Source organism: Lycorma delicatula, chromosome 1 (genome assembly GCF_047948215.1).
Source record: "Lycorma delicatula isolate Av1 chromosome 1, ASM4794821v1, whole genome shotgun sequence".
Lineage (NCBI taxonomy): Eukaryota > Metazoa > Arthropoda > Insecta > Hemiptera > Fulgoridae > Lycorma > Lycorma delicatula.
Window position 1 is genome coordinate 306,915,866 of NC_134455.1, and position 132,562 is coordinate 307,048,427.

The 132,562-nt window shown below is 31.2% G+C and overlaps 2 protein-coding genes across 3 annotated transcripts; one reads left to right on the forward strand and one right to left on the reverse strand.

Moving 5' to 3' along the window:
- Nucleotides 1–3,949: 3,949 nt before the first annotated feature.
- On the reverse strand, nt 3,950–71,865 carry LOC142318340 (uncharacterized). 2 transcript variants are annotated; one of them, XM_075354925.1, is made up of 8 exons: nt 71,850–71,865; nt 46,967–47,442; nt 42,333–42,528; nt 41,330–41,438; nt 29,588–29,797; nt 19,226–19,297; nt 6,975–7,871; nt 3,950–4,393 (listed from the first exon to the last, which is right to left on the reverse strand). In XM_075354925.1, the coding sequence occupies exons 1-8, from the start codon at nt 71,863–71,865 to the stop codon at nt 4,177–4,179; spliced, it is 2,193 nt and encodes a 730-aa protein (XP_075211040.1). In that variant the 3' UTR covers nt 3,950–4,176. The 2 variants fall into 2 exon arrangements, with proteins under 2 accessions (XP_075211040.1, XP_075211041.1); XM_075354926.1 differs by lacking the exon at nt 19,226–19,297.
- Nucleotides 71,866–89,801: 17,936 nt separating this feature from the next.
- Nucleotides 89,802–123,789, forward strand: LOC142333547 (uncharacterized). The gene is made up of 6 exons (XM_075380827.1): nt 89,802–90,104; nt 101,503–101,635; nt 106,183–106,317; nt 110,194–110,337; nt 115,542–115,688; nt 121,788–123,789. The coding sequence occupies exons 2-6, from the start codon at nt 101,588–101,590 to the stop codon at nt 123,462–123,464; spliced, it is 2,151 nt and encodes a 716-aa protein (XP_075236942.1). The 5' UTR covers nt 89,802–90,104; nt 101,503–101,587; the 3' UTR covers nt 123,465–123,789.
- The last annotated feature ends 8,773 nt before the right edge of the window (nt 123,790–132,562 follow it).

Sequence of the window (132,562 nt, forward strand, 5' to 3'; positions counted from 1 at the left end):
ACCAACCTGCTGTGGATGAAAATAAAATATAATACGAGCATTAGTAAACTATTTAATCAAAAGGGTGCTAAATGTTTTAGATCTTATATGCTAAGATTTTAACTGTTCAAGAAAAATCAAATGATGGCCATTACATGCTATTTTTCATAAACCATTACGGCATTGTTGAGCTATTATGATTAATTTTGATTAACTCATATGTAATTTATATGCACATTGTTTTAGGTTGAAAGATTATAAACCATAAAATTGATAAGTTTTTAAATGAAGGAAATTTTCAGACGTCAAAAATTTGGATGACAAGATAAAATAAAAATCCATTTTAGAGAATAAAGATCCTCTCTAAGTTAACTTAAAGATAATGAAGCTATATTAGAAAAAAAATCAGAAAAATGTAAAATCTTGTACATAAGTAAGCAAATTTTGTACTTAGAAAAAAATTAATTATGACCAAATCTTACAATACATGTGAAAATGCCATTTATGGCACACACACTTTTTCCTGAACGTGAAAAAAACAAACAATGAATCTGTAACTGTAATTCAGAATTTTACACACAATGTATTATATCTTATATATGTAATGATTTTATATTTATGTAACTTTATGATTTATTTGTGTAGTTTTATTTAGGCGGTATTCATTTTTAAAATGAATTTGCATTTTTAAGCTTTATGCACAGAATGTAGAAACAGAAACAAAGATTATTACCTGTATTTCAGTAATGTATACAATATGTAAAACTGTATTGTATTATTATTATTTTTGAATTTAAGAGATTATATTATTTTACTTATACTTTATCTTATATATTTCTATAATGATTTTTTTTAACTTTCAATTTATTTTTTAGCAATTTAACCGTTATTTTACATTATTTCAATTATATATATAAATGAATTAAATTGAAGGTAATTTTATTAATATGTCACTTTAAATATTAATGGCAGTAGGCCTAGTTGTGTAAAAAGTAACACAATTTATTATGAAAAGATATAATACACTTTTCCAGCAGAAAAAAAAATCCCTTCATTTGAAAATAAATATATAAACAATCTTATTTCATCTCGTTGACAAGGCCCAATCCAAACGGAACTACCATATCAAGGTTAATATTAAATATTTTACTCAGGGAATTACAAGGTTGTTATGAGATCAGATAATAAAAATGTAGTGTAAATTGCAAAAAAAAAAAATAAAAACCTTACAACACAGTATCTATTATCATATAAAAAAATCTGTTTTGAATAAATCATTCTCATTTATCACCGCATTTAATTTTATAATAATCCATCATTGATGTACGAGGGGTGGTCCAGAAAATAACTTATGCTTGTGCCTAGCGTCGAGATGGGTGGGGATAGAGTCGCCATCTTGGTGTCAAAATATTTCTCCACTCAGTATGCATCAAGCTGTTGTAACGTGTCGACTTTGATTTTTCTTTGTTAGTTGTGAATTATTGAAATTTGCGCTTCAATAGAAAATCCCACGAGCTGTGGAGGTGCGTTCAGTGATGAGGTTTTTACTGGCAACAAACCTCAAACCAATTGAAATTCATCAGCAACTTTGTGAGGTGTACAGAGATAGAATAATGAGTGAAGGTGAGTGAGGCAGTCTGCATTCAGTTTAAAAATGGCTGCATCAATGTTCATGATGAGAATCGCAGTGGTCAGCCAAGCCTTGTGACTGATGAACTGACGATGAAAATCATAATAAAATTCGTGAACATCACCACATTACGATTACAGAACTCACACTTCATTTCCCCCAAATTTCATGAAGCTTACTGCATGAAATTGTATCGGGGAAGCTTGGTTATCACAAGTTTTGTACAAGATGGGTGCCAAATATCTAAGGCAGCAGATTTCTACAGAGAAGGAATTGAGAAGCTTGTGCATCGTTATAAGTGCTTCAATTTAAATGGCGACTATGTAGAAAAATAGTTTAATATTGCCCCTTTAAAATGTATATAATAAAATTTCTTTTTTTTATTTAGTTGGTTTTTTATTTCAAAATGTAAGTTACTTTCTGGACAGCCCTCACACAATACTACTAACAAAAATATAAAATAACTGACTATATAAAATTAATCTGTTATGAGTTGGTAGTGATGGCAGAAGCAAATGCCAGTCAACCAGGTCAAGTGATATGCAGTCTTTATTGGATTTTAGAAGATAATTTTTTAGAAAAAAATTCAATTCCAAAATATGAGTTCAACTAAAGTTTAGTGTGTTCCAGAAAAGGAAAAACCAAATGGAAAAGGCAAGAAAAACTGTCATTGTGCCAATGTAGCAAATGCAGTATCATATTGTACATGAAATTTCAAATTTTAAAGTATTTCATTAAAAAAAAGAAAAAAGTAATTGTTCATATAGTACATAGTGTTAAATATATATAAATGAAAATAGTAATTTTAAGAGTGAACTCTTTATATAAACTAATTTTGTTGATTATTCTTATTTTGGCATAGAAATAAAGTCAGCGTTAAAAAAAAACAAAAAAACAGTACAGTTTTGTTTTGCACTCTATGTTAGATATGCTCTATTAAAGAAGATTAGTTTTAATTTGAGATAAGTAGCTTTAACTATCACTTATGGCAACAATGATACATCATTTTAAAAGTAGCCTTTACTGATCAACATGTTATATATGGTTTTAATTAAATGGCCACTCCTTACAATGTTAGATATCAATAAGTAATATTAAAAAAAAAGAAAAAAAAAATAATTTAGGGATTTGAAGGTTAAAAGACAAAGATAACATGATTAAACATCAAAGAAATTTGGTTACTTCATAATAGTATTTCAAATTATAAAAGGAAACAAATTGATATTAATGCTCCACAGCATTAATATCAATTCAACAATAAAAAAATGTAATTGGATTTTATAGTATCATAATAATAATGATTAAAGAAAATTATTTTTCTTGCTTTCATGATTTTTATCATTCTGCAGCATCAATAAGAAAATTTTTCTTTAATTTGTGTATGTGGAGTGTAAAACAAGAGTACTTTGTTAATTCCTACAAAATAAAGATACGCTTCTGTATAATTATAAATTCAAAAATGGAATGCTCTTATAAAGAATGTGGAAGAAAAATGCTTCCACAGGACGTACTAAAAGAAAAGATGTAAATGTTTCAGAAAATATTTTTTAGATCAATGCTTTTAAAAATTGTCAACATACAAACAATTTTTAATAATTTTACTTACAGTTTTACCTGAAATTCTACACACAATGTGTCAATTTAAAGATTCAATTTTTTTATATAAGCTGCCAATAAAAAAATCTATTCAGCTGCAAAGAATGTCAGAGATGAAGTAAATAACTAATCTGAGAAGGATTTTTTTACATTTTATCCATAATTATTATAATTTTTAATTTAAATTTCTTACATTCCTGCACTGTACATTCAAACAAATGAAGTAGGAAAGGCATATTGTTCACGTCACAAAAAAAAAAAAACAATCAATATGCAAAATAAAAAGAAAGAAAAATAATAATTGTAAATGGGCATTAGCCAGTTGCTATGTAATAAATATTTAAACTAGTAGATTTTATATACAAAAGTAAACAAATGCCTCTCCTCCCAAAGTATTGAAACATTTAATGCAAAAAGAAGTTAAAAGGTAACAAAATATTTCAATTACCAAGTTATTTTACATTATATTAACAAAAGAAAGAGTAATGAAAAATAACTTCACTGTAATTACATAAAAAAAAAACTATTTTTCAATAATGTTCTCACCCATAAACAGAACATAAATATATATAACTAGATGAACAAACTTAAAAAATAATTCTCAAAAATATACTGTAATGTAAGTATACTTATATAATTATCCATTCAGTCAATGCTTTAAAGAAAGGAGAAATTAAAGTTTACAATTTTATTTAATCACATAACATACAACTATAAAAATGATAAATAACAGACATACTTGATTAAAATAAAAAATGGATAATCATAAAAAGAACTTCATATTAAAAAAAATATAAAAAATGTTTTATGGTACAAATCTTTCCAGTATAAAAATAAATGCTAAAATACTGTTTTCAAAAAATCATTCATCAGACCCAAATAACATGCTTCATGTATTAAGCATGCTTCATGCTTCATACAAATGAGGCATTCTAAATAGAAAAAAAAACCAGGGTCAACACTGACAGATACTAAATGACGAGTCTTCGTACACCGCAGTGACAGCAGAATTTAGCAGCTAGAACTGGATACTTTGAACCACACTCATGACAAAAACGAGCTGCATGTGAATTCTGGGAAGCAGCAGACGTAAATGAACCTTCTGTTCCACCAGAAGCAATCAACTGAGAAGTGTCCTCATTTTCTGACACTACTAAATCATTCATCTGAGGTGACTTCCTGTTCAAACTGAAAATATAATTAAAAAAATAAATAAGTATACAAAATTTATGATCACTGAAATTAGTATTAACCATAAACCAACAAAAAGCTTAATTCATCAAAACTTGAGTCATCCTTAGTGAATTACAGCCATCAAAAGATGTTTAAAAAAGGATGCAACCTTCAACTTAATTAAGGATTTGTAAGTTATACAAGGGTAAATTTTAAACTGGTTTACCTAATCAGATACAACACTATATTCAAGATTGCCTGTACTACCAACTGAAATCATTTTGTTAAGACATTTTGGCATCCATTCCATTGTATTGTGCAAACTATATCTATGTATTTAGAGCAAACTTATTTTATATATAATTCTTTTAAATATGAGTATTTTTTAAACACATGATACAAATTTTAACCTAATGAACATATGACTGTTAGAATTATTTTAAGTGGATTAAAAGTCTTATTTATTTGTCTGTGCTCAGTCCTCTCCTTTTGTCATATAAGACATTGCTTTTTATTAACTAATGTTTTACATAATTTACTTATCACTGGGCAAATGATCACAATCTGATATTCACATTAATGTGCTTCTTTGTAACTATTAAAACAAAAATATCTGTTAATAGGTCGTATATTCTATCAGTCATAAAAATTTATTAACTCAAATAACTGTTTTCTGCAGCACAAGAAATGATTGATAGCTAATATGTGTTATCAGTATTAATAGTACAAAGATTTGTGTTGATCAAACAGCTGCTTGTAAAAGTGAAAAAGCCATTGTTTAAATAATTGCAAAAGAGAATACTTGTTTATGATTTTCAATTCAATGATTTCATAAAAGAAAGATTATGGAACCAAAATCTGCAGCATTTTATAACAAACTTATAAAAAACTGATAACTCACAATAACTTATATAATTAAGGCTTGAAGCTGAGAATAATTTATTAACACTATGAAGATTTTATAACTCTGATTTTCTTAATATCTTTAAATTTTATTTATAACAACCTTAATAATTTTAAGAATCGAGATTGTATTTATTGATTTAAAATAGGTAAGTAAATAACATGAACAAATATTTTTTCATAAAAGAAGGATAAAAAAGGTAACTACATTTTTCTGGTAGTCTAACAGAAAAATATAATTTTATATTATCTTTTTATAAATAAATTTTAAAATATTTTACTTAAGCCCCACTAAAAACAGAATTGTTTATCTTTTATTTCATGAATTAAATTTATGTCTTTTTTCTCATACAATAATTAAATTTATTTACTTACAACATTGCTGTAATTCTATTGCATTCAATTTTATATTTATACTTCAGCTTTGAAAATTAAACATTTTCATTTTATTCATTCAGTTTGCCTTGTAAAAATAATATTTTCTTTTTATAAAAAAACTGAAGATTTAAAAAAAAAGCTTTCTTTCATTTGAAATATATATTTTTAGGTTTGTTAAACATGTATCTATGTTATAACAATCTTTTAATAATTTAAAAATGGGAAATGTAAAGTTTGTATTAATAGCAAAATAATAAAATTAAACTGAATGTTTTATTGGAATAGATTTCTCTAATAAATGATACTCTCTTTACATGTAATACATTAAAAAACCTGACTTTTATGAAAAAAAATAAATACTGCAAATAACTGCATTAAAAGTAATATTGGGGGATGTCAGTGTTAGGTCTTGACTTTCATTTGCAGAATCTTTTTTTTAATTAAATTTTTAAAATGAATTTTGATCAATAACTGCTAACATTTTTTACTTTTGTTGTGTGCTTTCACAGAGATCACTGCTGCTCATCAAACATTTTTTTAGTGATTAAAAACATAATTAAAACAATAGAAATAGAGGTTTACCATGTCGGTGATTGAAATAAAATCATCTATTCTGCTACTGTTACAGTCTAATGGAAAGTAAAAATCAATGTTTTGATTCTACATTTGAATACATTTTTAGATGTAAATTATAAATATCTTTATAATAAAAATTAGACTTCTATCCAGCTAATGTTACAGTCTATTGCAGATATAATCAACTGTTGCTTTGGTTCCATATTACATATTTTAATGTAAATTCAAAAAATCTTAAATCCTAGGTTTAAGGCATCTACATGAAAGCTCTCATTTATTTATAGTGAACAGTGCATCTTGAAGATTCCTAAAACTTCTTGGGTGCCTTCATGATGTACAAAACACAGTAATAAAAAGAACTGACAGCATCATTTTGACTGTTTTCTTTATTATCTTGCCTTTTTCAGTACAAATTTTACAGCTAACCTGCACATACTTACACAAGTCTTCCAAAAAAATTGTGTATGCTGAATTTTCACTAACAAGACATTATGAGCAAAATTTTAGAAAGTCAACCAGTGATATTTCATATTTAAATTTTGAATGTTTACTGTAACATCAAAACTGATGTTACTGTATGATCATTTACTGATCATACCAAAACATTGGTCACTTTTCACCGTTCAGTATATTGAAATAATTATACAATTTATTTATTTATTTATGCATTGCAATTTAATATTAGATAAAAAACAAGAATTTCTACATAATATGTATCTTTCTAGAGTGCAGTTCTTACCTGTTATAAGCAGAGTCTGAGCTAAATTTGTTTCCTGTTGATAGCTGTTGAGTCTCTGGCTTACTATTTTCACTGCTATTATTCATATCACCATGAGGGAGCGGGACAGGAGTAGGATTAGAGCTGGGAATCAAAGGAGGAACAGGTTTTAAAGGAGATTCAAATAATTTTTCAAACTCAGACATAGATTTCAAAAGCTCTTGTTCAGCTCTACTAGTTTCTTCTACCGAATCTGATCTTTTTAAACTTTCATTTGACAATGACAAACTCTCAAGAGATTTATTTTCATTAGGGTTAATATCATTAATAGGAGTTCCAAGAAACCTATCATAATTATCAGCAGGAAAGCCAAATAAGAGGTGTTCCATTTTCAAATTACTCTTCAGAAAATCTCTTCCTTTTCTGTGAGGCTCAACTGCTGATATAGAACGTTTAAGTGGTAATTCTACTTTTTTATCACAGCTTTGAACTTTAGCACTAGTACTTATTCCTTTTCTAAAATTATTCTTGTAACTGTCAACAGAATCAATACTAATAGTTGAGCACAAACTAAGACTGCTAAGACTGATAGGATTTTGATTTTTATCTTTGACACAATCACTTTCTATAATGCTATGTGATGATTGATTATGAATCGAATCAAATTTTTCAGGTGGTGGAATAAAATCATTCTCAAGGAAATCAGGAGATCTTGCAGGTTCTATGGGAGAAAATTTAGCAAATGCAGAGGTAGGAGAGGAAATGATATTTGTTTGAGATATACAACTAATTTGTTCTTTTTTTTCCTTATTGTCTTCTTCCTCATGATGAATTTCAGTTGTGACATCATCCTCCAATCCAAGAAGTTCTTTCATTTGCCTCTCTGCAGACTTGTATGGATCATAATTTTCCAGACTACTGCACAATCATTACAAGTGTAATTAGGAAAAAATTGTTAAAAATGAAAAACAATAGGGTATGCTTATACAATTATAGTAAATATACTGAGAAAATCCAACTCCTCTAGTTGTAATTAAAGCTAATTAAAAGAAATTCTGGAAAATTCAGCACTTAAAATATACAAAATCAAAAAATGATAAGATCAGTCATTAAGATAAAAATGTATTAATGTAGGATGGCATGATAGGAGACCAATAAGATATCAATTGCAATTATTAATATCCTATAATATTTATCTATTAAAATCAAATGAACTGATTAAAATCCAATTATGTAAAGAATACCTTAAATAATAATCTTATCTATATGCACTGATAATTGTTTGAAAGTGACAAAAAAATGTGCTAATTCTTAACTCCAGTTTAAATGTAAGCTTAAATGTGAGAGATTCTTAAATTTCTGATTTGATTTTGAAGCATTTTTATTATATTTGACATTTTCTGAGGTTACAATGTAGGAAATATATTAAAATTATTACTACAGGCTAAAAGAATCATTTTCTTAACTGAAGAATGGTTTCTTGACATTTCATCATTCAGGATGGAATTAAACAAATATTCATAAACAAAATTTTAAATTCCATAAAATCTACAACAGACTCTACTTTATTTTTGAAACTTTATGGATGGAATTATTATGTTTTTTTATCTATATTTTACGCTCAGGGTACAGTTTTTAAAAAAAAAAAAAAACAAAGATGTTTAAGATTTACAATGACTTTTGTTTTTGAATGTAAATTTTTTCATGCGAAATGATAATGAATGAATTGTTAAAATAAGAATTGACTGAGAACAGTTTTGTTTCTTTTACAATATGCAAAATTGATCTTTTATTTTGTAATTATCTCAATATTATGCTGTATTTTTTCACATAAAATACAATCATATTATCTGTATTGTAATAATTGATTAGAATATAAACTTTTCATATCTCTTTCAGTAAAATTTTGTTGATTTTTTCTTCAGACTGCATTTTACTAAATATATTGTAGAGAGGAAAAATCTAGAGATAAAAGTTGAATTTAAAAGTTAATAAGTGTAAAAGAAAAGATTAAGCAGGGGTTTCAACGTTTCTATTAATAAATGAAATTTTTTTTCAGATAAGTGTTGCTAACATCTTTTCTCCCTTTAACCCATTTGTCAATTTATAAAAATGGCCAGCTGTAGAACAGTTGGCCATATATAAGTTTATCCATTAAATTATAAGAAATCTTATGCTATATAAATGAATACAATCTATTACAGCAAAAATAATCACAACTCAAGAGAAGGTTAGTGTGAAAAATGGTATATGATACATGGGACACGAGAGTGTAGGAAATTATCTTTTTTTTTGAACTATCAGGCTTCCTAGATATTTTTATATGCAAGAGATGCATGCTACAGCAACACTATCGTAGTTAATATTCTTAATAAATAATAGCTGCATTATTACAGGACAGTGTTATGATAGGTGGAATGGGGAGATTCATACCTGTACCTAATCTTAAGCGCTATGAAGCGCTACAATCTTAAGCGCTATTTAGAAGTGCTACACCTGTAAACGTACAAATTAATGGCCAAAGTTGTAAGTATTAAATTTAATAGCTACACAAGAAATTTGATCAGAATAACTCTATCTTATTCAATCTCAGTAAAGAGGAATAATTATAAATGTATTCTATTAAATTAACATATCAAAACAAATCAAATTAACTTATCAAATAAAACATTCATTATTAACAATTTATTATCAGATTATATCACACAGCAGAGTAAAAAGAAAATGGATGCCTGAACACCACTGCAGCATCTCTGCTAATTTATAATAAAATTATATACTTTCATAATATATATTATAAATTTCTAATTAAGATTGAACTTGGGGATAAGACTGTAAGGCAGTTTGCAATGACAAATTAATCAATCTTAGAAGTTACCAAGTGAACTTTATATGGCACTCCATTTAATACTGATCATCAAGAAATGTAGGAAACTCAAAAGAAAATAAAAATAAATGTACAAATTAAAATAAATGTTTAGATTTTTATAGCAATGATAATTTTATAACCAGTTAAGGATATCTAAATAAGCTTTCACTTACTATTCAGGGTTGTTTTTGTAAATGAGTCAATTACAAGAATTCTACATTTTAACTTTATTCTTTATAAAATGGGAGAGTTCTGTTGCTACAGTTGTACACTGGAAGTGGAATAATTTACTGACATTTAGTGAATAAATAACAATGAGGTTACAAGCATTTTAAGGCAATAGAATATATAAATCTCCTCAAATTCTATAGTAATTAACATAAACCAAGATTTATTTATATTAGCCACATTTTATAAAGCAGAGTGTCCGAGACGAAACACCCTAATTTGAAACACTTATACTGAACATAATAAACATCCAAGACAATTTTGTTAGGTGGTAGATGGTATCTTAGCTAAAAAGAAGACAATCCAGTGAGTTTGATGGATATGAAAATATTATGGAAATGTTTTTGGACAGTATTCGCACTGGAGTATAAATTTATGAAGTTCAGAATTACAAAATGATTCCAAAAAGAAAAAATTCTTGAACATAACGGTTTAAATGCCAATGAGGTAAATATTTAACACAAAATTAATTTTAGATAAAATAATATCTTAGGTTAAGAAGTTATGTCAGTTTTCTTTCTTAAATAATCAGGATAATGTAAGCAATACAGCTTATTAATAAAATAATATAAGCAGCAAAAAGTGTTTTGTTTACTTTATAATATAATATTTATAATATTATTCAATGTAGTAATTTGTTTGGCAGTAAATGGTGTTTATTGGAGATGTAACCAAATAACATTGAATAATTTAATGTAGGACAGGACACAAAATTTTACAACAGGTAAAATAGGAAAATCTTTATCATTTAATGAAGGTTACAAGTGCCACACTATGCTAAAAATAAGACTGTTTGCAGAGTATAACACAGTATGAATGAACAGTGCAAAAGATATACAAAGAATGTAGCACACAGTGATGCAGATTCAAGTTCATATTAGCAATATGTGCGATACTGAAATTCAAATACCTTAATAAACTGCCATCAGCAAAAAATCCTTTATGAACAATGTGTATATAGGAATTAAGATAATTTGTAAGAATAAAAAAATAATTGCGGTGGGTACAATAATCTACCACACCAATTTAAGTTTAATGTTTTAAAGTATTATTTTACATACTGTACATCAGTTTTCATATATTTAATGAATTTATTAATTTCCATAATGAAATATGAGATATGATTTAGTGTGCTAAGAATTTTTTGATAGAATTATGCTAATTTTGTAAATAGTTTGAATAGATAAATGTAATTAATATTACATGAATGTTTAGGTATTTTCAGTAATTTTATTTTAAAATAGCTGGGTCTAGTCTTAGAAATAATTAATCCAAACAATTGAGAAAAAATTGTGGATTTTTTTTTGTGAATATTCATTTATGAAGAAAGTTTTAAAACTACAACCATAATTTTACATTCTTTAAAAATAATGCAAAATTTAAAAATTTTCATGTATAATTGTAGTTTGAAAAAAGTTTCTACATGAAGTATGTTGATGTAGAAATTTTGGTAGTGAAATAATCTGATTTTTAAATTTACTTTATAACTTCATTACAAATATCCAGCATTTTAATTTAGGGAAAAAACATTCCTTAACTTTCTGAATTAACAACTGAAATCTAACAGTAAATAATAAGATGGTATGACCTTTGAGTGATCAGTCCTGGTGGGACAGTACAATTGTGACTAGGATTAGGAACTCTATTGCACACAAAACTGTAATTCAATCTCTTTTCTATAACTAATTGTTTTGGGTGAAAAGGCTTATTTATTGGGTTATTATTCTTTTTAAACAGAATTACTGCTTTTCAAGTCTTTTATGTATGCTCATGCAGGTTTCTGTAGTGTTAGCTCAATCAGATGAGTATAATTAAATAAAAACAAAAAAAAACATTAAAATATCAAAAAACTTTAAAAAGTAGGAGGGTAAGTCAATTATTATCCGCAATTTAGTTATATTTTTGTTTATGTGGGTAGTACTGTCGTATTGCATAGATGATGCATGCATGGTTTAATTGTTGTTATGTCTGTGCAGGTTTGATGCTGCTAGGTTAGTTACATTATCGCTGCCCTGATGTTAACCATGGCTGCTCCACTTTCTGTTTCACCAAAGAAGAGCAACATTCAGTGATCGGTTTTTTATGGTTGGCAGGTGTATCAGGGGCTGAAATTCATCGAAGACTTTCGGTACAGTACAGGAACAGTATGTTGCCACAATGGAGTGTCTACGAATAGATTGAAAAATTCAAAAATGGTCGCACAAGTGTTACGCAGGACGAAGGAGCCAGACAACCGTTTACCACCATAAATGAGGAAAACATTGAACGTGCCCGTGACATGGTTTTCTTAGACAGATGAGTAACTATTACTGAAGTGGCACATCATCTGCAAATTAGTTACGGTTCTATCTACGAAATCATCCACAACAGACTTAGGTTTCATAAAGTCTGAGCAAGATGGGTCCCAAAACAACTCACACAGTTGCATAAACAAACACGCTTGGACATCTGCCAAAAACATCTGGATCGCTATGGTAACGAACGGGACATCTTCTTAGACAGAATCATCACTGGTGACAAAACATGGATCCATCATTATGAGCCGGAGAGTAAATGGCAGAGTATGGAATGGAAACATCCAAATTCGCCCTGCAAAAAATGTTCAAGACCCAACCATCCGCAAGAAAATGATGCTTACGATTTTTTGGGACTTGCAAGGCCCAGTACTGCAACATTATGAGGAAAGGGGCACGACAATAAACAGTATGCGTTACAGTGAGATGCTTACTGTCAAGCTGAAGCCTGCAATTCGAAGCAAACGCCAAGGACTGCTGTCGAAAGCTGTTGTGTTGTTGAATGACAATGCCCGTCCACACTGCTGAAACGCTCCAGAAACTCAACTCATTCTCCGTGTAGTCCTTCTGACTACTACTTGTTTGGTCCATTCAAAGAGACATTAAGGGGCCGTTGATTTACCTTGGACGAAACAACGAAAGAAGCAGTGCATTCCTGGCTCGCAGCTCAATGAAAAACCTTATTTTATGAGGGCATCAGGAAGCTTGTGCAACAATGAACCAAGTCGTTGAAATGCAAGGAGACTATGTTGAAAAATGATGTACATGTAAGTTTCCTATTTGTATTGCAATAAAATTTATAACTACATTGCAGATAATAATTGACTTATCCTCAGAGTAATGAAACAAACATCTTTTTCCTTTAAGTCATTTAATAAAATTGGCGCTAATCAATTTATTGCCAATGTTGCATCTGTATATGAAATTGTTTATTTAAATGCTTTGTTAAAAATATTTTCATTGGATTTATGTTAATAAATTTAATTTGTTATTACCTGTTTAAAATTGTCAAATAACATTAGTAATTTTTTATTTTGATTTATTAATTATCAATGGACTGATGGAGAAAATCCATCATAACAAAAGAAAATATACAAAATACCTTATTAGATTTTCACAAAATTTATTTTAAAAAAAAACCACAACAGATGTATCAGTACACGGTGCCTTTCTCAGATGTTATGAAGAGAATACAAATCTAAAAGTACATACAACAAAAAAGTACAGAAACCAAAAGAAATAAAATACTTAAAGTAAAAATAATATCATAAAGCTCCTTTTTGTATCTATATGTATTTTACTTCTTTTGGTTTTTATATTTTTTGTCGCATGTACTTTTAGCTGTTGTATTTTGTTCATAACACCTGAGGAAGTTACTGTGTACTAAAACAGGTGTTGTGATTTTTGTTAAATGAATTTTGTGAAAATCTAGTAACATATTTTGTTTATTTTGTTTTGTTTTAATTTATAAGTATGTAGTTTCTATTAGTAGTATAAATTTTTTTTTATTATATCACTTGAACTTAATATTTTACGTATTAATTTTCATAAATCAGTTATGAAATACATATACTTGGATAATGTGCTCTTTAGAGAAAAAAATCACACCTCTCTTATCACACCTTCTTACAAACAGCACTAATTATCAAATGTACAATTATTTTTATCTAAATGAAGGTTTACATTATTACTTCAATTATGATGTGTTTTATATTATGTTTAGGTGTTTCAAAAAAATGTATACACATTTTGAACTGTTATAGAAAATTTATTTTTGTACCTACAAGGTTCAATTTGCGGGAAAAATAGGCTACCAGTCCAATTTGAAAAATAAATGTATTTTTGATCAAACTGAATGTTCCAAATGGTGGTTAAAGTAAATGTTCAAAATAGTAGCCTTCAGCAATGATACATTTTCGATCAAATCATGACTCATTTTTTTGACACACACCATTTTTTTTTTTGAACAGAAAATTTATTTTCGTACCTACAAGGTTAAATTTCTGGGAAAAAGTAATGTTGTTTCCCCAATAGGTGGCAGTGTGGCACTCTCATGTAAGAGTAGTGTAAGTGTTAGTAATGAGCAACGCATTCTGAAGAAAGGCAAGTTGTGGATGTACATTGCAGGGCTGGTGCAACAGCTAAGTGACAATGAACCAGATCGCAGGATACAGTTTTGTGAATAGGTTCAGGGAATGGTAACATGTGAACTGGGTTTTATGGGTAGCATTGTTTGGTCAAATAAAGCACAAGTCAAATTTAATGGAACTGTAAATAGACATAATATTTGTGTACTGGACTATCCCCACATTACTCTTGAAAAGGCTGTGAATTTGCCTGTGGGAGGAATGTGAGAATGTGGGTGCGGTTTGTCTCATAGGGGACTCATTGGATCTTTCCGTTTTGAAAATACTGTAACTGGAGAAAAGTACCTAACAATGCTTGCTGATTTCATTTTCTCTTCTATTCATGCAATGTACAGAAATGACAGGCTTTATTACCGAAAGATGACACCTTGCCGCCCTATTATACGGATTTGTGAGCATACGTGAATCAAAATGTACCAGGCCAGTAAATAGAATGCAGGAAACCAACTGAGTTTCCTGCACGCCCTCATATCTTACACTGCTCAATTTTTTCTTATGAGGCACAGTAAAAGATGAAATGTATAAGCCATGTAACCTGGAGAAACTTTGGGATGAGATTCAAGCAGTGTGTCCAGAAATCCCACTGGACACTTTGGTGTGAGCTACGGAATCAGTCGTGACTCGTATTCAGAAATCCATCACTGCTGATGCCCACCATTTTGAACATTTACTTTAACCACAGTTTGGAACATTCAGTTTGAACAGGAAGTATTATTTTTCAAATTGGACTGTAGCCTTACTTTTCCAAGAAATTTAACCTTGTAGGTAGGAAAATAAATTTTCTATGACAGTTCAAAGTGTGTATACATTTTTTTTAATCACCTGTATATTTATATCTAACATTGCAAAGGAAATTTAGAAGGAAGTTTCCCCTTTCTAAATCATGTACCAGGCTAATGCTTTTATTAATTACTTATCCTGACTATTATATAAATTACAATGTGAAGTTTCTATAAATGAATGTCTGCTTAATATCAAAATGCCTACTTTGTAAAATAAGGAGAAAAACCAAACAAGTTTAAATCTAAAGGACTTTGCATGGGATATGGATACATTGTAATATAAAATGTCTGTTTTTTTAAACACAAACATTAACTAGTCAAATTCAAAAATTGAAACAAGACTCATTTTAAAACTTTCTTTTTTCTTAATTTAATTATGCAAAATTTACATTCTAAAAACTACTGAATCCTTTGGAGCGGTTAAAAATATTATCTAACTATTATTCTTTTGTTACATATGTAATCTTCTGAGACCATGTACCACATGCAATTTATAAAATAAAAACCTACCCTTCATGTTAGCTATTCTTGAATATTTGTTGAAAGTAAAATAAGTTCCCTCTTTCTAGTGCAATGGACAACTGTTATTTACTGATATAAATACCAAAATATTTCAAATGCTGATATCCCTATTACATTAACAAAGGAGACTTAGTGTTAAATAAGTTCTGAAATTAAATCCTGATGAAGTTTTCATTTTTCACATGCAAAAATAGATAAATAATTGATCAGTCTGCAGATACTATGTGAATAAATAACTGGCATGTTGGTTTGAAAAGATTCGCTGAGTATGTCTCAAGTTCAGATGGCTTATACCAGATGCTAATGTAGAGTACTATATATTGCACTATTACCATTTGTCAAGGGAGAGAAGGAAAATCACGAGAACAGAACTCAGACCCTATTTAACTAAGATTCATTAAACTGTAATAACTTTTAGACATATTGAAATGTTGTGGAATAAACTGGAGTCTTTTTTGTTAATTAAAATTTTATGATTTAAATATCATAAAATGAAATTCAAATAAACCTATATTTTACTTTTACTTTTTATTTAAGTTTAATTTATTTTATATTTGAACTACTTATGGCTATGGGAGACAGTTTTCCAGATTAAAGAAACTTATAATGAATAAATATATAAATAAATGAGTAAATTAATGATAATTAATAATCATTAATTATTAATGATAATCTTGTAAGTACTTAAGTTAATTTTGATGAATTCTTCATTCTTACTGTTTCTGTCATTAACATAATTGTTTGTTTTTTATTTTTGCATTACTATCTGTATCAGTTAAAGTTGTAACACACAAAAATCATCTTAAAGTGCATTAGTTAAGACTCTTTTTTGGGTGTTTTTTATAAGGAGTGTATAGTAACACTCTGGGTTGAACAGAAAGGTAATACATTAGGATTTATATCTGGCATGCTGATGCACGTTAATTTGATTAGTGAAGAAAGCAACTAGAAATCACATCTCTTCTTACTTTTTTAAGTATGGTATGGATGCTTACTATTCTTGGGAATGGCTATGGCATTTTCCTACGTAAATTGTACATCATGCCCAGTTGCTTACAGTCATTAGATTAAAGCCCATACCAATATCCATACTGTGCTACTGAAGTATGAACAAAATAAAATGTCATAAATATTTATAAAATGAAGGTATAATTCAAGAATTTTTGCCAAGGAAAAGAAAAAGCCAGTGATTAATTAAATAAAAGTAAACTAGATAACAAAAATAATACTATTTCATACATTTAGTGATTTAATTTTAATAAAATATTTTGTACTTTGTCTCCAGTGTCAAATTCACTTTTCTAAAAACATATTACAACAATTTTTTAAAATTTTCCATACAAGATATTTACATGCACTAAAATTTTCCCCTTATTTTCTTTACACCTATTAATATAAGTAAGGCAGGGTTTGAGCTATTTCATTACTAAAACTACAGACGTATAAGAGAATAGCTCATTTGAGAACAATTATTAATATGTTTAATGAGTGTACTACTTTGTCTCAAAAAGAAACCTACTTGGAAAAAGTAAGCTGAAAATCAAGCACATTTTTCTTATTATCAGCTGCAAAATCCCCAAACATTTTGTCTCATATGTGAAATGAAATTTTTGAGAAGCATCTTAAGAAACAATGGTACAATATATGAATATATAGAGAAAGGAACTGGGAAACAGCAAGAAAGGGAAAAACAATATAGATACATGCTTGGTTTGGGCATTTAAATAGAATGGGGAAAAAAGAGTAAATATAATCTGATTAATGAAAGAAGACAGAGAACAGATATAAATTCATAATCAACAGTTAGCAAAAACAAAATGCACACCAAGCTATTATGTTGTTTTGACATCATTTTATTAGAACTCATTTCATCAGAAAGAAATGCATAATTTACATTTTCAGAATAACTCAGGAGATCATGGTTTTTTACATCCTCTCTTTTAATACATGCAATTTCCTAGTCCATAACAAAAATATTCTAAAAAATGTGTAATTAAGGATATGTTAAGGATAAGTAAGGAATTTTTGCTTTGGGCTTTCAATCAAATTTCTGGTTCTTTTGATTTAAAATGTTTGTTTAGATTTCAAGGATTTTTTCACATGTATGAATAAATCGAATACACTTGTGACTGATAAGCTGCAGCCTACTAATCTAAACATCAGCAGTTGTCCAATATTCAACTATCATTTGAAACAATAATATTTTACTTTTAGAAACATAATACAGCTTAATATTTTACTACTTCAACAACACCATTGTTAAAAAGAATGAAAACCCTTTCTGAGTGATAACAAAATATAAACTAAGCCACCTGCCTGAGCTAGAAAAACAGCAATGTAAAATAGACATTTGATGCATCAATGTCAGTCCCTTGGCAGAGTTCAGTAAGATTTTTTTTTTCGTTTTTGTGGGCGAATAATGCCTTGGCGTTATCATCGCCCGGAATTTTAATTATAAAAGGGTAAAGTAACTCCAAAATAATAAAGCCTATAAGGCGTAAAAGTAATATTAATCATATAATAAAAATTTATTAAAACAAGTCAAGAAGGAAAAATAAAACTAAAAATTATTACCACAGACGAAGTCGCTAAAATATAAAAGTTAAAATAATCAAATAAAGAAACTATATAAAACTTACCCAATTCTGATGGGTTGTGCAAAATGTTCCAGTAAGATGAGTCAATGAGTTAACTCGTGATTATAGTACTCAATTAGTTAATGAAATAGTGCTCAATGTGTTAATGAAATAATTTACAATAGAGTATGCTTAATTTAATGTATAATACATATTTTACTAACTGCTGGTTACAAAATTATAACAGCTCAAACTCAGATTTCTTCTTTCATTAACCAGAATGCAAAAAGTATTTTCAGCTTAGAAATAAAAAAAGCAACTAAGAGCAGATAGATAAGATACTGGATGATTATATGACGAGGAAATATGATTAAAGTAATATCTTTTCAGAAAAAAAAGTGTACTGAAACAGAAGTTGAGAGGTTGTTTTAACTATATCCTGACAAAGACCTGAAGATGTGTGAAATTAAAGATCACATATGTATGACACTGAATTACAAAATTAAGAAGCTTTAAAATGAGTTGTGAATCAAAATTCTATGAATTTGCACTAAGGCATGTAAAATTAAGTTTCTTCTTTTTTGCAATGGTATACATTCAGGTACACTTAACCAAACGTAGTAACAAAATTTACTTAAGAAAAAAATTTTTTAAACTGCAAATGACTTCAATGTCATTAGTATTTGGCATTACTTGAAATAATCAGTTTTATGAAAGAAGCAAGCAAGATAATCTAGTTAAAGTATATAAGAACTTTAAATAAAATATCAACAACTGACAAGCAATATTTAATAGAATATGTGCATTACAATACAAATAGAAGTGCACTGACAAGCAATGTTAAAATTACTCACACAACTGGAAAACGCTTTGGCAGTATAGCAGTAACAACATGTTTGACTACACGAGGTAAGACAACCCTAGACCTATGGAAACATAATCGAATAATAAAATAATATAATTAATGTTTAAATACTTGAATATCTAGTAGCTTTAAAATTTTTTTTTAAATAACAGGAAATAACTTTAAATATGTATTAGCAAGAAAGGAATATCATAAACTGTTATACATTAATCAGTTAATAAATCTAGTGATATTAAAAAAAAACCAACTGACCAATCACTACCAATAGCTTTTTGATAAAAAACATTTTCTCCATTCATTATCAATTGCGGCAATTTAGAAGGACTGACTGACTTGTTTATTTGGTTACACTTTTTTCTCATTACAGTTAATTGAGGTAATTTTAATGGCTTAGATGTATTATCCAACTTATCATTTTTCTTTAAATAAAAATTATTAACAGGAGGAAATGTTTGGTCTTTTTCTGCTTCCAGCTGCCAAGTGGTTAGTTTTGGAATTTTGGGATTCTTTGTAGAAGAGTTTGATTTCAAATGAGAATTCTTCATTTTAATATTTTTAAATGCTTCCTTTAATGATGATTTCAGAGGCGGTTTCTTTGGTAATTTTATTTTTAATGGTGGCAAAAATGAATGCTCAATATATGACTCTGAACGTTCTCTTAAAAAAGCTTGATTATTACTATTTTCATTATCTACATAATTTTCTCGCCATAACTGATTTTCTACACGACTAATCTCAGTTCTAAAAGACACATAGCATTTTTCAGAAGCAGAATATTCAAAACACTCCACCTTATTATGTAATGAATCTGATAAGAATTCTCTATCATCATCTGAATTTTCAACATCAGAATAATCAAAAGAATGTTTCACTTTTAACTCAGGTTCACAATTTAATTCACAACTTAAAGCTTCAACCATATTACAAACACACTCTTCCTGAATTTCAGTGGCTATACTAACATTTTTATCATTACAAAACATTTCACGTTTGTAAGGCAAGTCTGAATAAGAATCATGGTTTTCAACAACTTTTTTACAATTCTTATAATCAGCATATTTATTTGTATAAATAAACTCAGGAGTATCCACATCAACAATGCTGATGGTAATATTACTGCCAGTAGGTGGAATTTTAGACTGTAAAAAGTTTTCTGAATTAACACTATTTTCAAAATTAGGTAAATTTTCATGGTTTTTATTATCAGGTGAGTTTTCAGTCTCTACCTTTCTGCATAAAATTGTTTCTTCAGAACTGGAAAATTCATCAGTGGAAATTGAATAACCAGCACCTTCAAAACTAGTACCATTATCTTTCAATTCTAACTCCTCAATTTCAAATGGGTAAATTTCATTCTCATCAGATAATTTATTTTTCTTGATTGCTTCACAGTTTTCCTCATTATCACTAACCCTTTTGCACATCATATCAATTTCGGAACACTTTGGTGACGGACACATAGTTTTAATGTCGAATATTTGTTCTTCAGGGTAGATTTTATCTGTGTCACATAATATTACTTGACTGTTATCATCAAAATAATCATTATTAAGTTCACCATAATTTAATTTATCACCTGTCATACTGCTACTACATAAATTTAATCCATTGTTGCATTTTTTCTGGCTGGAGTTAATCATCATGTCATTTGTGTTACCATTAGAATTAGGTAAAGCAGCTGTAATGAAGCTATCATTTTTATTTCTAATATTTACAGCAGTATCACTGTACCTATGATACATAAAATTCTGATTTATATCCTGAGAATTTTTAATGTCTTTATCATCAACCACAAATGTTGATGATCTAACTTTAGTCCATTCATCTGGGACACTAGTAACTTCACTTTCTGTAAATTCCGTATTGTTTATTTGTAAATTATTCAATTCAGAAGAATTCTTTTTCTCAGTATTTGATGCTTCATTTTCACTAAAAGACTCATGTTCTTCACTATCATCAGAGTACAATCTCTCAATTTCAGATTTATGATTTGGCATTAAAAAGATTTGCTGCAATTTGCACATTCTAGCTTTTCTTTCATAACAGCATTTCAATACATTATTATTAAAATTATATAAATCAGAATCAGATTTACTTCGCTGGCAATCCATGCACAGTTCCATATCCATGTTCATAAAGTCATTACTACTACTAGGAAGGCATTTATTATTATTTATTACATAATTTTTGGGACTATTTGCAGAGTCTTTTTCACAAATATAGCTACTAATATCATTTTCTTTACTTGTGTTATAGTCACTACAAACTGAACTTTTATTGAAGTCTGCACTATCAGATATAAATAAAACGTCAACCAACTGAGAAAGATCACTAGGTGAATCACATCTTCTTCGTTTAACAGGACTAGAAAAATCATCATCAAATACAGTTTTAGGAATCTTGTCACAAGAATTATCTAAACTATCACAAGAATATATCAGTGACTCTACATTATTATATTTTTTCTTCCTAGGAATGTCTTCTAGATCGAATATTTCTGTCACTTGAGGTGTTGGTGTACTAGATCTATTTATATAATCATCAAATTGTTTGGAATTATTAAAACCATTTTCATCAGCTATAAAATCTTTATTATCAGAGAATGATTCTGAAACATGAGCATTCTGAGTCACATTCACTGATGCTAAATCAACACATGAATTAATCAGTAAATTATTTTCAGTCAAACAATCTTGAAGGGATACGTTCCATGAGGAATTTTTTAATCCATTTTTACTTCCTTCTTCAAAATTAGTACAACCATAATCATAAGTGCCTGCCACTCCATCTGAAGTAATACCTTTACTTAAAGTCACATGAGTATTTTTATTAAAATCAGAACAGTTTAATGGACATACCACATCTGGCTGATCGATAATTGAACAGGATTCTTTAGCTACAGATGAAGTGTAACTTAATATGCTTATATCACTTTTGTTATCAGATTTCCTTTCATCTACAAATGGACTGTAATTAACATCCATACTTTCAACTGATTCAACTGTCACATTTTTGATATTGCATTCTTCTTCATGGTCACTTCCTGTAATTACTCTATTAATACAAGTAGAACCAAGCAAAACCTTGTTTTTAGTTTCATCCACATTTTCTTCCATGTAGTTTTCCTTATTATAATTATTTAAGTTTTGGCTGGTGTAATTAGTTATCACAGAAGCAGGACGACATGCATACACTGTCATTCCAGCAATATCATCATTTACATGAATGCCATTTAAAATTGGTTTCTCCTTCCGTATATATCTTCTTTTTAAGTGTTGGAATTCACATGCCTCAGCAGGAATTGGGACGGCACTGGGAACAAGGAATAGGAACAATGCAGGATTGCCAAAAGCAAAAGTATTACAATATATTATAGAAAAGCAGAATATATATTATTTTAAATATTATAAATAATCCAGCATTAAATAAATTAATTATCATAATTCTTAAGATTTAAAAATATAGAAACTGAATAAAAACCCATTTCTTCCATAATATCAATAATTGTATTACAACGGGGTACAAGAATCTTTATCTCAATTAACAACACAAATCAACAAACTGAAATTCCCTTTCATCCCTTCAACTAGCAAGCAGTAAACCTAAACTTTGATTTTCTGAATTGAATTTTGTAATTTTATATTTGGTAAAAAACAAATTAAATAAATATAGCTCAATTAACTGGAGTTTATTACAATTGAGGGGTGTTGTCAGATAAGTTATGTAAATTCTGTGTACTCATGCATTTACGAGATTCATTCAAATATAAACCTGAATTTGTTTAGATAGCTTTATTGATATTATATAAAATTACAAATAAATTACCTTTTTTTTTGATACAGTTTCCTTCAACAGAAATACATTTTTTGCACCAAATAGGTAGCTTGATACCCGTCATAAAAAAACAAGATGACTGCCCCAATAACCATTTGCACAAATAATGCTCGACTGCGACATGGTTTTCGAGTCTTTCCTTTTACAAAGCTTCTTTCAACAAACCAAACACGTAGAATTCACAGGTGACAAGTCTGAACTATACAGTTGCCGACATCTTTTGTTGTTATAAGCAGCACTGACGTCATCCAACAACTGGCATAGTATACCACATTTACCATTCCTCATTCATGCAGGAAATCAACAGCAATACAGTTTTTGAGTTCCAAAACATAGTTGCCAGAACTTTTCCAGCTGAAAAACATTTCTTAGTCTTGATTGGTGCCCCATCCCCACTTTCATTCCATGCCATACTTGTACGGCTTTTCGGCGTGTCATGGTGGACCCATGTTTCGTTGCAGGTACAATGCAAGCCAAAAATATCTCTCCTCCTTTCTCAAAGCAATTCAGAAATAGCCGACAGATGTCTTTCTGGACATTAGAACCCACCTCGCAGAGACTTTGCTATATTCAAGAGTGTCTGGTAACAATGTATGCATAGTCCCAACACTTATGTACACCTATGGTGCAATTTCAGCAGTCACCTTCCACAAGGTCATGAACAACCTGAAGCTGGTCCACAGACGACGTTTGTGCCTTTTGTTTTCCACTGCATCATGACCAATCAAAATCTTTTGGCCCAATTAAGCACTTGAGTTTTAGACAGAGTAGCATCTCCAAACTGTATCTGGAGTCATGTCAAAATTCCAGGGAATTTGACGCCTTTGTTGAAATTATAATTTGTTGCAAAATGGATGATGGTACCTTCTGCTCAGACATTCTATTACTGATGTGGGAACTTGATCTACAGGCGTGTCTTGCTTGTTTCTCCCTCCACACATATCCAACTAACTACTCACAGTGCCTCACTCCATTCATTGCTCTTCCTCAGTCTGCATGGCAAAATTCCAGTTTATATTTGAATAACATATTTGGGAACAACATTGCAGTGGTTAAAGTAAAAGTTTCCTTCACATGTAATAAAGGAATATATCTAATTCCCTCAATCTGATCCACACATTCAAAATGTTAAACCGCCAACAAAAACCTCCGAAAATAAGTCATGTTAGCAATAACATTTATAAAATATGATACCCATCAATTGAAAATAATGATGAAGACACAGAACCCTAACCCGCATTTCTAATTCATTTAGTTTTGAAAATAAAAATTGTTTTGCAAATTGAATAACAATAAATGATTAAAGGTACAGATCTGAATTAAAGAAGGTAATAAGTTCATAGACAGGCATATTTGTGTCAAAATATTGCATTTCTTAATAATGTGGAAAAAAAATCTTTTAAAATTAGTGTAATTTGATATCTTATGGAACTGATGTAGTATGGTTAACTGTGACTGTCACTTGGTAACATTAACTATGCAATGGATGGAATTGAGAAAAATGTAATTTCAAACATAATTAAACTAACCTCTGATTTTCTACTTAATACACTTCAGACAAGAAGATGAATTTACACGAATAACTTAATTTTATAATTTTTATTTTTACTTTTACATTGCATCAGTTTCAATTCAAAAACATGTAACATTCAACAGAATTTTTCTGTGATCTGCAATCATTAAAATCAAAATTGTAGATTGAACTGAATTAAAAAATCATGAACTATACAACCAACAAAAATGTTTTTGTGTATATTTCCTTGATGCAAAAAGATCACCAGTGTTAAGTAGGTTCACATTTAGCTAGACTACAAATAAGAGGCATTATACTGTACTTAAAGTACCATTTCACAAATTGACACTTATTTAATTAAGTGACTAACCTTAACCTTAAATAATAATAAAAATTAAACAGAAACAACAGAGATATTCTGATTGTCACAATTGCAGCATATGTCTTTACCTAACCAAATAGCATTGTTTAAGAGTGACTGTTACAGGTTTAAACATTATTGTTGCTACAGAATACTGAATGTTAAATGATTTGTTTCCAGGAAGAAGAGTATTTTGTTTCTCTATCCTTTTAGTCCTCATTTTTCTTCCCTGAAATGAAAAATTCAATATGGTCGTCAAGAAAGGTTGAAAAAACTAACTTTTGACTTAAAAAACCATGTTTGAAAATGACATAATAAACAAGAAATGATATGAAAGTGTAAAATTTTAATATCGTTCTTATGGATGTTTACACTGTTTATTGGCAAGATAGGTAAAATGTTGTAAGCAGGAAATTATCACATAGCAATGCTAAAAGCTAGTTTTACTGTATTTATCTAAAACAATTTTTATTTAGAATGATTCACAAAGAATGTAACAAACTTTAAGACAATTCATATAAACACAGATTCAGAAATGCTTTGCTAGCGAGTGTTAGCTAATGATTTCTGTGCCTTTGGTAAAATTAAGTCAAGACTGTAATTCTTGGAACCCAAATTAAGGTGTAAATTTAGTAGTCTAATAGGTTAATTTAATAGTTTAGAAGGGGTCAAAAAACTACAAACATTACAAACTACAAACTAACATTTTAAACTGGATATAAAATAACTTTGTTACATGGATAATAAACACATAAAAATTTAAAAAAAACTTGTATACATTTGATTCTGAGTAAAATGGTACGAATAAAGTTTACAGAAACTAAATACAAATGTAAGAATTTTTAAGTCTATTAAAATCAAAAAATATCAGTGGTGGCAGATTTTAACTAGATATGAAACAAAAAAAATATTTCCAAATTACTAATTAAATTTAACTAATAGATTCAAATTCAATTGTTGTATAACTACCAGAGAGGAAACTGATTTTTTATTAAGAAGCCCATTTGCAGATTCAGCATTCTACCAAAAAACCAGCAGCCCAATTGGCAACCAGGTAATGTAACATGTAGAGCCAATTTGGCGGCTGGTACAAAATTACCACATTGTCTTCAAAGGAAATTGGGATCAAGAGTATGGAAAGGGGCTACATGAAGGGAAGAATAGTTAAACTATAACTAACTACACAGATGGACCACAATGTTTACAATTTTTCTCAGGATCGAAATGGAAATGGAAATATAAATATACAATAAACATTTTTTTTTACTGCTTACAAAGTTTTCATCAGTTACTCAGGAACTACAAAGTGAAGTTGCTGAACAAGATAAGGTACTACTTCAATTTAATTAATTCTGAACTACAGGATTATTAGGCTAGTTTCCTTCTATGTTTAAGGTAACACTTTACTTTAAGTGTTACTTTAGTTTCTTATCACAAATTTTAGGCGTTAGTTATTCTGAAAGGATTTGGAACAAAATGGAGAATGAACTGAACTGTGGTTTGTACTTGATTAGTTCAGTATAATTCTCATTGTTTGATACTTGTTGAGACCATGGCTTCTACATATATATATATATATTATATATATATATATATATTTTTTTTTCATTAATAGAGTGTCTAATTTCTAAATAATTTATTAGAATTTTTTTTTAATTTGTACACTTTTTTAAGTTTTATTTTCTTATGTGTAGTTCTATTCTACACTATTCTACATTCTACATTAATCACTGACAAGCATACATTCTGTCTATAACATACCCTTTTGACTTTCATAATGCTACTCCCCGAGATATAGGTGTTGCAATCCAGTTTCTGTCTCATCCAGAAACATATTTTATTATCACAATTCCTTAATCATTACCACAACTGTTCCAGCCCACCCATTGAAATATTAATGACTCTGTGTAATTAGCAGTGCGTAACTATGTACATTTATCCTGAGTTAAGGGTAACTCTATAAGTGGTTACTATTTTATATATTATATATATATATATATATATATATATATATATATATATATATATATATTGAAAATTCAAATATTCATTAACATACTAACCACTGTGTTAATAAAATTTAATATTAAATGAAATTTAAACCACCAAAACACAGTAAACAGATAAGTTAAACTCATAATATTAATTCCAAAAATCAATTTTCATGGGATCCCACATCTTAATTTTATAATTACATTAAAATAAAATTGTTTTTATAATTTGTGAATTTGTCAAAAATGTTACTACTTTATAAATGTTGAAATTATTATGGATGAATATTCAAATTCTGCTGCCCAGTACTGGAATGGTGGAACATTAAAGAAAAAAAAGACATTTTCAACAAATTTGAAATTCACAAATTATAAAAAGAATTTTATTTTAATGTAATTGTAGAATTAAATACCAACTGAAGATGAGGGGATTCTACAAAAATTGATTCTTGCAATTAATATGGTAAGTTTAACCTTATCTATTTATTGTGTTTTGGTGGTTTAGATTATTTTATTAAATATACAAATTTATATACAAAACTCTTTTTATTACAGTTTTTTTCACTGGATAAAAAAATAATATTTTTTTAATGTTATTAATTTTATTTTCTATCTCTTTCTAGTATACTATTTGTAATAGTGGATTGGTGGTAGCCACTATCAATGAATTCTATTGAGTTGAATGATTTTGTCAGAGTCAGGCATGTGCAGGCATGCATACCAGGCATCTGGAAAGCATGTACACTTCAAACCACTTTTTGAACACACTACAAATAAACTGCACATTACATATTAAGATACAAAACACTAGAAAGAGTTCCAGAACAATTATGGAGAAAGTATTTCCTTTACTAAAACAAGAATATTAATTACAGTATAAGAAATAAGATTATTCTTTGCACACTAAAAAAAAAAAAAATGGATGATAGGATAAAATATTAACTTTTTTTATAACACCCTATATCTAATTCAAGGTAGCAATTACTTATGATACTACTACACTTACATGGTCAAATAAAAGATAACCGAGATCATTTTCTCACCTACAGTACCTATCAGAAATGTATATCACAAATGCTTACCTACCTATTGCATGTGCAACATATGTTAATCATTATTAGTCCTGTTTGTTTGTCACTTGCGTAAGTTAAATTAAAAAATTAATAATTCTGAATTTTATAAAAATAATATTATATGAAAATTATCTAGTAAATTAATTTTAAAACTTGCTATGTCAACTGGCTAAATTTTTAACTTTTTTCAAGATATTTAACATTCAAAAATACTAAAAAATTAAAGAAGTTCATAATTTTTGAAAGCATCAAAAATAAAAATGTATTCCCTGTTTTAAGACATTCAAGACTGCTTACTGTTCAAAACTAATACTACTAATAACTTAAAACTACTGACTCATCATTGCTAATAGATAAAATTTTCAGAATTATTTTCATACTTTTAAGATAAATTCAAGTTAGATTAAAAAAGATTATAGAATTTCAAATAAACACATTTTTAATAGATTTTATTTGTACCTGAACCCATCAAACACAGATTAATACATTACAATTGTATTTTTTATACTATTAAATTACATTCTCTTGATTACAGCTTGTGTTTTTTTGGGTCCTGTAAATGGAGTAAAAATGTATACAAGTTTAAATTTGCTATATCTATTCTGTCTGCATTAGGCTATAGCAGTTGAAATATAAATAGAAATCAGTACCAACAAGTGTGAAATACTAATAGGCGTGTTCATATCATCTACAATAAATTTGTATTTTATGAATGAGTACAGAATATTCATATTTGATGTAATATTATCATTTTTGTAAAAAATAAATTATGCAATCATATTTTTAAAGTTTAAGACGCAAAAAGAAATAAAAAGCTACCATGCAGTGTTTTTAATGAAATTCTCATTTATTGCTTATCTATTGTTGACATAATTAAGGAAATCAAAATTAACAAAATCCCACAACTTTCAATACAGTTAACATAAAAAAAAAAAAAAAAACAGAATGAAATGGATAGTAAACTATTAGTCTTTACTTAGCCTTATTACAGATCAAAGATGATTTCTTCTGTTTAGAAAATGGTGAAGAAAACAAATCACAATATCACATGCATAAGAAACACAATAATTTTATGTGATGACCATATTTTAGAAGGATGCACCACTGGAGACTGTTTTGTGAATGATAAGTGGAAGTAGACATTGTGCAGAAATCTTATCAGAATTAATTAATTAATATGACATTCACTAACTGGACTCTCATTTAAAAGTGAATATATATTTGTATTTCTGATAATATTGGCAACACTGCTGAAAAAAAACTTTCATGAAAACACTTCAATAACATTTAATTATACTAATAACATACAATTACAGTTTTAAAAACAAAAACAAAATTTAAAAATTTGAACTCTCAAACAAGGCTAAAGATTAGAGCAATTAATACCATTAAAAAAGGACGAAGCCATTTTAATGATAACCTTAGGAAAAATACATAGTTATTATTAAGCATGACAATAAAACTAAGTTGAGTGAGAACCTCTTGGTACAAAAAACAACTTTTGTAAATGTTTTTTGTAAAAGAATTCTTAAGTTAAAATTTTAATACTTAATTATTATTTCAGAATTTAAACCAATACCTGTTATGACTAGCACTAGTAGAAGTATTAGATGCAACTTTCAATTTAGGTTTAGGACTCTCTACAGGTCGAATTGAAGAGATATTACATGAAGAACTGAAGATGTCTTCTTTATCTTGACATGAATTTAAATTATTTATGTTTCTATTAGTTAAATGTGAGACTTCTTTTTGAATTGAGATATTTTTTGTAGATTCACTATTTCTTGACCTGCACATAAAACTCATAAATATCACTATCATATATTCACAAATTATTTTTTTTAAAAAAGAAAAATGAAGAATGTTTTTCATCAAGAGAACATGTCATTTTACCATAAATTTTAAAACAAAATTTTAAAATTATAGAAACAAATAAACCCTGGGTAAAATGAATCCTCTCATAAAGCTAACAAACCCTTCTGCAATGTACAATATTCATTTAAATGTTATGAAACCGTCAATACAACTTTTGCAAACTTTTCAAGCAAAAACAATTTATAAATATATGTATATAAATCTTTAGAAATAATATTTTATATGATAAAAATTTAAAGATATTAAATTTATATAAATTCCTAGATATAAATCCTTAAATGTGTTAGTATCAATTATAAACATTTCTATACTTCTCTGTCCAACCAATACATTTCTCCTAATGTGATCTATCATAATTTCTGCTAACTTCCTTGTGTACATGAACAAACACATACAATCATAAACTCTTTTGTAGAATGCTACAATTATTTCACTAATAAAATGGGCATGTTATAACTAAATTTACTGAAATCAACTATCATGATATGGAGTCTAAAGATGAATCCTAAAGAAGATATATATTAATATGTATTTGTATCATATCCGCATCACATCATTAATTTTTCTGTTATAAGCAACTGTTCATTCTATCAACCAGTACCACAGTGAAATTAATTTAGCCATAAATTATATAACCTAATCATTATCAATCTATCACATCACAAGTGCTATCAATCTATCACAAGTACTGATGTGCCTTAATCAAAAATTAACTTAAGACTACCTACAATTTCAATCACTGTGTTTCAGTTTAATATATAAAACTTTTTTTTATTTTCCTAATGTGTACGTTGCAATCTGCTCACTAGTGAACAATAAGCAACCCCCCACAGCTCAATGAGATGAGGATGATATGTATGTCATTTAAATAAAATATAGTCTTATACAGACACAGCCCTGAAACATGTGGTTAATTGAATCCCATCTACCAAAGTACACCAGTATCCAATGTTTAATATTTAAATCCTTAAAAAAGCAACTAAGTTTTACTAGGATTTGAACCTCAGAACCTCTGACTTCAAAAATCAGCTGTTAAACAAATGATTTGTGATGATGAGTTAACCACTAGATCAGCCAGGTAGACACTATTATAACTTATTGAAATTACATCCATTGAAAAGACAAATATTGTACAGCCTAATGTTTTTTTCATAAACAACTTCATTACATTAGGAATAGTTAGTTGCCTTTAAGGAAGTTATTTCAGCTAAAAAGTACATTATTGTTGGGAAATTTTTTTTTTAGCCTCTGGACTACACTATTAGATATTGATTTAGAGGATGAGATAAAATTGAATGATACACAACACTAACAGAATGATTTAAACACTAATATAGTATTGTGCATTGTTGATTAATACAATATTATGTATTTTGATCAGCTTGTCTTAAAATAATTTATTGTACATCTGTTCATTAATAAAAACATTATTTTCTAAGTCATTTTTATTTTACAATTGTGTGATTTCCAGGTTTTTTAACATTTTTTTTTACAGTAAATTTTGTTTTTACAGATTTTTACATCACCAAAAAAGAGTTTGGTTTTTGTTACATTAAATAACTACTTTTCTGACAAATGTAATTAATGTATTCAATAAAATAAAATTTAAATTTTTCTAGATTTTCTTTGTTTTATTAAATTATCTTACACTGTTTTGTTCAGAATTAAATTCTCTACAAGTTTTGTTTAAAAGTTTTATATGTTTACCCATTTAACAAAGTTATTGTTGTCAAACATAATAACAGGGATTTACCCCAGTTTATTGGTTTTCACCACAGATTTTTCAAAAACTACTGAGGATACAGTTTTGGGACCTTTTTTATTCCATTTCTCAGGTCAAAACATAAAAAATTTCTAATTATTCCCCTTTAATAATGTTCTAAAAAATTTCAGTATGACCTCATTTAACCGGGGTAGCTGAAATCCGAGTGAAATTTTTCACTAGCCATAACTCGCAAATGAAGCATTTTAGGACATGTTTATATGAACCTTTTCCATTATTTTCATGAGTAGAATAAGTTAAGATAGTCCCAGGAGAACTTCATGATTCATTCTTTTGTGTATATATATATATATATATTTTTTTTATTTATTTTTCTCTATAAACTATAAACCTGAAGCCCAATTACAGTTTCTTAATGATTCGAATAATTTTATTTTTAACAGTGAATTAAGTTTCATTGCTAAGCATTACTTTAATCTTGAAAATCTTTGGAGTAGTGTAATGAAATATCAAAAAAATCTTTCAAATAAATCTCACAGACCATAGAAGGGCATCAGCAATTGGCTTTCCAAAGGTAGGGGTGCCTATTGTCAGTAGTGGAGTCTCTCTGGGTTTTGTCGAGGCAGATTTGGGGGGGGGAGTAGTGGTATTCTAGTGCTACCACTCTCCCAACACAATGGTCCAGGAGTTTCAGGACTTCCTACACTTACTACAGGAAGAGGTTGCATGCCATCCAGAAAGACTGTCATTCTTGCAAGTGACTCCAATTCAAAGTTGACCAATTTTGCTGATACAAGGGGAGACGTGAGAGGTCTCTACTTGGCTGAGGTGATACACTCATTGGGGCTTACTTGTGTCAATAACTAGGATTCAACTTTTGAGAGAGGCAGGATCGTTACTTGTATCGATCTCACCTTTATCACAGACTCCTCGGCGGACAGTGTTGTGAGATGGGAGGTTCTTGACTGTGAGGCCTCTCAGACCACAGGTTCATTTTGTTCGAGATGATGACCAGTGTGGGAGTTTCCCCACCAACATGCACCATCATATCTAAAGCTAGGATTCAATACTTCTCTTGAAGAGTTGGGAGCATCATGTGTGGTATTCAGACTCCTACGCAACTGATAGACATCATCTTAAAAGAATGTAATCAGGCAGATGTCTTCAAGAAAATTGAAGTGATGATTTGTCACACATATTGGTGGGGACCAGAGATGCAGGTACTCTGAGATAATGATTGGGTTGCAAGGAGAGCCAGTCAGCAAGCTAACAGGAGTGGTGATGAGGACAGAATTAGTCAAGCTCGTGAAATCTATTTTTGAATAAAAAAACTTCTGAACTGCAATCTTGAGAGCCAAACGTAAATCCTGGTAGCAGTTATGTAAGATATAGACACTCTGTCTATATCTGCAAGGAAGGATCTCTTCCTTGGGGGCGAGGATATCAAATTGTGACTGGAAGATTGGGTCAGACTTTCGGCCCTCACTCCTAGCCAGGTTGATAAAGCAGCAAATCGGCTGTTTCCACATGTGGAGGAAATAACAAGGTGAGAATTGGTGGCAGAGGAGATACCACGAAGAGTTGTTTGCAGTGACCGGGAGGCTTAAAAATAAGAGCCCAGGTCCAGACAATATTCCAATTGCAGTAGCCAAAACTGTAGTACACCAACTGAGATTTTAGGTGTCTTCAACTGGATGTTGAAGAATGAGTATATACCAAGCGACTGGAAAAAGGCCCGCCTGGTGTTGCTGAGCAAGGCAGACAATTTGGACGCGATGGCCCTTAGACCAATTTATTTGGTCAATACCTTTATTAAGATCTTTGAATTGCTGCTCGTGTCCAGGTTGCTGGCGGAGGTTGAAGAAGTGGGAGGATTCTACCCATGGATTACAAATACCAACCCAGGCGGTCGACAGTGCATGCTGTAAGCCTTGATGGAAAGAGTGGATATCAGTGCCCGGGGGGCATGGAGGACCAAACAGATTTCATTTGTGGTCCTCTTAGATATCTCGAATGCTTTCAATTCCTTGAAATGGGAATTCATACTTAAATCATTGGATGACTGGGACAACATTAGTCCATATTTTAGACAGATGATACAGACAATTAGTGAAGACTTAAGTAACAACAGATGGTTAATATACCAACAAGCTGCAGACAGCTGATGTTTCAGGATGACCTGTGGAGTTCCCCAGAGATCTATATTAGGTCTTCTATTATGGAGCACTGTGCATTTGATGGGCTCCTGAGAATGGCTCTCCCAGATGGAGTCAATATGTTCACCTTTGCTGACGACCTGGCATTGGTTGTATCAACAAAATTGGAGACGGAGGTGGTTAGTAGAGCCAAAGAAGTTATCACTCAGATTGAGATCTGGTAGGGCGAGGCCGGGTTACAAATTTCATCACTGAAAACTCAGGCTGTTCTAATGACCAGAAGAAGAAGGATACAGCCAGTGAGCATTAAGGTTGGGGATGCAGAGGTACAAACACAAAACCAGGCCTTATATCTCGGGGTCTGGTTGAATAGGAGACAAGCTGTCACGTTAAGGAGATTTCCCATAAAATTGAAATACTGGTGAACAAACCGACTTGACTCCTTTGTAATGTCAGGGGTCCTTGCTCTAAGAAGAGAAAGTTATATGGTCATGTGACAAACTCCTGTTTATTGTATGTTGTACCGGCGTGGGGAAGAGCATTGCAGTCAGCCAGAAGTAGATGACTGCTTGAATATGTACAGCGCAAGATGGCACTGAGGACAGCAACATGCTATAAATCAGTCTTGACCAAGTCATCGCTAAGATGCCTCCTGCATCACTGCTCACAGAGATGAGATTTATGAAGGCTGCTATAGGGATATCGTATACAATAGAATGCTGGTCGAATGGCAATGTAAATGGGATACCTCTGACAAGGGAAGGTGGACTTATGAGTTAATAAGGGACATCAAACCGTGGCTCAAGAGAAAGACTGGGGAACTAAACTTTTGGGTCTTGCAGTTCTTACAAGCCTTGGCTGTTTCAGGAGATAACTGCATTGGAGGAGACGTGTAGAAGATGACAGGTGTCCCTGTTGCCTACTGGTAGATTCACCAACACATGTTATATTCCACTGCTCCCGATGGGAAGCCCAAAAACAGGACTTGTACAGAGTTACTGTGCCCTTAGATGCCCTTCAACAACAGCATTATTATCAAAATAATGCTTAAGTCAGACAAGGCATTCAATACCATTAAAATTTTGTCCACAAAATATTGCGATGTAAGGACCGATTAGCATGCATCACATTATTTGGTTTTTAGCACAGCACTGGTCACCAAGAGGAAAGATGCTAGCTACCAAGAAGATGCCTTGGAAGACCTCATGAAGAACTGGGTATCAAGGAACAGAATACGGCGCTGATTGACCTGTGGGAGAGGTCAGCCTGGCAGTGAAACCTTCAACTGTCTGCACAAGCATGGATGGATGGCGGTAATGACACTCCTGGGACACCAGATCCGCCATGTGCGACACCCCTCCATGGAACTATCACCTTTTGGGGGCATTGAAGCGAACGAGACTGGAGGATCACACTGTCCGATGCATCCCCACTAAGGGTTCTTGTCAGAGCTGCGCATGCCTTTTGGTGAATCCGGTTCCTATACTGGAGATAAGGTGCAGTTTTTGGTTTAGTGGGTTTAACTCCCACATACCCAGGGGGGCATCATGCTTTGGCCCTTCTGGGCTTGCATGGTTCCGAGGAGCGATACCAACATCTTTGCTCCTTCCATTCAGTATGGCGGCCGGAGATTGAGGTAGTTCCATCATTGCGCATGCTAAATGAAAAAAAATTTTTTTTAGTTAAGATATCATTTAAGGGGTCTTTATAGACATATTTCATCTGAAATGGATCATAAAACCCGAGAAACATAAATAATAATATTACCTATGATCAAATTCCCTCCATTATCCCAACAAAAGTTTTTGCTGGGCGAAAAACGCTCCGGCATTATCATTGCCCGAACATGAAATATAAAAACAAAATTAAAACAAACAAAAATATTAAAAGCAAAGACAAAACAAAAAAGGAAATCTAATTGTTAATTTTTTTTTGCAAAAAATATTTTCATGTTACCATCGCCCAGAAAAAAAAATGAATATTAAAATAAAATATAAAATCTTATAAGACAACAAAATTAAAAGAAAATAAAAACGTAAAGTAGAAATCTAAAAATAAAATTAAAGCTCAAACTAAAACACACTAAAAACAAATAAAAATAAAAAACTAAAATGTTAAAAACATAAAACTAACATATAAAAAAAATTTAAGAACACTATTAAGGTGTGCAAAATACTAATAGCTCAAAGAAATAAAAATACCTGGTCCTAAACTTTATTTTTGCCCTGGATTTGATGAAAATTCCTGAGTAATTTAAATTTTATGATGCAAGGCCACATAAAAAATGCAATCCACAGATCTGGTTTGATATAATATTTAGAAGAATATGCTTTCATCTTACTAATAACCTATCCTGGTTGGAATAATTTTTCTTTTATGGACACATTGTCTTTCCTTTGAGTTGAAAAGGAACCAGTTTTTTCTTTTAATTGTTTTGAAATAGCATTCACTATCCCTAGTTCAACAATGCACTCAGATTCTACTTGTCATTATGTCATAGTATGTTCAGAAAGAGAAACAATTTTTGAATTTGAAGTTATGTCCTTTATTATATATTCAAGACAATGAACAAAAAATATGAAAATGTGATTTTGTAATTAAACATGAAATAAACTTTCACAAAGCACTATTTATGATGAAAATTGCTAAATATCCAAAACACAATAACTTCACATTAGACAACTTAACAACGGATGTGGTCAAGCACACAAAAATAAACAAAAGATTCTTTGTTTGAATTATTTTGCATGTTACTTTAAATTGTGAACAATATCCAATTGTACCTATACTGTGACACTAGATTTTTAGTACATAAGCATAAATGATTTTCAAATAAATATTATTTATTTCATATTAACAATTAACTATCATAATTTAGAAATATGTTTTTATACTAAAAATACATACTCTTTTTCAATTAAGTTAAAAATTTATCAGTTTTTCTAATTTAAAATGAACAGTTTTGCCTTAATTTTAGTGGATAGTTCAATTTCTAGCTGTAAAAGTATTTTAAGTATTGTAAATAAACATTACAATAAGTAAATAAACATTAACATTATAAAAATGTCATCGCAGAGGATGACAGAATCGAATCAATCATCTTTTAGAAAGATTGCGCTCTACCACTGTTAACATCAACAATCTGCGGGTTAATATTGTTGGCATTTTATACTTATTTTACATAATTTTAAATCTCTAAAATAATTATAATATTTTTATTATAATATTTTAATTAATTATAATAATTAATTATAATATTTTTTGATAAGCTGGAAACACTAAAGAACCTTCAAGTAAAAAACAATCAGACTGCAAAATAGAGAATTTAAAATAACATTATTATAATTTTCCAATACTTCAAAAATGTTGAGACTGGATTAAATGCATTCTCACTGGTTTTTGCTTATTTTCCTTAAAATCTAGTGATGATTAACGAAACTAGATTTTAAGGAAAACCACTATATTTACAATAATATTTACACTAATGCTCACTATATTTACAATAATTTTTGGTAGGGTACCTAGTTAATAAATGGAATTTTAGGTTGTAGCAATCCAAACCTATTAGCCACACAGCTCTTAGAGCGCACTTACCAGCTGTCCATCTATAGTTTTGGTAAGATAATACTATTTTGAGGCCAAGTAAAACACAGACTCAAGTGAGACAAAGACAGACGATACCATTCTGCATCACATATGCCTAATGCAGTATTCCTCCCACTAGACAATTAAATTACACATATTATTATTGTTGCACTCATTGCATCAGTTGAGTTTTTTATTTATTTGTGCAAAGTTTAATGTGTACCATGCCTCTTGAAAAAAAAGTGTCTCTTTGTGGATAGCTGACTATCCTGGAACATTTACATACAACAGAAATGTTTTTTTTTTATTGTCAAGTTTGTAAGAAAAATATTTTGTGCACAAAAAAGTTTCAAATAGACCAGCATGTCAAGATAAGTTTTCATATCGTAGGATTGCAAAAGTAAAACCCATGACAACTACTTATAACAGCGGCTAATAGCAGTGATTTCACTTCCAAAGGTAAACAAAAAAAAAAAAACACCTTAGCATGGATTTCTGTGAAGCAATGCTTACAAGTAATTTTTCTCCTCAAAGACTTACAAATCCTACCTTCAAAGATTTTCTGCAACAATATTGCTTGAATCAAAATATACCACATGAATCAACACTGCATAAAATACATACCAACAATTTATCTACAAGTTCTGGAAGAAATATGCAATGAACTCAAGGATAGAATTATTTGGATTTCAGCTGATGAAACTACCATCACTTGTGGCTGTTACATTATGAATTTAATTGTCAGTACATTAAAACTAGAGCCTTCTTCTTCCTATTTGGTGGCCTGCAAAAACCAATCATTCTACGACAGTCAGATTTGTGAATGACGGTATTAAAAAGTTTTTCCTGAAACTTCTGCAGATGAAAGAATGTTTATATCTCCCTAAGATGCTGCTCCCTATATGATCAAGGCAGCCAAAGCCCTCCAAGCACTTTATCCCAATTTGATTCATATGACGTGCTTTGCTCATGGAGTACATTGACTCGCAGAATAAGTATACGATTCACATTTGGGAATGTAAATAAACTAATTTCATCAACAAATAAACTGTTTCTTAAGGCAGCTGCTTGCAATAAGGCTTCTAAAGAAACACTGCCAAATATGCCTTTTCCTCCCAAACCAATGGTAACTCGATGGAGAACATGGATTAAGGCTGTACTGTTTTACAATGAACATTTTGAGGCCATTAAAGGTGTAATAAACGACTTCAATAGTGCAGAGGCTATGGCAGTTTGTCAGTCCAAGGAAGCATTTAACAAATCTAGTATAAAAAAAACACGCAGCTGTGACTAACACTCATTTTTCCCGCATACCTGTGAGCATTAAAAAGCTTGGAACTCAAGGTTTGGCATTGACTAAATCTATTCAGTTAATGAGTAAAATGCGCCAAATGAGCTCCATATTGCCAAAGGTATTCCTGTGTAAACTTAAAGAAAAATTTGAAAACAATAACCCAGACTTTGAACCTTTGTATAAAATTTATAATTTTAATAATGGGTCGGGTGAACTTTTGTCAGAAACAATAAGTGCTAACATAGCACCCAAACTCAAATACTTCCCATTTACCTCAGTGGACGTAGAACGATTCTTTTCTACTTATAAAAATATTTTGAGTCACTGAAGACACAATCTTACTACCGAACATTTGGTGCAGTACCTGATTGTTTACGTTTACAAAAGCAACAAACTGTTAAATAATTGTTTATTATCAATTTTATCGACATATTATTCGACTACTTACTACTTATTGTATGCTGATTTTTAAATAAAAAAACTAAAAATTACTTTTTTTTTATTATTTAAAGTTTCATATTTTGACAATTTCTTGCATATTTTAAACATTTTTCATGCATATTTGAAGCTTTTTTGTTGCATATAATCCTGTTATCTCTAGTTATCAATAATAAATATTCTATAATCCTGTTATCTCTAGTTATCAATAATAAATATTCTATCATTTTTATTAATGCATTAATTTTTATTTTCATATTTTAATTACCTTTTTTTTTAATCTGTTAAAATATTTTTTATTTTAAAAGAAATCATATTATTTGAGTCTTTTAATAAGCTATAAATATTTTTAAGTAGAAGGCTTACAAAATAAGTGTTTTAAGTCACATTCAGTTGATGTGTCTAGCCAAGAATAGCACAGGATATGGACTAATTTTAACTCTAACAAAAAAGATTTATTTTTACTCTTTATTGGAAGTTATTCATTTTAAAGCCTTTCACATTGTGATTTCTTATTGAAAAAATAACTATATGAACAAATTAAAACAATTTTTCATGTTTAATACCTTCAGCAATCAAAATTATTTAATAAATAGTAAATCATATATTTTTGGTTATAATTAACAAACTATTATGATTAAAATTTTAAGGACTATGCAATTTCAACTTCAATTTATACATATTTTAATAAACAATATTTTAAAGTGGTAATCTCTGGGACTGTAGCTGTGCCATATAATACACTACAAATAAAAACAAACCAATTTTATTATGAAATAATATAACTACCATTATCATTATTTTCTAATTATATAACTATACTTTTTCTAATAACACCAAAAATTAAATTATTAAATAAACAATTTTTGGATTCTTTTATTTTCTAATCCCTCCATTAACATAACTAACTCAGACCTTCATATTTATAATTGCAATAAATATTATTTCTTCAAAATAAGTGACTATTTTATTTTATTTGGAAAATAACCTGACAAATAATTTGAAAGCAGGTTTAAATGATATTAGTTTATTTTCTAAACATACAATTTAAGAAATGTAATTCATCACCTCTCATAAAATGCTGAATAATACACATAGTAATGGTTATATACAGATGGCATGATGAATATCATGCAAAACCATCAATGTGTTAATTACCTCATCTCCCTTTGAAAAATGGATATTGTGCCTACCTCTAGAAAAAAAATCACTCCATAGGTCCAAATTATAAAAAATTCAAAGTCAAAAAGACTAAATCACTGGTTTTCTTCTGTTTGCTTTTAAAATAATCTAAATTACACCATACACAAAATTTTAGAACAAAAAAGTGATTAGTAGCAACTGAATGTAGAAAAAAGAAATTATTTTTTCTCATAATCACTCATAATAAGTTCCTTAAACATAAACATTTATATTCATAGTTAAATAAAATATTTCATTTCACACAGTTAATCAGAAAAAAACCAAGCAAAAGTGACAACATAATTTATCCAACAACAGGAAACCATCAATAAATAAATAATCTTACTTTTACTGGTAGATAATAACACATACAAAACACATCATCATTATCTGATAAACTCTAAATATAAAAAGAATTATAAAATAAAAAATTGATGAGGTTAAAGTCCATGTTAATTAATTTGAATACAAACACATGAAATAATATATAGGTAAATATATTAAACATAAAAGATTACCACAAAAACTCACAATTGAGCAGGCCTTTGAAAATAATTTGAGTACATATTTATGTACACATTGAGTGGGATGCGGATATATCTTTTTTTTCATTATTTAAAAATTCATTCACAGAGAATATTATTTCTGTACAAGAAAATGTTTTAATTGTATTTTAAATAGATTTGAGGGAATTTCATTAAAATAAAATTCCCTCAAAAATCAGTAATTTATTAAAAATGTCAATCGAAACATAATAAGGCCTTTTCAAATAAGCCAAATAATGTAAAGTTATACAAAAACAACTGTTGCCTAGTTTGACAAAGGTAGATATTTTACTTTTTAAGAATAAGTTACCATCTTTTTAACAGAAATTGCATTCATAAATAAATTCCATTTCAAAAACAGAATTTTTATTAAATAGGGATTTGAAAATAAGACTTCCAGATTAAATTTTAAAATATAACAAGTTAGATTCCAACTTATTTTCTAAAAATTACTACTTCATTTTTACATATAAACAATACTTTGGATATATACAAAACATAAGCTAAATGGAAATACACTTACCTAACCGTGACAGATGTTTTTTTCATAGGTGAAGGATGTCTTCTACTACTTCTATGCAATTGAAGTCTACTTGCTGAATCAATGACATTTAATTCTCCTTTAGGAAGGCCTTTATAATGAAAGAAAAAAGACTTGTAGTTTATACATAAAATTAAATAATATAATGTAATCAAACAAGGAATTTTTGACTGATTCATAACTGAATATATGATTTAAGAAATTTAATATTACAAACTAAATCATACTGAATTTTCAACGTAAAGTTACATACCAGACACAGCTGAAGATAAAATATACACAATTGACATGCACAAGCACATGGATGGAAGGAGAGTGGTAGGAGGGAGGTAAATATTAAATAAGTATACACTACTGACAATTCACTTTCTAAATACCTGCACGCATTTCAGATTTTTTGAAGAATTTAATTCAATCACCTCATGGTGGTGGTATACAGCTGGGACTGTTATTAATGGTATTAATCTCAAAGTGTTTAGGAAACCACTTAGTACGCAGGCAAACACTATTTCATTCATATTTATTTATTAAACATGTTTCTATTTAACTTAATATGTTTGAAAATTTTTTACCAGCTAGTGTAAAGCAATGAATAAATGTATCTCTTTCTAGGTTGAAATATAGCACTATGTACTGTCTCAGAAATTAATTATTGTATAAATTTCAACTACTTTTATATTCCAGATAGAAATTTTATTATTAATATTACCTATGTATGTCTGGCTGAGCTTAATGAAAACTGATGCTTTACTTAAGTACATTAATATCAATAATACATTAACTACATTCCTTCCAAGTATATGGAACTTAGTTCCATGTGATGTTACAAACAGTTGAGATTGTAAATTCTTTAAAACAATTATTAAATATAACTTAATTATAATTGTTGGTATTAATAATCATTTTGCATAAGAGCATTCTGCATGTGTGTGTGTGTGTCTGTGTGTGTGTGCACCCACAGGAGTAAAAGGAAAATGAGATATACCTGCAGGTTGTTTCAGAGAGACTTGTGAACTAGGAATGTTTTTATTTCTTTCCATTGGAGAAGGATCCCTCAATCTATTACAAACATTCTTTGGTGGTGTTTCCTTTGGTGAGGGATCTCGGATTCGATTTCTTTGAAGCTGGTATTTTTCTTTAGTAACTGTACGTCTTGATTTTGCTAATACTGGAGCACGATACTATAATTTCATCAGAAAAAAAAACCAGTTTGAATATATGAACTGAAGAATATTTAAATAATACTAACTTAACAGAAAATTAACATAATTTCTAGTTTTTATTTTAATACTCCTCTTTTTTTTAATATGATTAATTTTCAAACTTTTTCAAAAATTAAAACAGAAAAGGTTAATTCTTTTGAAATATTTCATGAAAATTAGTAATGAACCTTAGAATGTAATAATGTGGATAGATTATGACTAGAGTAACAATCTACATATTTTAGAATACAATATTAAGTTTTTGTAGTTTTTTTTTTTGGAAACACACAAACCTCATCACATGAACATCTGAAATAAATCTTAACAATACAAAATTGCCTGGATAATATTACATTGTAATACATTTAAAAAAAAAAATTACATCTAATTAGATTTCAAAAAAGTAATTTTGGGACTAATTGTGATTTCCTTTATTATATTTAACTATAACTTAACTTGAATAACTGCATATCATACAAATAGAACAACAGACAAAGAAAATTAATTTTTTACATATTTCAATTAAATAATGCTTTCATAATTAAAACTAGGCAAAAGAAAGAGAAAAGGATTATTGCAGTATAGATTCATATGTTAATCTATAGCATAGATAGTACAAGTATAGATTCATACAGATATATTTCATTTAAACTAATTCTAAAAAATAAATAAGATATTTATTTTAGCAGAGAATTTACGTTAAACAGAAGGTCTGAAAAACAAAAATCTAAAGCTTAGAATATTGGTGGTAGTCTGAATGCAACAAAAACTGCAGTTTCTGTAGAATTACAATTTCTGAGGAAGCTTTTTTGTCCTTTTTTTCTTAGTATCCTTACAAAAAAATAAAGATCAAGAAAATAATTTCTATTTTAGTTTTATCATGTCGCCTTCTTGTGTATAATATACTAAAACTATAATAATTCATGCAGTAAAATTTTCAGGAGGGAATTGGTCCAGAGAAGGCCATAAGTACATTATCAATTTAAACAAAATTGGTACATTAATTAGTCTAAAAAGAAAAAAAAGAAAGAATGTCTATGCACTTTAAACACAATGTTTATTTTTAAAAGCACTAACAATATAAACATAATAGTGTCCAGCAGCGATCAACATTTAGCTTCTCTTTCAATTCCCAGAAAATTTTTTATCCTTCATCCTTACCAAGATGAAAGAAATAAAATTATCTCTTAGCATAAGTCTGTAGAGTGAATAAATGAATACTATTACAATGTTATGAGGGTTAATTATAACAGGGCCAATTTGATATAAAAACTAAGGGAGTGACATAAAAAAAAGCTTTATTCATTAGAAAATTTATATATGTATTATTTTTCTACATATCCACAATTTGCTTACAAAACGTTTTCACATATTACTACACTATAAACTTTACTACTCAGTCTTCAAACACTTTTCCAGTCGATTTAAACCAACAAAATTACATTTTCTTTCAGTTCCTCACTATTTTCAAACGTCTAAGATGCAAACCAATGCTTTGATTTGGGAAAAAGTTAATCACTAGCTGTAAGGTTGGAAATGTATAGTGAATGTTCAGATTTCCTATCCAAGATGCTTTAATTTTTTATTAAGGATGAAGACAACTGCTTACATTCTTCATTGTGAACATTTTCCTACCTTCTTGAAATGAATAATACCGTTCTTGAACTTTACCTCAAACATAACGATGGTGCATAAAAATCAGAAATTTCTTTGTATATTTCAGCATCAACTTTAATTTTCACTGTTGGGAAATAATTACTGCTCGAATTTCACATTTCACAGTATTTCACATTTAATTTTAGTATTTATTTCAGATAAATTATGGATAGTAACTTACATGAATATGTCTGGATTATTATTACCAACAGATGATTGCCAGTTCAAAAAATTATGCTATACAAAATACTATTTGTTTCCAAAGTATAAGTTGATAACAAAAATTAAACATCTTCTAATTTAAAAAGTAACACTTGCATTTCAAAATTTATAATGAGATTGAAGTGGATTTAACAATTCTATAATGATGATTGAGAGAATATATTTATTGAAACATAAGACATTGTCAAGCTTTCTATAATTGGAACTTAAGGGATAAAAGCAAATTAAATGGATAACTGTTATATATTCATTATTATTTTATAGTTATCAAACTAGATTACATATTACACACAATTTAAAATAATTTAAACAATACTCACTTTAATTTTGTGTGTTTTCAACATTATGTAAAGACATGCCCTTAGGCCAAGGATTAAAAGAAATGAAGTAGAAAAAGGAATGTGGGACATTCAGAATTTTTTTATTCATTATCTAATTCTTTCTAATTGTATATAAAAACAATTCTGCATACAACTGATGTTTTCTTTTCTCTCTTTCTTTCATTCTACTGTTGAGTATTGTAATTTACATTTACTTATCCTGTGAGAGGTTATCCTAAAATAAAGACCGTTTCATTATAAAAAAATTTATTCTGAAAACTTCATAGATATTTTTTTTTTCTCTTAACTACATACCTTATACTACTTTTCTATATAATCATCACATGAATTAAGACATTTATTATAGCGATACACTCTTGTCATATTCTTCTGCCACCAGTCCATTTAGCCACCGATTAACACCATTTTTAAGTTCATCATCACTCGTGAATTGCTTACCACTTAAAAATTCTTTCAATTTCCCAAACAAATGGTAATCAGAAGGAGCTAAGTCCGGATTATATGGTAGGTAATCATAAATTTCCCATCCAAATGTTCTCAGTAAATCACATGTCGGACCCGCAACATGTGGACGTGCATTATCTGCAGCAGGACGACGCCGTCGGTCAGCTGCCCACGTCACCGATTTTAAATGGCGCACCGTAACTTACGTAGAGGTTCGCCGTTGACTTCTGCATTTATAGTTGTTTCACGTGGCATGAAACCAATCAGCAGAATGCCAAACCGATCTCAAAAGACTAACCATCGGTATGCGTCCAAATGGCTGTGGCTTAACTTTTGTTGGTGATTGAAGACGACGCCACTCACCTGACTGCCGTTCTCTCTCTAGCGTGTAATCTTTATCCGTATTTCATCGCCGTTAATAATTGAATTAAGGAACTCATCACCTTTTTCTGTGTAGCGCATCAAAATCCGAATGGGATCTTGCTTTGGATCCCATTCGGATTTTTTGTGACGTTCCGTTAAAACGTGCGGCACCCAATGTGCACAGACCTTTCTAAAGCCTAAATGGTCACGAACAATGCGACCAATAACAGCTCTTGAAACATCAGAAATACAAGGGTCAGGTCGGAAATCGTTGGGCGACGATCTTTTCTGATTTCATCAACGCGTTTCAACAAGTCCTCTGTGATTATCAAGGGCCTCCCCACACGTTCATCATGCACATCAATTCTGTTACTGCTAAACCTTTCACACCATTTTCGGGCGTTTCTTTCATTCATTACATTATCACCATACACAGTAACCAGCTGCCTATTAATTTCAGCCGGTTTAATGTTTTGATGGTTTAAAAAAGTATGACTCCATGTTGCCGCCGACTCTGAAATACATATTGACTTTCCTATTCATTTTATAACGTAATAACTCACACATACTACAACGCGACATCTTACAGACGATGCAGTGTGTACATTACTAGCGTGGCCATGAACGACCAGTTTCACCAACCTGAAGGGGAGAAACTTCTCAGCGATCTTTACTTTAGAGATATCCCTCGTGCATTAGTAATCTATTTTATTTTTTGAAATAAGAGAAAATAAAGAATTTTTAAATATTATTAATGCAATAATAATAAAAATGTTTGCAGCAAAATCGAAAAGAGTAATTTTTGGATCTGCATTTAATCATATTTTTATGATCTCAGAATGCAAATTATAAAATAAGTATAACAGATACATAATAGTTTAAAATTATTCTTATATTTTAACCATATTATTTTGGTTTCTTAACACAAAAAATGGCACCTTCTGTGACTAATTTGGTTTTTCAAGATTATTGTATGTACATGATTGCGATGAATCGTTTGATATTTATTTAATGAAAATTAGTTGAAGTTGATTTTAAAATTGCAAAACACAGCACTGAAACTTGAATGTTACTCTTCCTCAAAGCATAAATTAATAAAAGAAGATCCACCAAAAAATAAACATAAAGAATTAGCTTCAGTAAATATAAAATTTTTCTGTTCGTCATAAACCATAAATAAGAAAACGTCATTAAAAAAATGCGCGCGCGCACACACACACACTCATTCACACACACACACACCAGAGAGTGAGAGAGAGAGAGAGAGGGGGAGAGAGAGGGTGAGAGAGAGAGAGTGAGGGGGAGAGAGAGGGGGAGAGGGGGGGGGGAGAGAGAGAGAGAGAGAGAGAGTGAAAGAATGGCTTTTTATCTATTCCTTTGAGTTTACTTACCTTTGTTCTAGCTTCAAGCCTTTCTTTTGCTTGAATACTAGCAGGCGATTTAGGTTGTATTCGGGTACTATGTTCTTTACACCATTCTAAATGACGATCATAAGCTTTAGGTCCAAAATATCTGTCACAATGTGGGCACTGTTCATGATCTGACGGTTTAACTGGTGCTGGAGGAAGCTCTTCTGAAGATGAACCAACACGTGCAGCACGGATAGCTCGTACAAGCTCCATATGCTTTTCTTTCCATTTAGATTGTGTTTTCCTAATTGGAGATTTTTCAACTTTTTTTTTATGAGTTAAAACCGGTAGAAATTCTGCTAAATCAGTGCCTTGGATTCTTTGTTTAGCAGAGTCAAATACTTTTCGCTTTTTTATTAATGTTTTTTCACAGTACTTAGTGTGTTTAGCCAAAGCTTCTGGTCTAAAAGTACGGCTGCAAGAGGTGCAAGGCAATAATATGGACGGAACAGTTTCATCTGAAAATTGTAACAAAACTACATAAAATAAATTTACATAAAATTTGTACCATATTTTTATACAGGATACCTAAATATATATCCTTATAATCACATACTGCAACTTAACTGATTTAATTTCATTTAATATTCATATGAAAACAATTTAATGGCATTTTGTAAACATTTACGCGATCAGTTTATGAAAACTATTCTTCAATACGTAAATGTTTCGTGTACAGTAGAAAAAAATGACTTCGTTCATTCACTGTTGCAGAAAAGTTATCTATTATTGCTTAGCAAAGAAACATGAATATCTTGCAACTGGCAGAAAATTTCATATAGCAGAGTCCTGCTCTCGTGAACGGTGAAGTAAAGAAAACAAATTTCTCGCAGCCGAAAAAAAACAAAGGGTCCTTCGGCGAAAAACGCGAAATGTCCGGAAACAGTTGAAAAACTTGCAATGCATGTATAGCATGTACATCAGTTTGGATACGCGATTTCTACAGAATGCGTCAAGGACTAAAAATCGCCAATGAATTAAAAGTTAGTCATTAAACGGGTAGGCCGATTCTTTGTCGACACAGATTTTCCTATTCCAAGTACTACAATATTACAGCGGCTACCAAAAGCATATGAAGATAAAGTGAAAAAGTGTTAAAGATATGTCATAAAATTTAAGAAAAATGAATAATCTTTCTCTAAATCAAATTAGGAATGCGAACCAGACAGCGGTGACTTTCGAAATGCCAACAAAAATAATTGAGTGTAGGTGCAAAGAATGTTTAGATACGAACTACCAGTTACGAAAAATATCGATGCTCGGTAAGCTGACGAGAAGATAATACTCTTCTAAGTAATTTTTAAAAGAAAACATCTACCGAAAGAAGAAAAATTTTCACTCCATATTGTCATATGAGCACAAGAATAGGGGTATGCATGAATAATGAATTAGTACTGGACTGGATTAAATGCGTCTGGTAGCAACGAGCAAGCGCTTTATTAAGAAAACCTTCCTTAACTTATATTATGATGATGTATAACTAAAACCGACTGCTGGAAAGTGTGATCAGATTATTATTCCTGGTGAATAACATCTCTTCTTCAAGCTCTAGGTATTGCGTTTAAAGCCAAACTCCGTAAACACTACACAAATTGGATGGCCAGCACGATACTAAGTCATCTGGTAAAATTAAAAAAATGTCTTTGATGTAAATTTGTGAATGGATTGCGGCTTGATCAGAAATACGGGATGATCAGATTTTTAAAAAAATGGTCCAAGAAATGTATTTCGGATGCTCTCCATCGAAGTGAGAACGATTACTTTTATTTAAATGATTAAGAAGGTAATTCAATTTTACGATGACAAAAACTAAAGCACTGATAACAGTATTAAAGGTTTACCTACCATATTTCTACGCTTTTAATTACCTACAGCATAGACTTATTTATTGACATACGCAAGAAAAAAATACCGTTATACTTTCAATCTTCTATGGTGAGTTTGTTAATAATATGCAAAAATAATAACAATATATAAATATAAGAGTATATCTCTTTTTTTCAATTCTCCAAACCTAGATGCACGTGGTACATGGTTATATATGGTAATTATTTAAATATAAAGACATGGAATAATTTGATGGTTACTACATTATACTCGTATATAAAAAAAAAATTAATTCGCAATTCAGAAGCCGCTGTTTTGAATTCCAGTTCAATGGATCGGCAATATATTACAAATGGTAACGAAGACATAATAAGACCCTTGGTCGAAAGTCGATGTATTGTATTGTTATACAAGAACAGTTCCGTTGATAGGTTTGGTTTCATTCTTTTTTGCAAACATTGAACATTCATAAATACAAACACAAGGATAAACTAATTTTTAATTTTAATTTCCTAAACAGATTTAGAAAAGAGATGGTTTCTTTCATGTCATACTTTCGGTGATGAGTGTACGTTCCATATTACTGTAAAGATAATAGATAAGAATGAATATGATGACCGGAAAATGGAAATTTCTTTTGTAATCAAACGGTACTAAAATTTAAGATCTAACACGATTAATATTAGATTATGTGCAAAAATGGTTTTTCACAATTATATGAAAAATAAAAATATTGTTTTCAAATAATTCTTCTTTCAAGTATAAATGCAATTTTAAAATAACAACTGAAAAACAATATGTATTTTTTTTCAACAACTAGGTAAAATATATGCAAAAAAATTAACATCATTGTTCACTCATAACAAAAAATTTATTTTATTTATTTATAAAAAAATAAATGAAATTAAAGTGGACCTTCAAGAGGTATAACCTTTTTTTTCCTTTTCATTTTCCTGTTTAGCCTCCGGTAATTACCGTTCATATAATACTTCAGAGGATGAATGAGGATGATATGTATCAGTGTAGTATTGTACAATCTCAGTTCTACCATTCCTGAGATTTGTGGTTAATTGAAACCCAACCACTAAAGAACACCGGTATCCACGATCTAGTATTCAAATCCGTGTAAAAATAACCGACTCTCGACTTCCAAATCAGCTGATTTGGGAGGACGCGTTCACCACTACACCAACCCGGTGAGTTTCAAGAGATATAACCGCTAAACAGCAAAAATAACTATGAATTAAGGTTAACTATTAAATGTCAGTGCAGTATAAACAATACAAAGAAAACTTTCAGAACTTATGTTAAAAAAAATATTCTACATATCAGCAAACTTTTATCATTTTCAAGTGTTATAAATAACGATTATGAAATTAACACCGTAACTAATTTTTACCGTTGGATAAATGTACTGGATTACATTTTTCCGAAACTGTAACTAAATTAATCTAACAACTAATTTAAACTACATCTGAAAGTAACTTTTTTGTAAAAAAAAAATATATATATACATAAAATTTATATTCAAACCCCAGTAATAAACGTTCACCTAATAATCCCAAATAATAAGCAATAATGTTCACATATGCCTTCAGAACAATTATTGTTTTCTAATTGTATAATGTTAACTTTATGATAAAGCCTCGAGAAGAAGAATGTTAAAAATTATTACTTTAATAAAAGAAATAATCGTCTTAATGATTTCAAATTCTTTTATCAATGCACATGAACATTTTGCAATAACTACTTCTTAATCTAAAAGTATCCGTAAATTTAAAAAAAATATTAATATTAAAGTGTAGAAAGAAAACATATATTTTTTCAATGATTTAATAAAACTAATTATTTACTGTACTGCCAGTATGGCACTAGTGGTTTACTTAAAACTAATGGTAATCTATTTTAGCTTCCATTACCATTATATTAAAATTGACCATTAAATCATTAGTTCTACTTACAAAAATGGTTCCAATACTGACGGTAACTAATTTTTATTGATTAGCTGGAAGGAGACAGATATTTCCTTCCTACATTTAAGATTTTTGTTTGTTTTTTTTTTAACGAATATATTTGCATCTCTGATAAAGCAGTGAATGTTACAAAAGTGTTTATTAGTGTATATAAAAAAGTTGAAAAGCAGTAAGGCGGGTCTTTATTAATATATATATCTTTACGATTATTTTTGTGGTAGGGTTGGGAAGGCGAAAAACATTTTTCTGTTATCATCGCCCGCAAAACAAAGATGTGAAATACAAAAATAAAATCTAACAAGACAACATAATAAAAACGTACAGTAAAGATTTAAAAACAAAATTAAAACTGAAACTAAAATACTAAAAACAAAGACAAAATAAAAAAATTAAACTAAAATGTTAAATACAAAAATATCAACTACCGTATAAAAAAATTCAAGAACACTATTAAAAAGTATGTAAAACACTAACACTTCAGAGAAATAAAAATACCCGGTCCAAAACTTCTTTATTATTGCCCAGGATGTGACGAAAATTCCTGGGGAATTTAAATTTATGACGCACGGCCGCATAAGGTATGCAATCCACAAGGATGTGGCGCACAGTCAAGCGACACTTGCATCGAGCGCATACGTGTGCATTTTCTGCTGGCATCAGGTACCCGTGAGTAGCTCTCGTACGTCCTATCCGTAATCAGCAGAGGACCACTTCCTCTCCTCGAATTTGTTTGTGTGAAGAATCCCATGGCAGCACAGTATCTTTGATACAGCGAAGTTTGTTGTCGACTGTGGCAATTCATTTATCTAGCCACCTCGTGCGAAGTGTGGATGTAGTAACACGGGTAGTGAAGGATGGTTGATTACATGCGTCTTTAGCAGCGGAATGTGAACGTTCATTACCCCCCACGTGACTACGGATCCAGCAGAAACTCACTTGTGTGTTGCGATGGGTCAACTCGGCGACTGCATTGTAGATGTCGATAGGATGTCGGGAATAAAAATTTTCTAAGGCTTGGAGAGCACTACACGAGTCGCTACAAATAAGGATATGACGGTACTTAGGGTTAACGATATTCAAAGCCTTATGTATAGCGTATACTCCAGCAGTAAAGACACTCGTAAGTTCGGGTAGACCAAACATGTAGGTTCGGTCATAAACAATAAACGCCCATCCAACGGTATTGTACTGTTTCGATTCATCTGTATATACTACCGCGTCTGGGTTTGTCTTGGAGAGAATATGGGGAAACATTTGTTGAAAGAAAGTAGATGGTGCTGATTGTTTATTATATATCGCGAGGTTAAACATAAAATTAATAAGGTTAACTCTTCACGGAGGATATGAACCCGGATAAATCGGAAAAGTGTAAGTTGCGTCAGCATTTATAAGGTGTAGTAAATACCGGGCACGAATACCTACAGGTGCAGTATAACGTGGTCCTCACATCTTTGAAGATAAGGATTTCCAAGGACTACGTCAAAAGCCAAGTGATTTGGCTGTTCTTCAAGACGGGTAAAATAAAATGCGACAGCCTGGTCCTGTCTATTCCAGTGATGGATCACCGCAGTCAATAAGGATGCTTACGAAATGGTTGGATCTAAAAGCACCTGTAGCAAGCCGAAAGAAAGCATGATGTACAGCACCTAGTATTTTAAGCACGGTATTGCGCGCTGAAGAGTGGATGACATAACCATGATCTAAACGGGAACGAACTAAGGAATAGTAAAAACGCAACATACACAACCGATCGGCACCCCAATTGGTATTGTTAAGGACTCTCGTAGTATATCTAAAAGTTTGGAACATTTTGTTTTCAATTCTTTGGTGTGTTTGACCCACGTAAGGCGGCTATGAAAAAATAACCCTAAAAATCTGACAATAGGAGATACAGCAATTAGCTCTCCACTGAGAAAGACTTGCGGAAAAAGGGGTCCCGCAGACGAGAAAAGACATTTTGTTTTCTCAAGTGAAAATGTGAAGCCGGTAACCTTGGACTAAGCTTCAAGACGAGATGTAGTGTTCTGTATGTACTAGTCTCTCTGCTGTGGCTGTCGAATGGGACGCATATATATATATATATATATATATATATATATATATATAGCAAAATCATCAACAAGTGAAAAACATGAGACACATGGCTGCACACACTTAGTAACACTGTTGATGGCTATAAAAAATATGGTGGTACTTACACACTTCCTTGAAGTACTTCATTCTCCAAGATGACGCTACCCGAAAGAGAATCTCGAAACACGAAATGTTTGGTCATTTAAGAAATCTCTAATAAACGTAAGCACATTCTCCTTGACTCCCCATTCTTAGAGGGTGCGTAGAATATCACGTCCCCACGTCGTGTCGAACGCCTTGCTGATTTCAAAGAAGATAGCGACGAGGCACTGGCGTAGCAGGAAAGCGTTTTGAATAGCTGTATCCAATGACACTAAATGGTCAATGGAGTATCGTCCTTCTCGAAAACAACAGTTCTGAAGATAAAAGGCAATGTTTCTCTAAGTACAAAGTAAACATGCGGTTCACCATTCTCTCCATTACTTTGCATAACATGCTTGTCAAGGAAACAGAGCGATAGCTTAAGGGGCTTGCTTTGTCTTTCCCAGGTTTAATTACTGGTACAACAACGGCTTCTGACCAGACGGGTGGGAAGACTTGTGCGTAGAATAAATCATTATAAACGTTCAATAGATGTTGTAACGCCGAATGAGGAAGGTGCGACAGTATACCGAGACGAATGTTGTCAGGTCCAACGGAAGGGTCACGGGAGTTTCTAAGTTAATTTCATGGATCTTTTTCCACACAGTAGACGTGGGAGTAGTGCGTGAGATGGTGTCCACGTATTTCCTCCATGACTTCCTAGCGTCCACGAATACCCGATGACATACCGCTCTAGCCTTACGGTACAAACCTAGATGTTCATTTGTAGGCCTGCGGTTAAATTTACGCAGCACCTGCCGTCGTCTGCTAATAGCGTTTTGGCACATTTTCAAGTATCATGGACATAAAAGAGGAAAGTTGATCAAGAACGCCCGCGTCACACTGGGATAGTAAGGCTTTATGGTAACCGTTCCAATCCGCCTTTTCAACAATCCATCTCCATGGCATTTTGTTCACCTCGCGGTCGACACCAAAAGCAATAATAATCGGCCTATGATCACTGCCATGAAATTCATCACAAACAAACTAATTAAGATGATTGAGTAAACTCGGTGAGCATAGAGGGAAAAAATATACACGACAATATTAAATATTTTGCAGTAACCCAGTACTACGCAAAAATAGAAACATCCGGTTTAAAATTTTATTATCATTGTACAAGACACCAAGGATGTTTCTGGGTAGATTAAATTTACGACGCAACGCCGCACAACATATACAATCTATGAGTATGTGGCAGTTCTGGAGGAGACAGATGTCAGTGCCATCCTGACATCAGGTACTCGTGTGTGACTCTCGTGTGTGACTCTCGTATGTCCTATCCGCAATCGACAGAGGACTACTTCCTCACGTCGAGTTTTTCTGCATGAGGAGTCCCATGGCAACACAGAATCTTTAATCCACCGGAGTTTATTATCAACGGTAGCCGTCCAGTCACCTTGCCACCTTGCTCTCAGAGATTGTTTTACACAATTAATAAAATCAGAAGTAGTAACTCGGGTGGTGAAAGGAAGTTGAATACACGCTTCTTTAGCAGCATAATCTGCATGTTCATTACCTGGAATCCCTACGTGGCTACGGACCCAGCAAAAACTTACTTCTGCGTTGCGATTATTCAACTCAGCGATTGCGTTTTAAATTTCAATGACGATAGGATGTTTGGAATAAAAGTTTTTTAAGGCTTGGAGAGCATTACAGGAGTCAATGCAAATGAAAATGTTTCTATATTTAGAGCCTTATTTATAACGTATAACTTATTTATAACGTATAGAGCCTTATTTATAACGTATTACAGCGGTAAACACTCGTAATACCGGGTAGACATAACATATAAGTTATGTCTACCCATTGACATTTTTTTCACATTGTTATTTTTAATTGACAATAAAAGCACAACCATCGGTATCGTTTTGTTTCGATCCATCAGTGTATATCACCGCGTCTGGGTTCATCTTGAAGAGAACACACTGAAACATTTGCCGGAAGACAGTAGGTAGTGTTAATTGTTTATTGCATGTCGTAAGGTCAAAAGTAAAATTTACAAGGTTTATTCTCCACGGAGGATATAAGCACGGATAAGATGGAAAGAATGATGGAGTGTCATCATTTATATGCTGCAGCAGACGTCGGGTACGGACACCTACAGGTGCAGTACGGCGTGGACGGTCCTCATACTTTCCTAAATTAGGATTTCTAAGAACTGAGTCAAAAGCCGGGTGATTTGGCTGTCCTTTGAGGCGAGCAATGTAAGATAACAAAAGCTGGTCTCGTCTATCCCAGTGATGGTTCACCACAGTCTACTAGTAGGCTTGCGACAGGGTTTGATCTAAACGCACCTGTGGCAAGCCGAAGAAAAGCGTGATGTACACCATCCAGCATTTCAAGCACGGTTTGACGAGCTGAAGAGTAGGCGACACAACCATAATCTAAACGGGAACGAACAAGGGAATAGTAAAAACGTAACATACATGACCGATCGGCTCCCTAATTGGTGTAACTAAAGACCCGCATCATATCTAAAAGTTTGGAACATTTTGTCCTTAATTCCTTTTTATGTCTGACCCAAGTAAAATGGCTATCAAAAGTCAAACCTAGAAACTTAACGTAAGCATAGCAATAACCTCTCTGTTCAGAAAAATTTGCGGAAAAGGATTTCGTAGCCAAGAAAAGACTACACATTTCGTTTTGTCAGACGAAAATGTGAAACCAGTAGTCCTGGACCAAGCCTCACGGCGAAATATAGTGTTCTGTAGTAGTCGCTCTTCTGTGAGTGTTGAACGCAATGTAAATAACAAAATCGTCAACAAATAGAGAACATTTGACAGGAGCCTGTACACAATTGGTAATACTATTTATGGCCACAGAAAATAAGGTGGAACTTAATACACTACCTTGAGGCACTCCATTCTCCAAGATGACACTACCTGAGAGCGAATCGTCCACACGAACACGAAACGTTCGATGATTTAAGAATCCCTGGATAAAAGCAAGCATACTGCTCTTGATTCCCCATTCCTGGAGGGTGTTAAGAATACCACGTCGCCAGGCCGTGTCGTACGCCTTTTTTATATCATAGAAGATAGCGATGAGGTCCTGGCGGTTTAGGAAAGCGTTTTGTGTGGCTGTTTCCATTGCCACTAAATGGTCAATGGAAGGTCGTCCTTGTCGGAAACCACACTGTTCTGAAGATAGAAAGCCCTGTTTCACCAAGTACCATGTAAGCCTGCGGTTTACCATTCTCTTCATTATTTTATAAAAAAACGCTTGTTAAAGAAATAGGGCGGTAGCTTGAGGGGTTGGTTTTGTCTTTACCAGGTTTTAGTACTGGTATAATAAATGCTTCTGACCAGCCGGGTGGAAAGACTTGTTCGGAGAATAAACCATTGTAAATATTCAAAAGATGTTGTAGTGCCGAATTAGGAAGGTGTGATAGCATACCCAGGCGAATGTTGTCCGGTCCAGGGGAAGTCTCACGTGAGTTTTTAAGTGCGTGTAACAATTCCTTAAATAAGAATAGTGTTTAATTCACCAACCGAATCACCGATGTTTAACGATAATACTTCGATCTGTATCTTGTACCTTTGAAAATCGTTATTATATGATGAAGTGAGAGACACCGAGCGGAAAGATTTTGCTAAAGTATTTGCCACAGCCGAAGATGATGAAAGGAGTTCTCCTTCATTAAGGGAGCTTGTTTTGATGTAGCAGTGGCAAAAGACACATCTGATTTAACCAAGTTCCGTGAGGTACTAGTTTTTCGCAGCCGGAAAAGATGGCTTCTGCTAGGTAGAGATTCTGAGAATTGCCTTTTCTTCTTTAAAATTTGGGTAATCTCGGGAGCGAGCTGTATGTGAACTACTGCAGTTCATACATTTTTTATCTTCACGGCAGTTAGTGTCATTGTGGCCTTCCTTAACACACAGAGCACAGATCTCCATCTTTGAGCAAGATGTTGTAGTGTGACTATAACCTTTGCATTTGAAACATCGACGCGGGTAGGGTATGAATGGTGGAACCCGAACCATTCCATACTACCATATATAGGTAAGGGTGTAAGTATGGGTTACAATATATAGGTAACCAGTATTAATCCTCTCTGGTAGTACCAGGACATTAAACGTTAGTATAACAGGCGTTGGTTCTTCGGTTCCACTCTGCAGTTTCATTATACGTCTCACAAACTTCTTGGGTTCAAACTTATCAGCTATTTCCATTACGTTCAGCTCCAGAAGGTCTTAGCAAAAAATTACTCCCGGCTGGTATTCAACGTTTTCTGGTACATCGTACTTATTTTTATACCGCCCATATTAGTAACACGTAAGAGATCTACTTTGTTCAGCGTTATGAGTTTAAATTAATATCAATCAATCTTAATTTTTTTATGTTTTTCAGAGAGCCAATGATCCTGTTATTATCTTGTTAATCAGGAAGGACGAGACGTTGTGAAGGGAACCACCTTCCTTAGTATTTCGTATAACTACGAATCTAACTTTTTAAGCTGTGAATGGGCAGCTTTACAATTTGCATTGGTTTCTTCATTACTGACATCCTCGTCAGACAAAGCTGATCGAGGCCTTTTCACAAGATTATTTTTGATAGTTTTTCAGATGGGCCACCAACCATCATAGGAATTTCGTTTAGACTTGTAATTTTGGTCCCACGAGTATCGGCGATGGAACGGACCACTCCAGCAGAACGCACGCGTACTGAAGCTAGAACCAAATACAAATGGGTTCACTCAAGTGCCCAGAGAACATCTTCGAGACACACTACGTAGAGCCATTCACCCATCGGCACGATAGTTCCCACCTTGGGTTACGGTTGCGCTTCGTAAGATGTCGCAACATCACCGAGTGTACGTGCAAGAAGAAATGGTGCAGGAATGTTGTAATGTAGTTGTGTAAGGGTGTACAATGTAAATTACGTAGTGTTCTTGGTGTAAGTGTTCTGCAGCTCAGGGTGTAGTGAGATGAAAAGCTGCAGCGTCTAGGCCCGTGGAGCTAGCTTTACCTGTAGAAACATACTTTTTGTACAGGCAATGGATAGGAAAATGATATAATGATAATATTGTTCCCTCTTACCCAATCACACAGTACAACGGAAACAAATCCACATGTCTTCATGACCAATTGCCTAGATTCTGTGGGTGTCTGACCAAAATACATAATATATCAAGGATATGAGAAAGAATTGGAAAGTGACAAAGAAATAATCTAACATCAGAGGAATCATAAAACAAGCTGACAAACTCACCCAAAGGAGAGCTTCGAAGCCTCCTCCACAAGTCACTGTATATTCCATCAATTCCTTGGTAAATAAAATACCCAGAATGAGAACAGCAAATTACTGATTAACAATTTTGTATTCAGGATCAGCTGAACTGTATTATATAATTATTTGTTTTTCCACAAGGACTCTCGAAAACAGTTTAGGCTTCCTTAATGAAAACCTGAGCCCACCCTCTCATTACTGTGTGGTTGTGGAAGCAGCCAACTAAGCTATAAATCATTTAGTTATTACAATCCAATTATTAGAATTACTATTAATTCTACAGTCAGTCTAATTAAAACAATAAGCATCACATAAGTCCATCCAAGAGTCCTTTTGAAACTTGTAAGAAAGTAAATCTCCAGTACAGATAATCAATTTTTGCAGATAGCCAGCCAGTATAAGAATACAAAGCTGTAACATAACTAACCTGATTCTGGAGACAGATTTTTTTGTACTATGGTTCAATAGGTTAAGAAAACCTATAAAGGGTATAATATTTTGTATAAAATGTTAAGATATTTTCAAAATAGACATGCTTAATTTTAGATAAGTTTTGAGTTTAAATATGTTTGGCTTGTTAAACTTTCTCTTTTGATATAATAGGATTTTACCTCTGCTCCTGGCTCTCCTGCAGTGGTACGGTTCATCGTATAGTCTATAGCTGAAGGCCAACTGAACAACTATGGAAATAAAGTATTGTAAGAACTCCTGCCCGAGATTGGGCACTTTGAATCTTTTGCAGGCAAAAATTTTAAGAAACTAAACAAAGAAATTACAATTTTTAAATTATTTTTATTTTCCCGATTACTGTTATACTGTATTAAGGGAAAATTCAGGTATTTGCATGTCAGGGTTTTTCCAATGTTAATTTTTTGACTCCCTCTAACCTAAAATCAGAAATTTAGCATTGAAAAATTCTGAAAGGTTGTTTTTACTATGTATGAGGATTATCCCAAGAATTATGCACAGTTCATCAGGAATCAGAGAAAATTTATTTGTACACCAAATCAAGTTTACACCCTTTCAATATAAAACCACCCTCTCAAGTGGGTCAAGTGTAACGTATGCTTGCTTGGAGTGGTTCTTTCAACTTTGAAAAGAGATCACGATCCGCAGACTCAAATCAACATTGTATGGTGGATGGCAAAGCATTTTTCATGCATAATCAACAAAAATATTAATGAACGAACTTAAAATATGTAAACGAACATTTGTCATGCAAAATTGATACAACTATTAATTTTTTCTGGATGCAGCTCTCAAACTTTCGGTTACAAAACCTTCTGAATGAAATTTCTATAATAAATAGCAGTCGCATAACACCTTGACACTTTTTTCTATAGTAATAACACCCTCATTATTGTAAGCAAAAATCAACAATTATTTCACTTTTACCTACATCCGATGACGTTTCCTTGGTCTCAGGGTGTTGAAACCCTTCCACTTCCAAACACTGCTGTGACTTCAGTTCAGGTTCAAAATCATATATTCATGTTTCATCAATAACAATAATTTCAAACAAGAACTGCTCGCCTTCCCTTTCATAATGGTAAACAGTTCTTGAGCAATTTTAAGACTTGCGCTGTTTACTACTCATTCAGTTGGTATGGTATTCATCGTGCTGTAACTGACCTTTTTTTTGTCAAATTTTCTGTTAAAATGCAGTTACTGTAGCTTTTGGTGTTCTGGTTTCATTTTCGAATTCCCTCGCTGTCATCGATGGTCTTTGTGGATCGCCATGGCAACAATAGCGATGTTTGTGTAGTCTGTAGCAGCAGACAGTTGGCCTGAGTACAGCTCACCTGTTGTACTCCTTTTCCCCTCCCTAAACCTTTTATGCCAATGTTCTATGGTGCTGTGATCAACATTATCACCACACACTTTCCATAATGATTGATAAATTATTGGTACAGTATTGCATATTATAGTTTCAATTTTGATGTATGGGTGTTGCTTGGATTTTATTATGTAATCGGGGTTCATTAATGCCTCATCTTCGGACTACAATGACATTGTTTCGCATTTAATAAACCCCAAACAGCTTATATGATATTTCAGGCTACACACTGCCAACTGCATGTCTCTTTCGTGTTGTTATGTGTGCTCATTTTAGCGTTATGTCAGGGCGCATTACTTTTGGAACAATTCTTGTTGTACGATCCTGGTTTTTTCTTGATATCTCAAGACTGGATGGATCAATTTGGATGAAGTCTGCTATGATGATTTCTACATACAGGACATTAATGTCATTTAATTCTGGTCATAATTGGTCAAGGGAGATATGGATCTCTTGAGATCATATCTTAAAATTTTAATCAGAGGGTAGTTAAAATTTTTTTCACGTAATTTGATGCCGTTTTGGTCGCTAAAGTACCTTCTGATGATGTTTGGTTTTATTCAAACCCAAATAAATGGGGTAGAAGAAAAACCTTTTTTTTCTGTTTTGTAGTTTCTGGACTCATGGCATATTCTTTAACTAATTAGATGTTTCCATTACATAAGCATGTCACTTTGGCTATTTATTTGGGCAATTTCATTCAGGGATGGAGGATAGTAGGCCAATTTTTTTTTTTTGCTTTTTTCATCAGTTATCAATTTGCTTGATATATTCAATCTGGAAGATTGAAATAACTTGCGTCAAAACCTTTGACATGATGGATGATGGTTAAAAATTTGTGAAATCTCTGTATATTTCCTGGCAGATTTGAATAAGCTACCTCAAGAGCTAACTTTTACTTTACATTAAGCTTTATCATAGACTGTTACCAGAAGCATCAATTTTTTTAAATATAATAATACATCATGGATATAAAAGATCAGAAAATTTCAGTAACATATAAAATTCCATTCCGAAAACATGAATATAACTAACATTTTGGTTAAGTTTAAGATTGTTATTTATTTTAATATTAGACCATAATATGCAGGTTTTCTTTTACTATGCAATCTCAGATTTGCTTTTCCAATTATTTTAATGAGAAAGATGAGTTGATGAGAGAGATAATGTCTGGTAAAATCCCACATCCTTGTCAGGGACTGAACCTAAGAGAAAGTGATCTAGAAGCCAGCACACTAACCATTACATTATTTAGCCAGCAGTTAGTATGAAAAATATTAGGTTGAAGCAATCATAATGCTATAAAATTTTCAAAATCTAACCGCAACAGATACATCATACTACCAAATAGCATTAATCTGAAGTGTAGAATAAGCTTTATCAAGTAGGTTCTATCAATTAAAAAAAAAGTGATTATCAGAACATTCCAATCATAAAAGTAATATTGGGTGATATTGGTTCAACTTTGTTAATTATTAATTTTTAAATTAACATATATCAAGTCCATGAAGTTTTGGGTTTATTTTTTTTATATTCCTTCTCATTATAACTGAATCATTTTATTTATTTATGTACATAGATTGTCTGACAGATTTAAGTGATTAAACAATGACAAGAATGATAAATAATTGAATATTCACCTTCAATAAAAATAGAAACAGAATAACAATTAAATTAAAAATAGGAAAGAAATAATTGTTATCAACCTGTCTATGTCTTGGTATATGCCTTGTTAGTAAGTAGCACTGTGTTATCTCTGGGAACGAGTTGTTAACAGGTATATCAAATCAACCAATTTAATTTGTAAAGGTTGCTGTTAAAATTTATATATTTTTAATTTGTTTAACCTAAGTTTGTACTGATCCTGTAGGGGAAGACACTCTCTGCCTCCCCCTCCATTCTGAGCCCTTATGGGCTTTACCAGAGGGTCATCTTTGAAACCTCGGCTTTTGACATATTCCGGTTTGCCTTGGCCAGGATGCCACGACTGATATTCCCATTGGTGTACAACTACTTAATGAACTCAAAACAAAACACAACTCACCAAGTCTTAAGCAAGACTGAAAGGAACTGAACACTTACCCATAGAAGGTAAAAGTGAGTTCAACACACAACACGAAAAATAAAAATATTACACAGAACAATAACAACACAGTAACATTGAAACAAAACAAAACAAAGGAAAAGAACAACAACACAACAAAAATATAATTTATAAAACAAAACATCAACAAAAACAGAATACAAGAGAAATCCAAGGAGAGCTCTAAATCCCCTTCCTTTCATTAACCCACTCACCATTATAGCCCATTCAGCTTGGCTCCTCCAGTTTACACGGAGATCCAACGCCAACCCATATGATCAACCTGACAAATGGTCTACTTAAGCATTAACTCATACTTTGAGCACTCATAAAGAAATGGTAGGTGTCATCCAATTGTCCACGCTGCGGACACATCCCAGAATCTGCCAGGCTGAATTTCTGCAGTCTGTCCCTAGAAGCACCATGGCCGAAAATAAATTGTGTCACATATCTATTAGGGTGCACCCAAGAGGCGTCCCACAAACCAACAACATTTGGAGAGAAACCATGCGTATAACCCTTACCATCTGACCTTCCACAAGGCACTGCCATGTTGTTCAATTTCTCAAACTTTATCCGAAGTCAACTCACCCGACATTTTAGCAACATACCACTGCTGCTGCTGCTTCTCGGACGCAATCAAGTCTATCAATTTCACACCTGCAATCACCAAGACTACTTCCCATGAAATAGTGCGGTAACTACCCGTTACCATTAACAATATTAGGCGGTGAGTCCTTAATAATATGTCCCAATAACTTTTTGTATTTTATTAGTCTATCCACCCAAACAGGCGCCGAATATAGAACAAGAGCCTCACATATGCCCAGGATTGACCACACGTCAAATAACAAAGAAGGCATTGTAGGCCCTCTCCGCGACATATTGAAAATGCTTCTTAAATTGTAGTTTCTCATCAAGAAACATCCTGAGGTACTTTTGAACCTGAACATACTTTATATACTGGCCTGCCATTGAAACACAGACATGCCGACTCATTGCTAAACAGCCTTTGAGGAGCATCATGGTGGTCTGTCACAGCTAAACGTCAACTTTTGATGAACCCACAGCTCCAGCATCCTGCAAGCCCAAATGTCTTGGAGTTCAACCTCCTTCCGCGAGCTTCTTTCAACCAGCAGGAGCCCATCGTCAGCTTAAGCCACAATACAACACCCGCTGGGCAACCTTAGCTGCAGGAGAGAATCAAACTCCACCACCCATAATAATGGACCCAACACGCTGCCCTGGGAACACCCCTCAGACAGCATCTTGCCAACCTCATTGCTGCCCTCACGGAGCAGCAAATCCCAATGACTGAAGTAACTTTGCATAACTTGAAATTCACTTACAGTACATTCCCTGTTTTCGAGTTGGTAAATAGAAGAAAGCCAACCATAGATTATTAAATGCTCCAGGAAAATCCCCATGACATATTCTGTCTCACTAGTTGTTAACACACTCTTCACATGGAGTATGACGTCCTCCATACCCTTTCTGGAATGAAACCCGTACTAATTCTCCATCAACAATCTTTTCGAGGTTAACTCTTCATTTATACACAGATACAGAACCTTTTTAAAGACTTTCCCAATAACCATAAGTAATGTGAGAGGCCTATACGATGAACTAACAGCAGGATCCTTGTCGCCATCTTTATACAAAAATTTCATAATCCAGCACATACGGAAGAATCCTCCAAACAACAATTTATTAAATAAATGTCTGACAACTCTCACACTTACCCAAACCAAGTGAACAGGGAGCTCTGCCGTTATTCCACCAAAACCTGGGGCCTTACCCCTACCTAAACTACAGATAGCGTGATTCACCTCAGCCTCAGTGATCTCCCAAGAAATTGCACCCCCATGGAATTCAGCAACCTCTCGCCACACTTGCAGATGGTATGTGGTCTCTCCAGCTTCACTATCATCAGGCAGTAAATAGTCTAGTAATTTGTGTAATATCTCACAAGTATCTGAAATTACACCAAACCTGGTCAACAGAGCAGACAGAAATGTCCTTTCGTCGTTTGTGTTCGAAGACCCTATATACTACACCCCAAGAATCCCTGTTCCCCTGCTCATGAACAAAGAAAAGCCAGATGACCCTTTTCACAATTCGGACTGTATGAAAGTAATGACATCTCAGCGTCCTGTATTCAGCAACAAGGACAGCCCATCGTTCTGGATCACCCTAACATTGAGAAGCTCTCTGCAAACAACAAACCAACCACTTCATGCCAGACAGCTCCCTGTTCCAACATGATGTAATCCTCTGTCGACCAGAACTTCGAGGAATTGAACACTCAGCGGCATCAAGAAAAGCCGCCGACAAATCAACTGCCATATCTTCCAAATCCAAGACATCCAGTCTCCGATACAAAATTCAGAGTCTATTCAAAAGTAACTCAACAAATTTCTTCCAGTCCACACGCATTTGCATGAAACGACCCTGCTGAACCAGAACATTACATCAGTAGTGCTCAATCAAGCCACCAGTAATCTCATAGACAATCAATCGATGATCACTCGAGCAATCATCAACTACCTTCTAATTACAAACATTGGCAGGGATAAATCTACCAAAGGTAACATCAATGTTCGTTCCACCAAACAATCGATGCCCATCTACCATACCTATGTAGGTGGGCAATTCACCATGTATGTTATACCTGTACATCATGCTGAGCCAAAAAGCCCTCTATTAATTCACTGCTAACATTGGTGACACCACTATGCCACAAGAGTGACTTAGCACTTACATCCGCACCTATAAGGAATGGACCAGTGCCACAGAATCTGGAATAAAATAAGATTTTATTCCAAACCTCAAGATGATGATCAACAGGATCTCTATACTGAAAATATGAACTAGCAACATACAGATGCACGTTCTGAACATCCACACGGACAATGACATGATGATTATCCGAGAGCTATAGAATAGACACAATCAAGTTCCCTTCTGCACAAAACAATGGATATGCTTTCAGAACCACAATAGAACCTCTTCCAAAAAGAAAAACCTGGCAGATCACTGGACACAATATATGGATGCTCCAACAAAACAACATCCAAACCTCTACGTAATGCAATCTCTCCAAACTCAACCTGAGCAATGTTAAGCACTCTGAGCATTCAACAGACCAAATCCAATCATTTAATGAAATAAAATTATAGTACATGTTGAGAATTCTCTGATAACACCCACAATCTTTACTGTTCACAAAGTGCTTATGATCCTTCTGCAGACGTTTGCTATTAACACAAGTCAGCCCCTCCGACTTCTTTACACTCCTCACACATGTGTTCTTCATCACCACAATGAGCACAAACTGCACAATGTTCACAGAACTTAGCCCTGTGAGTAAACCTGCAGCACTTAAAACAGCGCTGGACATCTAAATACTCCATCACCTTACATGAAGGGAAGTCTACAAACAACCTGCCCTCCGCAGTGAAGCTGCCGAAAAGTTTAGGACTAACTTCAAAAATCCCATGGTAGTGCTCCGCCTTATGCCTACCCGACTTAATAACAATCGATATTCAGACTTGAATATAGCCTCATCCGAGTATTTTGCTTTCTAAGAAGAGCCATTAATTCTTCCTCAGACAACCATTGATCTATGTCATAAACAATCACTTGAGGATGCCTCAGGCCTTTAGGGTCGACTTTCATGTCAAACTTTCTGACTTTAATGGAATCAGAAATGACCCTCACAGTTTCTTTGTCCTAAACCCTTCTTTGACCCTCTAATATTACAAATTCTCAGGTTCTGCCTCTTTATGTCAAAGGACAGCCTGAAACTCATCCATCTCCTTAGTTGTTTTAGAAGTTGGCCCTTCCTTTAGGTTGAAGAACACAACCTCTGGCTGCTTATGGGACAGACTAGCTTCCCACCTACCTCCCTTTCAGGACCTCTGTGTACCATTTACCCTTAGGCAACCCCTGCTGTGGAACCATAGGAGGGGCGGAAACTATTTCCCGCACAACTTTTCCCTTACCTCAGGCTTAGTAGCCAATCTTTCATAACCTTGAGCCAAAGCCTCAACAATGGGTTTGAGTTCCCTGATTTTAGAGAGGATTTTACCTAGCACATTAGCTTTAGCACCTCTTGGGTTTTCCAAACATTGAATCAAGAAGTCGTACTTCTCTTCCAACACCTGCACTAATGGGACATACCTCCATATTACCTTCAGAAAACTTCTCATCATTAATTGATCTGTACCCTTCCCAGCCTGCGAAGAACCGGAAGCACTTGCTCGTGACTCCTCATCCCCAAAAGCAGATAAGAGTCGTCAAGCCTAACCTCAATCGTCTCCATAATCTCTTCGTGAGGTTTAGCCCACTTGGACTTACCCTTTTTTACTTCAGTTTCAGACATTTCCGAAATCATAAACACAACTAAAAACAGTATCGTAACAGTCGTAATTAATTAACACTAAACCCAAAATAAACAAAAACAATGTTTGCTTACAAACTATAAACATGGACACATAAAAACAATTGGCCAATAACAAGCACATACACCAATGACATTGACCAATAACAAGCTACATACAAATAAAGATGATTGGTACCAACAACTGCTGTTAAAAAGAAAATAACAACTAACTTAATAATAAATAAATTTCAGAAACTGGAGTAACACTAAACATACAACAAAGCACAGTAGAAATGATGGTTTCACCCCCAGGTTTGTAGTTCAAAGGGAATTTAAATTACACACCAAACTAGCCTAGATAGCATGACAAGCTATCTACACAAATTAATATCAAACAAGACTAATAAAACACTCCAGAAGCCCTAAAACAAGTACAAAACCACAAACCAAATCATAGTGAACACAATCAACTAACAAACTATAATACAGCAATAAAGTTACATCAAATAAATATCAAAATAGTGAAGCCTACATACAAACTCAACCTTTCCTACTAGTGTCACGCATTGAACTCACCTAAGTTTGTACTTTACTCTGAAATAAAAGCGGGTATTCATTAATTTTTTTAGATGTTCAGTTTTTTTTTGAGTGGCCATTTTGTATTTGTGCATCAGCCTACTTTTCATTTTACAAAGGTTAGTTTTTACTTGGTTTTTAAAGATATTCAGTTCAAACAAAAAACCATGTTAAAGGGCATAAAACGTACAATATTTTCTGTTCAGCATATATTTAGGCCTACTTAACTATAAGTAAACAAAAAATTGGTAAATGTTAATGTTTACAAACTAAAAACCTTCTCTTTTAAAATGAAAAATGTTAAATATAAAACTAAGACTAGCCTTCAATTTTTTTTCTGGATATAGTCTTTATAGTGTACTACTTCCCTAAACAGTTTCAGGCTTTAGAGATCCTTTTTTTTAATGGGTCTTCAAACATTGCGATTTTTCTAAAATCGGGTATTTTCAATCTGAAACATCTCAGAAGGGACAAACTTAAAAAAATTCAAAATTTTCAGGAAACATTCTTTCATTGGGTTGTAATAAGTGTTTAAAATTTAATCACTGAAACTTTATTAGTTTTTTAGTTATAAATTTTTAAATTTAGCTAAAATTTCAGGAAGCGCTATTAAGAGCAAATATTCCACTGCTTGTAGTAGAAATCTAAATAACACATAAGTAATATTAAGCAATTTTTTGTTAACTTATACTTCAAAATCTGGAGTACAATCTGGAGGTGCGTGCGATGGAGGTGAGTACAATGCATTCAGGTGCATCCACGCGCGCACCTGAATGCATTAGCAGTGGTTGGGAGTCTACAAGTTCAGCCCTGAACGCATTGATTGGTAGCTGTACAGTATCAAATAGCTGCATTCAGGTCTGAACTTGTAAGACTCCCACTACTACCAATGCATTCAGGTCTGGACAAGTAAACTTCCCATCACACAATTAGGGTAGAGACCACGGTTCTGGCCACCTTAAGGATTCATAGTTGCTTTTTTCTTTATTGTGCAGTCAACTGTTGCGAAGTTAACTTGTGAAATATTAATGTTTTGTTTTTCAGGTTATGTAACATTTTTTATTATTATAGAGTGCTCTGTATAATTATTAACTGGTGAATTGTGTCATATGCCTGATTACCAGCCTTTTTCTAAGAAAATATATAAATTAAGTGATTTGAGGATGAGTAAACAACTATTATTGGAACTTCGATTATCAAGTGAACTAGAAACTACCTGTAACTTGTCATAAAATTAAGTACCTTAATTATTACCATCATATATTTGACAGAATCTGTGTGATTCTCTACGTATTCACAGAAAGCCTATAAAAAGAAGTTTAAGAGAAATATTTCTTGAACATTAATCCCTGGTAAATCACTTAAAACTTTTTGGTGTAGTTATAGAAGAAAAGACAAGTGACATCGACATATATTACCATCCAGAAACAGACATTGAAAAATCCTTCGTTGGCGAAGGTAGTAGTTTAAATGTAATAGATACAGTATGCAAATCACTGAATCTATCCCCTGCATCCAAAATAATAAAACTGGGTAATTGTGAGCCTGAACGTCCTCAACCTTAATCTTTTTCAAAGTGAAGTACGTTGAAAAATATGTTATTTAATTAATAAAAACACAAATTTCAAAAGTCATAAGACTGCAATTACCTCATTATTCTTCATCAGAATCTGTAATGGCAGTAGCATTAACCTCTACTGAAATCAAATTGTTTGCATGAATAAAAATAAAATCCCTACACATATAACTTATCGTATATAATTTTTATTTTTATGTTAATCAGACTAGGTTAGCAAGTGTAGGTCATGTTTATTAGATTATGTTGATTCCGTGTAATGACATATCGCGCACTATATCAATAACCTAACCAAACATAACCTATGCTCGTTAACCTCATCTAATTAACATAAATATACAAATATATAAATGCTATCAGCTTCATTGTATCCTGACTATATGATGGAGTTGTCCAAAACAGCTGATAACAACACTACTTCCACTACTGTTTCTGAGGAAGAATACTAAGGTAATTTCAATCTTCTGACTTTTGAAACTTGTATTTTTATTAATTATGACATGTTTTTCAACATGCTTCAATTTGAAAATGATTAAGGCTGAGGACGTTCAGGCTCACAATTACCTAAAACTGAGTAAAAGAAAACATCAGACAGCAGTGAAAACTAAAACAGAAAAAATAAGTTCAGCTGTCAAAAGAAAGTTGACTTCTTCTTTCAATGAGAATTTGACTGATAGAGGAAACAGATAAAGAAGGTGAAGAAGATTTGTCAAATGAATACAAGAAACCGATTGAACAGTTAAAAGAATAGAGTAAATTAGCTAAAAAAAGAAGAAAAAATAAGATCATCAGTCTTTTACCAAGCTCTTGGTCTTAACAAAGGATATGTGAAGAATCTAATGTAAAGATGATGACAATAGTCGATTGTAACCCGGAAAAAAGAAATGTGTATCGTTGGGTCATAAAGTTTACAAACAAAAATGACTAACACTGTATTCTTTGAATGAGTTATTTGTTAAATTTTAAACAAAAATACCCTGATAATAAAATTGGTATATCAGCTTTTAGCTCCTTTCAGCCTAGGTGGTGTGTGTTATCTGGATCAGCTGGTACACACAATGTACGTATAACATTGTGCAACAATGTACATTAACGAAACATCACTTAATTTCAAAAGCACAGTCAAAATACTTGAAAGAACTCAAGAAAAATTTATCAAAAGATGTTCGTATTATGCTATGTGATTTCGCAGAGAACTTTACATTTGTCCTACAAGACAAAATTCAAAGTTTTCATAGGTCCAATCAAGAAGCAACCTTACATCCCTAATGTTTTATTACAGAAAAAAATTATTATGACAAGATTCGTATTAACGCGTATTAACTCTGATGTAACTCTTAGAGTTTGTGGTGTTTCCTGATACAAGAGCAGTGATTATTTGAAAGAATACTTGAAACTGTGTCCAATTGACCTCCAGAAGAAAGGTTAGTAATTGATATTTTAATTCCTTTGTTAAAACCATAAAAATCTGATGTAGACAGGTACCTGAAAAGATTTTTTTAATTTTCCTTTGAATGTCCATGTAAATTCTACTTTCTCATATATTAATTAGGTACTTATGGAGTTTGTTCCACCCCAAACAAAACTTTACTTGTTATGACAATGCACAAAATGTGAAAACAATGAAAAATGCTTAATGTGCATCAAACTGAAACAGAAAGACCTGATTAACCAAATTTTAATTGGAAAATACAAACATCAAACAAAACTTTAATTGCAAGAATATTCCTCAGAAATACGTTTTTCAAAAATAAAAAAACATCAAAATACTATTTACACCACATACATTCGCTCAAATATGACTGTAAAAATTCTTTGTGGGTACCGTAACATTGCTTATGCTTTTCTGGCCTTTTGCCATGATGATTCGATGTGATTGGTATATGCACCAGTTTGAGGGTCAACAAAATTTTTAGAATGATTGACTATATAATGGGTGTATCCAAGATCCTTAAAATTACTGTAACACTTAACTTAACTTTAATTGGAAATGCTCATTAAAAACGTTGGGGTGGAACAAACTGCATAAGTGCCACTAATTCTATTACTTCTAACCCACTTATGTAATACTTTGTGCACTAATTAATTTGTTAAAAACAATTAGTCAATGTAATGCTATTTTTGTGGGTGGTGATGAAAGTAAGAAAAATATAAACAACAGAACTCTAAAATAGAAGTAATGAGGTTTTTATTTCTTAAAAAAATGGAAATTGTTTAATTTACTATTTCTCATATACAAATAAGATTACAAAATTGTATTAAGACACTAACAAGGATATAATCATATATAAAATTAAATAGAATTTTATCACCATAGAGTTAATAAAATATTTTGCAAATGTGTTTAAACTTAATTATATAAAGAAAGAGAGAGACTACAATTAATAGCATGTACCCATTAGATGAATAATACATTTTTAATAAATTTTATTCAGAGAAATAACATATGTATTAAAAACTACATTTTTTCACCTGTACAAAGTAAAGTTTGCTATAGATATGACAATTGAAAAGTTAATTACAAGAAATGTTACGTCAAATAGAAAAAACACGGAAAAATGGGTATTTGAAATTATCTAAGATTTGCAACTTTACAAAATGTCGTACGATAGCAATGTAACATCACACACACGATCATTCAAGTTTGTTAGGTTAGGCATGTTCTACCTTGTCATTACAACAGAAAAGTAGCACGTAAACAAGAATTAATATTAGCTAACATCACCGAGTAATGAAGCAACAGTGCTTATCATTTCCATAACCTACAACTTCAAGACAAGTTTCCTTATATAGTGTATGTGTAATTTAGTGACAGTTGTGTAGGTTTCCAGCCTGCATATTTGATGAGCAACAAAATACGTTTAATTAAATAAATGAACTAACAGTACACATCTGAATCTTAAAAATTAATAATGAACATTCATAATGAGGCGCAAGGCTGATTATTTCAAATCTCGCACTTACTATTCAGTGAAGTTTTACCAAATAAACAAGTGACATTCAAGGTTAGAGATAAAATTTTAATGACTGTTCAGCAACCTGAAAAATAAATCGCTTCATAAAAAAAAATTCCGATTTGTTATTTTCTAACATAAATTTTAATTATAGAAGCAATTTATCAAGTAATCTATAATAAATAGTAAATACACATGTTTACACCTACCTTCGTATTCAGCCATCTTTGTTGCTGTGGGCAACTGAATCAGATTTGATTGGTCGAAAACATGTCACTGGTGTCTTAATGCTGTCATGTAACTTATTCGTAAAATTTAAAATCAAGTTACTGGATTTTCATTTTCAGTTGTTTTTCTAAATTACCTGCAGGTTACAAAGAATTATTCGAAACAATGTACTAGAAATTAAGGGTTTTAATCAAAATAATTTTAAACCTCTAAATTTTCTGACAAAACGCTTCACTTTTAAGAAAAACATTTCAACAAAAAAATTATATAGCACTTTAAACCTTTTAAAATACTTTTCTCTTAATTGTCTTTGACGTAGAATTTAAAAATACAATAACTTCAACAATGTTTAGCCAACACAATGAAGTAAAAAAGTTATATTAATACATCTTCGGAATTTAATTCAATTTTAGTAATATCGAATTAAAGTACACGTTAATTAGGTTAATGTCATCCTATTATTTAAAGAATTGAAATTAGTATTCAACTTTCACAATTTTCTTGGGGAAAGGAACCCTAGTTACAGTTCACTAAATAAACATGTTATGGTAGTACTGAAGTTAAACACCCGCACCGCTCTCCATTCGAAATATATTATCTTTTACCTGACAGAACCAGAAGGAGGTTAAAATGTTTGAATGACGAATTTCTTTGTGTGCGTGTAATACCAGAGTGGCCTCACTAACTTATAAAATACATATCTAACTTTTTTAATTACCAAAGTAACTTACGTATATGATTGAGAATATAAAATAGTGATTGGTAGATATTTTCCTACCATCCACCATTTGCATTTACATTTCAAAATTGTTTGAAACCCATTAAATGAGGTATCAAACGTACTTTGTTCAAAAACTGATTAAAACAAGGCATCTATATTATATCTTCTGTTATGGAGAATGAACTATTTTAATATAATACTTTATTATCGAATAATAGTATTTCATTTTATACAATTAATCTATTATAAACATTTGAGGCAGGGAAAATAAACCTACCTCCAGAAACTAGAGAACACTATATATATCTTACTTTAACTTAAAAAATTAATATTGGAGGCATTATAACCGCTCAATGCTTTGAAAAAATTAATTCAGGGTTGAACAGGAACACCTGATAACTTTTGGTGCTAATTAGTAATATTACTCTTCAAGGTAGCACATCTGTGACAGCATCTGTAATGGAGCTTAGTTCACTGTGAAGTAACAACTTATACAATGATTGCCCTGTAGCTATTGGACTTTTTTCTCTAACAAAGTCAATAAATAAGGACTTTGCATTTCATGAATAATTGGGTATCAAGAAACAAGGCCCAACTAAGTGAGAACAAATTTTACTAAACTGTTAACTTTGATCATGCAAAGGTTATTGCAGAAATTCCTGTAGACTTTTAATTGTCAATAACACAGCAATTTTGTTTTTAAATGCATTGTCAAGATGAAAATGTGCTTCATCAGAGCAGAAACTAGCCTACATTTATGAGTTTTTGCAAAAGATTTAACTGAGATGACTGTATTTTCAATTTCAACATTTATATTTATTTTTCATTGACTTTCATACATGAATTTTATCACAATGAAAATTTAACTGTTTGAAAGTATTTTGGGACTACTTTAAGCTTGCTAGGTTCAAAGCCGTAAACCCACCGGGTTGGTCTAGTGGTGAATGCGTTTTCCCAAAATCAGCTGATCTGGCACAGCATACAACATAATTGCGTCACACACACCCTTGTACAGGATGCTTAGAGCATAAAAATTGAGAGCCCAACACGGATTGACCACATATCAGATACCAAAAAAAGCTACTACAAGCCTTTTCTGCAATGTATTAAAGGTGCCTCTTGAACTGAAATTTCTCATTAACCTACACCCCGAAGTACTTCTGAACCTGAGTGTACTTTATTCTATGGCCTGACATCAATACTTGAACTCGTTAACTCTCCACCAAAAGGCCTTTAAGGAGCATCATCATGGTCTTCTCCAGGCTGAAAGTCATGTGTGTTGAGCTCACAGCTCAAGCACCCTGTATTCAGTCTCATGTCCTCCTTATTAATGGTAAATAAACTATCTAACTCTTTACTTCTTACTTATGTAAAGCATATAAATTTGTTACTCTAGTTGAGTTCAACAGCTGTTTTACATTATTTTTTTTTTCTAATAGTATTTTTAGTCTAAATCAAGCAGTAAAGGATGTAACTTAAAATGTTAAACTAAATATAAATATATTAATTATAATACTCTTTAAACATTAAATATATGTACACAATTTTAAATTTATTAATGTGAGATAATTTACTAATTATATAATACTTAAATAAGTAAAAATGTAACTATTATAAATGTTGACTCTCTACCAAACAGTTTTTGAGGAGCGTCATCATGGCCTTCTCTGTGCTGAAAGTCATCGTGTGTTGATGAGCCCACAGCTCAAGCATCCTGCATGCATGAGTGGCCCTGAACTCGACCTCCCTCCACGAGCATCCTTCAACCAACAGGAGTCCATCGTCTGCATAGGCCACAAAACACACACTGGGCAACCTTAGCTGCAGAAGAGAGAGTCAAACTCCACCATCCACAAGAAAGTACCCAACTCACTGCCGGGGCAACCCTTACACAGCGTCTTCCATACTTCATGGCTGCCCTTGCAGAACAACACATCCCGATGACTGAAATAACTTTTCAGCAGCTGCAGTTCATTTTCAGTGCATCCTCGCCTCTATAATTGGAAAATGGCAGAAGGCCACCAGAGATTGTTAAATTCTCTGGAAATGTCTAGGAAGATCCCCAAGACATATTCCGCCTCACTGGCCACACACATCATATGAAGTATGGCATCCTCGATGCCTTTTTCAGGGCGAAACCCATAATGGTTTTCCATCAGCGATGGAATTCTGCAAACTTTAATATATGGGCCAACCATGAATTTAAGTATGAACTCTTACCATGTTATGTTAACTTAAGAATTTATAAGATGTAAATGTATATCATCCATATCATATTAAATAAATTTTCTCTAATACTTAACAAATAAATAGAGATTTTGGTTGATTATTATAAACTAGCTCTCTTTGATTCAGATTTCACTCATGTGATTAATAGTATACTCTAAAATTAATATCTGACTTAATTCGAACACTAAATACAAAATTTGTATAGTTTTTAACTGAATTATTGACATTTAAGACAGATTTTAAGCAAGGTGATAGCAGTACTCATTTTGATTTTTTATAACTGGCCATTAAACCAAGCAACAATAGCAGAGTAAACAACAAAGGTAGACCACTGTTACATTTTGTAGTTTACTTTCACACAAAAAAATAATTTTAATTTTTCTTCACCGAGTTAGACATGTTGGTCAGTACCATCTCATCCAAACACTTTCATTGATAACTTAAAGATATCACTTTATTTTATAACTTAATTTATATTTTCATGAACCAAAGGTACATTTTTCTTAAAACAAAAGTAATTAATCTCAATAAATCATTGTAGTCAATAATGAAGATCATATTATTGTCTATTTTTGTATATTTAAAGAATTGTTTCCTACTATCATCATCATCTCATCTAATCTACTGTTGTCCAATGGTTCTATTCACTTGTTAAAAGAATCCTGTAGGTTGTACACTAATCAGGCTATTGTATCAATAGTTCGATTGCTTGTGATGAATGAAAAAATAAAGTTTTTTTTAAGAAATTAAAAACAAGTTAAGACTCTTAAAATGTTGACTTTTTGAAGTTTGCCCGAATTACGGGTTAAGTTATTTTTATTTTGTACTGCTGCCACAGAATTAAGTCAAAATTCTAAGAAAAACTGAAAAAAATATTAATTTGGAATTTTCAGTAAAGATTTTTGTCAGGTTATTATTTTAAAACAATTTATATCATTCTAAATGTTTTAGTTTTATTTTTTGTTTAATTTATAGATAGGTTTCATGAAAAAAGCACTAAAAATTAAAATGGCAAGAAATTTCCATTTTCATAAAAATAAGAATAGACAAGCAGAGAAATGATATAAAGACACTGCTACTATGTGTGATTTAAGATTGAAATAGCTTCTTGGAATAAGGGAATTATATTATTTTTTATCATGAATTTTCTGATTAACTTTATTCAAAAATTCTTGAAATATTAGGTGACTTAATGCAATATTATAAACAAATATATATATATATATATATATATATATATATATATATTTATTTATAATATAGTGACAAGAACAAATAAAAATAAAAAATCAGATCATCTGTGTAGACAATGTGATTATCATTCTTATAAAAAAAAACTTCCTTTCCAGATTACCTGGAAGAAACTAACAATGAGACAATCAGAAAAATTTCCCTATAAGATAAAAAAATAATCTGAAACAATTCTTTTACTGAGAAGTAATCTTTGAACATGCATAAAATGTTTGAGTCAAATAGAGGAACTTCTTTTTACAGGAGTTTTTTAACAAGATAATTTATACACATCAGTAACAGATAAGTTACAATCACAGGTAACAGCAACATCCATTTGATTACTTCTGTTTACAAATGGAGAAGTAACATTTTTACTTCAAATAAGTTAAGTGGCATTAATTTAGTATTCAAATCTGTTTACTTTTCAATTTGAAACTGCCTGCATGAATGATTTATAAAATAATTTAACAATTCTAATGTCCTATATTTGTTTCAATGCAGACTATACTTGTTGTGCATCTACCACTAAAAAAGCTACATATCAATAGAAGATTTTAAAATTTGTCTATAAAGAGATCTTATTGACAATTTAAAATGTTAATGCTCCATTTTTGTTTATATTGATATTTATGAAAATTACTTGCATAAGTTTTGAATCCATTTTATCTTTCTCATAAAATTTTAACCCTAATACCTTTCCTCCTGCTAATACAATTCATTCTTATATCACTAGTGTCACTTCCAATGAGATTGTAATGTTTGGCATAAGTTTGTTATTGACAGTATATTTTAGAAGGTCTTCTGAAGCAAGTTAATTTAAATTGTGGCCTGAGGTGATAGTTTAAATTAACTAAGGGAACTTTTCTATGAATATTAGACCAAATAATATTTTATGGTATTTTGAATGCTCGTACTAAAAATATATTTTCATGTTTTCAAGCTCAAATGCAGAAAAATTTCATTTATTATAGAAATCAATTCTTATTTCTTTGTACTTTATAAAACTGCTATTCTTACAATTTTATCTTCTGCTTTTCAATACACATTTATTTTCAGTCTGTTGATTTCTACATGATGTCTGTTGCCGTTCTCATTCAGTGTTTTTTCTCATAATGCAGAAGCTTTTATAATATGGATCTTTTATCTTTCTCTTTAGCCTCCAGTAATTACCGTTCAGATAATACTACAACATGGATCTATCTTACAAGAAAGGATTTGTTTATATAAAGAGTAAATGAAGATATGATTTTATACTAGAGGGGATGATATACAGTAATTTTTCAAACTATTTTTAAGCATTTTCTTGTTTTACAGTTTATTGTGTTAAGTATAAATAAATAATTCCCTTGTAAAATTCAAAACTCTTTTCATTAATTTGAATTCATATTAATCTCTTTCAAACTTAAGTACAAATATCATCAAATTATTACAAGACTACATTGAACAGAATATTGAATAAAAATATTCAAATAGTATAGAATTTTGCCAACAGGAATGCAGTCCTTTCGAAGTTTGAAAAATCAATCCCATGTCAAACATGCTCCAAATTTAATGACTATTTCACCTATATTTTATGTGGACAACAGTTATCAATAAATCTTAACATTTTTATGTAATGGGGACAGACTATAACCTTGCTTTACTTTTCTCTGATTCAGAGCTCGTCTGTTTTCATTTTCTACTTTTATCATTACCTCCTGATTCTAATTCATATTTTAAGTTCCTCTTCAGATTGCTAGTTGCATATTCTGAATGATAAACTATCATCAGTAGAGAGAAGGGAACACAAAGGACTATAAAAAATTAGGGTAATTTAAAATGTCTCTAATCTGTGATTGGATTGGGGAAGCAATATATTTTATTCTGATAACAATATAATCTAATAATAATTAATTTAGATTATTCCACTTCTACTTTTAGATATCAAAATTAGAATTAAAAAAATTAATAGTTTCATTATTAACTTCAGATTGTAACAGCAGCACAGTAAATCATTTTATATCAGTGACTGAGATAAAAATATCTCTAAACTTTTATTAATTAAATTTTTAGATTTAATTCAATATAAAATATTCTGCTGAAGAAGAAATCTTGTAGATCTGTATTTGTACTAGCAGACCTCTTTTTTGCAAGAATGCTCTCTCAGAATGTGTGTCTGTTTTTGATATCTGGATTGCTATTTCATTCACTGTTGTGATTGTTATTTCATTCACTGTAAAATAAAGAATTTTATTGTTATCCTAACAATAAAATTCTTTAATTTCTCTTTCCTTCCTCTTGTATTACATTATTTTTGTTTTAGTGCAATTTATTTTCAAATCAATAAAAAAATTTATTTTCTTTGAACTAAATCGTCATTCAGTTCTTATGACTCATATTTATTTTCTGCCAATAACAGTTATCATGAAATCTTTATATTTTTATGTAATGGGGCAGATTATAACCATGTTTTACTTTTCTCTGATTCAGAGCTAGTCTATCTTCATTTTCTACTTTTATCATTGCTATCTGATTCTAATACAGATTATAAGTCCCTCTTCATTCCTCATATTGAAGTCCTAATTTCTAAAAATATTCTTTCCCATTTTATGCTCTCAAATGTTTTTTCCACATACATAAATGGCATATAGGAAACTTTATTCTTTTTAATTCTCTCTTCTAAAATTAATCTGTGGGTTAGAGTAACTTCTCTTGTCCCTATAATCTTCTAAAACTGAACTACTCTTCATCTGATGCATTTTCTACCACATGTTCTTATCTGCAACATATTTTCCAGATATGAGTTGCTAAACTGATGATACAATCGATCTGACATTTATCTATTCTTATTTTTGGTATGGTAACAATTTTACAATCTTTAAAGACAGATATTTCTCCAGTCTCAAAAATTATGCTAACTAGTATAAAAAAAGCTTATTATGTCCTATTCTCTCAGTCAGTAGAATAATTCAGATGGTATGTCATCAGTTCCTACTATTTTACTACTCTTGTTTAAATAAAGGTCATAGAGATTCTAGATTCTTCTGAAATCATCAATTTTTTTCTACTTCTGTAATGCTTTATCAATTAATATATTTCGCCTCTGTGTAGTTTTATAAATTCTTGCCACCTCATACATAAATTTTTCCTTGATGATGATCAAGGAATGCCTGAGGCAGAAAGGCTCCTGGAATAGACGGAATACCTGTAGAATTACTGCGCAGTGCAGGTGAGGAAGCGATTGATAGATTATACAAACTGACATGTAATATTTATGAAAAAGGGGAAGTTCCATCAGACTTCAAAAAAAATGTTATAGTCATGATACCAAAGAAAGAGAGGCAGATAAATGTGAAGAATATAGAACAATAAGTTTAACTAGTCGTGCATCAAAATTCTTAACTAGAATTCTATACAGAGGAATTGAGAAGAGAGTGGAAGAAGTATTAGGAGAAGACCAATTTGGTTTCAGGAAAAGTATAGGGACAACGTAAGCAATTTTAGGCCTCAGATTAATAGTAGAAGGAAGCTTAAAGAAAAACAAACCAACATACTTGACATTTATAGATCTAGAAAAGGCATTTGATAATGTAGACTGGAATAAAATGTTCAGCATTTAAAAAAAATTAGGGTTCAAATACAGAGCTAGAAGAACAATTGCTAACATTTACAGGAACCAAACAGCAACAGTAATAATTGAAGAACATAAGAAAGAAGCCGTAATAAGAAAGGGAGTCCGACAAGGATGTTTCCTATCCCCGTTACTTTTTAATCTTTACATGGAACTAGCAGTTAATGATGTTAAAGAACAATTTAGATTCGGAGTAACAGTAAAAGATGAAAAGATAAAGATGCTACGATTTGCTGATGATATAGTAATTCTAGCTGAGAGTAAAAAGATTTAGAAGAAACAATGAATGGCATGGATGAAGTCCTACGCAAGAACTATCGCATGAAAATAAACAAGAACAAAACAAAAGAAATGAAATGTAGTAGAAATAACAAAGACGGACTACTAAATGTGAAAATAGGAGGAGAAAAGATTATGGAGGTAGAAGAATTTTGTTATTTGGGAAGTAGAATTACTAAAGATGGACGAAGCAGGAGCGATATAAAATGCCGAATAGCACAGGCGAAACGAGCCTTCAGTCAGAAATATAATTTGTTTACATCAAAAATTAATTTAAACATCAGGGAAATTTTTTTGAAAGTATATGTTTGGAGAATTGCTTTACATGGAAGTGAAACTTGGACAATCGCAGTATCTGAGAAGAAAAGATTAGAAGCTTTTGAAATGTGGTGCTATAGGAGTATGTAAAAATCGGATGGGTGGATAAAGTGACAAATGAAGATGTGTTGCGGCAAATAGATGAAGAAAGAAGCATTTGGAAAAATATAGCTAAACGAAGAGACAGACTTATAGGCCACATATTAAGGCATTCTGGAATAGTCGCTTTAGTATTGGAAGGGCAGGTAGAAGGAAAAAATTGTGTAGGCAGGCCACGTTTGGAATATGTAAAACAAATTGTTAGGGATGTAGGACGTATAGGGTATACCGAAATGAAACGACTAGCACTAGATAGGGAATCTTGGAGAGTTGCATCAAACCAGTCAAATAACTAAAGACAAAAAAAAAAAAACAGATTGATGATTAAATTTCAGTCAATAAAAATTTAATTATTTTCACATTTAAAATATTGAAGTAGGTGACCTCACAAAGTACTATTTTTAGTGATTTGACTTGTACTTAAGCACACACAGTAAAACTTCTGCTACAGTTACTAATTATATAAAAATAATATAATTTGGTTATAAATTATGTGTATTACATTAAGGAATACTGGATACATCAAATTAACATTTTAAATTAAATTATTTTTTTTTAATTTAATAATTTATTTTCTTTAAAAGTCATTAAATCATTAGCATTGCTGTTAATACTAATGAACTTGCATAAAAAGTTTCATTTCATCTCTATTTAATTCAATATAAAAAAAACTATGACCACAGCATTTATACCAGGTTGATAAACTGTTTGATAACGTAAAATGAGAAATACAGATCATGTAGAGGCAAAATTAATGGGTAATGTGTGCTCCAGTGACCAATTTCTATGACAAAACCTTGTTAAAGCTGATAACACTGTTCTCTAGAAAGTCTAACATTGTAACTCAAAAAATGAAATCAGCTATAGGACCAAATTACCTTTCCTTAGATCTTAGAATATGGACCATCCTCTTTTCCTAGTATTTTACAAAAAACTGTCACAAATTTCTCTTTTCTCCAACATGCGTTAAAAAGACACTTAAAATCCACACATGGTGGTGGATAGCGGTGTTTGTTGATTGGGTTTTCAGTTAATCTCACATCTCAGAAATGGTCGACCTGAGACTTTACAAGGCTACACTTCATTTAAATTCATACATATCATTCTCTGAAGTAATACCTTATGGCGATTCCAAAGGCTAAACAGAAAAAAATAAAATAAAATAAAAAAGATGTTTTATACATTTCATTATTTTTTGTTTAAGTATTGAAGTAGATGCCCTCACAAAGTTCTTGTATCATACTAATATTCAATATTGTCCTTATGGTATATTTCAAAAGCTTCTATTCATTGATTTTTGTTTTTTTGTTTCCTTATTAGCCATTTTTACTGCGGTAAACCATTACACTCTATATAAATATTATAATTTTTCATCTAATACTTAAGAATATGTTTCATATGGAAAGATAACTTTCTGGATAAAAGCTCTCCTGGCTGTGTCAATCTACTTGTGATATGTTCTTTACATCATCCATCCTTTGTAATTTTAGTATTTATTAATACCATTTCGTGACTTATTGTGTATTTTATTCTTTTATATCTATACTTAAGTTTTCATTTTATTCCTTTTTTTACATTTCATTACAATTACTTTAATCTTGCTTACTTTTAAAATGAATTTCTTCCCTAGAAATGAATCCTTCCATTCACTACTAATTCTAACTCATTCTTAGTTTCAGCCAAAACAACAATATCATCAGTGATTCTGAACATTATTTTTTGTGTTTGATTTATTCTCCTACCACAATTTGTTCTTTCTTTTAGTTCCTTTAATTTTTCTATTTATTAACTAAAAATCAATGGGAATATACTTTCTTTTTTCCCCTTTTCTGTACTGCAGTTTGATTTTCCTCATTTTCTATAGCTACCGATAGAAAATAATAAATAATTCATGTTTCTCTATCTATATTGCACATGTCAATCACGAGGTAATTAACCTCATTTTTAAAAATTTAACAAACACTTCTGTTGTGAGTAAAATGGGTATAACTAAATAATATCTTCAAAAAGTTAACAAAATGAAAGAATAGACAACTTCTTTCTTTTTGATGAGAGATCTATACATAAATCTAAATATGAGAGAGGTTATATTAGAAATCTAATGAAGACATAAAGGTATTATCAGGATTAGTACTACATAAAAATGTTGCTTCATCAAGGGATGAAATAGAGAATTATTTTCTTTTTTATTTCTTTCACTTTTACAAAATTAATAATTAATGGAGTAATCCTAATAACAATTGTACTCTAAGGTTATCTATTCATAGTCTAGAACCAATATTAACATTGTTATAATAAAAATTTAATATTCATTACTTAACTTAACTTAATCATACTTAATTTAACATTGTTTTATAATACAATTTAATATTTATTACTTAACTTAACTTAATTATACTTAATTTATATGATTTATAATTGGAAGTTAGTTTTGTAAAAGATGAAAGATTAGGTATCCACAAGGGTCTTGCCCGTTTTGTGGCACCATCCCTTTTATATTAATCTGTTTAGTTAGAGTAAGGGGACAAAAAGGAAATAGTTTCATCTTATATAGGAGAATTAGTATTGGTTCAATTCATGATTTACTCTGGTGGAATTATCTTTTCTGCAGTTAAGTATAGAGAAGATCAATCGACGTCAAATATTTATGTATACTAATAAAACTTACATCCAGTGCTACCCATTAAGTTATATATGTAAAAAATCTATTACTATGTTAAGACCAATAGTATAAAGCATTATTATTAATTATATATATAATCATAAATCATGTAATTATAGGAACATACTTTCAGCATCATCAATATTAATTAGCCATCGTCTTAATAGCTTTAAGAAAGTGTTTAGGTTCCGACTTGTCTTTATATCATTAGGAAGTATCTTATACGATCTAAGAGCAGTACTTGAAAAGAACTTCATATAACTCGTCTTATTTGCACTGGGGACATATACATTCCTTTTACTTCTAAGTTCGTATTCGGTTATCATACTATCTCTATGACCACTTTTGATAAAGAAAATTTTCATTACTTTATAAACATATAAATAACGTAGCGGTAATATAGACAATTCCCTAAATATTGACAAAGAATGATCCATAGTTCTTTTTTTACTTAGTCTTAGCCATAGTCTAGTTAACTTTGCACAATAGCAAAATAAGGTTATATGTAGCAAATATATAAATATAGTAGTGGGCAAATTAATCTGAACACAGGACATTTTTGTTTCTTTCTACGTTGTGGCTACACTGCTTGACCACACCCATTATTTAATTGTCTGGTGATAATGTGTGAGAAATTTTCATGTTATAACTAGTGTTTTGTCAATGTTTATTTTATTTTTATTATAAAACCATATTTCCATATTTTTTTGTTTTGAGTGTATTGAATATATTATAATGGACATAACACCAAGAAAATATTCAAAGATTGTTTCTTTTTCTGAACATACCAGTATGACCCAATGATAAATAGCTTCTGAATGTGATGTTGGACTAAGGACAGTGAATACTATTGTAAAATAATATAAAGAAAATGGTTTCTTTTCACCTCAAAGGAAAGGTAAATGTTGCCATTAAAGAAAAAGTACACAAACTACAGTTGTAATTGGTCATTTGTGAGAAAATGTAAACTTCATCCAAAATTATCTGCTATGGACTTAAATCAAGAATTAGCAGCCAGTGGAACAGATTTACACATGACAAATGTCAGATGCTGACCATTTGTAGCTAGATGAAAAGCTCATCAGCCAGCTAAAATGCAGCTTTTAACACCAGCAGTGTGCAAATAAAAGGCTATTATGGGCCAAAACACACGCTAACTGAACTAGAAGACTGGAAAAATGTTATGTTTTTAGACCAGTCACATTTTTATGTTCAGGGACAAACGGTTCCATGTGTTAGAAAAGCAGAAAATCAGATGAAAATACATCATCAGCTCATTTCTAACAATCATTTAAACATCCCCAGGGAAAAATGTCTTGGGATTGTTTCATATTTGAAGAAAGCTCTTATTCATTACTTTCAGTAGATGGTATGTTGAAAAGTGATGGATAATTCAAGATTCTGAAGGAAAGAGTTGTGACACAACTCCAAAACAAATTCCCATAAGGTAACAGAGTGTACCATGTTCCAGGAACATTTGGTGCATGTCATACTTGGAAACTGGAAAAACAATATACTTGGAAAGTGGGAAAATCTTTCAAAGAACAAAACATTGAAGTGCTCCTGTGGCTAGGGAACTCCCCAGACTTAAACCCAACTGAAAATCTTTGGGCAATAGTCAGAAAACAACTGTCAAAAATGAATTGTACCTCAAAAATTGATCTCAATATTGTTTCACGATAAAGAAATTAAAAAGGTATGTAGTACACTTGTTGAATTCATGCCAGATTGTTCTGTGAAGTGATTAAGAATAAAGGAAGACATTAATTACTAAATATTCACAAATTGTAGAGGTTTGATTTTTTTTCTTGGTAAAGTTACTTTTTATTAAATAACATCTTTGTTCAGAGTAACCTGCATGCCAGTATGCATATATTATATATATAATATAAATATATATATATAAAAGCAAACAGCAGCACAGAAAAAAGTGAAAAAAAATATAGCCTGTTCCCACTGAATTTTAAATTGCAAATAGAAGTACTAAAGGAACTAAAAAAAAGAACAAACTGTAAATGGAACAACTGGTAAAAAAAGTTATTATACATTTCTTGGAAAAACTTTCTGTACATCTGATAGAAGTTTGTCATGCTGACCTTTCACCACACCTCCTGTATCTGGAATTTTTTATTAAGAATAAATGGCAAAACAGAACATTATTGTTAGAAACAAAATTTCCCTTTCATTAAATACATGTTCCTAGTGTGAAAAGTTCAATCCAAAAATTCACATAAATTGAATTATCAAAATTAAATGTAAATAAAAACAATAATTAATACCTTATTAATTTACATTTTTAGTGCAGATATAATTCATGTAGTTAATTAGTTACTTAAAAGTATTAAAATCACTAGCAGAGGCCAATATTTCAAATAATATCTGAAAGTTTATATTTTTATCAGTAATCTACCACAAGAGGAATAAACAATTATGGTTTTTGCTTCCTACATCAAAAATTATGACAGTCTATAAAAAAATTTATGATAATCCTGAAATTTTAAGCATGCTTTATTGTTCATTCTAAAAACAGTTTTTTTATTCCTCCTTGACATTCAAGAATATCTCCTAAAACAGTGTTTGTTAAACAAAAATATTATAACAGGAGCTTGGCATCACAGAAAAAAATTAAATATTAATATTACATTAGCATTAGTATGGCTTACATAAGCCATATTTTGACACAACATAAAAAAAAATTATGCACAATTGCTTGCAAAGGGAACATTCCTCCTTTCACAATATTTAGCATATAATGGACAAGTAATAAAATTAAAAATTTGTAAAACATGCGACGAAAGTAAGTTGGATAATTAAATACTAAATTTAAATTCAAAACACTTAGAGACTTTCAAATGCCGTTTTAAAGAAACATATATTCTGGACCATCCCTGGTGGCCTATAACCATGTATAAGAACCTGCTCTAAGTGATACCTATAATGCAAATTCGCATTGAAATCAGCCCAGTAGTTTTTGAGGAAAATGGTAACACACACAACCTCTTACCCCAAAGGCATACAGTCTCTGTTCCATCGTGGGTAAAAACCTCTGATCTCTAAATAACGGGATAGAGGATCACATATATTGGAAGTGATAAATGTGAAGCATAAACTAGAGCTACTAAATAAAATGAAACTGCGCATGCACAGTGGTAAGTGTAAGAGTAGGAATAAACCACTTTTTAAACCCGCAGAAGAAGTATTCTGATTTTGTATTTTGAACTCTGATCTCTACATAAATTTTCTACAACTGTCCATAAATTTCTGCTTGTTGTGAAAGTGACTGTTCTTTTGGTTATCTTTTTTTGTTGTTGTTTAACCTCCAGGACCAACGTTAGATATTGTTTCAGAGGATGAGATGAATGATTTTTAGCGTGTGTGAAGATGCCAAGCTTGACCAGGATTCAAACCCAGGACCTCTGGATGAAAGGCCAAGATGCTGCCACTCATGCTACGAAGGCTGGCTCTTTTGGTTATCTGACTTGAGTAAAATAAACATCCTACCATCACAATTATAGTCGCGCAAGCATACAATTGTTTTATTTAGTTCTCAGCTTCTCATTCTGCAGCACTAGAGTATGCTTCAATTTTGAACACTTAATTGTATTTTACGCCACAAGGATCCCCTGTCCAGTTATATAGAGATCAGTGGTAAAAACAAAACAACATAAGAATTAAATATGTTTGTGAATCGATTATAAAGACCAGAAACAGAAATCAGTTTCACCAGTTTCTGAGGTACAAGCATGATACATTGTTTCCTTGTAATGTAATTATTAAGTTGTAAAGCGAGTATGGACTGTGTTTTGAAATGATGATCGAGATGATGAAATGAACTAAAACATACTCTCCTTGAATAGTTAAATTTTAATTTGTCACATTAGACTTTAGACTACAAAATGAAACTATTCTTTGCACTAGAATGAAATGTACATTTAACAAATCATGACCGTTCCAAGCGGGATCCGACTGTCGAATGGTCACTTTAGACCCGTTAGTCACCTTAGACTAACTGTACATGATCGCACCCGGCGGGATTCTCGACTGGAATGATTGTACGAGACTAACTTGCCAGCCAGCACTAGTAGATGCTAGGGGGCAGCACCAACTGGTTCAACATGGAATGGAACAGTAACAATGAAAACATTCTGAAATGTTTAAATATTAAAACAACATAAACAAAAGATACTTTTATCAGTTCATGTTTAATTTATTGGTAACCACAGAATAATGTAATTTTTATTTGAGAGGCTTAGTTTACTTAGTTCCTTTGCCCTTTAGGATGATAAGAACAACTTCATTATTGTCTAGTGTTATCGAAGATAACAGATGAGGTTTCCATATTTCCCATAACTAAATTTCAAACTAGGCTGTACTGTCAAACATTCATTTGAGTCTAATACAAACATTTAAATTTTATTCTCATACTTATAAATAATTACAACCAACGAACATGTTGAGTCAGATAAATGTAAAAGGAAAGGCTTAAGAAGAGAGAAGATTGTCTCTCAAAAAAGGTAATAATTTCCCATTTCACCGGAAGAAGATGAAAAAAAAAGATAAATCCTGTTTCCTCATTCAACCCCCTTTCAATTTAGATACAAGTAAGGCAACTGCCTTCAGCTTCTCTATGCAACTCTCTTGTAAAGAGAGTGCATCACAACCTCCACTAAAAGAGGGCCCCATCAGAGACATATTCCTGTTAGACGAAAAGATACTGACATTGGAAAGACCTGCTGATAATGGTCCGAAGGTGAATTTTGTCGAGAGCAGACCGCAAAAATTTTGCAATTCTCCCAAGGATAACAATAGTAAAAATTTGTTAAAATCCATTATCTAAGGATTGGAAAGGAATACCAAATTCCGTCCACTTTATAAACAAAGTTATCATATACTTGGCATTTAAGATTAAGTGCCTGGTTCTTAATTAGAAAGGTCCTGCAGCAAATAGACAAACGTCTACGCTCTGTAAAAAGTAGAGGATAAAACATTCCCCAACACACTTGCGTAAAAATATGTGACATCATTTCCAATAAAGACCCAACAGAAAGGACAAAGGTTCAGGATTTACACATATAGAGAGGGAACCCATCCTCTCACACATCTGCGTTGTATTCTGGCCAGTAAGCATAGCAGCCACAAACCCGAATAACATTCTGAGAGGAGAATAATGATGTACTGTACGCTCAACATATAGCTTGGGCGCTTCACTACTACTGACTCCTACAGAGACTATTGCCGTCTGCTGGCAAGCGGAAATAATTTTTAGAACCATTTTTCTAGCGAAAGCTGATTACCACGATTGGTCGAAAGTCCGAAACCTGCCGCTTAATGGCGAGCTAACTGAAATTCGCAAACCAGACCGGTATTTTTTCAGTTTGCCTATTAATGCATTCTGTCTCAACCTATTCAGCAGTTGACTTAATAACTGGCTATTTTCAAGGCACCAACAATAAGGTCCCATTGTTACCTTCCAGCTAAGATGCGAATCATATTTGCATTAGCAAAGACAACCTTGTTATTTTACGGTTACTTAGAACAGACATACACTAACATAATCGAATTTTATAAATAAATTAATTCAGAAAAAATCCACTGTATCTCAAAGGAAGACACGCTTCAAACTTCTTGATCACAACCTATATACATGTATATTTGCTCGAAAAATTAGTCAGCAATATCAGGTGCGAACGCAGCACTAGTCACTGAAGGTGGTTACAAGAGTAACCTAAATCGTCATACTTGCCATTTGTTTAATGACCTTAGAAAAATCTATTATTTACACTTTTTAAACAGTAAATCATTTGCGTTAATAAAACAAAACAAGTGATTAAGAGAACTCAAATAGGCTAGCAGAGTGAAAGAATTGAACCTATCAGCACAATTAACGATAAGTATTTAAGATGGTAAGCATAAATATTTAAGAGACAAAAAGTGTGAAAATATTGTCACTTTATAAATGGTACGGTGGGTTTCCCAGCTTTTAGCTCATTAAATTAATTAACCCACCGGGTTGGCCTAGTGGTGAACGCGTCTTCCCAAATCAGCTGATTTGGAAGTCGAAAGTTCCAGCATTCAAGTCAGTTACTTTTATACGGATTTGAATACTAGATCGTGGATACCGGTGTTCTTTGGTGGTTATGTTGCAATTAACCACACATCTCAGAACTGAGAATGTAAGAGACTACACTTCATTTCCACTTATACAAATCATCCTCTGAAGTAATACCTGAACGGTAATTCCCGGAGGCTAAACAGGAAAAAGAAAAAAACAATTACTTAAACTAAACATTCAGTACATCACATCATTGATCGAATCAACTAACACCTGGATCTGCTTCGTCCTCCGAGAGTTACGCACAGTTAGTTGTATTAACTGTTGATTCAGATCATAAAATCAAGTTCCTTTATGTCCTTTCATGTCAGTGGTCCAGTGATTAGGAGGCACTAGCAAGGGGTTGTAGATTAACTTTTGACATCTGAATTATTTGTAATTAGAGAATGGACCCGTACCCATTTAATTATTCTTTTTTGTTAATCCAAATTCTTAACACTTATGTCTTTTAAAATATAATTTTCTCCTTTTCTATTTCGTGTAATAGTTTTTTATCCACGAATGCTGTATTAAATATGTAAAAAAAAAGCAGCCACCCTTGAAAGCTGGTATACTTATCGTCCAAATAATTTGTGGATTAATGTTTACTGAAAATGTTATTGCTATAGAAATATAAACTGTCTTGTGTTGGTACTACGATACTTACATGCATAGTTGTGTGTATGTGCACTTGTCACTTTTGTTGTTCGCTCTGTTTTTAGCCATATTAAATCGTTTTTTGAAACTGATTTTGTACTAATAAAGTATAAAATTAATATAACAAATTGTCTAAGAGATTCAATAACCATCATATAAGATGTATTTTACTATTTATTAGTAGTATAAAAGTACGGATGTTGTGTTTTTAGTACGTACTTTTTGCTCACAAGTGGCGGTACCAGTTCAATTCATTGTGCTTGTACCATTTAGTCTTTCTCTTGAAGCGTTAATATTCTTTATATTGTATTCGATTACCTCAGCCAGTTAAATAATTGTAAGTAATTTTATAAAATTTGCGTTACTTGCTTAAGATCATATGACAACTCGCCAAAACGTTACGATGTTAGCAGTGTGTATTGCACTTTAAACTTTCTGATAAAAAAAGAACAACTGTTTGATCTAGTTTTGTTTGAAATGAACCGAAATATTTATTTTGAGTTATTCAGTTACGAAGAGATGGGGAAATTTTGATTGGTAGTATATTATGTTTCTGAAACTTTTTTACTAGGATTTGAAATTTAGAACTAGACAATTCTTCTGAAATTTGATCGGCAATACCATTTTCATAGATACAAAACGAGCGTCTTAGTAGTTTGAGTAACATTGTTTATTGCAATGGAGATTGTTTGCTCAGTTTACATGAAATTTTAAAATTCTCTCATTAAGTGGGTGTCATTATAACTACATTTTTTACTTACAGAGTAAAGCTTGCGTTACACTATATGATTACATTTCAGTGTATCTGCTTTTTTTTCTATAGTCTATGTAAAAAAAAAATCTTATTCACATACCTAAAGATTTTCATAGTTTGAAGCAGTGTAGTGATTTTTAATTAAATTATTTTTCCCAATCTATAATTACTTACTTGATTGGCCATACAGCCAGTTTTCAACAGCGTATTTAAGAACATTTCTGTAGTCCAACATAATATTTACTTCCATTAGTGAGAAGTAGTGTAGTGTGGTAGTGTAAAAGTTAAAGATTATTCAGCAGACTTTTAATGCTTTGACTGTTGTTATTAACTTCCTGCAAGAGAGTGTTGAGTTATTTTTTATGCGTTAATTATTTCTCTGTTTATTATTCCTCAATATCAAATTATGATGCAAATAATTGTAGTCCAGATGTTCAACCTTGTACCATGATACTTTGTTTATTGTTGACTAGTATATAATGTATGTGATGTAATAAGTCTAGGTTAATTCATACTAATGCAGTTTATACCACTCATTACGGCTTCACTGGAAACATTAAAACATTAAAAAGGTTGATTAAAAGACCTTTTGTTTTAAATGAAATTGATAAATATGAAGAAAAAAAATTGAATATGAGCTTAATTGAAAATGATGATGAGTTTGTTAGTATAATTATTTCTTCCTGAATATTCTTGAAACATGAGAATACATGCAATTAAAAATATATATATATTTTTTTTTTGGTGTTTTTAAAGAGAAGTCATTTTTGGGCTCGCTAATTCAGATTTCTGAAATCTTATGACTATCTTCCTTAATAAATAAGATCAATTTATTTACTCCTTCAATAAACGCAATAAAGTAGTTTCCTAAAGGTTGTTATGTGTAGTTTTTTTGTACTTTTGTTCTGCAACTTTTTGTCACATTTAATGTGAAGTTAAATTTATCAACAGGCCCATTCAACCACAGTCATTGAATGGGCCTGTCAGATGCTTTTTTAATTTATTGATATATTAAAATTTGTATTACTATTATTTGTAAGCTATATTCTGAACTTTCTATAATGTCTGATAAACATATAGATATGAATTTCTTATGACGCTTGTGTTGATAATTGTTGCACTATTTTAAATATAAGGTTGTTATTATTGTAGACTTAGGTGGGCTTCTGATTAATTTGGTGTATTTGGCAAAGCCATTAATTGACTTCTCTCCTCCTTGAGTAATTCTTCAGTGCTGGTCGATTAGTCTTCATACTTTTCCACTTAATTTAGGTTATGTTTAAAAAATGTTATTTCTGATAGCAGGATTATTGTTGTTGAGGTGTAATGTTTTCTAAACTGTATACGTGATCTTGGTAGGACATCTTTGCCATATTGCAGGGTTGAACAAGCTAATTTAATTATGCAATATTATGATAAAAGGTTTATTTCAGCTATAAAGGAGTCATTTTTAACAGAATCCTAATGGAATTTAAATAAATCAGTTGTAATTAAATTTGAACCATCTGCAGAGGTTCAGAATGTCTGTTCTTCTCATCTTAAGTAGATTAAGTTTAACTTTTGTGAACTGGCATGTGTTCCTAATGTCTTAATGTAAATATGCTAAGACATATTTCTTTAAAAATAAAAAATCTGATGGGGCTCTTCCTTGATGGGACTTCCTTGTACACTTATTAAATTACATATACACATTCCTTTTAAATGAAAAGTACATAAAATTTTATTTCTTTAATAACTTCTGATATTCTTTCATATTTTGTTTTATTTTTATTGTTATTGAATTATATATATTGTAAATTTTTTTTTTTTACAATCTGAGGTTAATATTTATTAAGTCAGTATATTTAAATTAAAAAAAAAAGTTAAAAAATGGAGATGTGGTCCGATTAGAAATGATATGCCTTCCCCTTCTAACATCCAAATATTTCATTAATTGAAATTTAATTTGGCTATAACTCTGGAATCAATGAAAATAAGTACCACTTACGATATATAATTGAAAAGCTCTCAATGAGGGCTTATTATTGCAGTTAAGAAAAAGTCCAAAATTCACATTTTTTTGGATTTTGGGCCTTTTTGGACACTTTTGGTTCAGTCGATTGCAATCAAAAGGGGAGGTGCACAACTAGATGTTACAACGTCCTAAATCAAAAATTTCAACATCCTACGGCTAATTGCTTTAGAGTTATGTGAGACGTGTATGTACGTACAGATGTCACACCAAAACTAGTCAAAATTTATTTAGGAATGGTCAAAACAGATATTTCCATTGAAATCTGAAAACCGAAATTTATCAAGATCACAATAGGAAGTAAAAAAAGTGTTGAATGTGTGGGGCTTTTTAAAAAGTACAATTTATATAACATTTTAAAAAATCTCAAAATTATTTTTTTGTAAGCTTTTGATTTCTTCTTAAAAAGGCGTAGAACTGTCCCAACATTTGATAACATTCTGGTTTTGAAGTTTGTACCAGAATGATCACAGTTTCAAAGGGCTCTTTTATTGGATCAAACACATGAAAGCTAGAAGGAGTTTTTTTGGTTTGGACTGAGGGAAGGGTGTTCCCTACACCTTCCATTGAATTATTGTAATTAAGCCTTCAGGATGTCTGTCATGTGTGGTGTGACACTACATGTATAAGCGAAACCCTTTCGTCAGTATTTCTATGGTTGTACAAAATTCAAACCCTTCACAGGGTAACTTTGAACCAATACTCTTTTCATTATATAAAACATACTAAAAACTAGAGGCAGGAACATTTCATACTTGCTAAATAATCTATTAGGTATAAGGAATCATTTTAAGCAGTTTTCACATTTTCTTAGCATTTTAAAACTGAAATTAAATTAACAGGAAGTAAAATTTAATGATTGAGTATGAGAAATAATAAAAACCATGTATTTAAAGTAAAAAATTTATCTTTATAATTAACATAACCACCATGATGATAGTATAAAAACAATATTTCAATAACTGGGTTTATGTTTCAATATTTTCACATTGGTATTGAAAATAAATTTGGAATTACAGTTCATTAAGGAGAGTTTTCTTTAGTGTGCTGCTACTTTGGATTTTGTTTGTTTAAACAACGTAGAGTGATAAAGTGATAGATTGATAAAACATTTTAAAATCAATTTTTTAGCACTTTTTCCAAAAAAATAGTCAGTGTTGAAAAATGGTTTTGTTAAAAAGAAATCTTGGAAAAATACAGTTACTTAGAGGAATCCTTTTAAAAGACTTCTAAATCATTATTATAAAATACATTTTTAAATAGTCAGTCGCCTTTATAGTTACTATTATTTTGTTAGAGAATCGTTTCAGGTGCTGTAAAAAATTTATAATTCACAACACTCATAATTTTTCATTAAGTAAAAGGTTATTTCCATTTTTGAGACAGTTCCATAAAATAAAAAAAATAATTTCATTGAAAAACTTAAACATATAATCAACTGAAAAAATAAGGTATACTTTCAACTGAATGTAATTGAAAACAAAATTTACTGTTACAGTCTAGTGTAAAAACAGTACTTTTAAGTCATAAATCATTTAGCATTATAAAAAGTACTTATGAAAACTATTGATCATATTGTACATAATTAAAAACAGTATTCAAAATCGGGATGTAATCATGTAGATACAATGATGTTAAATTCCTCAGTGCTTCACAGTTGTATTCAATATCTTCTAAGTCTCAAGTTTTTTACTACACAACTGACAAATTGTAGCCTATCTTTAGTGTTATAAAATTTCATAAACCTACAAAAACACAATAAACCATAACATGAAAAATATATCTGATGAATAAACCCAATTATACTAAAATTTACTATTAATTTAATGTTGTATTTTACCAAAAGTAGTGATAAATTGATAATTCAGATTATAAACAAGAAACAGATGTACAGTAAATACCTAAGGATCTAAGGAAAGATCAAGAAACTAAATCATCTAGGCAAATAAAATTGTAGTTTTGCTAGTCACAAGTGATTAGCCCCACGTAATAACCAATTACTGTAATTGCAAAGCTCAGCTGTAAAACAAATAAATTACCAAGAAGAGCAAGTCTCTGGCAACAAATTTTAGGGACTTTGCTATCATCCATTTCTAGTAATTTCATACTTTGACACACCTTTTTCCAACTTTACCAAATAAATGGTAGGTACTATTACCAGATAAATCCAGAAGGTTATTTAAAAATCCAATCTGCACTGCCTCAATTTGATCTATGAATGAATAAGCCTAGAGTTCAGAATTAAAGAAAAATGTCAACATTATTACTGAGTTATAAAAAGTCAAAGAGAAATCCCAAATATCAATTTTTGATTTCACCAAAAATTGTGTTTTCATATAAAATTGTTTTTGAAAATATGAAACAACCTGCATAAAGTTACCTGACAAGCTAAACAAAACTCTTAAATAATTATAATATTATTAATTTTATCAGTTTGTTACCATAAACTAAATTATGGTGATTCTTGACACTACATTTTGAGTATCAAAACCTGATACTACCAAAAGATTACCAGTTTAGTTTTATTTATATTAGCTCTCAAACCAGTATGCAATAAACATTTACAGTTCTCAGTTTTGTTGATCATCAATCCAAACTTAAGATTTTAGTATCAGCAAAGAGTATTTAAAAGATCACAATTATTTAGTATCTTCAAACCATTAGTACTTGCTTGCTGAAAGAACTGAATCACACTGGATAGGCAACATATTGCAACTCTTACAATATATATCCTTCAGTACTATTTGAAAATTCATTACAAAATCTTACTGCAGAAACTTATTTGATGGAGTACTAAAATAATTCAAAATATTGAAAAATTCCAAAATCCATGATAGTATTAACATGAAATTGGTGCATTCTTGCCAACTTAATTACATAACAGAATAAATTATCTATTGTTTGAAGTGAATTTTATTTTTTATTTTGTGGTGGAACAGTGGTGAAGCAGGACTCTGCAATTTTAATGTAATTGTCTTTCTGATACAGGTAAATAACTAATACAGGAAGACTGTTTTGCTTGTGAATAGTATTTTTAGCATTTATACTGAATGAAGTTGTTACTCTGAATGTGTAACTCTAATTAATTACTAATTTCATTTTGTTTGATGTAAATCTTATACCAAATGAAACCTCAAAAGGTTAAACTATATTTTTGTAGTTTTTCTTTACTTTAGATTAAATCTTTATTTGCTATAGAAGAGAAGAAAATAAGCATTTACACAAATAAGCATTTGTACAAGAATGTGCTGCTTCTGCAGCACATTCTTGTACAAATATAAGTATATGTGTAACCATTAGTATTGTATACCATGATATTTAGGTTCTTTTTTATGAGGTATTGGGAATAATAAGCATATGTCATTCCATTTAAAGAGATGATCTTTTTTGTGTCTTAAGACATATCTTTTGTGTAGGTAATGACATTGACAAAAAAATTATTTTAAAAAAAACAACTAGTTTTTAATAAGTAATGCTAGTAAAACATTCCTTTACCATTAATTTCTTTAGAAAAAGTAAAATAAGGTAATTTTATTTTATTTTTAGTGAAATTGCTTGTGTTTTTTTTAGGAAATAAATGAAGAAAATATTCAAATTGACGTACGAATTATCCTCACAATGATTTCCCCTGTTTATTATTGAAATAGTACAAATTTTATTTTATTCTGCTTACCACTGTATCTTATAAAAATAAAGTACACTTGTTTCAAAACAAAATAATTCATGTAATATCATCTTCATAATAAAATAAAATGCCTTTTAGTAAAGTTTACTATTTACTTGTTCTTAATATACTTTATAAGTAGACCAAATAAAATTTCATATTTCAGGATTGAAATTTTGTTTTTCACTTTCATGTTAGAAATGGCTTTTAAAAATAGTTATATCATGTGCTGTGGTATACTGAGTTAGCCGGAAGGACTATTTAACATACTAGCACAGCAGATCAAAAAGTAATGAGATAAAACTGAATTCAGTTGTGAACAACTTATGAAAATTAAGATATAAAAAGTTTAAGGCTAGTTCATTACTGCTTTCAAAAAGTGTAGAGGAATAAGAAGCTTGACTTGTTTCACTCACCAGTACATCACACAGGGAGGTTAAAGATAGTTAAAACATGTTGGTTATACAGAGATACTCAACTATTGTGCAATGTTAGTTTAAATTTTTCTTGTGGTCTTGATATAAATGTAACAAAAATTTATATAAATATATCAAGACTAATCCATGTAACATAAGTAATTGGTGAAGATATTCATAGGCCCGCCAGTCTATTTAATTTTTATAAATGATGTTAAAACATCTTGTGTATTTGCAGATGATTTAAAACTTTATAAAGCAATAAATAACCCTAATGATATTAAATTATTTAAAGTGATTTACAAAAATGGTGCGAGTCTAATGGGGTTTGTTGCAGTCTTAATAAATCTTTTCATATTATTTTGGGAAAGTTAATGCTGCTGATTATGTTAAGTGGCATTTGTCTCTAAAAGGTTTCAGGCATTAAACACTTAGTATTATTTATTGATGGTAAACTAACATTCCAACACCATATTGAACATATTGTCTCTGAAACTGATTAAACAGGTTAATTTATTAAAAGATTTACAAAATGTTTTGAATCTTTTAGAATTGTACTTTTCATATATTTATCCTGTTCTAACATATTGTTCAGTTATTTTGAGACTTCATAAAAATTATCTAAATAAGTTGCTTGAAAAACCTTGTCGCGCTTATTTAAGATGTTCTGCATATAACGTAGGTGAACCAATGCATTACTCTAATCATGATTATAGTTATATTTTGAACTTGTTAAGAATTCCAAATTTTGAATCATCTTTTGATAGAACTGAGCTCTTACAATTATTTAGTTTTAATATTCCTAGTTGTTACCTTAAACACAATAATTATTATTTTTATGTTAAATTTGCAATGGAGATCACCGATAATTTGATTATATTTACTTCGTAATCATCACATTTGCTGGTTTAACATTTATAATATTAGCAAATATTTCATTTCTAATCCATCGAGAAAAATTTTATTATTTGAATAATATTTACTTCGATTACTATAGCAAAGTCTGTCTCTTATGTTACTTATACGTATTTATATATTTGTTTCCATGGGAAATTTTCCATATATCATAAATATATAATAAATATATATAGAAATTATTTATTATCAATGATGCTGTCTTAACTCTAGAATACTAATACATGTAAGACATGTATATATCTTTTTATTATTGATGTGCAATTCCCCCACCTGTAATCCTGTACCACTTTCTTTTGGAGTGTCTAAAATCTAGTTATGTTGAAGGTAACTGCTTTTCAATGTGATTCTCTGTTCTATCTCTCATTGTTAAAATTTTTTGGGTAGTCACAATGCTTTTTTACATAAAGAATTTTTATATGTCCATTTTATATATTTTTAATTGTAAGTCCTGATATATCAGTTTGATATATATTAGTGATTAACTACTTAAATTGTACGTGAATCAAATATATTATTATTAGAAGTAGAAGAATATAAAATTAAATGGAATTAGATGATTCTGAAATTGAAATTTTTTTACCGAAAATATCTTTAAAATTCTTTAATTTTTTGGGAAAGTGGAATAAACAATGTATCGTAATGTCTACAATATTTTTAATCATTAGGTTTTTCTTATGTTCCATTTTAAAGAATAGTACAAAGATTTTATACATTTTCCAAATTGTACAACTTCAGAGTAATTATATTCAATGTTTTTGAGATCGTGTAGTTACTGTCATTGATAAGAGAAATAACGAAAGAGAATCCTGTTTGCATTTGAGGGGCTGCAAAATGACAAACGTGATGAAAATTTTCTTCATATAAAAGTAGATAAAGAATCAAAGTTTGGAGATGTTAGTGATAGATTGCATTTATCAAGTGATGATGGAATGAATAATCAGAGAGAGACTGGTTCTTGTACTAAAAGTTTTAATGAAATTTGGCATTTAGGGAAAGACAATTCACTTAAACAGTTTTTTACAATTAAACTGTCATAACTAGCATCTCTATTAATCCATATCCTAAATGAAAACTTGCTCCTAGTACTGTAATAGTAAAAGGCAGAAAAGGAGGGCATAAATCAAATGCTTTGTAGATTAATTAGTAATTAAAATTGAAAACCAAGAGATACATTTTAAAAATGACTGCAAATGGTTTAGAAAAAACCTGATTAAAAAAAATACCACTTAGAAAAACAATCAATAAAAATGTAATGTAGAGGGTGTGATAAAAAAGTAACACAAATTACAATTTCTTTATCATAAAGAATTTACTTATTATTCTGCATTAATATGCCCTTCAATGTTGTCTCCAGAGATTCAACAAACTTATGTCAGTGTTTCTTCCAATCCTCAAAACATTTACGGAAAACTTTTTTGATATGGCTTTAAGTTCACTTAGCTTCATGTTAATTTTATCTACTATCTCATATTGTTCTTCTAATGTTCACTTAATCAGTGGAAACAAGAGAAAGTTTCTGGGTGCCAAGTCCAGATAATGCAACAGCTGCAGTGAGCAGTATGGTGTTATTTTTGGCAAAATAATCATGAATTAATAGCGAAATGTGATCTGGAGCATTATTATGGTGCAAAATCAAAGAATTGTTTGCCCACATTTGTGGTCTTTTCTTTGGTTTGCCTCATGTGAAACTACTAAGTAATGCTGTTACAACTTTTCCCCATTATTGCACTTCATTAGATTTTTAACCCAGAATTTAATGGAAATCCTTTGTCTGTCATTTTCAAATAAAATAAATCACCAGTTGTAAAATAATACATCATAATTATTCAGCTACTATATTTAATTTTGCACATTTAATAATATGGCTGAAAATATTGATACAGATTGTAGGCAGTGCTAGTAGAAAAAAAATTATTTCAGCAAAAGACATAACAGGCAGAATTTAAAAATTCTCTTTTTTTTATCACACCTTGTACATCAGGCCTAGATCTTTAAAAAATGCAGTGTTATGAATGCATCCAGCTGTGTATTGAGATAATATTGTGGCAAGTGTTTTACATAGAAAGAATGAAAAAACAGAAATATAGTGATGTGGTATTATTTGAGATTTAATATGAATTTACATAGTCTTTCGTGATGAACAAAATGTAATGCCAGATTTGTTGATATTTTTCTACAATAATGAAAGATAATCACATTCCTGCTGAAATGGTCTTTAAAGATTCCTACAATATAAACCGCAATGGTGCATTGTAATCATCTAAAGAAAGATTTAACTTTCTTATTAATTGGCAAATTGGTGAGGAAAAGGAGATAGAAATCAGTTAGTTGGCTTTAGTGAAAGAAATTTGGAAACTGCTTTTTCAGAATTGTAGGCAAAGGTACAGCCCTGGAAATTAATGTGAAATTGAACAGTTAATCAGTCTTATGAGAAAATTTCCTTTTTGTGTTTGTATGAGCACCAAGTCCAATAAGCATACATTGAAATTATCAAGCTTTGTGACAGGGAGATTCCATTACATGGTTTTTGCTGTTCAACTTGGTTGGGGGTCTGTATCTAATCGACATAGAGCAGTATACTATGTCGACCCGGTAATTAAAACAGTATTGGGTTCAAACTAAAAACCCACTTTGGAAAACTGGTTTGCCAGTGTCACACTTTCTAAGAACATGTTGATGAGATACAATCTAATTTATGTAGGCACCATCCAAAAAAATAAACATGCCTGCCACATCAGTTTGTTAGCTCAAAATTCAAATTCAGAAAACCTCTGGTACATTGATATTTGCCATTTCTGGGAGTTCAGGACTGCTGTTTCTTACATTTCTTACAGGACAACAACAAAAGAAAATTGTTAGTTTTAAAATCCACAATCCAAATGTATGAGAGTTCTCCATGAATCTTAAGATTGTACACATGTACAGGAGTACAAAAATTGGGAGTCAACAAGTTTGTTTAAATGCCCCAATCAGTGTGTTATGGGGAGAAAACTATAAAGAATGGCCATTTTTTTCATTATGATAAATACCAATGAAATGAGGAGCTACAATATTTACACACCAGTGTTTCAAAGTTTGTAAATTGATGTAATTGCAAAGACTTATGTTTACAGAGTTGGATTGCTGTTTATCTTAGAGTAGCTTTCAATAAAGCTCCAGGTAAAACTGGAACTACAAGAGACCATCAACTAACTTTCCTCAGTCGGAAGTTTGAAAGTATTAACTCTGTGTAGTTGAACCTGTCTGTGATTAACATCAAGTTAAATTTTGTCAAAGATGCTAGAACATGTAATTTTTGAAATTGTAACACAAAATTTTCATTCCATAATTATTCTTTACTACATCATTTTTGCTAAATTGCACATAATCTTATTTTTGTGTTATTTCATTGCGTTTTTTTATAAATTCCTTTTATGACCTTAAAGTACATTTTTTTTACTTTTTAATAATGATTAAGATGATAATGTAGTCTAATACTGTATAAAAAACCAAATTTAAATAACTACATTTTTACTTTTATACATATTTAAAGATTTTTTTTGTATATAGCCAGTTAGCATATATACTTGCATGAAGAGACTAGTAATTACAATAGGCAGTATATGTTAATGTAAGATTTGAAATATTGCTGTTTTTATAGTGATTATTTTATACTTTCCAATTTAAAATACTATTGTAATTCATAAAAACCATAGAATTTTAAAATTACCTTATTTTATATATGTTAGTAATAAATATCGTGAAGGTAATGAATATTCTGTAGTTAAGCAGTATGAGATGTGTTAATCTTGAATTATAAAGTAGCCTGCGTAATAGCTTATGAGTATCAGTTCCTTTTCATCTCAGAACACAGACCGTGATTGATGTATTAGCAGGATAGACTCATTATAATTATTAAATAATTATAAATTAACAATAATTAAATTGACATACCTTTTATTTGTTACTAATTTTTTTCTTTTTTAATAACAGGAATTGGATGAACCTATTTGTAATAAAACTTATTAATTTGTGAAAATTTGGTGTGTAATTAAAAACAGAAGAAATATTACTAATAATGGATTTGTTGTGTGTAAAACCTATCAAATTAAAAGATGATGTACTTGTGAGTATTTAAGGTCTTGACATGTGTTTTTGTCAACAGTTAAGTTTTATAATGTTGAAAGTCATTTTAATGTTAATTTCTTTCCCTATAGTTAAGAGTACAACAATAAAATATATTATTAGTAAACATGTAGTACTTAATTACTTGATATTTGATGAAATGAATCTGCTTGAAAAGAGCTTTGTCAAAATAATGAGCAAAAAGTTATTAATTATTGAAATAAATTTGATAAAAACATATTAAAAAAGGATTGTGATGATGGTTTATAAATGTACAACAACCACACACACACACACACATCTGTTTCACTGTCAAGATGTTTTCATTAATTTATATTAAAATGTTAGTGAAGTTTTCGCTCAAAAACTTCTCCATGCCTATTTATGTCTTTCCTCGAAGGGTTACAAAGTATGTTCAGAAAATAACCATTTTTAAAAATGGTTAAAAATTTTAAAAATGATTAAAAATGAAAATTACATTTTTAATTATGCCCCAACGGAGGTATTCAGTGATGTGCAGTTGACAGCATTGTGTTCTGCACAACCTCCTCTGTAACCACATGTTCTTGGATTGTTGATATCTTGTTTAGTTTTTGTGTTACTATTATTTGACTGGAATTGTTTAAGTGTAAGTAGCGATTTTTAGGAGCAACTATACAATATAAAATTTTGCATGAAACTAGGGAAAACTCACAGAAATGTTTCATCTTTTGAAACAAGCTTACAAAGATGATGCTTTGGTCATACACAATGGTACAAATGGTTTTCATGATTTAAAAGTGATCGTCAGTTAATTGAAGATGACCCTCGACCAGGAAAGCCTTTGACTTAAACTGATGACATCCACGTTCAGAAAATCAATGATCTGGTGTGTGCAAATCACTGATTGACTGTTAGAGAACTTGCAGAAGAGGTTAGTAATTCAATTGGATATGTCATGACATTTTGACTGAAAAATTGAACGTGCATAGAGATGCAGCAAAAATTGTTCCTCGTTCATAGAGTGGACATTTTTCACCAACTTCTTGAACAAGCCGATGACAATGAAACATTCATGCAAAGGATCGTAACAGAGATGAAAGCTGGGTTTATGGCTACAACATTAAGACAAAGGTTCAAGCATCACAATGGATTGGCAAAGGATCTCCACGCCCCAAGAAAGCACGTCAGTGTTGATCCAGTGTCAAAGTGGTGCTCCTGTTATTTTGATTTTAATGGAATTGTATAATGGAAGTTTAATAGTTTAATGGAATTGATCCAGTGTCATAGTGGTGCTCCTGTTATTTTGATTTTAATGGAATTGTATAATGGAAGTTTAATAGTTTAATGGAATTGACATTTTTACTGAAAAATTGAACGTGCATAGAGATGCAGCAAAAATTGTTCCTCGTTCATAGAGTGGACATTTTTCACCAACTTCTTGAACAAGCCGATGACAATGAAACATTCATGCAAAGGATCGTAACAGAGATGAAAGCTGGGTTTATGGCTACAACATTAAGACAAAGGTTCAAGCATCACAATGGATTGGCAAAGGATCTCCACGCCCCAAGAAAGCACGTCAGTGTTGATCCAGTGTCAAAGTGGTGCTCCTGTTATTTTGATTTTAATGGAATTGTATATTTTAAATTCTTGCCTCAAGGTGAAACAGTGAACCATGCATACTATCAAGGTGTTTTACAGAATGGTTACATTAAAAAATTTGCAAAAAGAGACCAGAGGTTTGGCGAGACAACTCATGGTTCCTTCACCACGACAATGTGCCACACACTCAGCTTTGTCAATTCGTCAGTTTTGTGCCAAAAATCAGATGGCCTCAGCCTCCCTACTTTCACACCTGGCTCCTTGTGATTTTTTCTTATTTCTGAAATTAAAATCAGTGATGAAAGGATGCCATTTTGAGACTATTGATGACATTAAAGCAAATTTTTCATGAACCTTAAAGGCCATATCAAATGAAGCTATCCAAGAGTGTTTTGTGAGGTGGAAACACTGCTGGGAAAAGTGAAGGAGAGTACTTTGAAGGGGAAAAAGATCAATAATCTGTAAAATTAATAAAGATTAAAAAAATAAAGTTCAGTTATTTTCTTAACAGACCTTGCTGGCAGTTAATTATGTTGATCTTGAACAATTTCATCTCTATCTTTTGTTGCCACTGAGGCTGTGTATGGTAAACGTTTATTACCCTGTTTAAATATTTATGTTAAATTTTGTTCAGCTCACTCTGAGAAGTGTCCCAACAGATTCATTCCTTAGCCATTATGGTTATCTACATTAAATCTCCTTTTTAAGCTTGATAGATAAAGCTTGACCAGAGCAAACTGTAATATAAATACCGAGAAGTGTGAGCATCTTGAGTTTAACTAACAGTAATCCACTATTCCTGCCGAAGCCATTATTCTTTTAGCATCCTTCTATCTTAAGAATAAAATTAGGTACATTAAATACTTTTAAGCATACAATATAATTTAAGTTTAAGAATTTTTATCATTTGTAAAAGATATTTAACCAAAATCAGAAATTTGAGCAAACGATTAAATATTTGGTCAGTGCAGTATCATCGATTTATACTAGAAATTCCCAAAAGATTGTTAAGAAGTTTAGATTATTTGAACATTATAACTTTAATAATAAAAAAAGTAATTAAACCTTCCATAAATGGTGTAGTTAAAGAAAAATAACTACTGCAAAAAAAAATGAAAAAAAAATTTTTTTCTATTTTTAAAGGATGATATAGCAGGATAAGATATAAAGGTACAGGTGATGTAGCATACAAAAATGTAAATATTGTTTTAAAAAGCTTGGCCACAATTTAATTTGAATTTTTTGTCAGATGATTTTATATGGGTTAACCTGATGCACGTTTAATCCTGTTTAATTATTTAAAGGATGATTTTGTTCCTTAAAGTGGAATGATTGTTACTTATTAATGTTGGATGAAATAATTTTGACAGATTTCACTGCTACATCTCAACTGAATGAGAAATACTGATTTTGAAAATTTTTTTATCTCTAATAAAAAATCCCTTCTAAATGAAATTACTACTTACAAAGTTCAAGACTCAAACTTTCTGTTATTCTGTATTTATCACCTTTTTTTAACGCCTAATTAGTAACATATATTTAAAGTAATATAATTTTTACCTGATTTTTGCTAAAGATCTCTTTTAAAATGCAAAATTGTAGTTTCATAATTCTGCAGGAAATGGGAAAATTATTAATGAATGAGTTTGATGAGAGATTTATCAGTGAATGAAATTGTGAGAACTTTCCCATTTAAATATAAACTGGTTATCACCCTTTTTTACTCCCTGATAAACGAGAGAGAATAAAGTGACAGCTTGCTTGTTGTGTACTGAGATATCTAGTTGGGTTTCAAAGTTCAGTTTTTTGGTTTCAGCACTTCCTTAAGCTCTTTTTTTTTAATTTAATTTTTGGAATGGTAAAATAATTATTGCATATTTTTCTCAATAGTCCGTTAGAAATAAAATAGTTAAATTTCAGTGTATGAAAATTTTAAGAGAAAATTTAAGAGTTGTGATGAATTACTTGGATGTGGGCTCTTTATTTTTTATTTTTTTGCTGTGAACTAAATAGTTCATCTCATATCTATCCTATATCATAGAATTTGTATATTTACTTAAACAACTGCTTGTTTTTCAAAGTGAAATGAGTTTTTTCAACTGGAACAATTTGTGATGTAAAAATTATTTTAATTTTTTATTTTCTTGTTTTAATAAATAAAGAAATAGTTGACTATTTTTAATTACACTAACTAGACTAAGGGTTAGTTAATAGTTGACCAACTACATTTTTTATTTTTATTTTGAGCTAAAATGCATCAGCATTGAAAAAATAAATGATCTTTTTTTTGCTGCATCATGTAGTGAAATGACCTGATCTTAAAAGGGAAAACTCTAATATTTATTTTTTTATAAAAATAAATATTATGCCTACCTCTGTAGTAGAGTGGTAGCCTCTCAGTTTTTCATTTGGAAGATCCTGGATTTGAATTCCAACAGGCATGTCGTTTCTCGTACTCTAAAAAATTTCTGTGCACAAGTTTCAAACTTACGTGGTAAATTAATCACCACTATTAATATAATTTTCATGTACATAAAATCATTTTATTTGTTGATATTTTTGTTTTGTATATCCTTGATTTTAAATATCATCAAAGTTTATCAGTTCCTAAATTTTTCTGTGAAAATTTATAATATATAAATTACCTTATGATTGAGTTTATTAAAAAAAGATAAAAATAAATGTGTTATGCTATACAGATTATTTCTTGTTCGTATGGAGTGTTTTATTCCTAATTATATGAGTACACTATGCAATCTATAAAGTATGTTTACAAAGTAATGAATATTTGTGGCACTAATAAGGTTAATAATGGTGTATAAAAATATCTGTATGTCCAATTTAACACTTTTTAGAATAAAGAATTTAATGATTATGACTGTGATCAGCCAAAATTCATACATTTTTCATATCTATGTATGTGGGTTGAAGTAGTGAGAATTTAATACAATTTTTTTCTTACAGAAAAGTAGTGCTTTCATACTAAATGAAGTTCCATTGTGCTCTAACATTGACATTAAAGTGGAATTACAAGAAAGTGCAACTGTGGAAACGGAATATTTGTTTTTACAACCTGCTGAGGTGATGGAAGATGATTGTGTAAGTAATCTTTTTTCAGTCATCTGACTGGTATTCTCCATTATTTTATGTTATGCACTGATCCTTTTTTTTTAAATATTTACTACATCTACATCTGTAATGAAACATTAAAGTACACTTTAATGGGTTTTTTCCTCTTGTTATTGCTACACTCTCCTTTTATCAAACTAACTGAATGTGGGTATCTTTCTGTGGCTTCTTCTTTGGCAAAAATTTAAAAAGGGGTATATTTTGAAATGTACATTTAGTTATTTTTCTACATAATTTCCATGTGTGTGCATACACATACCCCTATGCACACACATGTGCGCATGTGGTATATTGGATTTGTGTGTGGTATTAAAAAATATATTTTTTTAGGATTAAAATGAATTCAGTTACTTTTATTATAAAAATTTTAAGTTTATTTTGATTTACTAAGTCTTGGATAAGAAAATTACTTTTACTCATGTGCACTTATGTACACATGTAAGAAGTTATACTTCTTTGGTGTGAATAAAAGAATAATTTTTTATGCATTCAGACAAATTTGAATGAGTCAAACAATTGATGGACGACATTAATTCCACGAATAAAAGTTTGAATAAGTAACAAATTAAATAATATTTATTTTCTACAGTTTAAAAAGTATTGAAGTATTTGTTGTCATATAAAACAAAATTCATTGAATATATTTTGATTAGTTTAGTTCCATTAATTCTTGGGATGACAATTGAATAGGCACGAGGGATATCAGCGGCTTATGATATGAAAAATATGATACAAATAGTTTTATTTTATTAAAAAATTTGTTTTTGGTAAATTTAAAATTATTTATGCAAAATCAATAATTTATCTGATGCATGCCATTTTCTGTTTCATTAAAAAGTATAATTTTATTTATAAAAAATAAAATAATTTATTTAAAAATAATACTTATATAAATATAACCTCAACTCTTGATACACAATTTTCACAAAGAAATAAAAAATAAATATACGCTGCAATATAAATAAAATTTATGAATATGAACAGCAATATTCACAGTTCAAAATATCCATCTTCAGAAATTTGTGTATATAAATATATATATATATGTATTACGACTCAATATCTGTTATGTTTACACGCATGTGTGTGCAAACTGATCTACTTGGGCCTGCACAAATCTTCATAGTGTGTTTCATCAGTGTGCGTAACTTCTGTAACTTGCTGAAAGTACATTCTGGTCAGTTTTCCTAATACGCCAAAAGCTCTGTAACTTCAAAAAGAAATTAAATTATTTTAAATTTTATTAAAGAAAAATAAAATATTGCACAATTAGTGTAAAAAAAAAACAAAATAAAAAAAACATTTATAAAAAGAGGAAACTTATTTTTTATATGGTGTCCCAGCAAATTATTATCAAAATATGATTGTAATTCATTTACTGTGTTGATTAAATTAGTATTATCAACATAATACCCTGTTTCAAGTGATTGACATTCTATTGTATGCCATATAATTTTTAGAAAAATAAAATATGTACAAAAAATAGTTTTATCATTTGATTTTTTTTTTATCTACAATGAAAAAAATGATTTATTTAAATAATTGAGTCCAAGAATACATCCCTCTACAGTTAAAAATAGAATTGGCATGGTATAGTATACAAGAATGTAAAAAATACAGGGTGATTTTTTTAGTCCTGTTACCCAATTTTTAATGTCTAGTCATTTTTTTCTAAGAAAGGGAAATTTTGTTTTGTGACACGAAGTTGGTAGCGCTACTCAACCGGTATAGATATGCAGTGTGAGTTAATTCTCCTTGAGCTGTGTAAACTTTTGTGCCGTTTCTGGTCATGTTACGAACACAATGTCTTTTACCATAGAACTAGTTTTCATTCTTGAACAATATTTTGCTACGAAATCGTACATGAGTGTAAAAGAATCATTTCAGATTAAATTTGTTGGTGTTCCTCTGCCAGAAAAAATGCCAATTTCTAGGCTAGCAAACCAATTTTGAGAGACAGGTAGTGTTTGTGACAGAAAACGTATTGGTCAACCAACTTGCTTGACAGATGACGTTTTAGAGAATGTGAAAACAAGATCATCATTTTGCCTCCATGACTTCTATCGTCTCTAGATTCGTCTCAGATTTTGTCCTTTTTAGGTCATTTTCAACTCTTGTTACAGCCAGAAGTTGCACAGAACTAAATCTGGGCTTATGGTGTGTGAGCAACCGTTTTAATTTTTTTAAATTCAGTATTTGCAGACTGTCTGAGCGACATAAGGGCATATATTATCATGATGCAACAAAAGTCGTTATTCCAGGGCATTTATTTCTGATGTGATTCAGCATTATCTTTAGTACCCCTGATGCACCAGATTTACAGCCATCTTTGTAGGTACCTGATGTTGGTAAATTAATCCTTAATGATCAAAAATGTTGATCATCATGACTTGATCATCATGAAGTTGCTGTTTGCAGCTTTTGCCTTTTTCAGAGGTGATGAAGAAGTTGACTACCACTGGGAGCTTTGTTATTTTATCTCAGGGTCATAATAAAACATCCAAGACTTGTCAGTGGTTGCCACATTATGCAAAGAGCACATTCCTTGCTTCTTGTAGAGAGACAACATTTTGCAAACAAATATATGTGGTACTCCATTTGGTCAACGTTAAGGACTGCAGAACCCAACAATAAGCAATGCATTTCATATGTATCTGGTGCTCAGAATGTTGTGTGCATTGCTTTTTAGATATTTAGCAATTTTTCCGACTGCTAGATACCAATATTTGTTAAATGTTTTGTAGTTTGTACATTTCAGTAGCTGATTTTTATTAACGGACACAAAACTATATTGCATACAACATTTCTCCTTCAGGTAGTTCTCCCTTGCATTTTCTGTTTCTGAAGAACATATACACTTCATTGCTTTCATCTATTGCATTTTCTTTCATTCCTCTAATATATCATTTATTCTCTTGTTTATTAATGTTCTTTTTCATTGGTAATAATTCTTTCATTTAAAGTTTTTCATTAATTCTGTACTTTACTGATTTTTTCAGTCATGTTTTTCTTTGTTCAAAATTTATCTTTACATTCTTTTAATTTGTCTGATTTCCTTCTCTCTCTTTCTTCCCAAATTATTTTTTTAAGATTTCAACTCCTTACTAACTACAATATGCATTTCATCATAACTAAATTCTGATAATTATTCATGTTTGTTAGAATGGTAAATAGTTGATATGCATGTAAAAGATTTAAAAATCATGGATTTCTTGGTCTTGGAATGGTAGCTACCATATAGAAAAATTGTTATTATGTGATGTATTTTTATGTAGCTCTAAGAAAGGATGAGGAATGATACAATAAGTTTTATTTTGATTGTGCATCCACTTTTGACTTAAAAAATCAAATGGTTAAATAAATTGGAAAAAAATCTACAAAGTAAATTTCTGAAGGGCATATCTCCATCCTAATAGATTTTCTTCTTTTTTTAATTCTGTTCATTCTTGGATTTCATCCTTTTTTTCTGCCAATCTTGTGTAGAGAAATCATTGGCAGGCTTTCCCATTTTTAATTCTGTCTATAGTTTCTCTACCTGAATTTTTTCCTGTTACTTTACATTTATTTTCTTCAGTATATTGTTAATTTTATCTTTTTCTAAATCCAGCTATTTACCTTAAATTCTCCTGCCTTACTGTTTAGGGCTATGTGATTATTCTTTACCTATCACTTCTCATTTAGCTCTTTGCTTTTCCTCAGTTCTCTATGGTTGTTTTTGCCTTTTTTTAAGAACATGTTAGCCAACATAACCATATTTTCACTTCCTCTCTTTAAGGGTTTGCATCAGCATTATTAGATGCTTTAATTTCTCTGTACTATTTTGATTAATATGTATTTCTGTTCCAGAGTATGGATTATACTAAATTACATGCAGCATTATCGTTAAAAGAGGATGACCCTTTACATATAGATTCTAGTAATAACTGTGAACAATTAGCATGCATTAAAGTTGAATGTGGTGATGATGGCATTGTTAAACAAGAAGAATTGGTAAAGTATTGCATATTTAATTTGTATGGTTAACTACTTAACTACATTCTCATATCATCTAATTCCTTCTTTGCTCACTTTTAATCTTAATTCTCTGTTTCATTACTATTTTCAGGGACATATTCACTGCATACAGGGTCTGTAACTCAATTATATAACATCTTTCTTTATCATGCTCACTTGACCTGTGTGATGATGTGCTCCATTTCTTTCTATTGTTCGCAATTTATTCTTACATCATCTGTCATTAAATCACTGTAACCTTGGTAGTAGTTTAAAGGAATTCATATTAATGATTACCTTAATTACTATCTCATTTTGCTTTCTCATTTGATTATATTCATTTTGACCAGTTTATAAGCCCAGTGGATTTATATGTGTACCATTGTATTATATACTGTATTTACTCATGTAATTCACTCACAGGATTGTGTAATTCACCCACCTGAGTATTTAAATAATTTTTTTAAATATATTTATTATATTATCAATATTTTATATATATATATTTATTTTTTTAAATATTCAGTCAAATAAATATCATTTTCTCACTGATTATATCACATTCTAGTTTCATTATAAACTGTAAAATCGTTTCCTCACATAATCACAGGCCTAGTTTTAGATAATAAATGTTATTAATAAATTAAAATAAAAAATGTTATAAAAGTGCATGAATTAGATGAGTAAATATGGTATTCATAAGTCTAAGGTAAACACAGGCTTTGTGCTTACCTGCTCTTCAATATGTGGTAAGGACATTTCGGATGTATTGGTGCAGGAGGTGTCTTCCACAGAGGTGTGCAGTTCTTTGTTTTATCAGTAGGTAGCAATTCTGTGTTACTAATCATTCTCAGATCTTTTCTGTTTAGTGTCATTTTGATGAAGGACTGATTGACAATGTGGTGCAATTAACTAAACTCTAATGTCACGTGTAGTGATAGTAATTGATTTATTATTTATTTCTCATATGCACAAAACTTTTCAGTTGACAATCCCTTACCCAAACAATAAGTAAATAAGACAATTTTATGGAAAGGGAGTTTAGAACAGTTGAAAACATATCACTTCTTAATTGTTTATATTGTTTGTAGTCTTTTTTTGAACAAGTCCACTCATCTCATACTCCCATCCTTAAAATCATATCATGACCACGATCACACTTTCTCAGATTATGTAAAATATCATGTTCCTGAAGAAAATGTATCATGGTGTATTTGTCTTAAACATGTTCAATCAAATGAATGAAATTCATAAGTACAACAGTACAAAACACACAACACTAAAAATGAGATCATACAGTGTATCACAGTATGATACACACAGTCTTGAAGCAAACACAACTACAGTTTTATTATTGTAATGTGAAACATGTCAAATGGGAAGTGATGTTATAGCTGATATATATGAACTTAAAATGCAATGTATATTTAAAAAAATAATATATCTTTTTGTTAAAAATATTGCTATCATGAGGGTTTAATGATTGTGTAAATATATATTTTTACAAACATAACTTAATTCTTTTTACAGAGAACATTATAGAAAATAAAATCTATTTGGACAAGAAGGTTCTTTCTTCTGAACTATTTATATTTTTTCCATCTTCCTTTTTTTGTTAAACTTATAATAATCTTTCCTTTTTTGTTTTAACTTTAGGGTTGATCACACTTGTACATCGTTTTGATACAAGTGATGATGTGAACCATAGTGAACTACATTATAAATGAAAAATCTGGTGTAAACACCACATGGACTTCCTTGTATGCATATTAAATTACATATACGAACACATTTTTTGCTGCACTTCATCTAAACTTATTTCATTTGAAAATGAAGTATGATCCTCCAATTCTTACATCACATTTTTTTGTGGTGTCTGTATCAGCATTTTTATTAGTTTATATATTAATTTTGTTCAACGTCGCTCAAGTGGTATAAGTGAGAACGTGTTGAATCTGTAACCATGCAAACATCGGTTCAAATCCGACTTCATATACATATATTTTTTGTAACTTTTTTTTAAATTTCAATTTATTGCTTTATTAATAATTATTAACTTCAGTAAAAATGTTTGAATTAAAATGAAAAGTACATAAAACTTTATTTCACTAATAACTTCTGATATTATTTCATATTTTTTTTTTTTTGTATAATTATTTGTTGTAAAACTTTTTTTACAATCAGAAATTAATAGTTATTAATAAACCAATATATTTAAATTAAAAAAAAAAAATTTTTTAAGTGTTTGTATGAGGGTAAATCAAATATAAACAGGATTTTATTTTAAAAAAAAATATATTTATTGAAAAATAAAAGGCAAATATAATTTATTTTGCTACATAGTTTATGCTTTAAAAATACATTTTTCCCAGCGAGAAGGATGGGTTTTTATTGCAGCGTTGTAGAATGAAACTAGTTGAGTCAGGAGCCAATTGCGCACGAATCCTTCCACACCCTCATCATCTTCAAATCATTGCCCTCCTAGAGCATCTTTAAGTGGCCAAATGGAAATTGCAGGCCGATAGGTTTGGGCTGCAGGGAGTATGATCAAGTTGAGTCCAGTGCATTTCTTCTAGTTTTGAGACTGTTAGAACTGTAGTATGGGGCCTGGCATTGTGGAGGAGAATGGCCCCTCGAATCAGTTGGTCTCATCTTCTGCGGCAATATGTAGCCCTTACCTTGTTCAACTCCTTGCTGTAGTAAGCAGCATTGATTGAGTGTCGCTCATGCAAAAAATCAATGAGTAAAATGTCTTGCTGGTTGGAAAAAACGGTTGAAAGAACCTTTCCAGCTGACAGTCAAGTCTTGGCTTTCACTGGGGGTACCGCCCCATTCATCCGCTACTTTATACTGACTTGTTTTGACTGGGGAGTGTAGTGGTGGATCCATGTTTCATCGCAGGTGACGATTCGACTAAGAAATGCATCACCTTCTTTTGCAAACCTTGCTGTAAGCCTCTGACAGACCTTCAAACCTCTCAACTTCTGATCTGTGGTCAAAAGGCGAGGGACCCACCTGGCACATACTTTACGGAACTGTAGGTCATTTGTGATGATCGCTTGACAGCTCCCATAACTTATTCCGACTTGTTCTGCAATTTTGGATACTCTCACCGGTCAATCATTTTCAAGAATGTCTCGAACCGCGCAAATGTTTTCACCTGTAATGCTGGTCCAAGGACGGCATTTGTGTTCTTGATTTTTCACTCATTCTTGTTCTTCCTTGAACTCTTTATACCAGGCAAATGCATGAGTCCTTGACAGTGTTTGATCCCCAAACTGTGCAGTCAATCTCTGGAAAATTTTCGTTGTTTTAACTCCTTCACTAGCAAGAAATTTTATAATTATGCGTTGTGCAGTGTAAGGGTGCACCTGTTGCTCCAACATCATAAACGTTACGACAAATTGGTTGGGAGTGTGGAATGGCCAGCTCTCCCCACTCCTAATAACCCCACCCAAGCATACTAGAAGCGCGGGCCCAGTCCTACCAACCGTAGCTACTCAAGAACAAAAATCCTGTTTATATTTCATTTATCCTCATATATGAAGTCGAATTTAAACCAATGTGCCTTTCCCTTGTAAGATCCAAATATTTCATTAATTAAAATTTCATTTGGCTATATATAACTCTGGACCCAGTGAAAATAACTACAACCTATGATATATAATTGAAAAGCTTTAAATGAGAGCTTATTACTTTACATTGAAGAAAAAGTTTAAAATACAAATTTTTGGATTTTGGGCTTTTTTGGACTCTTTTGGTTTAGTCAACTGCAAACAAAAGGGGAGGTGCACAACTAGATGTTACAGCAGTCCTTAATTCAAAATTTCAACATTCTACGGCTAATTGTTTTTGAGTTATGCAAGATACATACGTATATGCAGATGTCACACCGAAACTAGTCAAAATGGATATGTCCATTGAAATCTGAGAACTGAGATTTTTCGTGATCACAATACATCATTTAAACTTCATACAAGAAAGTAAAAAAATGAACAAATACAGAAAGGTATTGACCTTAGCTTTCTAAATTTAGAATGGTTAATATGACTTGGGAATTTGACTATCAAAGTACTATGTATGCAATTTAAAAAAAGAAAATATTAAAACAATGCTAATTAAATTATTAACAACTTAAGTCCAATTTCTTCCTTTATTACTTCCTTGTACGAAGTAAAGGAAGTATTGTGAAGTATTGTGTGTATTGTGCAAAAAATTTTGGTTTTCAGATTTTGACGGAAATATCCATTTTAACCATCCGTGAATTTATTTTGAATAGTTTTGGCATGACGTCTGTACATATGTATCTTTCATAACTCAAAAAGATTAGCCATAGGATGTTGAAATTTTGGATTTAGGAGTGTTGTAACATCTGGTTGTGTGCACCTTTCTTTTGATTGCAATTGACAGACCCAAAAAAGTCCAAACAAGCCCAAAATCCAAAAAATTTGGATTTTGGACTTTTCTTAACTGCAGGAATAAGCCCTCATTGAAAGCTTTTCAAAGATGTATCATAAGTGGTACTTATTTTAATTGGTTCTAGAGTTATAGCCAAATTAAATTTTAATTAATAAAATGTTTGGATCTTTGAAGGGGAAGAAGGCACTTCGGATCAAATCAGACTTCATCTCCTTTTTTTTTAAATTTAAATTTATTGACCTATTAATAATTATTAACCTTTGATTGTAAAAAAAATATTAAAAAAATGAAAATAATTCAATAATAAATAAAAAAATGAAAAAGTATCAGAAGTTATCATTAATGAAATAAAATTTTATGTACTTTTTTTCTAAAAAATGTGTATATGTAATTTAATAGTTGTACAAGGAAGTCATGTGGTGCCCACATCAAATTTTTTTTTCTTTTTGTACATTGCAATCTGCTAAACTAGTAAACAATAAGCAAACCCCCACTGGCTAAATGAGACAAGATTGAAATATATGAAATGTAAATGAGGTGTAGTATTTTACAGGCTCAGGCTGACCATTCCTGAGATGTGTGGTTAATAGAACCCCAACCTCCAAAGTACACTGGTATCCATTGTCTAGTATTCAAATCCATATAAAGTAACTAACATTTACTAGGATTTAATCTCTGAACTTCAATTCTGAAAATCAAATGTTAAACAAGTGGTTTGTGATGTCTAGTTTACCATTATATATGTTATACTGTAATGTGCAGTGTTTTATGTTCTGTTCCAGGAATTAGATTATAACAAATTACATCCAGCATTTTCTGTGAAAAAAGAAGTCGATTCTTTATGTACTCATATCTGCGATAATGTTACAGAATTTGTTTTTACAAAAAATGAATGTGAAGATAATATAAAAACAGAAGATTCTGTGAAGGTATTCGTTTTTTATGTAATTAGAGTGAAAGGAATATCCAGTACTTATTTTCTTGATTGTTTTTACTAGTATTTGATTCCATTTGAATCAGTTAAAATGTAGTTAAACAGAGCATTCTTTTACTGAGTTGAAAAAATTTTATAATTTTTTTTAATGTAATAACTTATTTGCTACTTGTCACTAAAGTGTTGCTGCACATCAAATTTTTATTGAATTAACTTTGAAAGATTACATGAAATATTTGAGTTACTTTCCTGGCATCATAGCTCTGGAACTATGCTGCTAGAAGGAAAGTATAAAAAAATGGGGTATGGGGTTTTTTTCCATTTCTCGACATTTCATATCCCAGGGACCCAAAAAAAAGAAATATGGGTTGGTAATGTTCACATACATGCACATACAAGGTCTGTAAATAAAGTAATGAGATTGGTTCAGAAAAACCTTTTATTTATAATCCCATTACACATGGACTCTATTATCTTCAAAATAGTTCCCTTGGGAAGCCATGCAACGCTTCATATGGTTTTCCCACTCTTCATGGCAGTGTTGGCACTCAGAAACTGGAATATCCTTCAGATGGTCAGTTACATTTTTTTAATGTTTTCTACTGTTCCAAAATGGTGTCCTTTGAGATGTTTTTTTAAAGTAGGAACAGGAAAAAGTCGCAGGGACTCAAGTCAGGTGAATAAGGTGGTTGAGAAACTACAGGAATGTTTTTCTTTGCAAAAACTTATTGATTGAGAGTGTAGTGTGACAAGGTGCATTGTCATGATGTAGCATTCAGTTGTCTTTGATGGCTGATCTCACGCGGGTAACTCTTTTCTGCAATCTTTCAAGAATTTCTCTGTAAACGTGTTGATTTACAGTCTGTTTTGTAGGTAAAAACTGCTTATGGACAATGCCATTACTATTGACAAAACCAATTAGCATGGTTTTGATTTGCTCATTTTTGCTTCCTTGGAACGTGGTGAGTTTGAAGTGTTCTCCTTGTTCTGGCAATTTGTTTCTGAGTCGTACTCAAATATTCATGATTCATCATAATAACATTTTGTAGAAAATCAGGATCAGTTTCAATTTGCCCTAGAAGATTGCAGTACACTTCCACCCTGTTGTTTTTCTGTTCAACAGTGAGGTTTTTTGGGACCAATTTTGCACAAACCTTTTTCATGTCTAATTTGTTTATCAAAATTTGATGGATGTGGTATGATTCAAATTCAATTGTTCTGCAATCATTCTGACAGTTAATCGTCAATTGTACTGTATCAAGTCTCTGATTCACTCAACATTGTTATCAATTTTTTAACGGTCTTCCAGTGTGGCTCGACCGCAACTGATTCCTGGCCATCTGAAAATGCTTCAAACCACCTAAACACTTGGGCTCATGAGAGAAAGTCATCTCCATATGTCCTTTTCAATTTTGAAAACGTTTCAGTAGCATTTTCACCAAGTTTAACACAAAACTTGATTGCATAACATTGCTCATAATTAGTATCACTCATTTTTGTTACGCACAACAAAAACTTGTTTCACAAAATGTTTGTTTACATCTCATGTGGCAACAATAGACTAAAAATATCAATATCTAATATAAATCAGGTGTTCAAATAACCATATGTTTACTAGTAACTTGAAAGTGTTGCCACTTTGGCTTTCAAAAAACCTAGTCTCATTACTTTATTTACAGACATAGTATGTGTGTGTTTGTATTTGAAGCTTAATACTAGTCAAATGTTATTAAGCATTTGACTGGGTATAAATTAATTTTTATGAAATCTTATACAGAGACTTGTGTGTATGGGACAATTTATTTGTAAAAGTTTGGGGTTAAGATCTGCAGGGAATGGGGTAGATAATTTATTGGAGTCAATTTTCTCAAAATTTTTCTAACATAATCCGCTTTATATTTAGCTCAGTACGTGCATTCATGCATGCTTATCTTACATTTAAAAAAAAATTCTCCCTTTCCAAAAAATTGAAAAAAATTATATTTTTTATTTAATGCATATTTTTTAACCAATTTTTTTGTCTTCCTAGGCATAGTAGTAGTGGTGCAAATGACTAGAAAGGTGCTCTGGAGATAATATGGGGGAGCCAGTCAGTTTAAACATATCGATTTATTGAATTTTTTAAAACTTTTTTGGTTTATTTTCCTGTATCATTGTTTTTCTATTATATAAGAATAAATGTCAGGAAAAGATTATAACTTAGTTGTCAACTTTTGTAAAATTTTACCATCATTTTACAAACTTTGTTTATTACAACTTCATTTCAAGGTTTCTGGAGCTTGGTGATGTTTCTTATTATTGGTGATACTAAATTTCAACATTCTAGGTACTCAAAAAGTTGGAGAATCAATAATGAGTAGAGCTATCACTTCTATTTTTTTTTTACATCAATCAAATTATATGTAGTAAAACAGCAGTTTTTCAAACTATTAAAAAATTGGCTGAAATATTTTATTAAACTATATAGATTATTTAAAAATATTAAGCATGTCATTGCTTAATTTTAAAAATTATCTTAAAATGTTATCAATCATTGCCTAATTTTAATTAAACTAGATTTCATGAGAGATAAGAGGCCTGAATTTATTCAGCAAACAACTGAAGCATAAATTGATTTTTTGTGCAATCCTTAAAAATAAAATTAAAAAATTGCATGACATGAATATTATTATTATCTTTTGTGAACACATAGAATCACTTTAGTTGGTCCATTATCCAAGTATCTTCGATATGACTGTTTGGGCCCTACGGTCCTCCCAGTACTTTTTCATATCTTCTGAACCTTATGCCCTTTCTAGTGTTGAAAATGTTCATGTTGTGGATGTGAAGCGAGTATTTTAGTTCTTGATTTTCTTGTTTAATTTTTTTTGTGGTATCTTCTGGAGTAAGACCAATTTCCTTCAGATTCTTTATTATTTCTCTGATCCATCTGCATCCGGTTTTGGTGCTTTTCAAGTCGAGATTGTACTGTACTAGCTGTTTCAGAAGTTTTGAATCTTGCATCCTCATGATATGTCCAAAGAATCCTAGTCTCCTCTTACGCATGGCATCAGTGATGGGCTCTAACTCTTTACACACAACTTAGTTGGGCACAATCCACCACTGTCTGTCTTTCTGATACTTTTTATTGATGCAGGATCTTATTTTCATTTCCTGAAGTCTGTATGTCTTTGACAGTTTGTTCATGTGCAAGAGTGTTTCTACCGCATAAGTGGTTTCTGGTTTTAAAACGGTGTTGTAGTGTCTTATTTTTGCGTTTATTGACAGGCATTTTTTATTGTAAGTGTACCAGGCTAATTTTTGAGCTTTAGCTAGTTTGTTTCTTCTTATTTGGATTGAGGTCTTTTCATTTAGGTTGTTTGTTATTATTTTTCAGTGGTATTTAAAGTGAGTTACTGTTTTGATTTTATTACCATTTACAATTACTTCTTTTAATTGTGTTGGTTTTTGGAGCGTAATTCCTGTCTTTTTGAATGATATTTTGAGGCCAATTTTATTTGCAATGTTTTGAAGTTCTAATGTTTGTTATTTTGCTTTATTGATGTCTGCTAGTAGTGCCAAGTTGTCAGTAAAATACATACAAACACACATATATTTATATAGATACTAGTATCCCTATCACGGCTTTGCCTGCACTATATGGTTACTTGTTTTTCCTGTTGCAGTTAGCGGATGTTTAGCCAGTCAGGCCTTGCTTTGCTTGTCCTTCCTGTCTAGTCAGGAAGGACTTTTATGTTTTGTGTTGTGTGTTGAACTTACTTTTGCCTTTTACAGGTAGGTAGTTCAATTTCTGTGTTAGTTAGGTATTTTCAGTGTTGCTTACGACTTGGTGAGCTGTGTGAGATAGTTTTGAGTTCATAAATTAATGGTACACCAATGAGAATGTCACTCATGTCATTCACATCGGTGGCATCCTGGCCGAGGCGGACTGGAATATGTCAAAAGCCGAGGTTTCAAAGATGACCTTCAGTAAAGCCCAAAAGGCCTCGGAACGGACGGGTTGGCAGAGGGTGTCTTCCCTACAGGGTCAGGATGTCTAGTCAGGACATCCTGTTAAAGCTCATCAGGGCTAGGAACAGGGGGGTGCGACTGGAAGTGTCACAAGGCAGGTGTCTTTCCCTATGGGGTTGGCATATCTAGCCAGGACTCCCCTGTATTGATTAAACACATGCTTTTGAGAATAATAATGATAAAAGTTAAAGCCTGTTTTATTTATAATAACTTTTAGTGTATTATAATTTCTTAAGAGCAAAAGTTTAATCAGTACAGCTCCCCACTAATTTGGTTTTAGATTTCTCATCACAGTTTCTTTCGCAAAATACATAATTAGTATTATAAACATAAATTACCATCACAATGTTACCAAAACTTATAAAGATTGGTGCAATAGAGGTAGCATAAAACAGCAAAAATTTAAAGAACAATTTATGTTTTTTTTACCCCTTAGAATAATAAAATCTAAAAAAAACCTGAAAATGGTTTTTAGATATTTATCTGAAGAGCATTTGCAAGCCCAAATGTAGTGAATATCTTGTTTAATATATTTGGAAATGGGGAAAATTCCAATCATTGTCCAACATTTTTTCCTCTGTTTAAAATATGTAAACATTGGTTTTTAGATATTCACATGAAGATTACATATACCAAAAATTAAGTTGATATCTTTGGAACCAAGAAATTAAAAATTTAATTAAAATATGTATTCATCATCAGATATACCAGAATTATTGTTTCATGGAGGTTATAATATGTCAATGCTAAATTATAATAAAATGAATAAAATAATTTAATCTCAGAACAATTAAACAATATGAAGACATGTGTTGTATAGGTGCAGCTTTTGGAAACCAAGAGGAAAAATTTCAAGACACAAAAGTAAGAAAATTAAATCTCTTCCAAAAAAATGTCTAAACAGCGTACTTATTTACTGTTTTAGATAATGACAATAATGTGTGAAAAATATTATTCCAGTGGAAGAAAAAACCTGAGTTCAGAATATATGTAATTGTAATTACTGCTACAGTTTTTATGAAAGTCAAACTAGAAGAAATTTTTTTAAATATTTTGAGGAACACAAACCTAAACTTCATTTATAACATTTCATTAAAATAAATATAATTAATAATAAAATAAAATTATATTTACTTTTAATTTTATATATAATAAAGACTATAACATTGAATGCTAACAAAAAATTTGAAATTTTAAAGCAATTTTGTTAAAAATAATAAAAATATATTTAATAACCAGAAAAATAATAGTTCAGTTCAATCTATGACAGTCTTGGGTATAAAAAACTCAAATACTGACAGCCAGGTCAGTACTATGTTTGCATTTCTAAGGTTAATTCTCTACAAGTTAACATACATATACTATAACGTACGTATGTTAAATTATGCTCTGAACATTTTCTATTGACTGATTTTAGAGTTTCTAATATTATGACAATGTCCATAGAGTAAAATTATAGTATTTTTAATGGGACATATGTAACTAATTAAGAAGTTATAATATAGTGATTATGTAAAAAAAAACGTTTAATTATGTTTATATTGCAAATTTTATAGGTTATCTATCCTAGACGGTGGACCCATATTTAGACTTATTGTTCCTCTCTCTCTCTCTTTCCTGTTTAGCCTCCGGTAACTACCGTTTAGATAATACTTCAGAGGATGATATGTATGAGTGTAAATGAAGTGTAGTCTTGTACATTCTCAGTTCGACTATTCCTGAGATGTGTGGTTAATTGAAACCCAACCACCAAAGAACACTGGTATCCACGATCTAGTATTCAAATTCGTGTAAAAATAACTGGCTTTACTAGGACTTGAACGCTGGAACTCTCGGCTTCCAAATCAGCTGATTTGGGAAGACGCGTTCACCACTAGACCAACCCGGTGGGTTAGACTTATTGTTCCTATTTAGACTAATGTTTACTATTTAGACTTTTACTACTATTATACTTGTCTACTATTTAGACTTTTTGTTCTGAAGTTAAGCATTGAGTTATCACTTTATTGGTTTTTAATAACTGTCATAAATTTTTAATTTTTATGAGTTTTGTTTATCTAATAATGCATGTATTTTTTTACAGGAATTTGGTGTGAAAATAGAAGCTGAAGATAATGCAAAATTACTTATGAAAACTGATGGTGTGAATGGTGGTAGCTTAAATAATGATATTAGAGCAGATTTAGAAAATTGTATTATTGAGAATATAAATAATAGTAGTAGTATAAATCATTCAGTAATACAGCACAACAGTGACTATGATGACTATGGAAAACACAAATTTGAGTGCTTGGAAGAAACATTCCAGTGTAAAAGCTTTTTAACAGATCATAACTTTCATACTGATGAGAAAACATTAGCAGATGGTTTTTGTAAAAAACCTTCCATTACCCCCTTTTCCACCCACACCAGTGAGAAAAAATTCACTTGTAATATTTGTCAAAAATCTTTTAATCAGAGTTTTGACCTGAAGAGACACCTTTCTTCACATACTGGTGAGAAAAAATTCACATGTAATGTTTGTCAAAAGGCTTTTAGGCAGAGTTCTTCTTTGAAAGTACATCTTTCTGTTCATCTAGGTGAGAAAAAATTCTTATGTAATATTTGTCAGAAGTCCTTTTTTCACAGTTCTTCTTTAAAAACACACCTTTCTGTTCATACAGGTGAAAAAAGATTCTCATGCAATCTTTGTGAAAAATCATTCTTTCATAGTTCTTCTTTGAAAACACATCTGTATATACATACTGGTGAGAAAAAATATGTGTGTAAATTTTGTCAAAAGTCTTTTAATCACAATTCTAGTTTAAAGATACATCTTTCTACTCATACTGGTGAGAAAAAATTTGTATGTAGTTTTTGTCAAAAGTGTTTCAGTCAGAATTCTGATTTAAGGAGACATCTTTCCATTCATACCGGTGAGAAAAAGTACACTTGTAACATTTGTCTTAAGTCTTTTAGTCAGAATTATGACTTAAAAAGACATCTTTCTGTCCATACTGGTGAGAAAAAATACACATGCAATCTTTGTCAGAAGTCATTTAGTCAAAGTTCAACATTAAAAACGCACCTTTCCATTCATACCTGTGAGAAAAAGTTCACCTGTAATTTTTGTCAGAAGTCTTATAGCCAGAGTTCTTCTTTGAAGTCACATCTTTCTATTCATACCGGTGAAAAGAAATTCTCATGTAATTTTTGTCAAAAGTCTTTTAGTCAGAATTCTCACTTGAAAATGCACATTGCTGTTCATGCTAGAGATAGAATATTCACATGTTCTTTCTGTCAAAAAACTTTTAATCGCAGAGGTAATTTGAACACACACCTCTCTGTTCATACTGGTGAGAAAAAATTCACGTGTAATATTTGCCAAAAATCATTCTGTCACAGTTCATCTTTGAAGACACACCTTGTCATTCACAGCAATGAGAAAATATTTACTTGTAATATTTGTGAGAAGTCTTTTAATCACAGTTCTAGTTTAAAAATACATCTTTCTGTTCATACCGGTGAAAAAAAATTCAAATGTAATTTTTGTGAAAAGGCATTTGGTCAGAGTGGTGATTTAAAAAGACATCTTTCTGTACATACTGGTGAGAAAAAATTCTTATGTAATTTTTGTCAAACGTCCTTCAGTCAGAGTTCTACCTTGAAAAGACATGTGACCATTCATACAGGTGAAAAAAAATTTACTTGTAAATTTTGTCAAAAATGTTTTACTCAGAATTACACTCTAAAGAGACACCTTTCTGTTCATTGTGGTTAAAATGTTGATTTGAATGAATTTTCAAGACTTATTTTTACTCTAATCGTAATGGTACAAACACATGAATACTGTACATTAAAGAAATATACATTCATCACTGGATGTGCAATATTTATGTGTTGACAAGGTTACATTTATCTAAAATCTGTTTTCATTCCTGTGAAGAGTAATTTCTTGTAATATAAAATGATTAAAATTTGTGTTATTTTGTGTACCTATCTGATTTATTAATTTTTGTAAGCCTTTCAATGTGATGTACATCAGATGAAGCCATTGGTTAAAAAAAAATTACAGATTTTATTTTTAATATAAAAAAAGTTCTGTATTTTTTGTACAGAAGTGCCTAAATTTTTGTGAATAAAATTAATATATTAAAAATCATACTAAATGTTCTGTTTATTGTCCAATCTATTTTTGTTATCTGTTGTATTTTTAAAAGAACCAGTTAGCTATTTTACCCCCACAATAAACACACACCCATTCAAACTTGATGTATGTAAGTGTAACATAATCTTATATCATGTTTGTAGATTGCAGCTATATAAATTAAAAAAGGAATCTAGTTCCATTATTATTTTTAGATACCAAACAAAAAAACAAACTAATATAGTAAATTTCCAAATAGTAATGAAATATCAATAATTTAAAAAAAAAAACAGTGAATCAGTTAGACTATAAAAATTTGCTTATTGTTATGGAAAAGCTATTTATTTAACTCTGTATTTCATCTACACATTAACTTTGATTCAGTCGACTATTTCGTAATTAAATTTAACTTAGGTCAAATTTCTATAGAGTAAAATTGTAAATCATGTTTAAGCCAAGCAAATGAAGTTCTGTTTTTATTTGAAAATTATCTCATTTTTTTTTAAACAAAATTAGTTTATTTTCCTTTCATTTTGTGCATTACTGAATTTTTTTCTGAAAACTGGTTTTTTAGTAGTTTCATATCTATGAAGAAATTGTTTTTCAACTAACAAAGAGTTTGTTATTGAATTCAGTATGTATGTGTGTGAACACATTTTGTCTCTGATTTCAAATTCAGATAAAGCATCGTTAGAGGATTACAAAAAACATAAATGGCCATGATCAGCTGTCAGATTTACCTCAAAATGGCCTCCAAAGTTAAAATTTTATAATAATCATTATGCAATAATATTGGAAACTATCAAATCAATTTTGTAAATCAACTATAAGACACCAAAATGGCAGGAAAAATAACTTTTTAATAATTGGGAAAAAAATATGCCATAAAACTACCAAAGCACAAGATAATTAAACTATATTAACTTGATGTGTTTAGTGTAAGTAGAAGTTAGGGATAATAAATTTGTTAAAAATGAATTAATGATTGAGAAAATAGTAATAATAATATAATGTTTGAGGAAGTCTTGCTGGACTTTAATTGATAACTGGTTATCTTTTTATCATATTTTTTGAAGTAAGAAGTTTGCAAAAAATTTTGAATCCGCTGCTGTCAGCTAGAAAACAATTTCAGTTTGTATTTTGAAAATTCACACCAGTTACTTGTGTGAATGTATCCTTTGTGCTGAATTTTCTTCCTGTTCAGTTATTGTATTATTCAAACTATATCTTTTCTTCAGAAAAAAAAATTTATAAGTTAATGGCATTCTAAATAAACTTGAAAAAATCAAAGAAAAATAATTATAGTAAAAGATAATCATTTATAAACCTGATAATGATTATCTGGTCGGCATTGTGAACAGCTACCTTCATGACAGGGAACTGAAAGCTGAGACAGAGGAGGATGTAGTAAAATTCTACATGTACAGTGGTGTTCCACAGGGTTCTGTCCTTGGATGACTGCTGTGGAACCTCGCATATGATGAGCTACTTAATCTGGAGTTTGAGGGAGACACCAGCATAATCGCTTATGCTGGTGATGTAGCCTTATTAGTGGCCAGGAAAATTGAAGATGACACTGAAAAGATGGCTAACAGGGCAGTTAGGAAGGTAGAGGAATGGCTTAATGAGAGGGACATGTGTCTGGCTCCACAGAAAACAAGTATGGTTGTCATGGTGGGCAGAAGAAAGATAAGAGAAATGTCCATCTTGGTAGGCACAACCAGGATAATCACCTCGTCATCGGCTAAATATCTTGGAGTATGGTTGCAAAAGACTGGACTATTCAATGGTTATCTGAAGAAGGTAGCAGATCAGGCTGAAAATGCTATAGATAGCCTAGAAAGATTGATGGCAAACAGGGGGAGCCCGAGGGCAAGTAATAGAAGAGCTATATTATCTGTGGCTACCTTCTTCATGCTATAAGCGGTGCCAGCATGGGGAGATGCATTGGATAGGAAGAAAAATGTCAACAAGCTGTCCTTGTTACAAAGGAGGGTGGCATTAAGGATTATGTCAGCATAAACAACTGTATACAGAGATGTTGTGGAAGTTATTGCTGGTGTGCCCCTATTACACTCAGGATTAAACAACTCTCCTGGATATACAGAAGAAGACAGCACCAAAAATGATGCTGCAAGAGTGACAAGAAGCATGGGGAGAACTCCATAAAAGGAGAGTGGGCAAGGCGTCTCATTGCGAGGCTGGTCCCATGGCTTCAGAGGAGGCATGGTGAGGTGAATTATTACCTCATGCAGCTCCTCTCCAGGCATGGAGGGTTTGCGATGTACTTGCACCGCTTCAGGATAAGAGACATTCCATAATGCATGTATTGCAGGGAACTAGACTCCATAGAACATATGATGTTCAGATGCATGAGGTTGGGTTTACAGTGGCTCACTCCCGAAAGAAACCATTGTGAATTATATGCTTCAGGGAAGTACAGACTGGGACAGCATCTCAAAGATAGGATCTGATATACTGCACATAAAGGAGACAGAGAGTAGAGATCAGAGAAGTAGAAGAGAGGACATCTAGAACCAGAGATGAGGCGTAGGCTAGGGCCAGAGAGCTAAGGGGGAAGGGACAGTCTCCTATGGAGCCACTGTTCGTCCATGATTGTGAGGATGAGTGTCAATGATGAAGCACAGGGACTCCTGACCCCCCTCCCCTGAGCTTGAAGGCACCTCCAAGGGCTGCATAATGCTTGATTGCTGGTCTACTCCCGGGAGAGGGGATCATGAGAGGAGGTTTAGTCAGTAGGGTACAAGCACACATATGTACTCTTAATATAACATCTTGCAGGACCTGTTAGCGAGCCTGACATTTCGCTCACAAATGGGGGTTCCTCCGACTCATTGAAAACAAAAAAAAAACTTGATAATGACATTACATGTTAAGTCATAGATATTTTTAAATATTAAATAATCTTGAGACTGCATTCATTATGCAGAAATTATTAATAAGCATTAGTTAATGTATCTTAAAATGAATAAACCTAGTCATAGGAATCTCAAAGGCTATTACACTTCATATTTCCTATTATCACATGATAAATTAGCACAAATAAAAGCTTTTTCTGGTGTGATTTGTTATCATTTCTGTTTTAAAATTGATCAGAGATGAGCAACTTTGCAATAAAATATATTTGAACAGTGGTAAAAGTATGCTTAGAAATTCTCTATAAACTGTAAAAGTTATTTTTGGATTTACGCAAAGCAATGACAATAATTATTATTCAAGTGTTATAAACATTTTATTAATATCAAGATTTTTTTAAGTTTGAAATATATATCTTAGTCTAGAGTAGTTTTTTCAAAATGGAATTTTCTGGGGTACTGCTAGTTTAAAAAAAGTTTTTTTTTTGTACCAGTAAACAACTTACTAGAGGGTGACCCAAGATAAACCCAGCCCAGAGCAAGTGAATAACATGTGAACTGTAAGGCAATATTGTACAAGTATTTACTTGTACAATATTGCCTAAAAGACAAAAACCTACTTTTATGTGTGCCGTTGTCTGTACAGACAACGGCACACATACCTACCAATATAAGGTAGGTACTGAAATAATAAAAAGGCATGTGTAAATGTAAATGTAATTTTTATTATTACCATCCATTACCTTACATTTAGAGTAAATGTTGGAAGTGGTCGCCATCTTCTTGAATACAAGCTTCAATTCTTTTTACAGCTTTTCTTGCAACTTTTTTCAAAGTTTGTGGCTGGATATTTAATACAGCTTGATCAATATTGACTTTCAAGTGTTCGTGGTTTGTTGCTGTAGGCATTTTCTTTGAGGTAACCGCATAGAAAAAAATCCGCCGTTGTCAAATCTGGAGATCTTGGTGGCCACAAGCCTCGACCGATAACACGATTACCAAAGAATTCCTCAACAAAATCAGAAGTTGAACCTGCGATGTCACACCGTCATGTTGTAGCCAGCAGTGTCTGTCTTCCTCTTCCAAGAGTGCAATGAACTGAAATAAAATATCCTGATATCGTTCTGCATTAATGGTGTACTCAAAAAAAATAGGACCGATTATACATTTTCTACTAATAGGACCGAGTAATCGGTCTTTGATTTCAGTGACTGTATCTGTATTCAACACTGACGCAGATCTTTTGTGTTCCTTGTTATTAACAGAACCAGTCTCTCTAAATTTTGCAACTAACCTTAATACTGATGTTTTGTTAGGAGCTGTTTTATCTGGGTACTTATGGCAAAACAAATCTTGCACTGCAACCACTGATTTTGTACTGAAGTACGACTCAACAATGAAAACACGTTCATCTAGCGAAAACACCATCTTGTCTCTTGCAATACACTGAACGTTATGATTGCATTGTTGTTACGATCGGTAGTGTTCTACTGCATCGCCGCGATGTTCAGATGTTGGACGAGTCCATTTCAGTAACGAGTAAGGGAGTAGTAAGCTTGACTTTTGAAATTTAATGGATGAGTGATTGATGGGTTGCGTTTTATATGGGACACTCTGTATTTAATACAATTTACAGCAAATTTTCAAAAATCTTTCCTACTTTAATACATTTGACTGCACACTTTGGATTGCTGGTATTGCTCTCCACAATTCTGTGTGTGAACGTTTCTCTTATACACAATTTTTTTAATCCAACTCCACATGCAGAAATATAATAGTGCAGGTCATCTTGGTGGCCTGCTGCAGCAAATCTATTGCTCTAGAAAATGTTCATTTAAGTATTACAAGTGTGGAGGTGGACCATTGTGCTGATAGTGCATGGGGTATCTTCATGAAAGTGGAACATCTAATAGCAGCAGCAATTTTTCCTTATGGGATTCAAAAGTTCCCTATGGGACTCCTTATGGTTCCAAATAAATATTGGAATTTAGACATCCTGGGAGAATTAATGGTCCAATTAGGTGATCGTATTAGTACTTTCATTTTCATTTGGTTAGTGCAAGAAATAAAATCAAATTTCTTGAACTTCTTGAATCAAATTTGTATTTTTATTGTGTTATTTTGTATCAATCTTCTCAGAATTAAATTCTCAACAAATTTTGATAATAAAATTTACACATTTATTAGTCATTAAACAAAGTTTTTGTATTACAAACCGTAACAAAACGTGCTTTTTTGACAAATTTTTCTGTTTGTCAACAGATATTACTAAAACTACAGGAGATATGGTTCTGGGACCTGATTTATTCCTTACCCAGGGCAAAATCTTTCACTGGCCGTGATCACACTAATGAAGCGTTTCCGAACCAATGTTTACATGAACCTTTTTCATTATTTTCACTAGTAGATTAGCTCAGAAAGTGGTGGTAACACTACGTGAATCATTCTGTTTATTCAAGACACACAGAACCTAAATATATGAAAATATGATTTTGTTACAAAAAATTAATTAAACTTTCACAAAACATTTACATTTTTTACAAAACATGAAAATTGCTAAATAACCAAAGAACAATAACATCAAATTACACAGACAACTTAAAGAATTGGTGTGGTCAAGCTGTGTAGCCACAACAAAGAAATAAACAAAAAATTCCCTGTGTTCGGATTAATTTACACACTACTGTAGAACTGTACTTGGTGCTTTATTTACCCATGATGGAACAGAGACAGTATGTGCGTTTGGGATAAGAGGTTGTGTGTGTGTATCTGTTATCATTTTCCTCAAAAACTACTGGACTGATTTCAATGTGGTTTTTTGCATTACACAGGTTTCACTTCAGACCAGGTTCTTAGACATGTTTTACAATTATGTCACCAGGGGATGCTGCAGTAGATGTGTTTCTCTAAGATGGTTGGGCCAATTTTGGTGTGGTTTTTTGTATTACATAGGTATCATCTCAGAGCAAGTTCTTAGATTAGTTTTACAGTTATAAGGTGCATGGAGCGCTGCAGTAGATATGTTTCTTCAAAACAGCTAACTTTGTGGATTTTCAAAAATTTTTAATTTTATGACTTTTTTAGTCAATGGTGGTTTTTATTTTTGGTGAGTTTGAAGATCTTATTCAGAGAACTGGCTTCACAATAACAGTAAATATCATGGGTGGATTGTTTTATTCTTCAATCACTTTCTGTTAATGTATGCAATTTACTTCAATACTGGACTTTGTCTTTAAAAAAAAAATGAAGAGAAGTACCTTCTCTATTCTGTTTTTATCCCATTTTAGGCCAACTTTATTTAAATCATAACTGAAAAAAATGCCCTGTTAAGTGCATACACTTTTTGTATTGTCCAGTTACTTGTTTTTCATTCAGTGATTTTGCAGTTAGTGGTCACTTTTCAAGTAATGACCATTTTAGCCACAAATGGTTAGTTTTATTATTTTGAAACTAAACCTGTATCTAGCACAGACTTGAGTTTGTGAATGGATGTATGAACCCTGTGCTGACATATTAGTGGGGTGCTGTAAGACTTAAAAAGTGAAAATGTCAAAACCCAGGTATTCTAAATGGACTGTAACAAAAGTATATGGAATATGTTCCTAAAACCCATTAGAAAAAATTTACCTATCAAAAATTTGCACTTTTTAGTTTATAATAAAATTTGTTGCAAAATATGAAAAAAAAAATGAGTAGGATATGAAATGAAATGCCTGAGAAAGGACAAATTTCAATCGGAATATTTCCTTTTTCTACATCAGACTCTGATGGGATCTGCTCCAAACATTTTATTGCTTCTGCAGACAGTATACCATCACTTTTTTTTCTCTCTTTATTTTTAAACAGCCCAGAAGCAATCGGAACCACCATTAGGCATTACATCAGTCGCTCCTGGGTGTCGTGGCAGTAGTCTGCCCAACTACCTTGGGTCACCTTGGAAACCACCCAATGGGGTCTCACCTGGATCACAGGGACATCTTTACTTCCTCTTCTGGACAGCTGAAATGCCCCTCCTCAGGGAAGGTACCCTTGCTGTCCCAGTATACAGTCACTTAGAGTAACAATTTCAATTGATTCCAAATTATGAAAAGTTTCTTTGCCATCAATTGTATTCACATAGAAGTCAGTGTTATTGGACAAATTGAACAAAAGTACTGGGCTGAATTTTAGGTGGACTTGTGAAGTCATTGAAACTTCATGTAACTTTGCTTCTTTATATGAACTACAAAAATCCAAAGCATTACATATATCCATTACTTTTTTGAACCAAATTTTCAATGAAGCGTGACAGATAAAGAAACATATTTGATGTGAAAGATTGTGGACATACTCCAGAAATATAGCGTGAACTATTGAGGTGCATTTATTTTTATAATTACACAGCTTTTCCGGCTTGCTCCATTCATCTGTTAAAATTAATGTAACGTTAAACGTAATGATTCTGGAATAAATTCGTAAACACTCAAACATTTTATCACTTGCCGGGTAAATTTCGTTATCGTAAACTTGTGACTGGATATCTCTACAAATAATCTCACCAGCAGCTTTTAATATTCTTTTTTTTCTGCTTCATCATCCAATTTTTGGTTATACCAGGTATTACATAAAATTTTATGTGAAACATTAAAACAAATAATTGTGTTGGAACCAAATTTACTGGAAAATAGTATATTGTCACCATAATGATTCATTAATCTTGTCTTTATTGTTTTTTATCAGAAAATGCTGTTTTGTTGAAATACTTTTTAATTCGTGTATATGAGAATTGTCAGTCATTATTTTCTTCAATGTATTTATAAATCTGTACCACTGCTGCATCAACTTGAAAAAACCTTGATGGACTTTTTTATCATGATCAACTATTTTGCGGAATTTTAATGAATTGCAGCAATCCTTGTGATATTTGTCTTCAACAGCTAGTTATTCCACTACGCCTGATATTCTTTGAAAAATGTCTCTGTTGAAATCATCTTTTCGTAATGCCAGCAAACAAGTATTGATTCTTTAAGATCTAAATGGTTTACAATTATAAATTTTCTTTGCATCGCCTTTGACTGCTTTTTTCTTTTATTTCATCAGTTTCTTTCCACAAATAAAACTATTATTTTTCCAATCAAAAACTACTGATGATGACTTGCTCCGTTTTTTCTTTGATGGAGAGTAAATTAACTGCTTTTGATTCTTCCTTTTAAACAATTTGATATATTTTTTGTTAATATATCTTTGACAACATACTGCATGTGCAAAAACAAATTCTGCATTATTTAAAAAATTAAAACAATCAGTCATCTCCTCTTTCTGCAGTTGCCTGTCTTAAAGTACCTACTTTAAGACAGGAGTACCTACTACAGAGGAGTACCTACTCCTCTTGTAATTTTTATTATTTCTCCTAAATTCGTATTTTCTCCAGAACCTGTTCCCAAATTTTTGCATATGAAGCAATTGTCAGCTTCACAATGATCATTGGCATTAGCTTTGTCCATCCTTAATGAAAATCTGCAGAAATAAATGAAAATGAAAAAAATAATAATTTTAAGTAAAAATTCATTGTTCTAATTTTTTCCTAGTAATATAATTGTTAACAACATTACTAACAATTATATTGTTAACAATTATTATTACTTTATATTGTTAACAATTATTATTACTTGATATTTCAAAAATGATTACACACCACTGAACTCTACATAAACTGGATAGGCGGATCGCATGTATTGGAATTTGTAAAATTTGAAGCATAAACCAGCGCCACTAAATGAGTGGTAGAACCTGTAAATAAAATGAAACAGCGCATGCGCAGAAGTAAGTGTAAGAGTATGGTTAAAACACTGCCCTAGTATCATGATTATAGTTATG

Bases quoted from the DNA above. Each gene is read 5' to 3' on its own strand.
- LOC142318340 (XM_075354925.1), bottom strand. The intron at 42,529-46,966 runs GTAAGTAAACTC...ATGAAATTATAG, and splicing joins GGCTTGAAGCTAGAACAAAG to TATCGTGCTCCAGTATTAGC. The intron at 41,439-42,332 runs GTATATCTCATT...TTCATTATAAAG, and splicing joins CTCTCTGAAACAACCTGCAG to GCCTTCCTAAAGGAGAATTA.
- LOC142333547 (XM_075380827.1), top strand. From the start codon at position 101,588: ATGGATTTGTTGTGTGTAAAACCTATCAAATTAAAAGATGATGTACTT. The intron at 106,318-110,193 runs GTAAGTAATCTT...TTTCTGTTCCAG, and splicing joins AGGTGATGGAAGATGATTGT to AGTATGGATTATACTAAATT. The intron at 110,338-115,541 runs GTAAAGTATTGC...GTTCTGTTCCAG, and splicing joins TTGTTAAACAAGAAGAATTG to GAATTAGATTATAACAAATT.